The 144,179-nt window shown below is 38.4% G+C and overlaps 1 long non-coding RNA gene and 1 other non-coding gene across 2 annotated transcripts; one reads left to right on the top strand and one right to left on the bottom strand.

Moving 5' to 3' along the window:
* Positions 1-40,900: 40,900 nt before the first annotated feature.
* TRNAE-CUC (transfer RNA glutamic acid (anticodon CUC)) lies at positions 40,901-40,973 on the bottom strand. Its single transcript has one exon. It is a non-coding gene; the product is annotated as a tRNA-Glu (tRNA).
* Positions 40,974-58,578: 17,605 nt separating this feature from the next.
* LOC121819673 (uncharacterized) lies at positions 58,579-116,078 on the top strand. Its single transcript, XR_006060023.2, has 4 exons — positions 58,579-58,937; positions 81,881-81,946; positions 82,567-82,698; positions 112,458-116,078. It is a non-coding gene; the product is annotated as an uncharacterized LOC121819673 (long non-coding RNA).
* The last annotated feature ends 28,101 nt before the right edge of the window (positions 116,079-144,179 follow it).

Here is a 144,179-nt window from a genome sequence, read left to right as displayed (position 1 = left end):
GTACAAACCTGGTATGCTTCAGTCCGTGGTATCACAAAGAGTCACATGATTGAGTGACTGTACTGAACTGAATGGCTCAATACTATCAATTAGAGAAGTGGGCCCTGACAAGTTCTTTGCATTCAGTAGCTGGGCACTCATTGGTGACTTTATCAGAGATGGTTTCATAGAAGTAATATTGTAGATCTAATTGCAATGGGATTTGTTGAGTTAGTTTTAATAAATTGTGTCTTTCAAAAATTTGAAATTTGAAATTTCTTCATTTTTAAAATTTGTCCATTTAATCTAAGGTGCCATATTTATTGGTATAAAATATTTCATAATATTCTCTAATTGTGATTTAATCTCTATAGGAGTCATGATATCTTCTCTTTCTGGATGTGGGTAGTTTGTTTTTTCTCCTTTTATCTTGATTTGTCTAGCTGGAAGTTCATATTTTTTTTGTTGTTCAAATAATATATGGTTTCATTGTTTCACTATATTCTTTTTCTATTTCATTAATTTCCCTTCTTTATTATTTCCATTCTTATGCATATTCTCCCTCTTGTTTTTTTAGTTTTTAAGTTGGGAACTTGGATCATTAAATTTAAAATTTTATCTTTTCAAATAGAAACAATTAACACTATAAAATTTGCTCCAAGTTTTAGCTATACTCATGATTTTGATATGCAGTATTTTAAGTTTCACTCACACATTTTATAATTCTTTTCATGTTTTCTCCATGAGTTATTTAGAAGCATGTTGTTTTATTTTCACATAATTGAGGATTTCCCAGATAACTTTCTGTTATTAGTTTCTTTTATGGCTAGATAACATACACTATGAAATTTCAATTTCATTTTAAAAATTGTTGCAATCTGTTTGATGATTTAAATGAACATTTGCATTTTTTAAGATATGTATTCCAAGGACTTTGGGGCATTCTATATATGCTAATTATAGCATATAATTGTTGCTTAGCATAGTTCAACTCTCTTATATTCTTACTGACTCTCTGTCAATTTGCTCCATCAATATTTGTCCTTTTGGTTTATTCAGATTTTGCTTTGTACATTTTGAAGCCCTGTTATTAAGTGCATAGATATTTAAGATTGCTTTGTTTCCTTGATGGATTGACCCCTTTAACATCATGAAAGTTCAGGTAATACACCTTGTTTTAAGGTTTATCTAATATTAATTATAGTCACTAGAGTTGCTTTGTGCTAAGAGTTTGGCTAATATGGCTTTATTTCCCTCTTTGTTTTTAGCCTAGCTATGTTATTATATTAAAATGAGTTTCTTGTTAACAGCATAGAATTTGGACTTTAAGTATATAGTTTGATCATTTCTTTTAATTAGAAGTTCAGACCATTTGCATTTAATATGAGTATTTATATGATAAGGTTTGTCAGGCAGGCGTATGCTCCTCAGTTCTGTCTCATCACCACAAAGTTTTGTGAGTGATGGACATTAAAGCCCTCGGCGGGTCACAGCTCTCAGGTCTTGGACAGACCATGTTATAGCTCTCAGGTCTTGAACAGACTGTGTTATAGCTGTTAGACAAAGCAATGTTACAGCTCCATGTTACAGCTCTATTTTATTTAAAAAATAGCAGGAGAATTCATCCTTCTGGCTTGAGGGCATGCCGACCCAAAGACACAAAGAAAAGAGTGGGAGAGCGTGCCAGCACGCTGGAGAGAGAGAGAGAGCCCTTTGCCTCCTCTTTTTATATGTTTTTTCCTCCCTCTGGGCCTGCCCTATGTAAATTAGGCTAGCCAGGAGTGCTGTTTGTTTTACCTGTCCTTTGTTCTATTTTCACGGGCTTTTCCCTTCCTTGTCTTTTTAGCCACCACCATTTTGGACTCCTGTTTCCTATTCTAACTACCTAACAGGTTTAAATTATTAGTTTTCTATTTTTTTCTATTTGTGACATCTATGTTTTTATTCCTTTTTTAGTCTTTTCCTGCCTTTTTATGGATTGAATATTTTTAGTATTTTATTTTACTTTTGCATATTGGCTTATTAGCAATACTTTTTTGTTTATTTTTTACTGATTGCCTTAGAGCTTACAAAATGCATTTTACTATCATAATTGCTTTTCCATTTTGGATGACTAACCATCAGTTCAGTTCAGTTCAGTCGCTCAGTCGTGTCCGACTATTTGCGACCCCATGAGCTGCAGCACTCCAGGCCTCCCTGTCCATCACCAACTCCCAGAGTTCACTTAGATTCACATCCATCAAGTCAGTGATGCCATCCAGCCATCTCATCCTCTGTCATCCCCTTCTCCTCTTGCCCCCAATCCCTCCCAGCATCAAAGTCTTTTCCAATGAGTCAACTCTTCTCATGAGATGGCCAAAGTACTGGAGTTTCAGCTTTAGCATCATTCCTTCCAAAGAAATCCCAGGGCTGATCTCCTTCAGAATGGACTGGTTGGATCTCCTTGCAGTCCAAGTGACTCTCAAGAGTCTTCTCCAACACCATAGCAGTGTGCTAAGTCTTAGGGATTCCCAGCTTGAATTTTTCATGCTAAAATCAGGAAAGTCTCAGGGCACATAAGAATGAAATGAATCACTACTCTTCTCATATAGTATAAAAATATTAAAACATTACATTATAAATCCCAAAATGCACTACTATTTTGCTTGTTTTAATTAGCTGTATTTATAGTTTTTTTAAAAATAGGAAATTTTACTATGTTTATCCACATATTTATGTTTCTCACACTTTTTATTCCTTTGTGAGATCCAAGTTTCCATTTGGTATCTTTTTTTTTTTTTGGTTAGCTTTTGTTATTGACTTCATTTAGCATTATTTATAATTTATGTTTGCTGGTAACAAATGCAGATTTTTTTAAATTTAAATTTTATTAAGGTTTTATATTTTAGAATAATTTAAGGATGTTACCTAGAACAAGTCTTGTAAGAAATTTACACTTTATTTAAAGTGCAAAGAAGTCAATGAAGGGTTTTAGTAGGTGGAGGATGAAAAGGTCTTATTTGCATTTGAAAGAAAACTTTGGAAAGTGGAATCAAAGAAAGTGAAAATTAGAGAAGGGAAGATTAGCATTTGAGGTATGAAAATGGACAGTTTGATAAAAACACAGTCTAAGAAATGACTGTATTTCAGGATCACTGGAGTCAGCAAGCAGAAGAAATTGGAGAAACATACCTCTGTTTAGATGTCTAACTCTTTGAAAATGATAATAATCAATGATGAAGAGATATGCAATGTCTTCCAGAAAAGGGAAAGCCGATATATATTTAAAAACATGAAATAGTGACAAAACATTTGCATAGGCCTATGATATATTTATATGTTATTAAAAAAAAAAAAGGAAACTGATGAGTGATGATGATGGTAAGAAGATGGAAAATAGTTGGGCAACTCGGTAAAGTGCTAGTGTGCACTGGGCAGGATGATGGGCTGTAATGGGTATCCAGAGAATAAAGTTGAGTTTCAGTTAAAGTCAGAAATGGATTGAGGAAAATAGTGAATCTAGGAGACCTACTAATGAGAGAGCAGGTGTTCCGCAGCCCATAATAGGAGAGTATCACAGAGAGGGTAGACACCCAGATAATAAAATCTCTGCTGCTCACTCCAGGGCTGTTCAGGCTCTTGTGTACAGCTTCCAGAATCACTTTGATTTGGAATGAGCACATCTGGCAGCTTTGGACAGAGTAAACAGTTCCATTCCATTTATAAAAATACAGTGGAAGTTGGTAAAAGTGGCCCAAACTGGAGGGGAAAAGGGAAAGATGAAGCATCTTAATTAGCTCAGAACAAACAACATTAATGTGGTAATCAGAGTGAGTGGTGGAGAGTGAGATACAGGAAAGAAAAAAAATGCACAAGGAAACAAACAAAAAGAATGAAATGAGAGAAGAGTGATAAAACTGACAAAAAAGGAAAAGACCAGACAAAGAAGCAAGCGTAGGATATTAGTGTTTTGTTTTGTTTTGTTTTGTTTGTATGCTAAGATATCTAAATATAACTGGACTTCAGTGAAAGAACTGAATATATTTCCTTGTCTATTAATTTGGTAATCTGATCAAAAAGCATTTGGATTTATGTAAAGATAATAGATAACAGAGCCAGAAGAATTAGAGCAATTTTCTTTTTTAAAAATATCATTTAACTTCCATATATATGAAAAGTAAATGTTTCCACTAGGGAATAAAACACTGAGCAAAACCCCGCTTAGCATCTATAAGCGAGTTTGTCATATGGTTACTAAAATGAGTTATATTCAATCTTCCGTCTGTATGTTCATTCTGTATATACCTGGGCCTTGACCTTAGGGATGGCCCACATCTGATGGAAGTCACATACACTCTGTGAGAATCAAAATTAAAAATTATAGATGCTTCATCTAATAAGACAACAGGGAATGTCAGCTTATTATAGCCCTGCAGAAAAATTTTTCCCAATAATGTTTCAGTCACATTCTATGGGCAGATATCAGGCGCTATGGTTTACCAAGTGTGTTGGTCCATTGCTTCATAAACAGTGGGCATACTGCAGTACCTTGGGAATGGGGTGTTCCCTTGACCCCCTTGAACCCTGGACTCCCAGTCAAACAACCATCAACCAACAACCCTAGAGCTGTCATTATTCCCTAACAAGCCTCTTTGCTCCAACCACACTATCCTGCTTACTAGTTTCTATCTATGATTTGCTAATTTTAGTACATATTGCTCTTAATCATAGCATGTCAAAGCTGAAAAGGCTCTGAGAGATTTAGATCAGCCCTCAATTTACACCTGAGGAAACACATTTCAGAAGTCCTTCAACCCCTAACTCAAAACTTACTTCCCACAAAATTGCTTTCCCTCTGAAGTTGAAGCCAGCTCTGGGAATCACTCCTTTCCTTAGTACTTCTTTTGTTATTATAATTTCTGTTTGTCCAAGAAGGAAGTCTTGGATAAGTCCATGTTCCTCCCCTGGCTTCCATTTCTTCCTCTACAACAAGAAAGGGCTGGATCTGATGACCTGTAAGTTCTCTTTTTACTATAGCATGTTTGTTTTCCAAATCTATCTCTGAAGTCTTGGATCCTTTATAAATTGTTCTTGGTCATACATGCAGGCAGTTGTCATTTTGCATGATTCCTTGTAACTGAAATTGGTACCTATTGATACCAGTTCCTCACTGCAACATCCATGGTGTCAGAGGTCAAATGTTAGTTACCACAGAACCGTGCCAAGTGAAGAATCAGTGCCAGTGTGCATGGGTTTCAGCTAGTATTGTGCTGAATCAGTGCCAGCGTGCATGGGTTTCAGCTAGTATGGTACAGTGCCAAGTAAGAACTGCCTGTATATTTCTATTCCTTAGTAGTGTTTTACTTCTTGGACTTCATTCTTCAAATTTTCTTATATCTTCAACCATAGCAATTCAAGGCTTGAAAAGGGCTGGAGTGGAGTCACAAGATGGGATTGCTGTGAAGGGACTGTTCACCAGTTCTTCTCTGCTACTTGCTGTTAGAATTGATCTTGTTCTTGTACTTTCTCAGGTTTAATTCTTTAGCAACGAGAAAAACATGCTGAGGAATCCTCTTCATAACCTGCCGGAAAATCTGCTAAATACCTGACCTGTGCTCACAGTTTTCATTGGCCTGATCCTTGTCACAAAGAAGATTAAGGATAGAAGAACCCCTAGCGCTTAAACAACAGCTACTAGGGCACCAGAGATAGCAGAGCCTTCAGGACACCCTGGGGCACGCACTGCTGCTCGCCTGTTCATGGGAGGTTTGAAGAAACAAGAAATGAGAGATTGTAAAGGAATTAAGATTTTGTTAGCCATATGTCCTTCCAGCCATAGGAGCGAGGACCTCCTACCTTAACGGAAGGTCTACCCCTCAGACTGAGCCGTGTGAGCTTTCTGCCTAGTTTGTTTTTGCTGTCCCAGTTTCCAGCATGGTGGGCTTACTGTCACTTCCACCGTGCTGGCTTTTCTTGTGTTCAGCTTCCACCATGGGAGCTTCTGCCGAGTTGGGCTTCTGCTGTGCTTGGCCTGCTATGGAATGAGGTTCGTGACATTGTACAGGAGACAGGGATCAAGACCATCCCTATGGAAAAGATATGCAAAAAAGCAAGATGGCTGTCTAGGGAGACCTTACAAATAGCTGTGAAAAGAAGAGAAGCGAAAAGCAAAGGAGAAAAGGAAAGATGTAAGCATCTGAAAGCAGAGTTCCAAAGAATAGCAAGAAGAGATAAGAAAGCCTTCTTCAATGATCAATACAAAGAAATAGAGGAAAAGAACAGAATGGGAAAGACTAGAGATCTCTTCAAGAAAATTAGAGATACCAAGGGAACATTTCATGCAAAGATGGGCTCGATAAAGGACAGAAATGGTATGGACCTAACAGAAGCAGAAGATATTAAGAAGAGGTGGCAAGAATACACAGAAGAACTATACAAAAAGATCCTCACGACCCAGATAATCACGATGGTGTGATCACTAATCTAGAGCCAGACATCCTGAAATGTGAAGTCAAGTGGTCCTTAGAAAGCATCACTACGAACAAAGCTGGTGGAGGTGATGGAATTCCAGTTGAGCTATTTCAAATCCTGAAAGATGATGCTGTGAAAGTGCTATACTCAATATGCCAGCAAATTTGGAAAACTTAGCAGTGGCCACAGGAGTGGAAAAGGTCAGTTTTCATTCCAATCCCAAAGAAAGGCAATGCCAAAGAATGCTCAAACTACCTCACAGTTGCACTCATCTCACACGCTAGTAAAGGAATGCTCAAAATTCTCCAAGCCAGGCTTCAGCAATACGTGAACCATGAACTTCCTAATGTTCAAGCTCGTTTTCAAAAAGGCAGAGGAACCAGAGATCAAATAGCCAACATCCGCTGGATCATTGAAAAAGCAAGAGAGTTCCAGAAAAACATCTATTTCTGCTCTATTGACTATGCCAAAGCCTTTGACTGTGTGGATCACAATAAACTGTGGAAAATTCTGAAAGAGATGGTAATATCAGACCACCTGACCTGCCTCTTGAGAAATCTATATGCAGGTCAGGAAGCAACAGTTAGAACTGGACATGGAACAACAGACTGGTTCCAAATAGGAAAAGGAGTACGTCAAGGCTGTATATTGTCACCCTGCTTATTTAATTTATATGCAGAGGACGTCATGAGAAATGCTGGAATAGAAGAAACACAAGCTGGAATCAAGATTGCCAGGAGAAACATCAATAACCTCAGATATGCAGATGACACCACCCTTATGGCAGAAAGTGAAGAGGAACTAAAAGCTTCTTGATGAAAGTGAAAGAGGAGAGTGAAAAAGCTGGCTTAAAGCTCAACATTCAGAAAACGAAGATCATGGCATCCGGTCCCATCACTTCATGGGAAACAGATGGGAAACAGTGGAAACAGTGTCAGACTTTATTTTTGGGGGGCTTCAAAATCACTGCAGATGGTGATTGCAGCCATGAAATCGAAAGACGCTTACTCCTTGAAAGAAAAGTTATGACTAACCTAGAGAACATATTCAAAAGCAGAGACATTACTTTGCCGACTAAGGTCCGTCTAGTCAAGGCTATGGTTTTTCCTGTGGTCATGTATGAATGTGAGAGTCAGGCTGTGAAGAAGGCTGAGCACAGAAGAATTGATGCTTTTGAACTGTGGTGTTAGAGAAGACTCTTGAGAGTCCCTGGGACTGCAAGGAGATCCAACCAGTCCATTCTGAAGATCAGCCCTGGGATTTCTTTTGGAAGGAATGATGCTAAAGCTGAAACTCCAGTACTTTGGCCACCTCATGAGAAGAGTTGACTCATTGGAAAAGACTTTGATGCTGGGAGGGATTGGGGGCAAGAGGAGAAGGGGATGACAGAGGATGAGATGGCCGGATGGCATCACTGACTCAATGGCTGTGAGTCTGAGTGAACTCTGGGAGTTGGTGATGGACAGGGAGGCCTGGCGTGCTGCGATTCATGGGGTCACAAAGAGTCGGACACAACTGAGTGACTGAACTGAACTGAACTGAACTGAACTGAACTGTGCTTGGCCTTGGTCTCGCGGGGGCCAAGCCAAGGTTGTTTCAGCCAGATTACATCCAAAAAATGGCACCATATATGTTGGGGGAGTGTGTAATTTCCTTGGTTCTGTCTCACCACAGCAAAAATTTGAAGCGACAGACAAATCAGTGTTACAGCTCAGTTTTTTAGGAAAAACAAAGGATAGTATGCCCTCAAGCAGTGAGGGTGAGCTGACCCAAAAGACAAAGAGAAAAGAGGCCTCAATCCTTCTAGGCTTCCTCCTTTTATACATTTATCTCCTCCCCCATGAGCTTGCCCTATGTAAACTGTGCTAGCCAGGACGGTTTGTTTTACCTGAGGTCCTCACTTCAGTCCTTGGACCATCCTTTGTTCTATTTTCATGAGTTTTCCCCTTCTTTATCTTATAGTCACTGACATTTCAGACTCCCTTTTCCTATTTTAACTACCTATCATTTTGATTCTGAGAATTACCCTATCTCATTGGACTAAATCCTTATTTTGCTTACGTTATGCAATTTGTGTTTTAAGCAACAGCAGCATCTCAGCTGTTTCAGGGTTTCTGGTTTTACTTGACCCAACATATTAATTTCTTCCTACAAACTTCAGAAACCAGTAGCATTCACTGGTTGCCCTTCCAGTTTCTGAGCACTTACTTGTTTCTTTTATTCAATCTGACTCTTACCTCATTTGAACTCCACCTTTGAAAGTTACTTCTTGCTAAATATAAAGATGTTTTAAATTTTATTTTAATTTCTCAAACTTTGGATATTTCCTTTGCATGTGTCTGACAGAATGGAAACTCTCACCCACCTTTTTGTGTGCCAGTTCAGCCCTCACTTCTCTGACAACTTTTCCATTACTCTTTTAAGCCCTCCTTCTTCCTTTTATTTCATAAATGTTGACATATATAGGCTTCTGTCCCTAGCTCTCTGTGTTCTACTGGAGTCTATGTTGCTCAGCCTGGATCCTTCTTTCCCTACCCCACAATATCTGATAGTCTGCTGAGAGTAAAGGCATAGGTTACATAGGACACCTCTCCTTAGATTATAAATTTTACTTGACACCGTGGAGTAGAAAACATAATTTTTATATTAATTCAATATTAGGATGAATTTTTAGGATAAGAAATTTCTTCTTTCAGTGAGAGTACACTTCTTAATAGCCAACCCTTTTCACTCAGGCAGAAATAGGATCAGCTAGCATACTTCTTGGCCACAAGGTACCTTCCAGAAACAGCCTTTGAGAAGCACTGCCTGGGGTGATAGTATTTACTCTCACACCAGTTTAGCAAAGTAATTAAGAGTAGGGGCTTTGAAATCTGAAGGACATGGCTCCACATTCCACCATTTTCTAGGTATGTGACCTTGAGAAGTTTTTTAATGTTTCTGAGCCTGACTTTTCATCTATGAAATGGGAAAAGAATATCTATCTCGTAGGGTTGCTGTAAGAATTAAACAAGTGCTGTAAAATAAAATGTGTCCAGTGAAAGCTAATTGCTGCAGAGAATTGGCCTTCATCTGTATAAATAATAGTCAAATCTTTATCTCTAGCCTTAGGGATCCTCTCAAGTTCTAGTCCATAAATTACAATGATCATTTAGTTGTCTTACTTGTTCCTTAAATTCTATTTATCTAAACTGAGGTTATCTCCCTCTTAAAACAAAGTATTGCCTTCGAACTTCAGTATTTTTACCAATGGCACCACCATTCTGTCTAGCATTAAGGCATAAAGCTCTGACTCTTTCATCTAAATCACGACCACATGTCCAAGCTCTTGACTAGAATAAAACTTAGCATTTTGCTTCTGCAATGTCTCTCATAAATCCTTGCACCCTCATTTTTTTTAATTTTGGTTACAATTGATGAACTTACACTGATAAATTGCTATCACTTAAAGTCTATAGTTTACCTTAGGGTTCCCTCTTGAGTGTTGTACATTCTGTGGACTTTGACAAATGTATAATGACATGTATTCACTATAGTATCATGAAACAGTCTTACTGCTCTACCTATTCCTACCTTCCTCCCTGCAAACTCCTTCAAAGTTGTCTTTTAGTGCTCCTGCTCATCTTTTATTGGGTTGTTTCTTTTCATGTTGTTGAATTTTAAGAGTTATTTGCATGTTTTGGCTGACAGTCTTTTACTGAATATATCATTTGCAAATATTTTCTCCCATTCTGTGGTTTGTCTTCTCATTCTCTTGACCATCTTCCACAGAACATCATGTAATGTCACAATGAAGCAGAGGGTAAATATCAGTTCAGCTCAGTTCAGCTCAGTCACTCTGTCGTGTCCAACTCTTTGTGACCACATGGATTGCATGTGGCCTCCCTGTCCATCACCAACTCCTGGGACTGACTCAAAGTCATGTCCATCAGGTGAGTGATGTCATCCAACCATCTCATCCTCTGTGATCCCCTTCTCCTCCTGCTTTCAGTCTTTCTCAGCATCAGAGTCTTTTCAAATGAGCCAGTTCTTTGCATCAGGTGGCCAAAGTATTAGAGTTTCAGCGTCAGCATCAGTCTTTCCAATGAATATTCAGTACTGATTAACTCTAGGACTGACTGGTTGGATCTCCATGCAGTCCAAAGGAATCGCAAGAGTCTTCTCAACACCACAGCTCAAAAGCCTCAATTTGTCAGCACTCAGCTTTCTTTATAGTCCAACTCTCACACCCGTACATGACTACTGGGAAAACCATAGCTTTGACTAAACAGACATTTGTTAGCAGAATAATATCTCTGCCTTTTAATATGCTGTCTAGGTTGGGCATAGCTTTTCTTCCAAGGAGCAAGAATCGTTTAATTCCATAGCTGCAGTCACCATCTGCAGTGATTTTGGAGCCCAAGAAAATAAAGTATCTCACTATTTCCAGCATCTCCCCATCTATTTGCCATGAAGTGATGGGACTGGATGCCATGATCTTAGTTTTCTAAATGTTGAGTTTTAAGCCAGCTTTTTCCCTCTCATCTTTCACTTTCATCAGGAGGCTGTTTAGTTCTTCTTCACTTTCTGCCATAAGGATGGTGTCATCTGCATATCTGAGGTTATTGATATTTCTCCTGGCAATCTTGATTCCAGCTTATGCTTCATCCAGCCTGGCATTTTGCATAATGTACCCTGCATATAAGTTAAATGTACAGGGTGACAATATACACCCTTGATGTACTCTTATCCCAATTTGGAACTAGTCTGTTGTTCCATGTTCAGCTCTAACTGCTGCATCCTGACCTGCATACAGATTTCTCAGAAGGCATGTAAGGTGGTCTGGTATTTCCATCTCTTTCAGAATTTTCCACAGTTTATTGTTATCCACACAGTCAAAGGCTTTGGCATAAAGCCAAAAACAGAAGTAGATGTTTTTCTGAAATTCTCTTGCTTTTTCTATGATCCAGTGGTTGCTGGCAATTTGACCTCTGGTTCCTCTGCCTTTTCTAAATCCAGCTTGAACATCTGGAAGTTCACAGTCACATACTGTTGAATTCTGGCTTGGATAATTTTGAGCATTACTTTGCTAGCATGTGAGATGACTGCAATTGTGCATAGTTTGAACATTCTTTGGCATTGCCTTACTTTGGGATTGGAATGAAAGCTGACCTTTTCCAGTCCTATGGTCGCTGCTGAGTTTTCCCAATTTGCTGGCATATTGAGTGCTGCACTTTCACAGCGTCATCTTTTAGGATTTAAAATCACTCAACTGGAATTCCATCAGCTCCACTAGCTTTGTTCATAGTGATGCTTCTTAAGGCCAACTTGACTTCACATTCCAGGATGTCTGGCTCTAGGTGAGTGATCACACCATCATGATTATCTGGGTCATAAATATCTTTTTTTTTTTTTGTATTGTTCTTCTGCATATTCTTGCCACCTCTTCTTAATATCTTTTGCTTCTGTTAGTTTCAAGCCATTTCTGTCCTTTATTGTGCCCATCTTTGCATGAAATGTTCTCTTGATAGATCTAATTTTTTTTGAAGAGATCTCTAGTCTTTCTTATTCTATTGTTTTCCTCTATTTCTTTGCATTGATCACTGAAGAAGGCTTTCTTATCTCTCCTTGCTATTCTTTGGAACTCTGCATTCAAATGGGTATATCTTTCCTTTTCTCCTTTGCCTTTCGTTTCTCTTTTTTTCCCAGCTATTTTTAAGGGCTCCTTAGATAACCATTTTGTCTTTTTGCATTTCTTTTTCTTGGGGATGTTCTTGATCCCTGCCTCCTGTACAGTGTCATGAACCTCCATCCATAGTTCTTCAGGCACTGTCTATCAAATCTAATCCCTTGAATCTACTTGTCACTTTCACTGTATAATTATAAGAGGTTTGATTTAGGTCATACCTGAATGGTCTAGTGGTTTTCTCTACTTTCTTCAATATAGGTCTGAATTTTGCAATAAGGGGTTCATGATCTGAGCCACAGTCAGTTCCCAGTCTTGTTTTTTGCTGACAATATAGAGTTTCTCCATCTTTGGGTGCAAAGAATATAATCAATCTGATTTTGGTATTCACCCTCTGGTGATGTCCATGTATAAAGTCATCACTTGTGTTGTTGGAAGAGGGTATTTGCTATGACCAGTGCATTCTCTTGGTAAAACTCTGTTAGCCTTTGCCCTGCTTCATTTTGGAAACATAAGGTCATTTAGGGTAAATAAGCAAGAACACAAGTAAACAACCACAAAGCAAGAACGACAGATATCCAAGAACTTTCATAGCTGGAAGAGACAAGAAATGGATTACTCCTTGGGGCCTCCAGAAGGAAACAGCCCCACTGACTGACTTTACTTTTTTCCCCATAGGCTTATTTTGAACTCTGGGCCTCAAGAGCTGAAAAAACACATTTTTGTTTGTTGAGCTGGAAGATAGAGCTACCAATCACTGGTGAGGTTTTACACCTTGTGGAAAAGAGCAAAAAGCATGACACTGCCAACCATCAGAAGCAGGGACTCACAGATTGAAGCTCTGAGTCACCAAGGAGAACTCCACTCACAAGGTGCTTGTTGGAAGAACATTTCAATCACAAAAAGCAGAAAACGCCTAGCAAGAGTCGGGTCTTGAGCCTGTCTTCCATGGACAGCAGGACAGCCCGCACAGGGTGGTGAACTGCACAGGCCCCTCTTGTCGTGTGAGTGAAAACCGTGTTCCCTTCCCTCAGAGGAGAAATGCCAGTGGACTGGCCAGATGCTATGCCATGCACCACTTAAGCAGTTCAAGAAAGTTCGCTTTGTACTCAGAATAGGGAAATATTTCCCCTAATAAGGAAGGAGAATCTGAGCTATGTCTCAGCACTGGTCATAAAGGAATGTTTCAGGCTCAGGGCCCTGACTGGGCAATGTCAGAGACTGGTGATAGGTTACTATTGTTTTAAAGCATTAAATTCATCATGTTTTTACAGAAACAATAGAGAATGAATACAATTATATTTACCAAATAGGGTTTTTAAGAGGATCAAATGATGAAATTGAACATATATAAATAAAGTACCTACCACAGTGCCTGGCATAGTGTCTTACACAAAGTATCATGTCAGATCCTTTAAAAAATGATTCCAACTATAGAGAGGCAAATGGATTGAAAATATTAAGATGCATAGGCAACAATTACATGTTTATAGCACACTCCATATAAGAAATGAAGGTGACAGCAAATTAGAAAGATAGAAAGATTTCAAATATTTCAATAAGGTAGAGAAATTTGACCACAGATTACATGGAGAGGAGTAGAGGTGAAAGAGTCAAGACTGACTTCCACCTTCCTGACATGAGCAATATAACCTTCTACTCTTTCCTTTTCTCTTTGGGGATCTAAGGTTCACATTTGCTAAAGGTGAAGTTGTTAGGTTGTGGCAGTGAAACAAAATATCTGGCCCACTTTTCCACTGGTGTGATATTTATTTGTCCTAAACACTATCACAATCTGCAAATAACCAGAGCCATGGTTCACATTTGTTTGTTTTAATTCAGCATTTATTTCCTTAACATGCAGACTTATGGCACTTGCAACTCTGTTCCATAACCTCAGAATGGCCCAAAGTCTGGCACAATGACAGCAATCTCAGGTCCTTCCAAAGTACTGTGCTTCATAGAACTATTCCCTGGAAGGAACAGTCAGGTATCAAGGACCTGATTCAGGAAACAAGGTACACTGTCCAGAAACATTTAGCAAAAGTGTGACTGTTCTGCTTTCCTCCTGGATAATTTAATCAAGTGACAGATATGTCCAATGGGTCTCCATTTAGTATGTGGGGTGGCCAGGAAAAAAAAAAAAAAAAGATTAGAAGAAAAAGCCATCCAGCAATTTTGTCTCAGTCCACAGTTTATATGATGATATCCAATATAAAATTCTTTCTCTTCTGATACAATCAATTACACTGACAACTTTTTTTCCTAATCTCAGATCTGTGTATACCTGCACATTTCAATGTTTCCAGAAGACTCATTATAATCATCACTGAATATTTATTGAGAACCCACTGGGCACAGAGAACTGTACTAGGCATGTGATCAAGAGAGAGCCTATTTCCAGCCAAGTTCTTTTGTTTCCATCCTGTTCTGGGAGTAATAACATACCTAAGGAAAGTGGAATTCTACACATAATCAAACTTATTATCTGATTTGATCATTATTTTGATTGCTACTTATGATTTATAATAGAGGTCATTATTTTATTACATACTTTCTGTATATAATTAAGTTACTTTAAATGAAGACTTTCATTCAGCTCTAGTTAGTAAGAATAATGTATTTCTGATTTTCTCATCAGCAACTGAAGAAAAATTGAGCCACATAAAAAAAGGTATTATACTACTGAATAGGTTTTTTTTTTTTTTTTCAAAAGCTTAGAATTCATTGTATATATAAATGGGAAGATTGATGGCATTTAGTATGAGATAAATTTCATTGTTTCAAAAAATTATCAGAAGTGTGTCAAGAAAACGAAGTTCCTAGTGTTCCATGTGGGGTTTGAATTCTCTGATCAAATTACAAGTTTCAAGTTTTAACAGTAAAAAAGATCACAGTGTCATAGTTGCACATATATTTTGTAAAAGACAAAGGGCTAAATTGATAAAGGAAAAAAGAAAAATCAGTGCCTTCCAAAACAGAATTTCATGATTTTCATTGTTAGTGAGTTGTTTTATGTGTCAGGTAAACTTTGATCTTAAAATATCTTTCACAGGCAGGATTTCCTCCAGAGACCATTTTCTGTCTAGATATCCTCATAAGAGAAGCAAGAATAAATATTTTGTTCCATAAAATATTCCTCCCATGACTACTTGTATCTCTCAAACTTGTATTTGTGTGAAGATAGTTGTAGCCAATTTGGGGGAGATAAATTTAGCTTTTAAGAAAGCTTCTCTCTCTCTTAAATGGGAATCATTTTCTAATATCCTAAAAATTGGGACAAGGTTTAGGGGGGATATTCCCATATCACAACACCTTAATTTAATATCCAATGTCCTGAGCAAATTTCATCTGGTTTCTATCCCTTTATTTCTTTGCTCTCTGCTCTAATCTTTCCCTTCCTCTCTCCCTGTGCCCTCCCTCTCCCCGTAACAGGATGTCTGTGTCAGTGTAGAAAGTGAGAGAATGTTAGCAGTTGCACCTCGTTCCTTCCAGCTCTAATCTGGCAAGTGAAGGCGCCTCACCCTTCTGCCCGAGCCATTTAGTACCAAAGCCATTTAGGTACATTCTGTGCACCCCCTCAGACAACAAGTTTTCCTTACTGTGCCAAAATCTTCTTGGAAACCTAAGCCAGATGAATTAGTCAAAAGTACGTTCTCTATGATCACAAAAAGTATCTGGACTGTGTTTGGACTATATTTAAACTGAATTTAAAATGATAAGGTCTGCTTGTGTTTCCCTCTCCAACAGAGGAGAGGCAATTGAATTTCCCACTGGCTCCTATTTTTGTTATCAGAATTTTTGAGTTAGTCGTGTCCTATTTAATTCATTCATCAATGTAAATTTGGATATTTTTGCATTCTGAGCTCTTCCTTAACTCATTTGCAGTGTTTATAAAGACATCATGACTAACAGAGGCAGACAATTAGCTTTGCTAGGAACACCCTAAGTTTATCCAACTGAGGGAGTCCAGTTCATCTTCCCATTATTGAGAATTCTACTGCACAAGTGGAGTCCTGGATTCCATCTAGGACAAAACTCTCATTTCTTCAAAAAATTTGTTTCCTATGGTCTTCCCCAAAGAAAGTCAATAAACTTCTGTTTAGTACTTTCATAAAGGGTTCACTATCAAGAACAGGTCCCCCCAACAGGAAAAGCTTACAATTCCTTTTAAAAGGCTGTGTATACTGACCCTGATAGTGGTTTATACACATTTTATTGTAGTATTTAAAGGTAGTCTGACTTTTCTCATAGAAAGTTCCACACGTGTGGATTTGGGACTTGGTAATAACCTGAGACTGTGAACAGGCAGTGGCAATGATGGCCAAAACTTTGCTCTCTCTGTACCTTCTTCCCATCACCACCCACCATCTACTCCATCACTGCTGAGATAATGAACTGGGCTTTGTTTCAAAAGTCTGAGCACCAGACCCAAACTATTACCTCTCCTGTGCCAAATAGACACATAAGTTATCACTGGTCTGGATTCATCTTACCCAATACCAGAGTTCTCTCTCCATCTCTAATAGGTCCTCTGATTGTGAATTTCTACACTTCTGATTGGAAGAGAGATGTGAATTATTTTCCATTTTTCAAATTAAAAGTTTATTCATTAGAGAAAAGCGTATTTTATTTTTACCATGGTGATTGTCCAAAAGAAACAGTCTACAAGCAGTATCTGACCTGTCACTAGTTCTAAGTCAAAATGTTTAGTCAGCATGATAACTTGTGTCTTGAATTCCACATGTACATACAAGAAAATCTATATTACTCTGGTATATATTTAATCTGGAATACAGTACTGGTAGCATCAGTTCATCTATGTCTGAGTATCATATATCACATAGAGTCCATGAAAAAACACAAACATGTTTACCTGGAACTCATACCCATCTCATTTTGTGTTAAAACATGACAAGAAACAGTAGGAACTTTGAGGGTACCAGTTAGATGTTTACTAGCTCTTCAAATGACTCTTGCCATCAATCAGTTCTTCACCTACTCAAAATGGAGAGTTGAGAACAGAAAGTTTACAAAGACAGAGGTATCAGACTCAATTTGCCTGCAAACCTTTCGGATTGACAGCATCAAGATGAAGAACAGAGAATATGCTTGCAGACAGAAAGAGTAGACTTTAGCTTTAGGCTCCACTACTTATTGGTTGTTACCCTTTTTAAATTGTAATTTTTATAGGTTAAATGATAATAATAAAACAAATCCTGAATGTTCTTTGGAAGGACTGATGCTGAAGCTGAAGCTCTGATACTTTGGACATTCTCCTGATGTGAAGACCCAGCTCATTAGAAAAGACTATGATGCTGGGAAAGACTGAAGGCAGGAGAAGAAATGGACAACAGAAGATGAGATAGTTGGATGGCATCACCGACTCAATGGACATGAGTTTGAGCAAGCTCCAGGAGATAGTGGAGGATGGGAAAGCCTGGTGTGCTGCAGTCCATGGGGTTGCAAAGAGTTGGATATGACTTAGTGGCTGAACAGCCATGTTAGACTTCTTGGGGAGTTTTCAAGCTGGAATGTAAAAGGTATACTTAGCACAATGCTTAACCAAGGGAATGCTAAATGTTACAGAAGACATTTTTTCTATCTCATAAGATTTCCTCTTCTCAAGGAATTACCTCCTCCAACCCCCTGTTTTCAGGAATGAGGAGAAGCAGTGTCTGTAATACTTGACTCTGTTCATTTGACCATAGCTAATTCAGAATGGACAGTGACTCAACTGGGCTAATTCTGGTTTGTGAATCAAGAGCCAGAAGCTATTGCACTTTAATGGCAGCAGTCAAGAGACAATTTTCCAAAACTCTTGCAGTTGAGGTTCCAAAAGTTCAACTTTCTTATTTCTTACAGTTCTCAAGGCTGATTGTTGATATCTTCTTCAGATTCCATGAGATATTCCAGATTCTTTGAATAGATTCTTCTCCCCACACATTTTCTAAGTTAAATTGGATGCAACTGGTTTTTGAAACTTACAAAATAAAAGTTTTAAACTGTAATTAGTAGTAGTCATGTCACCCTGCTTATTTACCTTATATGCAGAGTACATCATGAAAAACGCTGGACTGGAAGGAACACAAACTAGAATCAAGATTGCCGGGAGAAATATCAATAACCTCAGATATGCAGATGATGCCACCCTTATGGCAGAAAGTGAAGAGGAGCTAAAAGCCTCTTGATGAAAGTGAGAGAGGAGAGTGAAAAAGTTGGGTTAAAGCTCAACATTCAGAAAAAGAAGATCATGGCAACTGGTCCCATCACTTCATGGGAAATAGATGGGGAAACAGTGGAAACAGTGTCAGACTTTATTTTGGGGGGCTCCTAAATCACTGCAGATGGTGACTGCAGCCATGAAATTAAAAGATGCTTACTCCTTGGAAGAAAAGTTATGACCAACCTAGATAGTATATTCAAAAGTAGAGACATTACTTTGCCAACTAAGGTCCGTCTAGTCAAGGCTATGGTTTTTCCAGTAGTCACGTATGGATGTGAGAGTTGGACTGTGAAGAAGGCTGATCACCGAAGAACTGATGCTTTTGACCTGTGGTGTCGGCGAAGACTCTTGAGAGTCCCTTGGACTGCAAGGAGATCCAACCAGTCCATTCTGAAGGAGATCAACCCTGGGATTTCTTTGGAAGAAATGATGCTAAAGCTGAAGCTCCAGTACTTCGGACACCTCATGCAAAGAGTTGACTCATTGGAAAAGACTCTGATGCTGGGAGGGATTGGGGGCAGGAGGAGAAGGGGACAACAGAGGATGAGATGGCTGGATGGCATCACTGACTCAATGGACGTGAGTCTGAGTGAACTCCGGGAGATGGTGATGTACAGGGAGGCCTGGCATGCTGCAATTCATGGGGTCTCAAACAGTCGGACACGACTGAGCCACTGAACTGAACTGAACTGAATTGATTGTAATAGTGAAAATGACCATCACTAGGAGTAGCAGGGATAGTGTAATCCAAACTCTTTGGCTCCTCATGCAGTGTGTTACACCATCTAGTTCCGACCCTTATGTTTATTTCACCTTTATGTTTTGTTTACATCCATGATGATAAGGTTCAGAGATTACTCTTGAATCTATGGCTCCATGGAACCAATAGATATTGCAGAGAGAAGTTACTCATTAAATATTTATTGAATAAAAAATGGAAAAACTTGTGAAGGGAATAAAGTTAGATTAGGTATGTAAAAGTCTAGAGTATGTACAGAAAAAAATGAGGTTTTTGAAAGTACTTTAAAACAAGGCACTTTAATGGACAGAGGTAAAAGTATATACATCTCATGGTGTCACTGGGTAACAGAATAAACCTGGACTGATTAATAAATCACTTTCTTTCTCTAAGCTAAATAATAGTAAGTAGAGGTTAAAGGATAAAAGTTTTTATAAAGTTTTTCAAAAACTCTCAAAGTAAATGAGTCATAACAAACATATCTCTTTACTTGCCAAAACACAACTGCTCCCTTCAACCTCCATAACACTTTTACTGTTATAAGGGTCATATATCACAGTGACTTCTGAAGGTAGTTTTTTGTTTGAGAATCTGAAGCAAATAGGTGTTGAGTGCAGCTTTTGCAATCTTTGAGTTAAGTTGTCTTTTGATACTCAGGCATTTACCTAGAAGGGACTGGTTACTTTGATAAGAGATCTGATTTTGAAAAATCAAAATATTATAATGATGAAACATTGGAAAACACCTGTAGAAAAACTTTTTTTTTAAATTCTTTTTCTTGGCAAAGAATTTGGAGGCTCTCTGAGGAGGTATAGATATAAATATCCAGCAGACTACTGTCTTCTTGGACTTCCTACATGGGACTATCTCAGAAACTTAACCTGGTTGAGTTCCTGTTCTGTTGTTTTAAGGGGGCAGAGATTCTTTTATGGGGAAGTGGGAGGAGAATGAAAATATATTTTAATTTATTTTATGATAAATATCATTGTCAAAATTTAAAGCTATATATTTTTATTTTCAGTTTGATGCCCTTAATGAAAGAAGCAGTCATTTAATAAGAGATTGAAATGAGCATTTGCTAACAATGAAGTCATTATTTTAATGAAACCTGATCAACTTTCGTGAATAATTTGGGATTTTTTTAAACAACATATTTCAAGGCAGAAAAAAAGGGAAAAGACCATACGTTTGGCAGAAATGAAAAATGGTTACTATGGCAGCTTGATTTGGACATGGAAAACCTGTTTCAAGCTATTCATAAACCCAACTCTTGCAAACTATTTATTATGTACAATAAATTATATGAAACATGTAATGAAAAAATGAGAGAGACTTGTTTTAGAACTCAGAGAATTAATGTAAACTATTTGAGAAGGAAGGACTGGGTAAGAAGTGGATCCTGGTGTTCGCTGCTGAACTAGCTTAATGAACTTGTACTCATACCAAAAGGACACTCCCACACTTCTCCAGTTGACACAAATGTCCCATTCTTTAAGAAGAAAAAATGTGGAATGTGCCCTAACCACACAAAGCACACCATTTTCACAATTCCAACACAATTCATTTAGCCTCTATTCTTCATGCCTGAGTGGACATCCCTCATTACACACCCAAGGCGAAACTTGGAGACAGTGATGGGAGAGATGCATTGCCAACCCTCATATGCTGAGCTGCTTGTTCAACATGAGGATTTTAAAAAAATATATGATTATATTCTCCAAGTGGAGCATGTATGTTCCCCTGAGTCCTGAGAAGCTGGTAATTCTGTATCAAAAATATGTGTTTCTGCATATGCATGACATAAGATGAAGACTTGGTTTCTGATCTCAAAGTCATTGTCAACACAAAATTTACATTCTCAGAGTAAGAATCATTAGAAGCAATACTCAATCAAAACTATGAGTCGTACCTGGATAATGAATGCTTTACAATGAGACGAATCAGTTTGGGTGGGAATAAAAATAGGTGTCATATTGCTGTGTTTATTTCAAAATCTGAAGATTTGTGCTTTGTAGAATGGAATCAATTCAGAAAAGAAGTAAAGAATATGGGCACAAAGAGGTTTTAAAGCAGGAGTCTGATGGGCAGGACACCGTGTCTTGAAAGCAGTGCTTAGTATGTGTTAAGTATTAGCTTATAAAAAGGCAGTAAGGAACCAACCTGCATGCAAAAATCTACTCAATATGTGGGCGGTAAGAAAATGAAAGTAAAATTCTATGGTACAGTCACTGAATCTGTGAAGCAGTCAAAATAAACTCTCTTTTTAAGCAAGATTAAACAGAGCTGTATCCCTGAAGCCAGACCACCTGGGTTGAAACTTAAGCTTTGCATTTATAAAACTGCTCTCTGTGCCTCAATTTCATCATATGTAAGATGGGTATGTGTTAAGTCATTTCAGTAGTATTCATCTTTTTACAGCCCTATGAACCGTAGCCTGCCGGGCTCCTCTGTCCATGATATTCTCCAGACAAGGGTACTGGAGTCGGTTGCCTCCTCCAGGTAATCTTCCCGACCCAGGAATATAACTTGCATCTCTTATAGCCCCTGCACTACAGGCAGATTCTTTACAAATAGTGCCCTTTGGGAAGCCCAAAGATGGCTATCCATAATGCCATATACAATGAATAGAATTACCACGGAGACTAAATAAGTCAATACTTGTAATGCACATAGAATAGTACCTAGCACAAAGAAGGCAATTTATTCAGTTCAGTTCAGTTCAGTGGCTCAGTCATGTCCGACTCTTTGTGACCCCATGAATCGCAGCATGCCAGGCCTACCTGTCCATCACCAACTCCCGGAGTTCACCCAAACTCATGTCCATCAAGTCTCCGATGCCATCCAACCATTTCATCCTCTGTTATCCCTTCTGCTCCCGCCTTCAATCTTTCCCAGCATCGGGGTATTTTCAAATGAGTCAGTTCTGTACAACAAGTGGCCAAAGTATTGGAGTTTCAGCTTCAGCATCAGGGCTTCAAATGAATATTCAGGATGGATCTCCTTTAGGATGGACTGGTTGGAACTCCTTGCAGTCCAAGACTCTCAAGAGTCTTCGCCAACACCACAATTCAAAAGCATCAATTCTTCGGCCCTCAGCTTTCTTCACAGTCCAACTCTTACATCCATGCATGACTAATGGAAAAACCATAGCCTTGACTAGACAGACCTTTGTTGGCAAAGTAATGTCTCTGCTTTTCAATATGCTATCTAGGTTGGTCATAACTTTCCTTCAAAGGAGTAAGCACCTTTTAATTTCATGGCTGCAGTCACCATCTGCAGTGATTTTGGAGCCCAGAAAAATAAAGTCTGACACTGTTTCCACTGTTTCCCCATCTATTTCCCATGAAGTGATGGACCAGATGCCATGATCTTCGTTTTCTGAATGTTGAGCTTTAAGCCAACTTTTTCACTCTCTTCTTTCACTTTCATCAAAAGACTTTTTAGTTCCTCTTCACTTTCTGCCATAAGGGTGGTGTCATCTGCATATCTGAAGTTACTGATATTTCTCCCAGCAGTATTGATTCCAGACTGTGGTTCCTCCAGCCCAGCGTTTCTCATGATGTACTCTGCATAGAAGTTAAATGTACAGGGTGACAATATACAGCCTTGATGTACTCCTTTTCCTATTTGGAACCAGTCTGTGGTTCTATGTCCGGTTCTAACTGTTGCTTCCTGGCCTGCATACAGATTTCTCAAGAGGCAGGTTAGGTGGTCTGGTATTCCCATCTCTTTCAGAATTTTCCACAGTTTATTGTGATCCATACAGTCAAAGGCTTTGGCATAGTCAATAAAGCAGAAATAGATGTTTTTCTGGAACTCTTGCTTTTTTGATGATCCAGCGGATGTTGGCAATTTGATCTCTGGTTCCTCAGCCTTTTCTAAAACCAGCTTGAACATCAGGAAGTTCACAGTTCACGTATTGCTGAAGCCTGGCTTGGAGAATTTTGAGCATTACTTTACTAGCGTGTGAGATGAGGTAATTGGGGTGTAGTTTGAGCATTCTTTGGCATTGCCTTTCTTTGGGATTGGAATGAAAACTGACCTTTTCCAGTCCTATGGTCACTGCTGAGTTTTCCAAATGTGCTGGCATATTGAGTGCAGCACTTTCACAGCATCATCTTTCAGGATTTGAAATAGCTCAGCTGGAATTCCATCATCTCCACTAGCTTTGTTCATAGTGATGCTTCAACAGGCCCAGTTGACTTCACATCCCAGGATATCTGGCTCTAGGTGAGTGATCACACCATCATTATTATCTTGGTCATGAAGGTCTTTTTTGTACATTTCTTCTGTGTAGTCTTGCCACCTCTTCTTAATATCTTCTGCTTCTGTTAGGTCCATACAATTTCTGTCCTTCATCGAGCCCATCTTTGAGTGAAATGTTCCTTTGGTATCTCTAATTTTCTTGAAGAGATCTCTAGTCTTTCCCATTCTGTTCTTTTTCTCTATTTCTTTGCATTGATCCCTGAGGAAGGCTTTCTTATCTCTCCTTGCTCTTCTTTGGAATTCTGCATTCAGATGCTTATATCTTTCCTTTTCTCCTTTGCTTTTCGCTTCTCTTCTTTTTACAGCTATTTGTAAGGCCTCCGCAGACAGCCATTTTGCTTTTTTGCATTTCTTTTCCATGGGGATGGTCTTGATCCCTGTTCTCTGTACAATGTCATGAACCTCCGTCCATAGTTCATCAGGCACTCTATCTATCAGATCTAGTTCCTTAAATCTACTTCTCTCTTCTACCTTATGACTATAATAAGAGATTTGATTTAGGTCATACCTGAATGGTCTAGTGGTTTTCCCTACTTTCTGCAATTTAAGTCTGAATTTGGCAATAAGGAGTTCATGATCTGAGCCTCAATCAGCTCCTGGTCTTGTTTTTGCTGACTGTATAGAGCTTCTCCATCTTTAGCAGCAAAGAATGTAATCAGTCTGATTTCAGTGTTAACCATCTGGTGATGTCCATGTGTAGAGTCTTCTCTTATGTCGTTGGAAGAGGTTGTTTGCTATGACCAGTGAATTCTCTTGGCAAAACTCTATTAGCCTTTTCCCTGCTTCATTCCGTATTCCAAGGCCAAATTTGCCTGTTACCCCAGATGTTTCTTGACTTCCTACTTCTGCATTTCAGTCCCCTATAATGAGAAGGTAAGGTAAGACGAAGTCGCTCAATCATGTCCGACTCTTTGAGACCCTGTGGACTGTAACCTACTAGGCTTCTCCGTCTATGGGATTCTCCAGGCAAGAATACTGGAGTGGATTGCCATTTACTTCTCCGGGGGATCTTTCCAACCCAGGGATCGAACCCAGATCTCCCGCATTGGGAGCAGACGCTTTAACCTCTGAGCCACCAGGAAAGCCAGTGAAAAGGACATCTTTTTTGGTGTTAGTTCCAAAAGGTCTTGTAGGTCTTCATAGAACCTTTCAACTTCAGCTTCTTCAGTGTTACTGGTTGGGTATAGACTTGGATTACCGTGATATTGAATGGTTTGCCTTGGAAACGAACAGAGATCATTCTGTCGTTTTTGAGATTGCATCCAAGTACTGCATTTTGGACTCTTGTTGACCATGATGGCTACTCCATTTCTTCTGAGGGATTCCTGCCCACAATAGTAGATATAATGATCATCTGAGTTAAATTCACCCATTCCAGTCCATTTTATTTCGCTGATTTCTAGAATGTTTATGTTCACCCTTGCCATCTCCTGTTTGACCACTTCCAATTTACCTTGATTCATGGACCTAACATCCGGTTCTTATGCAATATTGCTCTTTACAGCATTGAACCTTGCTTTTATCACCAGTCACATCCACAACTGGGTATTGTTTTTGCTTTGGCTCCGTCCCTTCATTCTTTCTGGAGTTATTTCTCCACTAATCTCCAGTAGCGTGTTGGGCACCTACTGACCTGGGGAGTTCCTCTTTCAGTATCCTATCATTTTGCCTTTTCATACTGTTCATGGGGTTCTCAAGGCAAGAATACTGAAGTGGTTTGCCATTCCCTTCTCCAGTGGACCACATTCTGTCAGACCTCTCCACCATGACCTGCCCGTCTTGGGTTGCCCCGCTGGCATGGCTTAGTTTCATTGAGTTAGACAAGGCTGTGGTCCTAGTATGATTAGATTGACTAGTTTTCTGTGATTATGGTTTCAGTGTGTCTGCCCTCTGATGCCCTCTTGCAACATCTACCGTCTTACTTGGGTTTCTCTTACCTTGGTTGTAGGGTATCTCTTCACGGTTGCTCAAGCAAATCACAGCCGCTGCTCCTTACCTTGGACAAGGGGTATCTCCTCACCGCTGGCCCTCCTGACCTTGAACGTGGAATAGCTCCTCTAGGCCCTCCTGCACCCGCACAGCCACTGCTCCTCGGTTGTGGGGTTTCTCCTCCCTGCCGCCACCCCTGACCTTGGACATGGGGTAGCTATTCTTGGCTGCCACCCCTCAGGCATGGGGTCCTCCCGACTTCTGCCCCAATCTTGGACGTTCAGTAGCTCCTCTCTGCCGTGCTATGTGCACCATCACAGCCGCCCGTAGGTCACCTAAGCAACCTCCAAGCCAGTCACCAGGAATCCCTTAGAAGAAATGGAGTAGCCATCATGGTCAACAAAAAAATCCAAAATATAGTACTTGGATGCAATCTCAAAAATGACAGAATGATCTCTGATCCTTTCCAAGGCAAACCATTCAATATCACAATAATCCAAGTCTATGCCCTGACCAGTAATGCTGAAGAAGCTGAAGTTGAACGGTTCTATGAAGACCTTCCAGAATTAACCACCCCCCCTCCCAAAAGATGTCCTTTTCATTATAGGAGACTGGAATGCAAAAAAAGGAAGTCAAGAAACACCTGGAGTAACAGGCAAATTTGGCCTTGGAATACAGAATGAAGCAGGGCAAAGGCTGATGGACTTTTGCCAAGAGAATTGAGTGGTCATATCAAACACCCTCTTCCAACAACACAAGGGAAGACTCTACACATGGACATCACCAGATGGTCAATAACAAAATCAGATTGATTATATTCTTTGCAGCCAAAAATGGAGAAGCTATATGCAGTTAGCAAAAACAAGACAAGGAGCTGACAGTGGCTCAGATCATGAACGAGTTATTGCTGAATTCAGATGTAAAGTGAAGAAAGTAGGAAAAACCACTAGATCATTCAGGTATGACCTAAATCAAATCCCTTATGACTATGCAGTAGAAGTGACAAATAGTTTCAAGGGATTAGACCTGATAAGCAGAGTGCCTGAAAAACTATGGACACAGGTTCATGACATTGTACATGGGACAGAGATCAAGACCATCACCAAGAAAAAGAAATGCAAAAAGGAAAAATGGTTGTCTGAGGAGGCCTTACAAATAGCTGAGAAAAGAGCAGCAAAGGGCAAGGAGAAAAGAAAAAAATATACCCATTTGAATGCAGAGTTCCAAAGAAAAGCAAGGAGAGATAAGAATGATTTCTTCAGTAATCAATGCAAAGACATTGAGGAAAACAATAGAATGAGAAAGACTAGTTATCTCTTCAAGAAAATTAGAATTACAAAGGGAACTTTTCATAAAAGATGGGCACAATAAAGGACAGAAAGTGTATGGACCTAACAGAAGCAGAAGATATTAAGAAGTGGCAAGAATACACAGAAGAATTATACAAAAAAAATCTTCATGACCCAGATAATCACAATGCTGTGATCACTCACCTAGAGCCAGACATCTTGGAATGCAGAGTCAAGTGGGCCTTAGGAAGCATCACTAAGAACAAAGCTAGTGGAGGTGATGGAATTCCAGTTGAGCTTTTTCAAATCCTAAAAAATGATGCTCTGAAAGTGCTGCACTCAATATGCCAGCAAATTTGGAAAACTCAGCAGTGGCCACAGGACTGGAAAAGGTCAGTTTTCATTCCAATCCCAAAGAAAGGCAATGCCAAAGAATGTTCAGCTACTGCACAATTGCACTTATCTCACATGCTAGCAAAGTAATGCTCAAAATTATCCAAGCCAGGATTCAACAGTATGTGACTGTGAACTTCCAGATGTTCAAGCTAGATTTAGAAAAGACAGAGGAACCAGAGATCAAATTGCCAACAACCATTGGATTATCGAAAAAGCAAGAGAGTTCCAGAAAAACATCTACTTCTGCTTTATTGACTACACCAAAGCCTTTGACTGTGTGGATCACTATAAACTGTGGAAAATTCTTCAAGAGATGGGAATACCAGACCACCTGACCTGCCTCCTGAGAAATCTGTATGCAGGTCAAGAAGCAACACTTAGAACTACACATGGAACAACAGATTTGTTCAAAATTGGAAAAAAAGTACAAGACTGTATATTGCACCCTTTTATTTAATTTTTATGCAGGGTACATCATGAGAAATGCTGGGTAGAATGAAGCACAAGCTGGAATCAAAATTGCTGGGATAAATATCAATCACCTCAGATATGCAGATGACAAAACCTTTATGGTAGAAATGAAGAACTAAAGAGCCTCTTGATCATGAAAGAGGAGTGCAAAAGCTGGCTTAAAACTCAACATTCAGAAAACTAAGATCATGGCATCCAGTCCCAACACTTCATGGCAAATAACTGGGGAAACAGTAGAAACAGTGACAGACTTTATTTTGGGGTGCTCCGAAATCACTGCAGATAGTGATGACAGCCATGGAATTAAAAGATACTTGCTCCTTGGAGCAAAAGTTATGACCAACCTACAAACATTACAAAGCAGAGACATCACTTTGCCAACAAAGGTCTGTCTAGTCAAATCTATGGTTTTTCCAGTAGTCATGTATGGATGTGAGAGTTAGACTATAAACAAAGCTGAGTGCTGAAGAATTGATGCTTTTGAACTGTGGTGTTGGAGAAGACTCTTGAAAGTCCCTTGGACAGCAATGAGATCCAACCAGTCAATCCTAAAGGAAATCAGTTCTGAATATTCATTGGAAGGACTGATGTTGAAGCTGAAACTCCAATACTTTGGCCACCTGATATGAAGAACTGACTCATTGGAAAAAACCCTGGTGCTGGGAAAGATTGAAGGCAAGAGGAAAAAGGGCTGACAGAGGATGAGATTGTTGGATGGCATCACCAACTTGATGGACATGATATAAGCAAGCTCTGGGAATTGGTGATGGACAGGGAAGCCTGGTGTGCTGCAGTCCATGGGGTCGTAAAGAGTTGGACACAACTGAGTAACTGAACTTAATTGAAAAGGTATTTAGAGGTTTATGGTTTTGATTCTAATATTTTTTATGCTAATGATTAATAATGTTAAGCATACTTCATATGCTTATTTTTTATTCGTATATCCTCTTTGGTGAAATAGCTAGTGTGCGGTCAAGGTACTCAAGATAGCTGTTCTGTTACTCTCTGTACACCCCCTGCCTGTCCAGGGTCTGCTACACCTGCACCCTACTCACATGACTGACCTTCCTGCATACTTGCCCCAGTGAATAATTGTTCTTATCAAAGGAGTGGTGAGGAATGTGTGCCTATCTACTGGTTTCCTTGGTAACTAATGAGCCCATCTGATGTCAGTATCCTTATAAATGGCAATCTCCCCTTCCCTGGGAGAAAAGACTGCCGCCATGCCTGGTCCTACCTGCCACAATCCACACACAGGGGGGTGTCACTCTAAGACTTTGCTTCAGAGTGTTAGCGCCCCCTTCCATTAAACCATTGTCTCTATGAAATACTGAGTTCTTTCTTCAGTCTTGAAACTAGGCAAACAAAGGTCTTGTAGGCCTATGAGGTGCAGTAGAACAGCTATCTAAATCTTTTACTTATATTTCACTGTATTGTTTGTTTCCTTATTTTTGAGTTTCATTCTTCCCCGTCTGTCTTGCTTTTCATTCACTTTCAAATAAAAAGTTTTAAATTTTGATTGTTTTATTTATCGTTTATTAATGTATGGATTTTGCATTTAATGTAGCTAGGAAATCTTTGCATAACACAAGAGCATGAAGATTTTTTCCTTTTTTTTTCCTTTGGCGCTTGTATAGTTTAGAATTTTATATTAAGTTTAAGGCCCATTTTTAGTTAATGTTTCCATAATGCAAAGTAAAAATTGAAGTTTGTTTGTTTTTACATCAGTTCAGTTCAGTCGCTCAGTCGTGTCCGACTGTTTGCAACCCCATGAATTGCAGCACTCCAGGCCTCCCTGTCCATCGCCAACTCCCAGAGTTCACTCAGATTCACGTCCATCGCGTCAGTCATGCCATCCAGCCATCTCATCCTCTGTCATCCCCTTTTCCTCCTGCCCCCAATCCCTCCCAGCATCAAAGTCTTTTCCGATGAGTCAACTCTTCGCATGAGGTGGCCAAAGTACTGGAGTTTCAGCTTCAGCATCATTCCTTCCAAAGAAATCCCAGGGCTGATCTCCTTCAGAATGGACTGGTTGGATCTCCTTGAAGTCCAGGGGACTCTCAAGAGTCTTCGCCAACAACACAGTTCAAAAGCACCAATTCTTCAGCGTTCAGCCTTCTTCACAGTCCAACTCTCACATCCATACATGACCACTGGGAAAACCATAGCCTTGACTAGACGGACCTTAGTCAGCAAAGTAATATTTCTGCTTTTGAATATGCTATCTAGGTTGGTCATAACTTTTCTTCCAAGGAGTAAGTATCTTTTAATTTCATGGCTGCAATCACCATCTGCAGTGATTTTGGAGCCCCCAAAAATAAAGTCTGACAGTGTTTCCACTGTTTCCCCATCTATTTGCCATGAAGTGATGGGACCAGATGCCATGATCTTCGTTTTCTGAATGTTGAGCTTTAAGCCCACTTTTTCACTCTCCTCTTTCACTTTCATCAAGAGGCTTTTTAGCTCCTCTTCACTTTCTGCCATAAGGGTGGTGTCATCTGCATATCTGAGGTTATTGATATTTCTCCTGGCAATCTTGATTCCAGCTTGCATTTCTACATGAATTTCAGAATCAGCTTATTAATGTCAACACTGAAAATTTTTTCTGAAATTCTAATTAGGATTGTATTATATCTCTGGATCAATTTGAGGGATAGTGGATATCTGAACAATATTGAATATACTGATCTGTGATTCATATCTCTTTATTTATATAGTCTTTTTCAATAGTATCTAGTTTTCAATATAAAAGTTCTTCATATATTTTTGTATATGTATGCATTCCTAACTATTTTGTATTTTTATGCTTTGTAAAGGGGCTTCCCAGGTGGCACTAGTGGTAAAGGACTTGTGGGCCAATTCAGGAGACATAAGAGACATGGGTTTGATTCCTGAGCTGGGAAGATCCACTGAAAAGGGGCATGGCAACCCACTCCAGTATTCTTGCCTAGAGAATTCCATCAGCAGAGGAGCCAGGCAGATTACTGTTGGTAGGATCGCAAACAGTCAGACACAACTGAAGCGACTTAGTATATACACTTAGTAAATTATATTGATTTTCAATTTCAATTGTTTAATACTAGCATATCAAAATATATTGATCATTTTGTATGTTGAACTTGCGTCCTGAAACTTTGATAAATTAACTCATTGTTCAGTTCAGTTCAGTCACTCAGTCATTCATGTCCGACTCATTGTGACAACATGGACTGCAGCATGCCAGGCTTCTCTGTCCATCACCAACTCCTGGAGCTTACTCAAACTCATGTCCATCGAGTCAGTGATGCCATCCAACCATCTCATCCTCTGTTGTCCCCTTCACCTCCTGCCTTCAATCTTTTCCAGAATTAGGGTCATTTTCAATGAGTCAGTTCTTCACATGAAGTGGCCAAAGTATTAGAGTTTCAGCTTCAACATCAGTCCTTCCAATGAATAGTCAGGACTGATTTTCTTTAGGATTGTCTGGTTTGATCTCCTTGCTGTCCAAGGGACTCTCAAGAGTCTTCTCCAACACCACAGTTCAAAAAGCATCAGTTCTTCAGTGCTCAACTTTCTTTATAGTCCAACTCTCACGTCCATACATGACTACTGGAAAAGCAGTAGCTTTGACTAGACAGATCTTTGTCGGCAAAGTAATGTCTCTGCTTTTCAATATACTGTCCAGGTTGGGCATAACTTTTCTTCAAAGGAGCAAGCGTATTTTAATTACATGCCTGCAATCACCATCTGCAGTGATTTTGGAGCCCCCCAAAATAAAGTCTCTTGCTGTTTCCATGTTTCCCCATCTATTTGCCATGAAGTGATGGGACCTTATGCCATGATCTTAGTTTTGTGAATGTTGAGTTTTAAGCCAGCTTTTGCACTCTCCTCTTTCACCTTCATCAAGTGACTGCTTAGTTCTTCACTTTCTGCCATAAGCGTGGTATCATCTGCATATCTGAGGTGATTGATATTTATCCCAGCAATTTTGATTCCAGCTTGTGCTTCATCCAGCCTGGCGTTTCGTACGATGTACTCTGCATATAAGTTAAATAAGGAGGGTGACAATATACAGCCTTGATGTCCTCCTTTCCTGAGTTTGAACAAATCTGCTGTTCCATGTGTAGTTCTAAGTGTTGCTTCTTGACCTGCATACAGATTTCTCAGGAGGCAGGTCAGGTGGTCTGGTATTCCCATCTCTTGAAGAATTTTCCACAGTTTGTTGTGACCCACACAGTCAAAGGCTTTGGTATAGTCAATAAAGCAGAAGTAGATGTTTTTCTGGAACTCTCTTGCTTTTTCGATGATCCAATGGTTGTTGGCAATTTGACCTCTGGTTCCTCTGCCTTTTCTAAATCTAGCTTGAACATCTGGAAGTTCACAGTCACATACTGTTGAATCCTGGCTTGGATAATTTTGAGCATTACTTTGCTAGCATGTGAGATGAGTGCAATTGTGCAGTAGTTTGAGCATTCTTTGGCATTGTCTTTCTTTGGAATTGAAATGAAAACTGACCTTTTCCAGTCCTGTGGCCACTGCTGAATTTTCCAAATTTGCTGGCATATTGAGTGCAGCACTTTCAGAGCATCATCTTTTAGGATTTGAAGTCGCTCAAGAATTCCATCACCTCCACTAGCTTTGTTTGTAGTGATGCTTCCTAAGGTCCACTTGACTTCACATTCCAGGATGTCTGGCTCTAGGTGAGTGATCACAGCATTGTGATTATCTGGGGTCATGAAGATCTTCTTTTGTATAGTTCTTCTCTGTATTCTTGCCACCTCTTCTTATTATCATCTGCTTCTGTTAGTTCCATATCATTGTATCTCATTGCTATGTAATATTTTATACATAAGCAATTGTGTCATTGAATAAGGAGAGTTTTACTATTTCCTATCTAAGCTAGATAAGTTAATATTTTGTCTCATTTTGCTATCTATTGTTCAGCACAATTTGAATCAAAATAACAATAGTATGCATTCTTCCCATTTACTAGAGTAGATTGGAGAATGCATTCAATCTTTCAAGATTATAATTGATTTTAATGTTAGAGATATGTTTTTCATTGGTGCAATTTAACAATTTGAATAAATGCTCACATATTCCTAATGTATTGATTTCAAATGTTAAGCCAGTCTTGGATTCATGGTATAAGCATTACTTGGTCATGGTGTATTTGCATTTTATATATTGTTGGATTAAATTTTTGTATCTTTGTTTATGAAGTATTTTGGTCTGTAGCTGTTTTTTGTTTCTTTGTTTATTTTATTTCCCTGGTATCTTATTGGCATAATGCTGGCTTCACAAACTGAGCTAGGACATCATTCCCTTCTCCTCAATTTTCTAAAAGAGTTTGTGCTGAATTGGTATTATTTCTTCTTTAAGTGATCCAGTGATGTCATCTAGGCTAACAGTTTTCTTTGTGGGAAGGTTTTTAACTACATAACAATTTCTTTTTACATACAGGACCATTTACATTATCTGTTTCTTTTTTATTATGCTTTCATAGTTTGTGACTGGAAGAAATTTTTCTCTTTTCCTAAGTTGTCAGATTTATTTTCAATGACACCACACTCCAGTACTCTTGCCTGGAAAATCCCATGGACGGAGGAGCCTGGTAGGCTGCAGTCCATGGGGTCGCGAAGAGTCGGCCATGACTGAGCGACTTCACTTTTCACTTTCATGCATTGGAGAAGGAAATGGCAACCCACTCCGGTATTCTTGCCTGGAGAATCCCAGGGACGAAGGAGCCTGGTGGGCTGCCGTCTATGGGGTTGCACAGAGTCGGACACGACTTAAGTGACTTAGCAGTAGCAGCAGCAAGCTGCCATAATATTCCCCTGTGATCCTTTTCATACCTGTGAAAGCTGTAGTGATGTTACCTCTTTTATTCATGATATTACCAATTTGAATCTTCTCTCTTTTTTCTGATCATCTTGTTAGAGTTCTTCTATCAGTTTGAGTGATCTGTTCAAAACACCAGCTTTTGGATTCATTAATCTTCAGTTCAGTTCAGTCGCTCAGTTGTGTCCGATTCTTTGCGACCCCATAAATTGCAGCACGCCAGGCCTCCCTGTCCATCACCAACTCCTGGATATACATATTTAAACTTTTAATTGATTTTTGCTCTGATCTTCATTATTTCCTTTACTCTGCTTACTTTTGTTTATTTTTTTCTATTAATAATCCCTTAAGCCAAGGCTACTGATTTATCCCTTTATTTATTTCTAATGTAGATACAGTAATTTAGCAGTAGTTTAGTAATATAAACTTCCTTCTTCATTTCCACCAGTAGTGCATCCCACAAATTCTTTTTATGTTTTGTTTTCATATTCATTGATTTCAAACCAGTTTCTAATTTCCACTTTAATTTCTTAGTTTACCCATTAGTTGTTTACACTTATGTTAATTAGTTCCAAATATTTGGGGACTTTTCCAGAGAGCTTCCTACTATTGATTTCTACTTACATTGCCTACAGCTACATTGTAGTCAGAAAGTATGTATTTTTTAAGTTTCTTGAGACTTATTTTATTGCCTAAACCATGGCTTGTTTTGGTAAATTCTGTATTTATTTTTCTGTTTTGAGATAAGGTGTTTTTAAAATATCAACTAGATCTATATGGTTGATAAAGTGTTCAAATATATGTCTTCACTGGTTTCTATTTGTCTCTTTTCCAATTATTGAGAAAAGAGTGTTAAAAATCTCTATTTATAATTAAATATTTGTTTATATCTCTTTATAGCTCTATGGATTTTATGTTATATATTTTGAAGTTCTGTTATTAAATGCATAGACATTTGTTATTGCTGTCCCATTGCTAAATTATGTCTGACTCTTTGCAACCCCATGAATTGCAGTGTGCCAGGGTTCCCTGTCCTTCACTATCTTCTGGAGTTTGCTCAAACTCATGTCCATAGAGTCAGTGATGCCATCCAACCATCATTATATCCTCTTGATGATTTCACCCATATCTCATTAGTAAGATGCACTTCTTGATCCATGGTAATATTTTTTGCTCTAAAATCTACTTTATCTGATATTAATTTGGCTACTCCAAAATCTCTTGATTGGTATTACCAGATTATATATACTTTTTCTCTCCTTTCCTTTTGTCTGTGTCTTTATATTGCAAATGTTTTTCTTGCAAGCAAGATCTTCCTGTATTTTTTCCAATTTGATAATCCCTACCTTTTAGTTATGGGCTTCCCTGATAGCTCAGTTGGTAAAGAATCTGCCTGAAATGCAAGAGACCCTGATTCAGTCCTAGGGTTGGGAAGGTCTGCTGGAGAAAGGATAGGCTACCCACTCCAGTATTCTTGGGCTTCCCTTGTGGCTCAACTAGTAAAGAATCTGCCTGAAATGTGGGAGACCTGGATTAGTTGGGACATTTAAAATATTTACCTTTGAATGTAATTGTTGATGTTGCTGAGTTAAAATCTACCATGTTTCTACCGGTGTATCCCCTGGTGGCTCAGATGGTAAAGAATGTTTCTAATAGTTTCTAGTTATCTGATGTCTTTTATTTTCCATTTTAAAATTTCTCTGTAATAGTAATTGGCTCTTTTGGCTTATTATCTATAACTCTGGTTTGTGCGTTTTATTTGACTAGTTTATGGTATGTATCATTTACTTATTACAGAATATTTTCAAGTGATTTTATGCTATTTAATGTATCAGAAACTTGCAGTGATATAACTTAACTTATCCCACCCTGTCCATGTTCTATTATTTTTATACATTTACTTCTATAGATGTTATCGATCCCACAATACATTGTTCATTTGTTTTTTCCTTTCAATAGGCAACTATCTTTCAAAGAGATTTAGAAAATAAGAAAATATACATAGTTACCTATATAATTACTATCTTAGGAGTCTTTCGGTCTTGGATGCAGTGTTCCTTTTTGGTATAATTTTCTTTTGGCTTGAAGAGCTTCCTTTAACCATTCTTATAGTGCAGGTGAGCCAGTGATGATTTCTTTCTTCTTTTGTATATCTTAAAAGCCTCACTCTTTCTTCATTTTCAAAAGATATTTTACCTGGGTATAAAATTCTAGTTAGCTTTTTTTCTTGCAATGCTTTAAAGATATTATTCCTTTGTCTTCTGGCCTGCATTCTTTTTCTTTCCCTAAAATAAGTCTGAATAAATCTTATTTTTGTTCCTCTACATGTAATTTTCCAAATGTGTTTAAGATTTTTTCCATATTCCTGTGTGCTTTGTTGCTCAGTCATGTCTGACTCTTTGTGTCCCTGTGAACTGTAGCCCACCAAGCTCCTCGCCCATGAGGATTCTCTAAACAAGAATACTGGAGTGGGTTGTCATTCCATCCTTCAGAGGATCTTCCTAGCGCAGGGACTGAACTCAGATCTCCCGCATTGCAGGAGAATTTTTTACCATCTGAGCCACCTCGGAGGCCCAATATTTTGCTGGTTTTAAGCAATTTATTATGAGTGTTGATATAGTTTTCTTCACCTTTCTTATGCTTAGGGTTCATTGAGTTTCTTGGATTTGTAGTTTCAGAGATTTAAGCACTTTGGGAAATATTTTAGCCATTATTTCTACAAATATATGTATTTTTTTCCTTACCCTTTTTGCCTTTTCTTTTCCCCTTCCTTCTGGGACTCCTATTACATGTATCAGAATGTTTAAAGTATTTTTGCAAATCACTAATGCTTGATTGGGCTTCCCTGGTGGTGCAGAGGTTAAATATTTTCCTTGATTATTTTCAGTTTCTTTCCCTCTGAGTTCTGAATAATTTCTGTTTCTGTATTTTCAAGCTCATTATCTTTTCTTCTGAAATGTCTAATATGCAATTAATCCAATCCAGTGTTGTTATTGTTGTTTTTATCTCAGAATTGTAGTTTCTGCCTGAGAAGTTTCATTTGGGCCTTTCTCATATCTTCTTTCTTCTCTACTTAGCATGCTCAGTTTCCTCTTAACCCTCTGGAACATGTAGCATACAGTTACAATGTTTTAATATCCTTTTTCTATTAGTTTCATCATCTGTGTGATTTCATGATTAATTTATTCTTCTCTTCATTAGGAATTGTGTTTCCCTGTTTCTTAGCATGCTTTGGTAATGTTTGATTGTATGCCAGACATTGCAAATTTTGCTTTGTTGAGTGCTGGATAAGATCTCTATAAATATTCTTCAGCTATGACCTAGAGTATAGTTAAGCTATTTGGAAAAATTTGGACACTTTTAAGTTTTGCTTTCTAGCTTTCTTAGACAGGGGCAGAAAATTGTTCAGTCTAGAATGAATTTTCTGCTATTACTGAGGCAAAAATCTTTGTGAGTGTATATCTTATCTACCATTAGGATAGATTTTCTATCCTAAGGATTTTCTATGAGGATTTTCTATTCTTCCTGGGAACAAAAACTTACTTCTTTCTGTGTATGCTTTGGGCATTGTTTTTTTCAACTTTTTCTGGGTTTGGGAAAAATCCAAGTAATGACTAAAATATTTCCCAAAGTACTTTTCCAGCTACAGAGAGTTTCCTCATACATTTGCACCTGCCAGTACTCAGCTGAACGTTGAGGGCAGCCTTCCTTCTAGAGATCTCTGGAACCTCCTCTCTAGACAGTTCTCTCCTCTCTCTTATTCTCTTTTGCATGCTCAGTTGCTTCAGTCACGTCCAACTCTTTGTGACCCAGTGGATAGTAGCCCACTAGGCTCCTCTGTCCGTGGGATTCTCTAGGCATGAATACTGGAGTGGGTTGCCATGTCCTCCGCCAGAGGATCTTCCTGACCCAGGGATCGAACCCAAATCTCTTATGTCTCCTGCGTTGACTGGTGGGCTCTTTACCACCAGTGCCACCTGGGAAGCCCAATACTTTTCCTTTTGTTAAAAAGAATTTAAAACAGCTGAGAGAGTACCCCAGGAAGATGTTTACTCTCTTTCAGAAACTCCTAATTCCTTGGCTTCTCAAAACCCCAGTCTGTTTTTTCTCAACTTATGGGAGGCCACTGGGCTTTATCTAGGTTACCTCTCTCTGGGCTACAACATGGCAGCTCTCTCCAGAGAGCAAGTCAAGGCAAATGTATGATTCATCTTATTTATTTTTTCTCTGTCAAGAACCCTTGTCTTTCATTAGTAATGGTAAATATCTTGAAAGCTTTTATTTCATGTATTCCATCTAGTTTTTCAGTTGTTTCACAAAGAAAGATAATTCTTGGCTAAAGTAACTGCCTCTTTGAAAGTAAATCTTTCTTATTTACTCAACTTACTACTTTCTGGTGCAATTTACTCCTTTATTCCTCTGATATTCCACAGGCAGTGGGCTATAGGTTATGCTTTTAATAAATCCAGAATACAACCTCATCTTTCCATCTCTTTCACAAATAACCTCATGAAAGCCATCATCATGTGTTTCCTGGGTTATTGCAGGATTTTCCCCAGGGCTTTCCTGGATTACTTTTAATTGTTCGCCTTGATCTATCCTTTAATCACCTATTATCTATTCAAAATCCAATAACTGGAATAATCTCTTTAATTTCTATGGAAAAATAAATAACACTGCTCTTCTGCTAAGAAACCTGCAGTGGTTTCCCATTATATCGTAAATAATGTTAGATTTTATTATGTACCCATGCATTTGATTCTGCTTTCACCTTATCATCATCCCCAAGTATACTTCCCAGCTGTTTCAGCTGGTAAAGAATCTACCTGCAATCCAAGAGACACAGGAAACATGGGTTTGATCCCTTGGTTGTGAAGATCCCCTGGAGGAAGAAAAGGAAACCCACTCCAGTACTCATGCCTGAAAAATCCCAGGGACAGAGGAGCCTGGTGGCTACAGTCCACAAGGTCGTAAAGAGTGGGACAAGACTGAGAGACCAAATACATCAAGAATGCTCCAGGCTGGTTATTCCATTTTAGTTATCAGGTCTCATTCCTGTTCCTTGAACCACCCAGACACATGCCTTAGAGCCTTTCTTCTTGATATTCCTCCTGTCTAGAAGGCTGTTACCTCCAGAACCTGTAAGGCTTGCTTCCTTGCCAACTTTTTCAAGTGAGTCATTTTATCTACTTAAAGTTGCAACCACCCATGACATCAGCTGAGACACTCCTAATACCCTTTTGCATTTGATCTTTGAACTTATCTCTCATTACCATCTGACAGGATTGTTCTTTTCCAGTCTCTGGGATTCCTTTCCATTCCATGAACATAGTAAGTTCTTTCTTGCCTCCTTTTGTATTTACTATTCCCTCTTCTTGAAAGAGCCTTCTGGCAAAATGTATCTGAGGTTCTCTTCTTTAAGCTTTTCTTCATAAGCACTTTATCCATGGTCTTAATTAACCATTGTATTTTAAATTGAATCTCTCCCCTGACTACCTGCTTTATATGTCCCCTCTATGGTTTATTATTTTTTAAGACATATAAAATGATACACTATATATTTTATTATCTGTGTTTTATCTTTCATCTCTCCTACTAAACTGTAAGCTGCATGTGGACAGAGACTTTTTTCTTTTCTTTTTTCTCTCTTTGGTTTATCCCCAGAATTTAGAAATATACCTAGCATGTCGTAGGTCCTTGAAAAGTATAGTTGATTACATTTTAAAAATAGTATTTTTCTAAGAATTACCAAATTCATAACCTAGAAGAGAATAATTAAACTGATGTAAAATATTTTCCATATTAAATATGGATTTCAAAATACCTGAGTTGCATTTTTTCCCTCTGGAACCCCATTTTATGTTTTACATCAGTTCAGTTCAGTTCAGTTCAGTTGCTCAGTCGTGTCTGACTCTTTGTAACCACATGAACCGCAGCACGCCAGGCCTCCCTGTCCATCACCTACTCCTGGAGTTCACTCAGACTCACATCCATCAAATCAGTGATGCCATCCAGCCATCTCATCCGTGGTCGTCCCCTTCTCCTCCTGCCCCCAATCCCTCCCAGCATCAGAGTCTTTTCCAATGAGTCAACTCTTCGCATGAGGTGGCCAAAGTACTGGAGTTTCAGCTTTAGCATCATTCCTTCCAAAGAAATCCCAGGGCTGATCTCCTTCAGAATGGACTGGTTGGATCTCCCTGCAGTCCAAGGGACTCTCAAGAGTCTTCACCAACACCACAGTTCAAAAGCATCAATTCTTCGGCACTCAGCCTTCCTCACAGTCCAACTCTAACATCCATACATGACCACAGGAAACTTCCCTAGTGGCTCAGAGGTTAAAGCGTCTGCCTGCAATGCGGGAGACCTGGGTTCGATCCCTGGGTCAGGAAGATCCCCTGGAGAAGGAAATGGCAACCCACTTCAGTATTCTTGCCTGGAGAATCCCATGGGCGGAGGAGCCTCATGGGCTACAGTTCATGGGGTCGCAAAGAGTCAGACACGACTGAGCGACTTCACTTCACTTCACATCACTTGACTAGACAGACCTTAGTCGGCAAAGTAATGTCTCTGCTTTTGAATATGCTATCTAGGTTGCTCATAACTTTTCTTCCAAGGAGTAAGCGTCTTTTAATTTCATGGCTGCAATCACCACCTGCAGTGATTTTGGAGCCCCCCCAAAATAAACTCTGACACTGTTTCCACTGTTTCCCCATCTATTTCCCATGAAGTGATGGGACTGGATGCCATGATCTTCGTTTTCTGAATGTTGAGCTTTAGGCCAACTTTTTCACTCTCCTCTTTCACTTTCATCAAGAGGCTTTTTAGTTCCTCTTCACTTTCTGCCATAAGGGTGGTGTCATCTGCATATCTGAGGTTATTGATATTTCTCTGGCAATCTTGATTCCAGCTTGTGTTTCTTCCAGTCCAGCGTTTCTCATGATGTCCTCTGCATATAAGTTAAATAAGCAGGGTGACAATATACAGCCTTGACGTACTCCTCTTCCTATTTGAGACCAGTCTGTTGTTCCATGTCCAGTTCTAACTGTTGCTTCCTGACCTGCGTACAGATTTCTCAAAAGGCAGGTCAAGTGGTCTGGTATTCCCATCTCTGTCAGAATTTTCCACAGTTTATTGTGATCCACACAGTCAAAGGCTCTGGCATAGTCAATAAAGCCAATATAGATGTTTTTCTGGAACTCTCTTGCTTTTTCCATGATGCCAGCAGATGTTGGCAATTTGATCTCTGGTTCCTCTGCTTTTTCTAAAACCAGCTTGAACATCTGGAAGTTCACGGTTCACGTATTGCTGGCTTGAAGCCTGGCTTGGAGAATTTTGAGCATTACTTTACTAGCATGTGAGATGAGTGCAATTGTGTGGTAGTTAGCATTCTTTGGCATTGTCTTTCTTTGGAATTGAAATGAAAACTGACCTTTTCCAGTCCTGTGGCCACTGCTGAGTTTTCCAAATTTGCTGGCATATTGAGTATAGCACTTTCACAGCATCATCTTTTAGGATTTGAAGTCGCTGAAGAATTCCATCACCTCCACTAGCTTCGTGATGCTTTCTAAGGCCCACTTCACTTCACATTCCAAGATGTCTGGCTCTAGATGAGTGATCACCCCATTATGATTATCTGGGTCGTGAAGATCTTTTTTGTACAGTCCACCTGCCGCCCAATGTGGGGCTTGAACCCATGACCCTGAGATTGAGAGTCTCATGCTCTACCGTCTGAGCTAGCCAGGCACATGTTTTACATAGTTAAGAGTTAAGAAGTATTTCTAAGTACCCAATGTCAATGTCACAAAGTCTATATGTAATAAAACTGAGAGTACTGGTGTCTTATTCCTCAAAAAACTCATTAATCTGAATTTGTATGTAATTCTTTCAACTCAACCACCCAGATTCCATTTCCACAGCAGAATAAAAATTACAAAATTCATTTTTATTCGTAAGCACCCTGATAGGGAACAGGAACTAACATTGGTTTATTTTTCACTATACTTAAGATCCATTATTTAATCTTTACTCTCCTGCAATGTGGGAGACCTGGGTTGGATCCCTGGGTTGGGATGATCTGGGCTCAATCCCTGGATTGGGAAGATCCCATAGAGAAGGGAAAGGCTGCCCACTCCAATATTCTGGCTTGGAGAATTCCATGGACTGTATAGTCCATGAGGTAACAAAGAGTCAGACATGCCTGAGCAACTTTCACTTTTCACTTTCACATCTCAATTAAGTGCATTGCTGTGATCCTTTTACAGATAAAGTAATTGGACTGAGTAATTGATCCCCAAATTAAGAGCTGGATCTGAACACAGTTTCTTTTCCTTCTAATCCCACCTCTTTTTGCTTCATTATGAGCAGCAAGAATGGCAACTGGGGATCTACCAGTAAAAGAAGAATATAACCTAGACACAAATATTCATAAAGACTAATAGGACCACAGGCCATCCTGCATACTTCAAGCAGTGTCTAGGATGGCATCTCGGGATAGAACAGCACAGTCATTAATGTTCATAATGATAAAACCAAGTCATCAAAAAAAGATTAATTACATTCCATCCACTCTGTTTAAGAAGGCAGGGAAGTGTGAAATCCATTTTAGAAAGATTTCCATCAAAAATGATTAAAATTTTCAGCTATCCAGAATGATTCATTCCCCGGGGTTTCTACATAGCCAAATATGTAAATGAAAAAGCACAAATATTGCCCATTTCTCACAAAACAAAACAAACGAGCAAAACACAAAAGGTACAGAGAAGACTCAAGTGAATTGAAGATTGGATATCCCTACGGTGTATACCTAAGCTAGTAGACATTCATTTCTTTATATGTTATATCTGTTCTTATTGGTCAGGTCTACACTTAATGGTTGGTACCTTTGTTTGGAAGGTTTTAATTATTTTGATAGTTCTTCTGCTGTACAATCATTTCAGTTCAGTTCAATTCAGTTGCTCAGTCGTGTCTAACTCTTTGCGACCCCATGAATCACAGCATGCCAGGCCTCTCTGTCCATCACCAACTCCCGGAGTTCACTCAGACTCACGTCCATCGAGTCAGCGATGCCATCCAGCCATCTCATCCTCTGTCGTCCCCTTCTCTTCCTGCCCCCAATCTCTCCCAGCATCAGAGTCTTTTCCAATGAGTCAACTCTTCGCATGAGGTGGCCAAAGTACTGGAGTTTCAGCTTTAGCATCATCCCTTCCAAAGAAATCCCAGGGCTGATCTACAATTGTTTAGGGTGGGTTAAATGTATTTCTATACTCCTGGGTGCATAGCTGGAATGATTGAGTCTGCTTTACTTACAGCTTCCTCAAAAATTTAACATTGCTTCAAATACAAAAGAGGTTAACTTTACACTAGAAGTGAAACTAACCACTACTTAATTCAGATGTCAGTCATGAAAACAAAAACAAATGTACTGCTAACCTCAGTGTCATACCTTTGGTATCTGGTAGCTAAATAATAAAAGTTAGTTAAAAGAATGTCTGCTATTTAGTAGAAGAATGATTAAATGAATTGTGTGAAATTACGGACCCTCTAGGTGATGTAAGTCTGTATATTTATTTCAAATGATGACCTGACAGATGTTGATCTGGATGTTTATTCACTCCTCAATCTCCATAGCCTAGAAAAATTTTTGGCATTTAAAAACATCCATAAATAGTGGTTTCAAGAATGAATGAATAGATAAAACATAATATAAATGTTGGGAAGATCCCCTGGAGGAGGGCATGGCAAGTATACTCTGATATACTTGCCTAGAGAATCCCATGGAAGAGGAGCCTGGCTGGCCACAAATCATAGGGTCACAAAGAGTTGGACACAACTGAAGTGATTTAGCACAGCACAGTGCAATATAAATGAACAAGTGGTTAAAACTCTGATTATTGATATAATGATATGAAGTGAAGTGAAGTGAAGTTGCTCAGTCGTGTCCGACTCTTTGTTACCCCATGGACTGCAGCCCACCAGGCTCCTCCAACCATGGGATTCCCCAGGCAAGAATACTGGAGTAGGTTGCCATTTCCTTCTCCAGGGGATCTTCCCAACCCAGGGATTGAACCCAGGTCTCCCGCATTGCAGGCAGATGCTTTAACCTCTGAACTACCAGAGAAGCCCATAATGATATGACTAATATGATATAATTTGGGGGAGGGGTATATGCATTTAGCTGAATCAAGGAATATTCTGGAATGCCCCACAATAGTTTCTCTGGTAAATGTGGTAAATTTAAGAAACACTCTCACTTTTTACCTTATTTATACATTATTTAAATATCCACAATACATATATACAACATTCATAGATAAAATAGTTTATTTTATATTTATCACAAAAAATGGTTCATTACATCAGACAGTTTGGAATTAAAATGTTCATTCAGTTCAGTTCAGTTCAGTTCAGTCGCTCAGTCGTGTTCAACTCTTTGCGACCCCATGGATCGCAGCACGCCAGGCCTCCCTGTCCATCACCAACTCCCGGAGTTCACTCAGACTCACGTCCATCAAGTCAGTGATGCCATCCAGCCATCTCATCCTCAGTTGTTCCCTTCTTCTCCTGCCCCCAATCCCTCCCAGCATCAGAGTCTTTTCCAATGAGTCAACTGTTCTCATGAGGTGGCCAAAGTACTGGAGTTTCAGCTTTAGCATCATTCCTTCCAAAGAAATCCCAGGGCTGATCTCCTTCAGAATGGACTGGTTGGATCTCCCTGCAGTCCAAGGGACTCTCAAGAGTCTTCTCCAACACCACAGTTCAAAAGCATCAATTCTTCGGCACTCAGTCTTCTTTACAGTCCAACTCTCACATCCATACATGACTACTGGAAAAACCAAAGACTTGACTAGACGGACCTTTGTTGGCAAAGTAATGTCTCTGCTTTTGAATATGCTATCTAGGTTGGTCATAACTTTTCTTCCAAGGAGTAAGCATCTTTTAATTTCATGGCTGCAATCACCATCTGCAGTGATCTTGGAGCCCCAAAAGGAAAGTCTGACACTGTTTCCACTGTTTCCCCATCCATTTCCCATGGAGTGATGGGACCAGGTGCCATGATCTTCATTTTCTGAATGTTGAGCTTTAAGCCCACTTTTTCACTCTCCTCTTTCATTTTCATTAAGAGGCTTTTTAGTTCCTCTTCACTTTCTGCTATAAAAGTGGTGGTGTCATCTGCATATCTGAGGTTATTGATATTTCTCCTGGCTATCTTGATTCCAGCTTGTGTTTCTTCCAGTCCAGTGTTTCTCATGATGTACTCTGCATATAAGTTAAATAAGCAGGGTGACAATATACAGCCTTGACGTACTCCTTTTCCTATTTGGAACCAGTCTGTTGTTCCATGTCCAGTTCTAACTGTTGCTTCCTGGCCTGCATACAGATTTCTCAAGAGGCAGGTTAGGTGGTCTGGTATTCCCATCTCTTTCAGAATTTTCCACAGTTTATTGTGATCCACACAGTCAAAGGCTTTGGCATAGTCAATAAAGCAGAAATAGATGTTTTTCTGGAACTCTCTTGCTTTTTCCATGATCCAGCGGATGTTGGCAATTTGATCTCTGGTTCCTCTGCCTTTTTGAAAACCAGCTTGAACATCAGGAAGTTCATGGTTCACATATTGCTGAAGCCTAGCTTGGAGAATTTTGAGCATTACTTTACTAGCGTGTGAGATGAGTGCAATTGTGCGGTAGTTTGAGCTTTCTTTGGCATTGCCTTTCTTTGGGATTGGAATGAAATACAAAAACAAGATGATATCAGCTGCCTACAATATAGAACACTAAACAGAATAAATGCTGATGAAGTCAGAAACTATCTTTTAGCATGAAAAGCCTTAACTGGACAGAGAGTAAGAGGTAAGAGAAGTTAAACAGAAAAGAAACTAGCAAAAGTATTCACAAAGTAGACAGTGAATGGGGAGAATCTGCCTAATGTCTATGATGTATCCTTTTGGGTTTTTAAAAAATGTTTTAGAACTAGTACAGATGGTGATTACACGTTATGAATGTACTAAATATCGCTGAATTGTTCACTTTAAAATAATTACTTTTATGTTACATAAATTTCACTTCAGTTTAAAAAGAATATAACTGGGACTACTTTCCAAAATAAAGGGACAGAATTGATTCTAATCACTAGAGACCAGTTCTTAGAAAAGTAAATCCTAGTATGTATTCTTGAGATAGGAGCTTTCCAACTGAATTATCTTCCAGAGAAAGGTATAGAGGAAAAATAATCAGATCCTGATACCAAGAAAGATCAACCTGTCAGCTACATAAACCAGAGGATGCTGTGCCTAGCAATGAGCTCCTTACCAGCAAAGACAACATGTACTCAGTTTTTGTGTCCTCAGCACAAGGTATAGTGCCTGACACAGTAAATGATGTTGAACAAGTGGGAGTTCACAAGAGTAGTGACACTGGAGAGGGAAATGGCCCTCAAGTCCTATTTGATGACTAAAGGAAAACTGATTCAGGAGCTTACAAGGCCATCTCCAAGGCAAAGCAAGAAACTAAAAGGGTTCATTCCTTTTCAGAAGGACCTTCTATCCACCCAGACATCCAAGAATCAGTAAGAAGCTAGTGAAAAATATATATTCCTGGCTCCACCTACAGATATTCTGGTTCAGAAGGTGTCAGGTGGGGTCTGGAAATCTACATTTCAAAAGAAATTCTCAGGTGGGTTCATGCAGGTGGTCTATGGACCAGTTTTAGAAAAATGGACACTCAGGATTGGGAATGGCCAATTCCTTTTTACATAAGAAAGTTCAAGATTCGTAGCCACTGCTTTCTTTTGACATGTTTTCATTTAATATTAGGACTTTATAACCACTAAAACTGTCCAGCAAATGAAAAATCTTTGTGGTGTCATGAGCTTTAGTAACACTTACAAGGTTGAATAGAGCCTCTCTCAAGCTTCCTAGTGGCTCAGATGGTAAAGAATTTGCCCTTAATATCTGGGTTCAATCTGGATCAGGAAGATCCCCTGGAGAAGAGAATGGCTACCCATTCCAGTATTCTAGCCTGGAGAATTCCATGGACAGAGAAGCCTGGCAAGCTACAGTCCACGGGGTTGCAAAGAGTCAGACATGGGAAATGACTAACACTTTCACTTTCACAGACAGGTTATGATAAATTCTTTTGCACTAAGCAGGATTTCAATTGGTTGACTCCTAGGGTTCTTGCAGCTCAGATTCTCTGATTCAGTCGTGAAATCAGGTTGAAGGAGAAGAGAGAGATGATTCACATATATGTAACTTCTTTGAAAAAGTGGATTACTATAAAAATGTGAAATACTACCTTTGCTATTCATGATTTAGAGACAGAGGTCTAACTTAATTTTTGAAAGTATCTGAACTTCATTTCTATTTTTATGAAAATATTTAATAGGACATTGTTTACAAACAGGTGAATCTGGGGAAACTTGAATTTTATTTGTAAAATATAATAGATATGAAGTTTTCAGAATTTATTTTATCTTCAGTACTGATCATTTTATTTTCTTTCTGATTTTAAAATGAGTGAACCTTTTGGAAATTTGTGAAAACTCATAAATATTAAAGAAGAAATGTTAAAAAGAGAAAAGTTAAGAAAATTGTACCACTGAAAGTTAAAATCTGTTAGTACTTTGGACTATTTCTCTCTGCCTCCCAAATATACCCACATCAGCAAAACTTTCATGGTGAGCATTTTCTGTTGTCATATATATATATATATCCTTTGAAAATGTTCTTACTCAACAACTTATTATATCATTAACAAAGGAATTGATGCCAGAATGAAATGGCCCTTTGGGTCAAGTCTGATGTTAGCAAGTAGAGAATTGAATTCAAGAGCCCATATTGCCATTTTTAAACTGGGCAAACAAAAACAGTTCTGTTTTGGTTTAATTAGCTTCGTATCTTTGTACATTTAGAGAGTTTCCATTGTCTCCCTAACAATATTCAGTGAAAGTGCTTTCACATGATTCCTTGACATATCTTTAGATTCTTAGGTATGGAGACTGTGGTTCAAACTCCATGAACATTTGTTGATATTCCATACATATTTTCAAAGTACTTTACAGAAAGATTGCACCAAATTGTGCTTCTACCAGGGCTTCCCAGGTAGCTCAGTGGTAAACAGTCTGCCTGCAATGCAGGAGTCGCAGGTTCTCTCCTTGGGCTGGGAAGATCCCCTGGAGGAGGGCATGGCAACCCACTCCCGTATTCTTGCCTGGAGGATCCCATGGACAGAGGAGGCCATAGAGTCACAAAGAACTGGACACGACTGAAGTAGCTTAGCATGTGTGCTTGCACTCATACTTCCACCAACAGGAAATAAGAGTATCTCTCTTAGAGCCCAGTGGCAAGTATGAGTATTAATAATAAAAACAAAACACATAACTTTTTGTTAAATTTAGCGAGCAACAATTTGAAATCTTGTTTTTACTTCTCCTTTGATTACTAGTTAAGTTAAACATGTTTTTATATCCATATTATAGCTTGTATTTCCTTTTAAAGCTCCCAACTTTACTGTAATAACATTTTTACACCTAAAGCATAACTGTGGGAAATTATTTTTGAGGGAGACAGACATGGATTGGGAGGGAGAATATTTTAAAGAAGCAGATATAATTATCAAGTTATTTCCATATTTCATTCTAAAATTTGAAAAATGATGTGGCATTATACGGTATTTGCAGTGCTATGAAGCAGTAACTGTTTTCTTCATGAAAGTAATATAACAATAAACATGAATGACTTTTTCAAGAGCATTGGAAGACACAGGTGATAATAAATATATATCTTGCAAGTAAATATACCAAAGTTTTTTCTAATAAACTGAGAGTTTTCAGCCAGAAAGAAACAGTCTCAGTCTTATTTTTATATCTTAAAAAACCCAAATCTCAAATTGACAAGATTTCTTCAACTTCTATGGCAATATAATTATCCTAAACAGATTACTTATGAAATGATGTTTTTATTAAAGTGATACCTGTTGCCACCTAACAGCTTTGGGACACCTCCCTGAAACTACATGCCTTGTTTCAGTATCTGCCAACAGGCTATTGATGATATTTGACTTGTGAACATGAGCCCGTTCTACAAGGCACTGTGCGTGTGTGCTAAATTGTTTCAGTCGTGTCCAACTCTTTGTGACCCTAGAACTGTAGCCTGCCAGGCTCCTCTGTCCATGGGATTCTCCAGGCAAGAATACTGGAGAGGGTTGCATGCCCTCCTCCAGGGGATCTTTATGACTGAGGGTTCGAACCTGCACCCCTTATGTCTCTTACATTGGTAGGCGGGTTCTTTACCACTGAGTCACCTGAGAAGTCCCACAAAGCACTGTACTGTCATAAATTTCTGAATTTTATACAGCATATGTTTTCCCTCAATTAACCTTTTACCTATAAAACATTTATTAAAATAAAAATAGATAAATTGCTTTTCATGTTTTTGCTTAAGTTGCTTTAGTTGTGTCCGATTCTTTGCAACTTCATGGACTGCACCCCAACAGGCTTATCTGTCCATGGGACTCTCCAGGCAAGAATATAGGAGTGGGTTGCATGCCCTCCTCCAGGGGATTTTCCCAACCCAGGGATTGAACCCAGGTCTCATGTCTTCTGCACTGGCAGTGGGTTCTTTCCCACTAGTGCCACCTGGGAAGCCCAGATAAATTGCTACATTTTATCATTTCCACAGTATATCAAAAGAGGGACACAATTTAGAGCAAGATTTAAATAAACACAACTTTCTAGAAGCTATACCTTTAGTAATAAACTTTATCCTGATCTATTTTATTTAATCCCAGTTTGCCTGCTTTCTCCTTTCATCTATGATGCTTCAGGTATTGAAATGTGGATTGTGTTCAGTTTCCTAGCAGTAGCACCCATCTCGATCCTGTGATGCAAGATTGGCCTTGCTTTACCATTGCTATTCATCGCACTACATACTCTATTTTCTTGTACAAAGGAAAACTTGTCTTATTTCCAATTATTTTTTTACCTACTTTTCACTGTAAATTAAAAAATAATGACAACAAAATATCATGACAACTTAAAAAATGCCTTTCTCAAAACCATGTTTTCCAACATTTTTGTGACTCTCCTATTAGTCTATGTATCAAAATGTGTAGTCTGTGATTCAAAACGTGCAACAAAGAAATGCTGCTACTCATTTGCCATGACTAACGCTCAAGCCCTCCATCCTTTTGGGTATAAGTAAATACAAACCTAAACCTGGTAATTAGAAGAATCACAGACTTCTGCATTTAAGCAGTCTTCTGAAAATATTCTGTTAATTTAAAAGGTAAGCTTCTTCATAGTGGTATTTCTCTTCTTTCAGTCGTTTTTCTCAAGATGATGTCTGAGTTTATGGAAAAGCTTCAGCATTCTCTTTGCAAAGAGAAAGGTGGTCTACATGTCCTTCATATCTTTGCTGGTCTATGATGTGACAAAGGCAGTCTGGTTTCTTTTCTGGACTAGCCATATGGCACTAGTGCCCACTGAATTGTTGTTAATACAGCTTTTCTTCTTCTTTTTTTTTTTTTTTCAGTGTATAATGGGGATTGGGGTGGCATTCAGTAATGACATTACTGAATTTATGGCTTGTAAATGTCAAAGATAAATCTATCTCAGTTTCCACTGGTCTATCAGCGTTACCTCAGCTTTTATTGATTCTAAAGAATCTCTGGTTAATTTCCTTTCATCTGCTCCTAGTCTCACTATGGTGGTCTCATTGAACATCTGTTGCTTCTCAATTCAACTACTTTCTTGTGCCTCCTACTTTCTTAAGGAACCTCTAGATTTATTTCCCACTGTCCCTTCCATTCTTCCTCAGTATGCCATGCAGCCCTTTCTCCCCTTTAGAGGTTACCTTGATGTTGATGTGAGCCAGCCTGTGAAGGTTTTTCCAGGACTTTCCTCTGATTAAACACTTCTAGGACAGCAATTTTTAAAGGACATCCTAGAAACATCTTAGTTGGCTCCATATGGTCACCATCATTCTGATCTGAGGTATTTTCTTCAGAACTCTGTCATTTTCCTGAGCTACATCTGAAACATCTAGTACAGAGAATTTTTTCAAACCTTCCCTCTTACCTTTTGTAACTTATTTAGGGGAAAGCCAGGACACATAATTAGGATTCTTGCCTCCTCCCCTTGAATTCTCTCAGAATCACTATCAGGACCATATCTTTTGCTTTCTTTTGTTGAAGTTGAGCTTTCCCTGCATTTTTTTTTCTTTCTATATATACTAAAGCATATTTTCATATCTCCAAAGTTTAATTTGTATAAGTAAGTAGCTCTTGGAATTTAGAAAGCCACTTTCTTTTGCCACAAGTCCTTTTGTCTCACTACACACTGATAAAAAATAAAAACAACAGCCTTCCTAGAACACTGATTTTTTTTCCTCTTTGTATCCCTGCTTTAATAATCCAAATCCTGCCTCAGATAATGAATGCCTCTGGCTGGATGGGGGAGGGTCAATTAATTTATTTCAAAAGGTCTTATCCTTGTTACAGATGAATTGATGATATTGATAAATTACTCTTATCTTCCACTTGTTTCCAAATTCATTTCTTAGAGGAACCATTCCTTTTCTCCAGAACCTACTTTTAAAAAAGCACAGTGTTTTGAGCAAAGATATACTATAGTTTATCTTCAGCTACGCAAGAGTTACTATGTTGTACTATACATAAAGATATCAATGAATAAACTTTTTTTAAAAAATTTCAATCCAATTCAGTAAGAACCATTTAATATTTTTTTAACCAGCCTATAACTGTTCCCTGTATAGGAAAGAAAGATTTACAAAAGGACAATACAAAATTTGAACTTTTCAAATGTAAACAATATAATTTAATACGTCAAATATATTAAGAGAATGAGAGGATGTATACATGAAATAATCAGAATACTGTACAATGTAAGACTTGGAGTAACTGTCTCAATGTATATGCACTGTTTATAATAGGTATTTAATAGATATTTGTTGCTCTTTTTTATGCATTTTATAGACAGTACAGTGTAGTTTATCTGAGCATCTTGAAACTACTGTGAGTTAGAGAAGATATCCAGGAGGAAGTATGATGGACTAGACTTCACATTTTGGGTAGAATCTGGAAATGTGTTAATAAGGAAATAATCTATTCCAGGCAAGAAGAAAACAACATGGGGAACAACTTGGAAAGTAAGAATTGTGGGCTCAGAAGACAATTTTGCTCTGTTAAGCTTTAAACTGGCTGAACAACACAAGTAATTCTAGAAAAATGTATTTTTTTCAGATATTTATTCTTGGCATTGTCTCCCTCTTTCTCCCTACCCCCATATTTTTCCTAAAGCAAATGCTTTGTCATATTCTTCCTCTTCATGGGATTGATGTTGGCTTATTCTACTGCTTCTATTTGCTTTATCCATGAGAGTCTCTCCTCTCCCAAGTGGTTTGACTAAGTGAGGCTCATAGCATGTATTGGGCAGCCCAAGGGCAACCCCAATGGGGCTCACAAGCCTTTAACTTTGGACTAAAGCCATTTTTGCTACTAGTGAGTCTTATGAGAGTTTGTTTTTCTTCTAATGCTGCAGCTAAATTTCCATTGAAATAGCTCAAGAAAAGAAAAACAAGAGCTACCCTTTCATTTTTTCTCATTCCTTTTGCTATCAAATACATTAAAAGAATGAGAAGATATACACTGCTGAAACTCTCTCAACCCACAACTCTGCTGAAACTGCATCCTTCAGGGTCCTAGTGGCCTAAAGAGAATCATCTAGAAGACTTTTATGAAGACTTTTAGTTCAATTTAACCATCCTTGACCTCACTGCCACACTTGGCACCTTAGCCAAGCCCTGTTAAGATGCATTTTATTGGTTTCTAGAATGGAACACTCTTCTGATTTGCCTCCTACCTCTCCAGACTATTCTTCTCCTGCCTCCTCTTGCTCCCCAAATAAGATATTTTCTCAGATCTGTCATTATTTCTATTTTTTCTCTCCCTGAATTCTCTACTGAGGTAATTTTCTTTACCTTTAATATAATTTCTGTGCACAGAACCCCTATATATATATATATATATATATATATATATATATATATATATATATATCTGATTTAGTCACTGAACTACAATCCAGATTTCCAACTGTTTGCTAAATGTTACCATTTAGACCCACTTGCCAATGCAAGAGATATAAGAGAAATAGGTTCAAGCCCTGGGTTGGGAAGATCCCTTGGAGAAGGGTATGGACAGAGGAGCCTGGAGGGCTACAATCCATAAGGTCACAAAGAATTGGACACAACCGAAGTGATTTAGCATGCATGCATGCAATTTCGATACTCTCACTAATCCCTAGATAGATATTAAAAAGCAGAGTCATTACTGTGCTGGCAAAGGTCTGTATAGACTAAGCTATAGTTTTTCCAGTAGTCATATATGGGTATGACAATTGGACCATAAAGAAGGCTGAGAGCTGAAGAACTGATTCTTTTAAACTGCGGTGTTGGAGAAGACTCTTGAGAGCCCCTTGGACAGCAAGGAAATCAAACCAGTCAACCCCAAAGGAAATCAACCCTGAATATTCATTGAAAGGACTGAAGCTGAAGCTGAAGCTCCAATACTTTGGCCACCTGAAATGAAGACCTGACTCATTAGAGAAGACCCTGATGCTGGGAAAGGTTGGAGGCAGGAGGAGAAGGGGACAACAGAGGGCAAGATAGCTGGACGGCATCACCAACTCAGTGGAATAAGTTTGAGCAAGCTCTGGGAGATGATGAGGGATGGAGAAGCCTGGTGTTCTGCAGTCTATGGGATTGCAAAGAGCTGGACACATTGAGTGACTGAACAACCACTAATCCCTATAAATTCAATATGTGCAGGGTTGAGGTTCCCAGCTCCCTTCTCAGAGCTCCTCAACTTCACTCCTTCATGTCCATCACTGGCAGAGAGGTATGCTAGATCTGACTCTTACCACCATATGAGGGCTTACTGTGTGTGTCTCTTCCCAACACTGAGGCTGGCCATACTGGCAATATTTACACCACAGATAATGGCAAATCCTACAAATCAGGGCTTCATTTTCTTCTTCCTTCTTTCTTTCTCTTTTTATAGCTGATTGTTGAACGTTTCCCAGCACACCATTTATTATCATAACCCCCAGTAACCTGAGCTTAAAATTTGGAGTTAATTTTGGACTATTTTCTTTTCCTCAACTTCTAAGTCCATTCAGCTACTCAGTCCTCTAATATTTACACCACTCCAGACTTTATCATTTCCATTGATCCTGGCCAGCTTCTTACTAGGCCTTGCCTTATCTTTAACCAACTGGGGAATATGCTGCTAAATTAATCTTCCTAAGGAACAGCTGTGACCATAATCAAAACTCTTGGTGATTGTCTTTGCTTACCAAAGTGAAGATCAGCCATAGTCTGGTCTCTAGTTCCCCTTTAGCCTGTCTCTCGATGTTCCTGTCACATAACTCAGGATCCTGACCTCTTAGCTTACACTTGCTTCATAAGTACCTGGGAAAACCTGGGGGACAGATTGTCTAATTGACCAAATGTGAAGGCATATTTGATTCTGTGCATAATTTTTTGTCCTGGATTCTTCCTTTGCCATTTCCACAAACCTACATCTTACCTCTAAGTTAAGGCTCAGACCAGTGACCATTTCTCCAGTCTAAATGATCTATTTTCATCATCTGAGAGCCCAGTCTCAGAACATTTTACTTCTATAGCCACATGATCATAATTATTCTTTGTCTTTTATTAAGATTTCTGGTGAACATACTATATTCCAAGTATATAAAAGTGAGCAGGACCATGATGAGTTTCTTCTTGCGTCTAATGAGCATGCAACCAAACTGTGCTGAATAAATAAATATAAACAAGAACATCTAGGTTTTATATAGCATATTTTCTCCCATAGTATTTCTTTCATTTTTCATAATATTATAATGCAGGGAATAAAACAGAAATTTTATCTTATTTGTACTATTACTCACTGGGAAATTGAGAGCTACTACTGAGATGAAGTTTATGTATGAGACTTCAGATTTCCCACTTTTCCAACATTATTTCCTAGCATGCACACCTTTGGCTCTTTAAATTCTAGGTAGAGTTTATATGATTGGATGATTGGTTAATATCTATCTTTTCTGAATGTAAAAAAAAAGGATAATTGGAATACTAAGGAATAATATCATAAGCTCTATGAGGACAGAGACCAAGTCTGTTTTATTCTCCAGAATCATATCAGCACCCGGTTTGGTTCAACATTATTCTGTTAAATCAACAAACTGCACTGCTTGTGTTTTTTCAATACCATAGGTAGAAAGATAAATATAGTTCCTAGTATTATTTTGCAAAAGTTTATTTTCCAAAGTTGTTGTTTTTTTTTTTTTTTTTTTTTTTTCCCGAGCCACAAAATCACTGTGTTGTAGATTAAGGACTTTCCCCCAAGGGTTTTATTGGTTTATTTATTTACTGAGTTTGACTATAGCTTGGCAGATAGTATCAGTAACTGAGCACAAAGAAAGAGTAATTGGGCACTGTTTTAAAATTTACTGATGGTCTCTTACAGCTGTAATACTTTAACATGGGCAGTGTGAGTAACATCTCTAAATATTTTTTACCCTTTTTATCTTTTAGATGATGTCTGTCGACCTTAAGCGCATAAGGTTAGAGTTAATGATCATTGAGCATATTTATCTTGTTCTAAATATATTTACCTTGTTCTAATTCTAGAGAGTTTTTTTGTTTGTTTTTGCTTTATTTCTCAACATAAAACTGAGAGGTTTCTCCTTTGTTTTACTTTCTGATCTGGAAATGGCTCCGCTAGCAAAAGCTAAATATCTCTTCAAAATGTATGTACACGGACTGGTTGACAATACAAATTGATAAACCATGTGAGTAGCTATTGCAATCTAAAGAATATCACCATGGGCCAAGATCCAAAATGAGAAAAAGACATTTCTGAATCCTATGAAGGCAATAGATAACATGTCAGGCTTAAACAAAATTGGTGACCCAGCTATTAATATTCTACATATACTAGTACATTTTATTTTGCTTCTCCACATCCTTCTCTCAATACAGCACATGTTTTTGTTATATTAATATTTTATCTGCAGTTGATTGCTTTAATTTTTTTTATACCATGATCCTCATAGCAATATTTGTGATGGAATCCTTGGTCTACTAAACATACTTCTCTCATGGAAGGTTTTAATGTTCTTCATGTCTCTTGTGCAACTAACAAGTATTAGATTTGGGTTTATGGACGCTTGCTTCAAGGTGCAGATTCAATAAACTGGTTGGTTTTTTTTTTGGTATTTAGTATCGAAATGGACCATTAACCCATCTGACAACCTATTTTAAGATAAGATTCTAAAATATGAATATAAAAATGAAAAAGCATTATCTTAGCCTAGTCTCTTCCATTTCTGTCTCTGGGTAATATTTTCTCAGATCAGTATAGTTGGTAGACTTGTTTAAACTACTCAATGCAAATTAGCCTTGTAATTTCCTTTGTAATAAAAGTCTGTTCTCGCTCACCTCATCTGTAGTTGAATATTATTCAGGCTGTTGCTTTGAGTTCCCATTAAAGACAGAGGAGTCAAGAGTGGTAGATATAATCCGCAATCATCTACTTCAGGAATGGGTTTTAAATGATTCTTTTTTCTTCACATTAGTTTTTCTTAAGTTTGATGAAATATTTGGTTGTCATTTTGAAAGAGCTGTACTCTACATTTTTAAAATAAAGTTCTTGGAAAATAGTAAATAATTGAAACTTCCACCACTTATCATGTCCAATGACCAACACTACCTAATCTTACACCAATAAAGGAATAACATGTGTAAATTTATAAATGATATGAATTATATTTTCATTGCAGGAATGTGGTTGTAAATTAAACAAGTCCTTTGGCTTTCTTAATAATGATAATAATAATGGCCATAATAACAGACATCATTTATTGAATGCTACCTATCTGCCAAGCTCTTAATGTAAATTAATGCTAATCCTCATAACAACTCTAAATATGCATTATTGCTGTTCTGCAGGTAGGGAAATCAAAGCTAAGAAAGGTTATACAACTGGCTCAAAGCTTCATGTTGGACAGTTAGAGTTAGAATGTAGAACTGTGTCTCTCTGGTTTCAGTGTCCATCCTTTTTGAAGATCTTTCTCTCCATCCTCAAGCCCCATATAGCTAGCTCCGCTCCATCTATTTGGAAAATGTAAACTTCCTGGTAAGATTTATACACTTCCTAATGGACTTAATTAATTCATAATACTGTTTCATAAGCAAGATTTTTCTTATCAATATTTTTAAATAGAACTCTAAATACTTATTTTTATGGATGTTATTTCAATCTTCCACGTTGTGTAAAAGCATATGTTAACTTCTGACTCACACCTCAGCTTCCACAGTCAACACTGATGACCTTCTCAGTCGGCTAGTTCTTACCTCTACCTATGTTCCTATGCTAGGAAGGACCTTTGCCTGGATGCCTCCTACCAAGCAGGAAGCTTCTCTTCTTCATTTCTTATCTTCTGCATCTCTCACGATATCTGGCACTAAATGAATGGGAGTTTTTGAGTTAGTTGCTTCTTTACATAGACCTAGAGCTCCTTGGATGTTAGGACCACCTCTAAGTCTTCTAAGGTGACTGCCTCTGTGCCTGGAAGGGTAGAGGCAGCGCCCACACCCACATGATAAAATGCACTGAAGTTACTGATGAGTTAATCGTTCAATGAATTGATCAACTTCTTGAGCAGAAAGAGAGAGGCAAAGCAGAATAGCACTTTTCTGAAAAAGAATTAGAACAATAACAAAAAGTCTAAGTACTGACTGTTTTTTTTCTAAAACTCTTTGCATAATAATACAATTAATACCAATAATAATAATAGTTATCACTCAAGGACCCACTATATCCCAGAAACTGTGTCAGATTCTTTATATATAAGTATTATCTCATTTAATTCTTAGAAGATATGGGTAATTTTTTTTTCTGTTTAGGAGGTGAAGAGCTTGAAATTCAAAGTTACTGCTATGAAATGCAAAGATACAATTTGGACAGAGGTTTGTTTTCCTTTAGTTCACATGCTTTTTCAAAATGCCAAATATGGAATTTTTCCAGGAAAACAAGAGATTCCTGCATCTTTTAAAATACCACTGATTCTCTCACATACTTTGTGTAAGTACATGTTTACAGCAGTTTAATGAGCTTTTATAAATTATTACACACTTAAAAACATACTCTGCCCTAAACAAAGTTATTTTTGTAAAATTATCAAGTGTACATCCAAGAATTGGAAGCCAAATAAAGAAAGCCACATTGCTACTGTTTGGTTTGTTTTATGGGTGTGTGTGTGTGTGTGTGTGTGTGTGTGTGTGTGTGTGTGTATTACCCACCATATTAAGGGAACTCAATTCTTGAGACTGATTATTTTCCATTTATCTCCAGGGTTAAATAAAGAAGAAGTCCTCAAAATACATCATTTATATTGTAAGCTAGCTTATGCCCTGTCTGGTAAAAGACAAATTGAGAAACATTGCAATGTTTTATGCAGCCCTCAATTTTGGGTGCTATCTATTAGAACTGCATGTAACCTTGTTATGCTGTTATCCAAATAAATGATAGATATAGAGAAGTAGAATAAAATACTAAGCATAGCTTGTTCTTTACTTAAGTTCACCCTGGAAGATGTTTCCTTCTATTTCTTATTACAACTTCTTAATTTAGTTTATGTTTATGTAATTATTCATTTATTTCATAAAGAAATTTACCAGTAAAATCACTAATTTTTAAGTCTCTGTGTCTCAGAAACTCTGCCAATGTGTAACGTCTTCTAACACTGGCCAAAAATAGCAGTAGACTAATTTTGAAATAACTCTTTCCTCTGTAGAATTCTTGATGCTATTCTCATTTGCCCTCTTTTCTTGAATCCCCCACCTTCAAACTCCCACCCCGGAAAAAAAAAACAAAAACAGATTACAGTAAATTTTGGCAAGGAATTCAATTTGCATCATTTTCTTAGAAGTCACGTGCTTTGGATTTCCTCTTGTTTATGATATATTAAAATGCCTTCCAGATGTTTTTAATTACAAAAAAAACTTCAAGAAAGCAGAGTAATCCACAATAAAATTTCCTCTTTTTTTAATGGCCAATAAATTAGTATATCCCAGCTTATCAAACTGCCCCATAATTCTGAGGACGACCTCTTTAAAGAAGGTCAGGCATTGAATTAGACAGCTAGATTTGGGCAGATACAGAATTTTACCAAGAACACTTTCAGTTCCTGTTTCCAATTGAGGCTGCTCCCTGCCTGGGGCCTAGCCCGATGTAAAAGCCCATTGGCTGGAACTGCTTAAATGTCCCACACAAATATAAACACCTCCACAGTGTTGAGAAGATGAAAGGCACAGCTTATTGATATTGTATATGCTAACGTTTGGATGTGGAACAGGAAAGACAGCCTTTAACTGCTGGTATGCAGTGCTGAAGCTGGGCTGCATGAAGAGGTTTTCATTTACTGATGTTGGATGTGTGCCCAGATTGCCATAGTAGAATTTAGGGGAAAGCACAGTAAGGAGAAGAACCACAGAATGGTTTGGGGAACATCCACATGAGGCAAAAGAACAAATACATCTGAAGACTATATGTTTCCAGAAATGAAAGAACTAACCACTGGGGAACAGTTGTGAGCCCCCCAAATCCCAAGCTGGCCCTCTGCTTGAAGGTAACTGTCTGTTCCTCCTAATTTTCATTCAGAGTAACAGTAAGACTGTAATTCAGCTGAAAGAGCGAGAGAGAGCGGGCAGGGCAGGGCAGGAAGAAACCTTAGCTTGGTTTGCCTGTTGTTTTAAGCTTAGCAAGGAAAATAAATGTGTTTTTCTTTTACTAATGTTACCAAAAGAGAAAGAGCTTTGTGGATTAGAGACATGGTGGCTTTTTAAAATGTATCTGCTAATTATCTCTCATGTGGGACAGACCAGGAAACGTTGAGGGCATAGAGATTTTGTGACTCACAATGTAAATTTAAATTTGAATGGGTCATTGATTCACTCACTTCATAGAATATTTTCTGATAATTAACTCTCTCCTCACTCTACTTCACTCCTCTTTGCTTGTAACTTTAGCATATTTGCCAAATATGTGTAAATGATGATGGCTTTGGAGAGGTAGTTCATCAAAATAGGTGTCTGCAAGGACATGGTGCTTGAGGAAATGTTAAATAAAGAAAATCAGACACTGTGACTTGTACAAACTGTCACACAATCCATATTATTGAGCTCCCATGTTACACAGAGGAAAAAAAAAAAAAGAAAGGATCCTATAGAAGGGAAAAATTGAAAGAAGTTTCACTGAATAAGCGTGAATGGATCAACAGAGGAAAGCTATGGGACTACCTTGGAGGTCTTCCAGCTCAAAGATTAGGAGACTGAAATTTGCAGGAAAGAACAGGAGGACTGAATATGTGTTTCAAAAGCAGAGAGGAAAAAAAAAAAAAAAAAAAAAAGATCACCAGTAAGTCAAGGACAGTTACCTGGCTACAGGTATTTAAGATTTGGGTTTTGTAGCCATGCACAAAATAAATTCCAGATGGGGTCAAAATGTTATTATTTGTTTCTGCAGTCAAATATGCCTATTAGTGATGAGCAGAAGATACCAGGACAAAGGAATACAATGTAGGATTATCCGTTAACAGCAGCATTGTCTGTAGTGATAGCACTATAGTAAGAAAGGAAGGGTGAAGGAAAGTATAACTAATGATCATTCTTTGTAATTACTCGATGCAATTTGAGTTAAAAATTTAGAAGAATCTCTGGAACAGTGTCACATTCGAGAGAAGAACAGATCCACAAACGATATCATGCAAAATAGGGCAAATTAGGAACCTTCCATCCTCACTGAAATGATGAGGTTTTTGTAGTTACCAAATAGCATCAACCCAATGAATGGATGTAAAGACTGAGGGGTTCAAGAACTGAGCTTAGTAAACATTTCATGGATTCTTTACCACTCTGCTACCTACCTGGGAAGCCCTTAGCAAACATTTACTTCTAACTTATTACGACTTAGCCAGAAGTATGCCTGATTCCCAGGTGTGCTGGTGGTCAAGAATCCGCCTGCCAATGCAAGAGATGCAAGAGACATGGGTTTGATTCCTGGTTCAGGAAGGAAACAGCAAACCTGGAGTAGGAAACCTCAAACCACTTCAGCATTCTTGCTTGGAAAATTCCATGGACAGAGAAGCCTAGTGGACTACAGTCTACGGGGTCGCAAAGAGTCAGACATGACTGAGCTACCGAACACACAATACACACAGGGAGAAATATGGGTACTACTAAAGAAGCAAGGATTATCAGTTACTGTGGAGCAAGAATTCTCTTAGCTATTCTAGCCAGATAATGCACTGGCTGATGTGGCTTCAACCAGATGTCACCTCTTTTAGATGTAGGAAGCCCACTCTAATCACTCAACTTTCAACTTTAGGAGGAAACCAAGTAGAACAGTGAAAGAAGAAGTCCCAGCCCTTCCTCCTGCTAAATCAGAGGTGTGTTCCACAGAGAAATAGCCCAGCCAGATCACTCTCAGTTACAGACAGTATTCCCCAGTTCATGGTCCTTGCCCTAGGGAAGTTTAGTGCTTTGCATTCCAGGTATGTTCTACTCAGAAATAACCTGAATGCTGCCCCTTTGCTATCTCTTTCTTCCCTTCTCCCTTCTTCTCCACCTTGCTCTCTCCATTCTAGGTGCACTGGTTTTCTTACCACTCATGGAATGCATCAAGCATACTGTTATTTTTAGATTCTCTGTGTCTATATATTCTTATCCTGGATATCAGCATGGTTCAAACTCTTTCTTCCTTGGATATATGTTAAAATGGGACTTTATCGAAGTGGCCCTCCCTGATCACCTCCTTCAGGATAGCTCCACTCCCTACCCCTGACCTTGTTCATGCTGCTTTATTTGTCTTTAGACAATTTATCACCACCAGACAAACTACACAATTTTTAGGCCTTTTGTTTGTTTCTGCCACTTGAATGTAAACTCCATGAAAGCAGGATACTGGTCCATTGTGTTCATTGTTAGTCTCCCAAGCCTCAAACAGTGGCTGGCTCTTAGTAGGTGCTCAATAAATATTTGTTGACAATATGAATAAGTACCCAAGGAAAAGCCCAAAATGCATTTGGACCACAGTGGTGAAAGGCAGTATCAGATGACTCATTATTATCTTTCAAACTGTCTTTTTGTACACTCACACACAAGCAATAGTCTTTTAATTCTTGTAAATCATTCAGCTAGTTTCTAAAACAGAAGATACTCAGTCAAAGTTGAAGCTTAGATAGGCAATGAATATTTTTATTATAAGTAAATTGCTTGCATTTTTTTAGGGAAAAGTTATACCAACTTTTTCTTTATTATTTATCTGAAATTTAAATTTAACTGGGCATCCTATATTTTATCTGGTAAGCTTATGCTGTGGGGAGCAACATAATGAAAGAGAGTTGTGTGAGATTCTTCAGAATTTACATAACTAATGTAAGACATACCAATCAGGGGGATGGCGTGCCACAGTTCATTCATACATCTCTGGCCTTCATAGCTTTGGGGCAGATTGAGGGTACTGATCTCATAGCCACACCACTCAGGGAGGTTCATTTATTTTTTTCACTTAAAAAATCATCCTTGACCAATTATTTTGTAGTGTTTGAGAATCCCAAAATGTGTTTAATGTTGGTGTTTCTTTTTTGTTCACCATATTCTCTCCAAATTTTCAGAGTTCTTTGTCCTGTGATTCATAGTGCATTATGGTGGCTATTTGGCTTTCTTGCTATCTTCTTATCAAATCTAACTTCTAATTCAAAATTATTTATTTGGGGCATATTTCTTTAGCACTAATTATTAGCATTAATGTGGACAAGTGGCTGGATTCACTTTTAATAGGCTGTAATTTAACAATGATAATTGTATTGAAATTAAAATAACTACAAAATAGTAAAATGACTTAAGATAAATAGAAGCGTGGCTCAAATGATCCTGACAAAAGAAGAATATTTCTCTTTAGCAGCTAAAGCCTTTCATAAGGCTTAAATATAAAATTATGAAGTTGTAAGATTCTTAATAACTTTTTAAAATCATAAATTAATTTTTAAAAATTATTCCAAATTTTGTGCATAAAGTATTACTGATATTTTAAGTTGCATAATTTCAAAATGCTTACCTTAAAGATTCACAGAAGTGCAGTGGCCTTGTATAGAACTATCTCTGACCTCAGAGGTACTTTGAAAGGAAGTATGAACAGAAGTCACCAGGGAAGTCAATGGCAACCCACTCCAGTGCTCTTGCCTGGAGAATCCCAGGGACAGGGGAGCCTGGTGGGCTGCTGTCTATGGGGTCGCACAGAGTCGGACACGACCGAAGTGATTTAGCAGCAGCAGCAGCAGCATGAACAGAAGTCAAACAATCCCAAGAAAATTGCTCACTGTGCTGTCAGGTTTGAAAACCAAGAACCTTGCAGAATGAAGGAGTCATGATGGAATGGAACAGTTGGAAATCTTCACCAAGAAATGGGGGCTTAATTTGTGCCTTGTAGGATGGACTGAGGGACTTCCCAGGTGGTGCCAGTGGTAAAGAACCTGCCTGCCAATGGAGGGGATATGAGGCTCAAGTTCAAACCCTGGGTCGGGAAGAACCCCTGGAGGAGAGCATAGCAAGCCACTCCAGTATTCTTTCTTGGAGAAGAATCTCATGGACAGAGGAGTCTGTTGGGCTATCGTCCATAGGGTCGCACAGAGTTGGACGTGACTAAAGCAACTAGCATGCACGCAGAGAATGGGCTGGGAATGTATTCTTAGAGAAGAAGATGAATGTAAGGTCAAGGAATAAGCAGTATGCACAAAACTTTGTAGAGGGAAATAAGAATAAAAGTTGGAAGAGCCAGACAGCAAGGAAAAAAATAGAAATATTTCCATTAGGAGTTGCTGGGACACGATCAGGAATAAGAAACATTAGTCATATTAGTCAGGATCTTAAAGGCCATAACACAGAATTTAAACTTAGTGTCCTGGGGTATACAACCATCGTATATCTGCCCATGGGAAAAGTCAGCTCAGCAAAACTGGCTCAGGATATGTATATACCCTCCCACCCAAACTCGGAAGACAGTAACTGGCATTTTCATTGTTTGAGCGTTTCTAAGGAAAGTTGTCTTCCTTTACAGATTTTCTGGCTCGCAGAGTTATTTCTACTCAGAATGAAGCTCCACGAACTTCTGTCTGTGGATACAAATCAATATTTAGGTTTCTGAGAATTTCAAGTGGGTCGGTGGCTTTGTGACCAGAAGGAAAGTCTAGTTTGATCCCGCGTCCTCACCGCAGGCAAGTTCCCCATTGACAGCCACAGGGATTTGGCCGATGTCACAGACCTCAGATCAGGCACCAAGATTACTTTCCAAGTACTAATCGAAGACCAGGCACACTGTTCAAAGAGATATCACTTCTGTGCCATTCTCCCCAGTGGAAGACAGAGGCGTTTTTGTGAGATATATATTTGCCAGCTCTTCCATCAGAGAATATTTATTTGTTCATTAATTTATTTTATGAACATTGTACAAGTCACACAGTACAGTAACTTCTGATCATTTATTGCCCAGATTTACACTCTGTTACTTGATAGAAAGTGCAGCTCTGGAATGGAGCTCTCTCAGCTCCCTGTGTAAGCAGTTGTGCAGCAAGTCACAGGATAAAGACATTCCTTTTGGACACTGTAATTAGCACTTGTTTTATTTATACATCTCCTTTAACACTGTGGCCCTGTTAAAAATATTTTATTTCAAAATGGCTTGCAAGAAAATAGCTTGGCATGGATAAGGAAAAAAAAGAAGAAACTACAAACCATTGATAAATCCATCTTTAAAAACCACAGTGTACAGATTACAAGAGTAAGTTAACATTTTATGTCTTAATCTCCTAGCACCATTGTTCATGCTTACTATTTCTTGCAGAAGATTCAAAGGATATTTTTTCCAGTAGACCAACTCCTTTTTTGTTCACACCTTGCAAATGGTTTGCTTGTTTTAAATAGCACTATTAATGTTCTCAGGCACCTACATATTTTGTAAGCCCAGCCTTAGTAAAGTGACTGGTCTATATGGTTTTCCTCTTCTATTATTTATTTTATCTCCTCCAACTCCTCTTTCAAACAATTCATAGTTACCAAAAGATTTATTAAATTCCTCACCAAAGTTTCCCTACTAAATGCAAAGTGGGATTCCGCCTCTAGCAGAGCAAGATGCAGTCACTCAACAGTCCAAAGATTTCTTTTCTTAATTCTTAAATGTTTCCCTTCCTCCATCCCTTGTGAGATAGGTGAGAAAAGCAATTGCCCCCACCACTTAATGCATCACAACTCAGAAACTCACTCCATCCTTGTAATTTTGTTTTTTTTTTTTTCTTTTTTTTTTTTATTTTATTTTTTATTTTTTATTTTTAAATTTTAAAATCTTTAATTCTTACATGCATTCCCAAACATGAACCCCTCCCACCTCCCCTCCCCATAACATCTTTCTGGGTCATCCCCATGCACCAGCCCCAAGCATGCTGCATCCTGCGTCAGACATAGACTGGTGATTCAATTCACATGATAGTATACATGTTAGAATGTCATTCTCCCAAATCAAGACAGGGAAAGAGACACAGATGTGTATAACGGACTTTTGGACTCAGAGGGAGAGGGAGAGGGTGGGATGATTTGGGAGAATGACATCCTTGTAATTTTGAATCCCAGCCCAGCTGGCAGTTCCTGGATTCCAGACTCTGAATATGAGTTCAGCACTTTTAAATCAATCACTCTGAACAGTATTTCTGTCAAATGGAAATCTTTTCTTCTTTGGCAGAAAGGCTTTCCTGATTTCGACTGCAGCCCTGGAGAACTGAACAGTCTCATAAATGAAACCAGGATGTAGGAGAAAAATTAAACTAGATATAATTTTCTAACGTTGTCATTGGGAGAGTCTTGTTCCATTTACTGTTCAGTAAGATGAAGGCACCTCTGTAGCCTCTAAGATTTTTCAAAGTTTCCCCATTCCTGGTGAATGGGTTACTGCAGTTTGACTAGCAAGGGGTTACTTGGAATAGATGGAAATAGAAGGAGAAATGAAATACTCCTTGGGTTCTATTTCCCTAACTTAAAATTATCCTTTCAATTATTAAAATGCTTTTAGAATAGTTGTTTCATAAATTTTGCTTGTTATTGCTCTTAGCAGTTTACGTCCTCCTCTGAATGTCCTGTTGGTGGTGGTGGGATTGATGAGACAATACAGAATCCTCTTGGCTTAGCTATTTTTGTAGCTGAAAAAATAATACCTCTTCCTCCATTTTCTTCAGACAAGCTTTAATATCAAGCCTTAAAAATAAAGAAACAATGTCAAAGCTCTGAAAATGATATAAAAGCCCAAATCTCTTTGGGGCCTTAAGTAATAATAACAAAAAAAGTGCATAAATTTTACTTTTCATAGAACACTATTCTTGACTCTTCACATGCACCTTCTGTGACTACATGATCCATTGTGCCCAAGCATCAGGGTAATACAGAAATTAATGCCTCCTATATTCTCAACCTTCTACTATGCTCTTTATTTTATATATGCATGGATCTCCAATTATATAAAATAATGTAAAATATATACATAAAGAGAGACTATAAGATTTATTAAGAAACGTCCATGGAGAGGTGCTAATTTTTTACACCAAATTACATAGAAGGAAATTTATAAATATAATTTCCTGTCAGTTTTTATACAATGACTATGTTTCCTATACATTAATTTCCTCACAGTCCCCTAAAAATTTAATATAATCCCTTAGATACTTTGAAATTATTGTATCTATAGACAACCATTGATTTATGGACATTAAACAAGAGATTTTTGAGCTCTCAGTTACATTGGAGTTGGTAGTTACAGAAAACTGTGAAGAGTGAGTAAAAAAGATTTAAACACAAATGAAGTTGAACATAGTTAACAAATTTATGGAAATAATTTGGAAATAAGTACATTCATTTATTCAATATTTATTCAACACCTATTTATTGTTTACTATTATTGAATATTGAGTGCCAGGTACTATGTTAGCTATTGAAATTCAGCGGTAAGAAACACAGACATGGTTCCTGACTTCATGAGTTCAGGACATTAGCCTCTGAAGCAGGAAGGCAAAGTTCTTGAATCCTTTAAAGAAACGTTGCTGGACACCATTACTATAGAATTCTGAAAGTACGGCAATAAGAAAGGAGCAATAAGGAGAGGCCATATGAGAGGTGTACTTCAAATGAACGGCTAAGAAAATTATACAAAGTTTGAGATAAACAGCAACTTGAGGATCAAATATCCCAGCCTCATTACCCCAAATGAAACCCATGTTTATATTTACACCAGTGGTCAATGGCTGAGTGGAGTCCAGGACCCACCTCTCTCTTTTTTTTTTTCAGAACCCATATCTCTTGACATTCAGGAAAATACCTATCAAACGAGTGCTGTTTGAATATTTTTGTAATAAAATTCCACTCCTGTGTGTGTAAGAAAGAGTTATGCATTGAATTGTGCCCTCTAATTAATATACTAGAGTCTTCATCTTCTGTACCTTCGAATGTGACCTTATTTGGCAATTGAGTCATTTTAGATGTAATTAGTTAAATTAAGATAATGCCATGATGGCATAGGATGGGCCCCTAATCCAATATGGCTGGTATCCTTGGATAAAGAAGAAATTTGAAATCTGACATATGTGTACACACGGGGAGAATCCCATATAAAAATAGGAGTTGCACTGTCAAAAACCAGGGAACTACCAGAAGCTAAGAAACAGGCCTGAGACAGATCCTTCCCTAGTGCTCTCAGAGGAAGCAGGAATCTGTTGACACTTCGATCTCAGATTTATAGCCTCCAAAACTGAGATAACAAACTTCTGTTGGTTAAATAATAGTTTGTGATGCTTTCTTACATAAATTCTAGGAAACTAATACAGAGGGAAATTCCATTTGAGGTTTACTCAGTTAGTTTTTCATTCATTTACTTATTCATAAAATAAATATTTATTGAGTACCTGCCATATGCCAAGTAATGCACAAATCTTTGGGAATACAAAGATGAATAATGCCCAATCACTATCCTCAAGTGTTAAGTTATTATATTGTTGGGTTCCTCCCACCCTAGTCTGGAATCCACTTCCATCTGTGTGGTTCTTTCCCAATAAGTATGATTTATTCCTCCAATCACCCCTGAAAGATTAGATTCCACTTCTATCTTGGGCCTAGCCTCTTCACTGGAAATATGTGAAACTGTTGCTTCCCAGAAGTAGTATCTCTCTCCACTCAGTGAGTCATGGGCCAGGGTGGAATCCAGGCCAGTGACAGTCCCTTAGTGTGCTATTAAACCAAGCATCTCACATCTACCCACCAGAGGAGCACAGGGTGGCAGCCACTGAGTCCCTGTCATGCTTTATCAGGGCTATAAAGTGAGTATTTAAAATTTTAAAGTTTTCAAATGAAATATACAAAAGTGGATTATTTAGCAGTTTATCAATTTTACTCTTCTGTGGCACAGGGAACAGACAATAAAATTGTTCAAAGGAGGCTTCAAAGCTACTTTCTGCCATTTTATTGCAACTTTAAAGAGGACTGAAAACAAGGCCCCCGGTAGGCCCCTGGCTGGCTCTGTGCTGCCGCTCCTGAGAGCGCCTGTATATTCCTACAGCTGATGCTGCTGGAGTCAGGCCTTCTCTGCCCTCACTGGGACCACATGGCCACGGCTTCCAGGGCTGTGTCTGTGACAACCAGAAACCAGAGGAACTGCAGGAACTCTGGCCACAGAACAGAGGGGCAAGTGCCCTGTTGTCCCTGCTTCACAATTACCTGTTCCCTACCTCCATTTCTCAGTGACGGTCTGACCCAAACGTCCCTGTCCCAACTGACACAGCAGCCACTTTCATGCAGAGGATGGGAAGAACAAATTTAAAAGGAACACAAAATTATAAGGTTGTATCCCTTCAGTCATTTCTCTTTCTGAGTATGTTAGGAGTCTCACATATACACTCAGAGGAAAGGAGGGAAACAAAACATGTTTCTCCTAAATTTTGAGGAACATCCATGCTACTTATGGGCTTCCCAGGTGCAGCTAGTAGTAAAGAACCTGCCTTCCCATGCAGGAGATATAAAGAGATGTGAGTTTGATCCCTGGATGGGGAAGATCCCCTGGAGGAGGACATGGCAACCCACTCCAGTATTCTTGCCTGGAGAATCCCATGGGCAGAGGAGCCTGGCGGGTTACAGTCCACAGCACTGCCAAGAGTTGGAGACGACTGAAGAAACTGAGTGAGCGAGCAAGTGGTGCTTCTGGAAATCTCACTGGGAAAAGCCTGAAAGATGAACTTTTAAGTAAATTTATGAGGGTCTTATTGTCCATGGTGTTAGTACTGTTGCTATTTTTTACTTGAGGCCAGCTTCCTTTAAATCTCACCTTTTTTATCTACAAAAATAAAATATAGGCTTATAACATCCAGAGTATCTCTTAGAGGGCAGAAATGGAGCCAAGAGGTCTAGTGCACCCCAGATCTCTTTAGGCCTCTTGGCCCTTTTTTATTTTTGTTTTATTGTCTCTTCTCAGCTGCAAGAGAGCATAATGGGAAGCTGAAATATTTTCCCCCATGGGTTTATATATTTTCCTGGAATTAAGTGTCTGCCACAGTGGGTACCATCCTCTCACCTGCCAGTCTATGTACAGCAATGGGAGCATCAACAACTGCGACTAGAAAATAGGTGATCCCAAGCACCATACAGAGAAAAATCCAGTTTCCAGAAAATGGCTGAGATCACATAGAAGAAAGAAAATTAAGGGAGAGGTTATTGCTAGAGTTATGTATTCATTCATTTATTTACTTATCCAAAAATATTTATTGAGCACCTACTATGTGTTGGGTTTATATTACTCTAGGGATGATGTAATGTTGCACAGAAACAAGCATACTTATCATCCCCACAGAGATCAAGTTTGATGAGAAGGAGACATCCATCAAATAATGATGTAAATAAATTAATTAAAAGCACAAGTGTAACTGCTATGAAGGATAATTATAAGTGATATGTGGGCATAAAAGGAGCCAGTTTTACCTAGTCTGGGTAGAGGCAGTGGTGAGAGGGTCTCAAAGAAGCTTGCCTAAGAAAGTAATTATTGAACTAAGGTTTGAAGAAATGGTAGGAATCAATTACACAGCTAGATTGGAGGTGGGGATGGGAATGGAGTAGGGAGCATTCCAGGCACAGTGTAGGAAGAAGTCAAACATTCTGTGCCAAAGGAAGAAGGGCACATTTTAAAAACTTTCCTGAACACCTGGAGAGAAAGGTGTGAAATGAAGCTGGGGTAGTTGGTAGGAGGCAGCCAGTCCATGCAGGGCTTGGCAGGCCCTACTAAAGCCTTGGAAGTGATTCAAAGAGCAATGCAGTGCCATTGAAAGGCTTAAAACACAGAGAGTAACATGAGGAGAAAACCATTGTTCTTGCTAAGATCAGGTGGAATTAGCTGCAACCTACAAAAATTTCATGCTACTCTCAGCCCAGAGTCACATCTCTAGAAATCCAAAATAATCCCAGTTTACCACGGGAATCCTAATGGCTCAAACAATTTTATTTTCTTGAACATTGATTGGATAACTTCATATTTTCCAACAAAGGAGATGGCAAATAGCTATTTAGAAATGCAGCAATTTGGACTGCACACCTAGCAAAGATTAGCAACTAATAATAGATTTAGAAAACAAAACGCTCCATTTGGAATATCTCAGCAGAGCCACCTGCTAACAAAGTAAAACTTTTTCACTATATTTCTGTATTACCTTTAATTTGCTTTGATATCTGTCCCCAACTTCTAACACACTATATACTCTAGGCTATCAAAAATAATCAAAAGTGATAGTAATATAATTTAAGTTGTTTACTTTCAGAAATAATGAGCTGATTCATAACAACAGAGCAATAACCACACTTCCACATTACTGGCCAAGAAAATCTGGCTATTACCCAAACTTGGGTAAATCACACCACAAAACACATGTTAATTTTGGCTACCCCTCCTTACTTAATGAAATGTTTATTTCAAATTATCTGAGCTCCCTGCATTCATTTTCTCTCCTTTTCAATACACTGTGGATTGAAGGTTCATTTCCAAACTTGAATCTACTCATGCCATTTTGCCTGTTACAAAGCCTTCGTTGGCCTTTCCAACGGGGCTGAAGGTCAAACTCTGAAACATGGTCATGCACAAGGCCCTCTGTGGCCCAGAGTCTGATCATCTGTAACCTCACCTATTACAGTGCTCCTGAATATTTTCTGTGCCGTGCACTCCATGAGAGGAAAAGCAGTGCTCTGAATGAAGATTTAGCCCCTCTCCTCAAGAGGAGCATCATTCCAGTGAGAGAAGTTAAGTTACCATACATGGATTCCATTAATGCTATGTAAATAGGCAATTTTTTACAGAGTAAATACAGGATGCTAGCAGAACACATATGCTGCTGCTGCTAAGTCACTTCAGTCATGTCTGACTCTGTGCGACCCCATAGACGTCAGCCCACCAGGCTCCCCCGTCCCCAGGATTCTCCAGGCAAGAACACTGGAGTGGGTTGCCGTTTCCTTCTCCAATGCATGAAAGTGAAAAGTGAAAGTGAAGTCGCTCAGTCGTATCCGACTCTTAGCAACCCCATGGACTGCAGCCTACCAGGCTCCTCCATCCATGGGATTTGCCAGGCAAGAGTACTGGAGTGACTAACACTTAACCCAGGCTCATAGAACCTGAAAAGTTTGGCATCATCTAACATGCAGCTTCAGAAGTGACCTACACAATTTAAAACTCCATTATATACAGACTCTCTTTTTTTTTTTTCTTCTGTGTTATAATTTTGTTTCCCAAATTATATTGAAAACTGCTTAAGGCAAAGAACATGACTCTGATATATCTTGAACATTGTCCATATAGTGCTGACCACATGGTATGTGCTTCTAAATACATGTTGACCAATTAATAGGACAGTAAATCCTTACTGTGTGGGGCAAGGGAGGAAGTGGGAAAATGCTGGATCCACCAAATCAACTAGGAATGAAAAGCATGGCTATGTGGACTGGGCTGGCACAGAGACAAAGCTCTATTGGTACTTAATTTTTTTTTCCCAATTTAACAGTGATAATGATATAATGACTATATGATTTAATTGGCAGGTAGGAGCCAGAAAAAGACCTCACTAACTCACACTAATGAGAGGGAGGCCCATTGCAGTCCGACTGAGGTTGCTCTTAGTAATTGATTTTCTATTTTTAAAATATGTGCTTAGTTCACTCTCGCCAACATACACACAATTTGACTGCAACACAGAATACACTTTGTTCTTTCATTTTGTCAAGTGCAGTTGCATTTTAATTATTTATGATAATACTTAATAGTATATTAGTAAGTGTCCTGTAGTGTGGCATGTAAAAATAATGAAGTCTTAGTAATAGGAGAAGATGATAGAGTTCTCAGCTATTAAATCTTTGCTGAGAAGTGAAGTGAGACTGCAGGGTTCTTTGTGAGAACTGGGGGTTTGAAGATTAGGGAAGTGAAAATTAGCAAAGTTTTTCTAAATTACACTTATAAAGTATATAGATGGTGATATTTTAAAATGCATTGAATATGACTAATGTGTTTGACTATGACAAACATGTTAAGATACATGTTTCTTTTATGTGGGCTGATTAGTAGATATTAAGACTTAGAATAGACCTCAGCTGGTTTTTTACTTGTGGCATACTTTTATATGCTTTATTTTTATTTCTGACTCCCACAAAACACATTCTATCTCCAGATTATTAAGAATAATTTAAGCATGTGAAGGTTTTTTAAATTTCAAATTAATCTTTCTTATGGTTATGGATGGAATTATAATCATTTCCTGAGGAAAAAATAAGATAAATGTTTTAAAAGTTATATAACTCTTGACTTTGTAATTTTGTTATTGGTATATTTTACATAGTTTCTTTTTTTTTTTTTACTTAAATATTCTGTTACATCCAACTTTCCAATTCTAAATTCCAGAAATAAATTTTACAAGATTCAGTTGAATAAACGTCTGCCAGAAGACTCCACCAAATTCTATGTCCAAGTACTTCCCCATCCCTTGCCCAAAAGCACCCTCATTCTCTGCAGCAGAGCCTTTGTTCTTCTCTACCATTTTAGAAGTGTTTGCCTACTTACTTTGTCCTGGTAATTGCAAATGTTTCCCAATCCTTTTAGGGCTTTCTTTGCAGACCATATCTTCCCTTTCTTTGCACAGAAGCTCTTCCTTTCCTTCCAGTTTTGTCCTCATTCCCCTAATCTCTCACAAGTCATCCCTTTCTCTTTAACATCCTCATTCTAATTGGCCCTATTCCCTCACCCACCAGTTTTATGAGTTCTTTTTTTCAACACCCTGTACCACACTCACAGAAGACTGAAAAAAGGCTTTTATCCTATTACTAGCATATTGAGAATATCTATGTTTTGGGATTATACACTTAAAATGGCCAGTTTTTATTGTAGAGGTGTAGTTGCTTTAAGTTTGTTGATGAAAATAAGAATTAAATGCTCACAATAAGAATCGTCAAGGAAAGGATGATCTATTAGACTATAAAAATAAAAATTCAGAGATAAAGGAGGTCATCTTTATTTTAAGGACTAATACCTAAGGCAAACTTATAAATAAATATAAAAATTATTAGCCAAAATGAATGTTTTGGCAACTTGTTTTTTATGTATTTTGTTTATAAAGTGAAGTGGATATATATGAATATATTTATATGTACAAATAGTTGATAATGGCATCGTAGTTGAAATAACTTATCTGAAAACTTGGTTGTAAGAATTTGTGATATCTTTCATGAACAGGGAAAAGATATTCAAGGCATGGTGTCTAGAGAACATGACTAGCATAGTTAACTTAGAAAATATGACCTATCAGGCTTCCCAAGTCAAGGTCCTGGGCCCCAGGCCAATGGACAACTCAGGGAGGTAGAGAATACAAGATGGTCTATACTTGTGAGAGTTCTTCAAGAGGTTTAGTGATGGTTGCAGCGCCTCTATCATAATACTTGTAATTGGGGCAGATGTCCTGTGAAACAGAACAGCAGAGCAGATTCAGATTCAGGGCTAAGCTATCTCAGAACAGGAATTTTTAAGACAATGGGCAGAAACTCAGAAAGAAGTCAATTAAAGAACTTAGGCACATGAGGAAAAGCATCAATTCGGTAGCTCAGTGGTCATTAAGGAGCACTGGATCCTTAGTCTGATTAGTAGCACACAAAACTTAAGGGTACAGTGGTTAGGGCTGGAATGATTAGATTCCACTGCACTGGAGTTGTGCCAGACAAATATCACCAACTCTCATTCCAAACTGCTTTGGCAACTATGGTGAATCCCACTCCTCAGGAGAAGTAATTAAGAAACACAACTAGATAAGAGAATCAGAAACCAAAGAGCAGCAGTTTCCAAAGTGAAATATCTGCCCATATATCTATCCATTTGTGTACACAAGTGAATATGCATTTTTGGACAACTGTATACAGATACCAATATAGCTATTCTCCATCTTGCATCAGAGAATTTTGTGACATAAAGGGTCTAGGCTAATCCATAGAAATACCACTCTTTTATATATGAGTGCAGATGCACCCGACAGCTTTGAAATTTGATATATTCCACATTCTTGTGCTGTCCAGTTTTCAAAGCACACTAGATAGACACTATAGCAAAAGTGGGAAATACATTTTCATTTCTAAGCAATGTCAGGCTAGATAGCTTGAAAACTCTCCCAACAATGAAATCTCCATAAATTTTAGAAAAACTGTATTTTACACATTTTTAATGCACAGGCCAGATCACGAGAAAGTCAGGGGGAACCCCATGGTTCAAAAATAGATAGTAAATTGACCAGCAGTGCAGTGAGCTGGAGCTGATACTTCAATGCTAGTAGGAAAGTGTACTAGTCTCAGCAACCAACGGAAATACCTAGAAGTCCTAACAAGGGAAAGAGTCAAAACTCAGATCCCATTTATAAATCTGGAACCAGACAGTATAGATTTTAAAATCCTTCCCTCTTACAAAAGAAAGTGATAAATATGCTTTTCTATGTAAATATAAACTCTATTAAGAAAAAAGTGCATACTTCAGATTTTTAACGTAATGCTTTCTTTAAAGTGGGGACACTTTAAAATTTATGCTATCAGTGTGAGCAAGGATCCCCTCACAATAAGAAATTTATATACCATATACAAGGTCTGGGATGCTGTGTACAAGCACACACAAAAACATTTATGGAGGGATAGACCTGCAATGTGCTAAATATGATTCTCATAGATAAATTTCTATTCAAAATGCCCTCACAACTTAGACTTTACAAAAAATTTCATGTTAGAAAAGAATTCATCATAAACAAGAGTGCTCAGATGTAGGAAACAGGATTATACATTCTACTCTCACATAAATTTAGATACTATAAAATTAGTGGGTTTGAAATAACTAGATATTTTAAAAGGCAATTAGAATATGATGAAAGAATACAATACTATAAGAAGACTAGGCAGCTATGTCAAGAAAGGAAAAATAACATTTAAAAAATTAAATATAATCATTGAAAATATAAAACTAAGCTCTATTTAAAGAAAAGATTAGATCTAGCTAAAGAGAGAATTAGGAAATAGGAATACAGATCTTTGGAAATTATAGTGCAGCATAGAAAGATAAAGAGAAAGGTAATATGGTGGAGAGTTTAAGAGACATAGAGGATCAAATACAAAAAGTCAAACGTGTATTCCAAAGGAGTTCATAAGAAAAGAACAGGAGGAATGGAGAAATGTAATGAAATAAAATACAAAATGATAATCGAGAAATTCTTTCAAAATTGATGTGAATATGATTTGTCAGATTCAGGAAGTACTAGTAATCTCAAACATGATAAATATAATTTAATCCATGCTTGGACACACCATAGAGAAATTTCAGAACACCAAATTTTTAAAAAGTTTATAATAAAACTATAATGATAGAATCATCAATAGCAACACTTAGAGTCAAAACATATGGAGCAATGCTTTCAGTATGTTGAAACCAAACAGTCATCACCTAGAACTGTATAGTGTTGTAATCACCACATAGAGATGGATGAGCTCTCCCCACAAAACTTAGCTCAGATATCATGGCATATGCTCTCATACATACACCAAAAGTTGTGAGTACGAAAATCTTTGTTAATCATAGAATGAGGCTATCTGGAAAAAGCAGACTCAGAAGCCATTCTGAAAATGACTTGAAGGAGGAGGGAAAGGTGACTGTCTTAATGATGGTTATGTAGTTAGAGGCTAAGGTGTGGATTTCCTTGAATGATCCCAGTTTGCTTGATTTGAACTTTCTGTCAACACCAAGGGAGGGTGCTTACGTAGCCAGGTAAAGTTGTATTGTGTCCATTTGAAGGTGAAGGCAACCTGTGACTGAGAGTCTGTTGAAACAGGCACAGGATAAATTTAGCCAAATCTAGGACTTATCAGTTGCTGATTGTATGGGGTCAGTAATTTCAATAATACTGAATATGAGAACTACAGTATTAAATGGCTGTAATCCATCACAGGTGCTATTTATTCTTTCCAGGTTAAAAGCAAACTAAATTAGATTTTTAAACAGAAAAATCCAGTGGTGATAAATGCTCTTTCTCTAAATAGGACTTGTATAATAGGTTCCAATCCTTAAAAGCCTTATTTTAATTTGTATTGAGTGTTTAAACTATTTTAAATCAGGGATGGAAAGGTGAGGATATCCTTCAGGTCTTTTTGTCAAGCCAATTGAAAGTACCAAAGACTTAATTTAATTCTAATTTATTATCATTGGGTTACAGTATTTGTGTCCATTATGGGATAGTTTAGGGCAATGAGTAATATGGCTCTGAGAGATTTAAGCAAAGCAATAGTTCCAATGTTTAATCTGTTTTATACCAGTGAATACTCTATTTTATGTTCAATAAATCCCCTAAGATTGAAGGTAGTGTTATGTTTAAATTTAGTGGAATATCCATGTATAACTGTAATTTGAGTCCCAGTAGTGACTAAAGCCATGAAAGTTTGCCAATTAATATATATCACTAGATGTCAAAGTTAATTCAGAACCTTTACTATAGAGGTACCAAAACCAATTACACTCTCTTTTTGTTGTATAATTTCTTTTAGTAAAATTGAAATTCCAATTAGGTCAACATATGGAACTCTGTGTCAGTTTTTTGTTTCCTTACCGTATATCCAGTCTTCTAAAAATGTATTCATTTGTTTTTTGTGGCTAGTATATAACCTCTAGAGTATATATAATACTAGCATCATCAGAGCTCGGGTTTTCCCTCATGGTAATGGTTGAATTAACCACTTGGCTGTGCCACAGGGTTGTCACAGGTGTTACTCTTATAACCCTCAATATCAGGACATCATTTTGGTGACTGAGACACAGCAATGGCAAAGGCATTTTTTCAGGTCCCAGTGAGACCTCTGATTTTTGAACCATGAACCTCAACATGCCACAGGGTGAATATTCTTCCTATGAGTTATCACCCAATAGGTCTATGTACTCCACAAGGCATCAGTCTTCCCCTGAGAGCTCTGTAGAATGTAAACCAATACTTGGTTAAGAAACAAACCCCAAAATCACAAGATGAGAGTCATTCCCTTTATCTTAGCATCACTTAAGACTTATACTGGAGTCAAGACAGACAATTCAATCTGAGACGTTCAGATAGGCCCTAGGCCACTTTCCAGAGGACCCCAATCCAATATGCTTGTCCTTAAATGCTAATTATAAAAACTTTCAAATTAGGTTCAAGAGGACTCAGTACATACAGTACAAAGAAACACAGTTCAATGTGCAAGCTTGCCAGCAAGCAGCTCCACAGCTAAAAGAACATGCTAGTCAGCAGGCAGCAGTGCCATTTATCAAGAAAAGAAATACCTTTAATGGCAAAGTTATTGCCTAGATACCTTGCTTACTGCACTGATTATTGTGTGACTCCTCAAAGACAGACTGGATCCACCCCAACCCCTGAGTCAGAAAGGTAAGAGGGCACCTCAGTTCCTGAAACAATCACCAAACAATTTAAGCTGGGATTCAAAACTCTCTTGAAGTCACTGAAGTATCTATGGATCAACAAGCAATGCTGAAGGTCCTGTGCTGTGTGCTTGGTCATGTCTGACTCTTTGTAACCCAAAGGACTGTAGCCCACCAGGCTCCTCTGTGCATGGGATTTTCCAGGACAGAATACTGGAGTGGGTAGCCTATCCTTTCTCTAGGGGATTTTCCCAACCCAGGTATCAAACCCAGGTCTCCCACAATGCAGGCGGATTCTTCTTCTTTTTTTTTTTTTTAATTGGAGGCTAACTACTTTACAGTATTGTGGTGCTTTTTGCTATACATTGACATGAATCAGCCACAGGTGTTCATGTGTCTCCCGGTCCCAAACTCCCCTCTCACCTCCCTTCCCTTCCCATCCCTCTGGTTTGTCTCAGTGCTGCAGTTGGATTCTTTACTGTCTAAGCTACCAGGGAAGCCCAAAGTTCCTAGTTAAACAATTTAAAATTAATTATTCCTTATTCTGTCCTCCCAGAGAACTTTTCCCTGCCTCTCTTTTAGGCTTTCCCCTGCACCGCCCCCCCCCGCCCCCAACACCCCTGCAGTTTACTGGAATTATTCATCCTACCCTTGGCCAGCCACTAAATCATAATGCTAAAGATCACGATTACTGAATTTAGAAGATCTAAACTTGATTCCTGGATTGCTTCTATATTGGCTATGTGCTCTTAGGAAAAATGACTTAATTTTTCTCAGCCTCAGATTCCTTTTCTCCAAAAAGGGAACACTAATAGTACTTAATCACTTCGTGTGGGGAAGATTAAAAGTGACACAGCCTGTTTGAGTTTCACTCAAAGAGTGGCACAAATGACAAAAGCAATGGCAGCAAATATTATTGATCTGTTTCTCCATTAAAATGTCAGCCTTTCCAGGTGAGAGAATGTCTTATGATCTGCTTGTTAGGTCAACATCCCCCAGCATTGTTCTATGTACCTGGCCATATAGTGATACATGACTCAATCAAATTAACATTTATTTTTAAATTCAAATTCAGATTGAATACTGCCACTGACTGGATTTATTTTCTCTCTGCTTCACATGCCCTTTTTGCTTTATCTCAATGCTGTGTCCATTTTTTTTTCTTTTTTACCTTTTTGTCTTCTAAATCTCAAGAGTCATGAAAGTCCCAAGAAATAGGTGAGAAAAATAAGATTAAAAAATAAAATCTTTCCATAAAGCAAAGTAGTCATGGAATGTAAATGAAATTTAATTTCAGAACCATATTAGAATAAGGATTGTTAGGCATCAACTCATAACTCTTTGAATGACTGTCACAGCAACAAGCCTCCCTACAAGTTGCCCAGCAGAGGGTGGGCTAGCATGGAGGTGTGTTGTGGTGCAATGGTAGTGAACTGTAGCACTTGCCTGGGTGGACATAGACGTCCTTATGTGACTATGTTCCCAGGGTCTGGCAAGCCTATCAGGATGTTCTGTCTCCATGCTGATTTCTGTGTATAAAACTTCAAACTCACAGTAACTACCACTAACTGATGAAATCAATTAAGCCAGCAGCACTATCTGCTGAAAACTGACTTAGCAAAGACAGAGAGGGAAGGAATGGTAAGGTAGCACAGATGAGACAGAAAAACAGGGAACTGGGTTCTGTTCTTGTTCTGTTTCTAGAAGCATTACGTTCCATCTATATGATCTTTTACTTTGCTTTGAATCACTGCTTCCCCAGTAACTCTGAACAGCCCCCTACTGGGCCCCATTCCTTAACCTCACTGAGTGATTACAGTGAATACTGTGGTTAATGGTTTCTCGAAAGACGGTATCTATCAGCATCAGAGTGTACACATTTGGGCCTAAATATTGAGAAACCGTAGGTATGTAATGCAAAGCCTGGGTGTGCCTGCCTGTAGAAAGGAGCTCATTAGGATTAATCTTTTACCAAGTGACTAATGAGAAGGGAACGAGGCCCTTTTCTCCCTGACTCGGCAGAGATTTTGTTCAAACTTTCAAACAGGTCTCTTTGGAATGAGGCTGGTCACTGGTGAAGACTCTCCTTAAGCATATGGAACTTAAAAACATCTTTTTTTTTTTTTTTTTTTAACTTTTGTATACTCTAGCAAGTTCCTGAAAATCAAATGGCAGAACCTAAGCAGAGGACCGACTGCCAAAACGCATGCCCAGTTGGGGAAAAGTGTGTGGGGAATCATCCAGCAGGCTTTGCGAGCTTCCAGCTCAGCCTGGTAGAACTCTGTATTACCTTCTGTGCCTGAGCGCTGCCAGACTTTTGTGTGAAAAAGCATCTTTATGAAGCAGTACATTTCTTACGTTGTATCTACAAATCCTTTCTTTTCACCTTGGTCTCTGTTTTTAACATGGGCAATATGACTTCGTCTCTTGAGCTGCCCTGAGAGGAGAGACCCAAAAGAAATAAAGCAGGTGAGGGTACCAGGCATTTTTTCTGCTAAAATTAGGATAAGACAATATGAATTTTTTGTACAACTTCTGTAGTTGGCTAATAGAAGTCAAATTCTTTTCCAGGGTAATGTATTTGTTAACCCCGTTAAAAAGGCGGGGTGGGGGGGAAATCTGCTGCTTTATCAGTAAAAGCATACTGAGCTGAATACCTACACAAAGAAATTTTCAGTATAATTTATGGCATTTCATCATGTTGAACTGCATTTCAAGTAATTCACCCCGGCAGTTTTATTCTCAAAATGGAAATCTTTGTACTTTTCTTGCCTTCATCACATAAAATGAGTTTGTGATCAGCTGTAGTCCAAATACTTGATAATTTGTGTAACTGGATAGGGTTATTAGCAATTTAAGAAAGAAACCCATTTGGATTTTCAGAGAGTTAAATGAAATAGGAGATTGCTATGATGATCTCTTAAAAATTACAGTGTAACACACAGAAGTGAGACTTAAGAAACAAGATTTTCCATATACCAGGGAAATTCAAGCTCAAATTCCATCGACTAATTTCCAGGGATTAAGTGATCCATATTGAAGTCAATGAAAAATACATCTTACAAAGCTGAGAGGTCAATTCAGTTCAGAAAAACAGACCAAATGGCACACTATCTTTAGAGATTCTGAGGCTAAAATGCATCCAGATCAATTGGATGAAAGATTTCATAAGATTCTTCACACTGGTCAGAGTAAAGTGAATAGTGGTAGTCACAGCCAGAGGATTCTGAAGGTTCAACCGATAGAATGTTAGACCTGTAAGGCACTCGAGGATTACTTAGCACAACCTCCTAGTTTTATAAAGAGGAAATTGAGGCTTGAGGAGATTAAGTGACTTGGCCAGCAGCTCTCAGTTGGCCTGGGTAGGTGCCCACCCCCTATATTTCAGATGGATATCTTTGTAACTCTCCCATCGAATTCTTTCAGGAATTAATGATTTTCTTGAGTTGGTTTCCTTTGATTTTATACTGTGTAATGGGGCTGAAAATATAGAGTAAAATGCTGATACAGAGAATTTTCAAAATTGGTACTATTTTTAACTTTTGTTTAGCCTCTTGAGACATTGCATAGAGGCAGATAGCATTCATTTTATATTTGGGTTCAACTTTTCAATTTACGAAACATTGAATATCGAAGACTTGCTAATAATATAAGCTGTTGCTGCTGCTGCTGCTGCTAAGTCACTTCAGTCGTGTCTGACTCTGTGCGACCCCAGAGACAGCAGCCCACCAGGCTCCCCCGTCCCTGGGATTCTCCAGGCAAGAATACTGGAGTGGGTTGCCAGTTCCTTCTCCAATGCATGAAAGTGAAAAGTGAAAGTGAAGTTGCTCAGTCGTGTCCGACTCTTAGCGACCCCATGGACTGCAGCCTACCAGGCTCCTCCTTCCATGGGATTTTCCAGGCAAGAGTACTGGAGTGGATTGCCATTGCCTTCTCCGAATAATATAAGCTACTTACTGTTTAACCTATTTACAGATACATTATTAGGATGAGCAAAGTTACATGACATTGCCAAGGTCAGGTAACCAGGCAATTAAGAATCAGGAACTTGAACCCAGTACTTTTTATTGTTTACAACTCAAAAGTTAATCATGGATAACTAAGGGAAAGGAATCAACTCATAAAGTTCTTAGAAGAAACTGAAGTATTCATTTGATATTTTCTTGTAAGAACTTCACTTGATGGCTAAGAGCATGAGATTTAGACTCAAACAGAAATCCTAGGACGTTGGTTAGGTGATCTCTTTAAACCCCAATTGTCTCATCTGTTTAATGGTGATAATAACAACCATAGGTTTTATATAGCTATTAAGTGAATAATATATGTAAAAACAGTGTGTCTCATTGTTTGGCTTACAATAAATACTGTATGCTATTATTCTATGCTATTATTCTGAGTTTATACTGTCAGCAAGACAAGCAATGCTTCTCTTTTGTCATTAATATATGAGGATATATATATATATAATGTATTTACATATGATTATATACAGATAAAGTATATATGAGCTTCAATAAACCGTCAGTAATTATCCTTTTTGCCTTTCAGAATTCAATTCCCTTGAGAGCAAAGATGGATGTTTTGTCTTTGATGTAGAATATCAGCAATGACAAGGTATGATGAGCCATATATACCCAGAACCCGGTATATCTTTTGGAAGAAAATAGTTGTTCAATGAAGAGTTTTTATTGTTGAAGTAGAGTTTAATATTGATTTTGAAAATAATCCCTACTCTGGGCTGACTGGCTGATTGGCTTACTTATATTTATTTATTTATGTGTCTGGAATTTGAGATGAGATGTATGAATTTGATCGTCTGTCTTAAGGTCTCAGTTCCCACATGCTGCTCATATGGAGCATCTTCCTCTGCAGCTGTTCCTCTGATGTTTAAAGTTATAGTATATAGATCTTACAACATGGTTTCTAGCTCCTTATCTAGCAATAGTCTACCTAATCCAGTGGTAGGGAAAAAATTGGCTGTGTTGAACATACTGAGGATATATGCCTACTGTGCTTTTTGAAATTTAAGGGTTTTGGTGATACACAGATTTTAATCTATGTACTAACTTTGACTACCTTATAAGATCCAGCTCAACTGTTCAAAAAGTGATATTTTTATTTTACACTACAGTAATTTTTTTTTGGTTACAAGTGAGGTAGACATTTCCTACAATGAGTTGAAGAGGAAAAGAAAGCTCTGGCCCAGTTTACAGATATTTCTTCATGATGTGCAGGCGCCACCCAGAAGTTAGCAGCCGTAGCACCGCAGTCCCTTTCTGGGACATCCTTAAGGACCATGATAAAGAGAATCCCTACCAGTGGGCAGATCTTCGGGTAGGACACATTGGAAGAAGAAATGGCAAGAGGTAAGAGTATATATAGATTTATGCACTGTGGCCAATGATTTAACCAAATTGTTAGAGACTTGGAAGAACATGACTGGAAAATTTGCAACAAGAAATATGGGTAGGCTTCTCTGAATGGCCAAAAAATATGAAGATATATTTGTCCCATATGAATATTCACCAAAAGGTGATTATAGTAGAAGAGAATTTTATTAATCAAGTGGAAGGATGGCCCATCCTATGAATATCAATAAGCCTGTTTCCCCAGTCACCCCTGTTATTGACAAAGGGACTCATGGACCAGATGGCTATGGAGACACTGATGGAGATTTTACATGGGCTCAGTAACATAGACTTACCTTCACCAAAACTGACTTCAGCCACTGTTAAGTGTCCTACATGCCAGCAGCAGATACCAATACAGAGTCTCTGATATGGTACCATTCTCTAGAGTTATCAACCAGCTACCTCATTGACTGCATCGTACTGATTATCATGGAAGAGGCAATGCTTTGTTCTCACTGAAATGGACGCTTATTCTGAGTAGGGGTTTGCCTGCCTACATGTAAAACTTCTGTCAAACTACCATCTGTGTTTGTATAGAACTATATAATGTCATGCTTTTCCGTATAGCATTACTCCTGATCAAGGAACTAACTTCACAGTAAATGAACATGAGAAAGGAATCTTAGACAAAGGAGGAAGCACATGCAAAGATCAGAGTGTATTCAAAAGCACAGAAGCAGGAAAGGCTATGATATATTTGGTGATTGCCAAACCTGAAGGCCTGTTTGTGATGTAGAAGCCTATTGAGGAGTGATGGGAATTGAGACTGACTATCTGAGACTCAGGACTGGCAGGGGGACAGTCTGAGTATTTATGCTGTCATCTTCAGAATCACCTCTTCCTCTGTCATTAGTCTATGTTACTTAAGCCAAAACTTCTCTCTTTGTGTCTGTCTTTGCATTTGTCTTCCCTGAATAGTTTTTGCTTTGTTTTTCTCTAAGGTTCTAAATTTATTATAATAATAGAGTCCTACTGGGTAGCCTTGCCTACCTAGGCCTGTCTCAGCATGCCTATAGTGAACTCAACTTCTATAGTGACCTCAACTGACTTCATACCCATTCAGGGCCTATTGAAATCATCTTTGCAAAATATGACAAGGGCCTGAACCAAGTCAGTGGCAGAGTTAGTTGAGAGGTAGTGACATTAACCTGGGGAATTCAGGACACGGATCACTATGTATCCATTCATGGGTGATATTCAAAATATGTAACAATCAGTTTATCAAGAATATTGATCATCAAAGTTGATGCCACCAACAGTCTGAAGGGACCCCAGACATGAACTATACTATAGACGTGAGCCATTGTGTGCTGGCTGAATCTCAGCTTGACTTCCGTGATTGTTTTGTGTCATATTTTCAAAAGTTCAAGTTAAAAGAGATTTCAGAGCATGGAGGTTAGAGGATAAGAAGGGAAGATGATTACTGAAGCACTCTGGCAGAGGGCAGGTAGCTGATAGAATCACCAGTGGTTGTACTGCTATGCTGTTATTGTTGTTGCTGTTGCTCAGTCACTCAGTAGTTTCCGACTCTTTGAGACCCTATGATATGTAGCCCACCAGGCCTCTATCTATGGAGTTCTTTAGGCAAGAATACTGGAGAGGTCTGCCATGCCCTCCTCCAGCAGATCTTCCCAACCCAGGGATCGAATCTGCATCTTTTACAGCTCCTGCATTGGCAGGAGCTGGGAAGCCCTCATTTTCTTTGGGCTGGTCTAAATGAGTGAGTAGCTGACCACAGTTTAAGAACCTCTGGAAAAGACCCACCCTTGAAGACTCACCAGAAGGTAGCTGCCTATATCATACCCAGAAATTAGACTTCTGTTTTCATAATCATACAAAGCTATAGAGTACACAGACATTTCACCTATTGATCTGACTTTCCTGTGGACTTAAGCAAAGGCAAGAATTTTTACAATTCATGAAATTAAAATATCATTCTTAAGTTGATAATAAGCCTGCTAACTGTTCATTCTGACCTGACCCAGAAATGCCCTATAACATTTCACAGTGCTAGACCTTTCAAACTGAAAGATTAATTTTGATATGGGGAAAAAGTTGCATTGCTATTGTATTTGATCTTCGAAATAGTGAAATTCTTGATTATTTGAGGATCTAAAGCTTTTCCTTCTTAATTCACTAACCTTGAAAGTTTTATCAATAATACAGAGAACAAATAACTAACCTGATCAATGCTAGCATCTCGTTTAGATTTTCCTAAGTATTAAAACATAACTTTTATATTTACATTAGGTTGGAGTTGTGTGGTTTTCATTTGTCTCCAAGTTAAACATTAGCTATTTTTACCCTACTCTATTCTGTTATCATATACAGATACAAAATTATGCTTTTTTGTTGACAAAGAAAGAAAAAAAAAGTTAATGGCAAAGTATTTTGTAGGTGTCTTGAGGGCCCAAAGAAGAAATAGGAATGTTGTTTGCAATTTTTCTGTATCTTATCTCTGTCCCCTCTGACTAATATTCTTTTCTCTAGATTCTCTAACAGATTTTAAAATGTCCAGTTCCTCTTTGTTCCTCATGAAGGGGGTGTGGAATGAGGTTCCAACTTGGTCAGACGTGCTCTGACAAGAACTATTCCAGCAACACATAAAGCAGAGACCTGTTAAGGATTTCACCTTTTAAGAAATGACAGAATAATTACAGGACAACATGTCCTTCATGAGTAAAAACAACCAAACTAAAGTGCTTTCAAGGCTGGAGTGGCCTACTTCTCTCCTGGCAAGCTGCATAAATCATCAGCTGTGAAGGGACTGGTTCACGGCCCTTGGCACACACGTATGTGTGTGTGCGAGTGTGTGCCCATGCACGTGTATGTTGGAATGTACATGGACACATCATGGGTTAATTCACTCAGTTTCAGGTTAGTTGAAACTCTGATAATAAACCCCCCAATACATTTTACCTCCATCTCTCTTCCCCTTAATCTTTAAACCTCAGGCTGCTTTAAAGGGAAAATTTAATCCATATATGTCTGCCTCATTTTCATTTAAATCGTCAAAAAAAGTTGTTTTAAAAGAGTTCTTTGATGTCCTACACTCCCTTGAGCCTTTTCTTAGCCTATTTTCTTAAAAACAGGAATTAGCATTTTCCCAGGTATAGAGGAGTTCTAACTCTCTTGCTCCCCAAACACAACCCCCACCGTCCCCACCCGAGGTCTCAAGTGAAAAAAAAAAAGAAAAAAAAGTTTTGGAGTTACTGAGGGAACACTGGTAGAGAAAACAGCTTATCAGAGGGTCAAAAAGCATTTACAAATATGAACTCAATGTGGGGCCCCACATTGGGGTTAATAATTAACATTTCTGCTCTTTGGGGACCTCGTTCTACCCTGAGAATATGCCCAGGGAAATATTGGATCTCTCCACCCTTGGCTGATGCCTGAAGTCTGGAAAATTCAGAGACATGAATCTTAATGCAAGCGGCTATTTTGCCTTTTTGATAGAACTACGTTTTTGATAGAACTACATGTTTTTGATAGAACTACAGATATGCCCATGCTGGAACCCATATTTTTTTGCCTTCTGGGTGGTACTTTTGCTTTATGCCTAATGTGTATCATTTCGTTCCGGTTTTCACATTCAGAACAGCACTTCTTAATCATTTTTAGATACCCAAATTAGGCATATTCCATCTTATTGTGCACAGTAATATCCAAAGAATAATCTGAGTTTGGCTAAGACTCAAGGGTTCCCATGGTGAAATCCTAACTTTAATCAATGGAGAAATCTCAGAAAATTCTTTAGAAGAAAGGCACAGTTAGAGAAAGAAAGCAAATATCATAGTGCCAGGATTCTTACTTTTTGAAAGACTTTTAAAATAAGGGAGTTACATTTCAAATATGCTTTCTCTTTCCTCAACACTTCTGATTTCTGATTACACTGCATTAATACAAGAGGGGCTGAATTTGTGATCATGGACTCTATGAAATCAACCTGAAGAATTCAGTCATCATGTATCAAGTAGCAAATAATTTGGGAATCTGGATATAAATTCCCAGTTCTGGAAGCTCACAATCAATGGAGTGTTTCCATATTGTTTTGGAATGCAAAGTTGACCATTAAAATACTCCATGACTGCTCATTGATTTCAAGATGAGAATCAAAATTCAGATTAGCCTCAGCTGAGCTCTGCAGGACCACACTGTGCTGAGGTCTCTGTTCCACCTCCATATGTGTGGTATCAGAACCACAGAGGTCCCGTCTCTTCTTCACTAGTAGATACTCTCATATCTCTGTGCTTCTGTGGATGGTGATGCATCTCCCAGGAATGCTCCCTACTTTTCATGCCTGCTGCGTGCCTCCTCATTTTTCAAGGCTTATCTCAAAAGATATCCCATCCCCTCTACATAGCTTTCCTTAATGCCTTCAGGTAAGGTTACCATGATTCGTCTCTTTACCTGTTTGTTGCTCTTTCCCACAACAACTTCAGCTTTTGGAGGGGAGCCACTGTATAGTACTAGTTAAATCACCAATGCCCGGCAGAATTATGCTCTGGGGAGAGTGATCTGCACATAGCGCCCACTCCCCTCCAGAGCTGTAAGCCTTAAATGCTGCCACGAGGAAGCCACTCGTGCTGAGCTCTGGCTCCTCCAGCAAACTTCAACCAGAGTAGCCTTGCTTTCAACTGGTGACATTCTTAGGCTTCCATGTTCCTAATGTTAGGCACATTTTTATAAGTGGCTGGATGGACAGATGGGTGGATGGATGGATCCATGGTTGATTAGGGTTCAAAATCTTAGAATTCAAGCCAATTGAGCAAATTCACAAGTGTTTCTTAAGCACTTACATAGAGTATTTCAGCAAGATCTAAAGAGGTCTCTATAAGGAAGTAAATAATTCAATGTCCACTTGGAGTTTGGGATTAGGTAGCAAGTCGAGTTTTTAAAAAATAAATTACATTATAAATTACATTTAAAAATCACCAGGAATTCCAGAGCCAAACAATAATATTACATATCCTACAGGCTACTTTTGAGGCTGAAGCAGTAGATGCAATTCTAAGCTGAAGTAAGGAGGGCTAGTGATTTTCTAAATAATGTTTTAAATAATGTACTATTTTTAGCTTGCCAAGTACTTTTCTGTAGCTAACCTTCTCTAAAATTCACTATTGCCTTGCCTTGAAAGTATTCTTCTGCTTGCTTTAAGGGAACATGAAATAGAATTATTATTATTATTACAATAGCAATAAATAGAAAAGTTAAGTGACAAGCCCAAATTTTCATAGCTAGAGAACAGAAGAGCCAAGAAAGAGGAATTCACATCTGTCCACCAGAGGACGGCCCATGTTTTGTGGAGCCTAAAGCATACACAACTGGAGTGGGAGAGTTTCTTCAAAGCAAGAAAACATTTAAAAAAAATAAATTAGAAAGTATTTATTTAGAATGAGAAAGAAATCACAACATTATTTTAATTAATTGTTTGACATACACTGATGGTGCTTTTCTTCCTTGTACATTTTTAGCCATGTACTTTGCTCAGATTTCCAGCTCTAAGGTTTAGCCAGTATCTATCTGTCAGTACCAAAGTTATGGTAACCAGTTAGCTTAGAAACAAAGCCATAAGACTGGAATAAGAATCAGACTTCAGTTAAGCTGCGTGGAAGTTCAGAACATCTTGCAATGTTCATTTATGACCTTACCTGTGTGTTTTAGCTGCTCAGTCATGTCCAGCTCTTTGCGACACTGTGGACTGTAGCCCACCAGGCTCCTCTGTCTGTGGAAGTCTCCAGGCAAGAATACTGGAGTCAGTTGCCAGTCCCTTCTCCATATGACCTTACCTACTCCCTTCCTTAAAGAGCAGTCAGGTATGAGCACAATTTAAAACTGAAAAAAAAACTGTGTTTGAAGAGTCATGAAATGGTCCTTCAGATAATCAGAAAGTCTGTGGGCTGGGGTTATGGAGGAAGAGGTCATCTTGTTCAGATCCACCTCATTCCACAATCAGCGTTAACCAAAACAGTTTCTCCTTAATATCAGTGATCATGCTATGTCTAGTTCTAAACTTGGCCATGGCACGCAGACAGTGCATCAACCGTATCTGGTGAGAGAATGAGTGAAAGAATGGCAGGACAGCGCTTCATATTAAAGACTATCATCCAGAGCCATGGTGCTGACGCACTGGTTTCTGTGGTCCAGAGAGAATATTGAGGAGGATTCTCTGATAGACAGCTGCTGGAAAGAGCTCCTCCATCATTATCTAAGAAGTAGGACAGTTTATACAGAGAACAGAAGCAGCAAGGAGGTAACGGGGTCAGTCAGTAAAAGAGCAGGAGTTTCTGGGACTTGAGCTTCCCTGGTGGCTCAGATGGTAAAGAATCCACCAGCAATGCAGGAAACCTGAGTTTGATCCCTGGGTTGGGAAGATCACTTACACTTAGCCATACCCTAAACAATTTCTTCTTTTCATGGAATAGGATACTGAGTCTTTGCTACATGGCCAGATATCACTGTTGATTTCATTGTAAATTTTTTGTTGATTTTATAAGACAATCTGCTCTGGTTTGCTTTCTGTGTTTCCATTTTATTTTTCAGCTTTGATAACTGTTTGTCAACTGATAATATTTATCATAAGCCCTGGAGAGCTGGTAATATTGCTAACAACCCCATATGCATGTGTGCTAAGGTGCTTCAGTCATGTCCAACTTTTTGCAATCCAGTGGTCTATAGTCTACCAGGCTCCTCTGTCCATGGGATTATCCAAGCAAGAATATTGGAGTGGATTGCCATGCCCTCCTCCAGGGTATATTCCTGACCCAGGGATCGAACCCTTGTCTCAGGCATCTCCTGTATTGGCAGGTAGATTCTTTACCGCTAGCACCACCTGGGAAGCCCAACAGCCCTGTATATATATCCACAATAGAAAAAGGCATTTTGTAAAGTTTGGAGACAGAGGAGTTCTCTCTTTCCTCTCTCATCATTGGTACTCACTGCAGTCATGCACTTTGGATGCTAAGCATTAGCCCAGATCTTTTAGTTAGTTATCCTACATGTATAGCATCTCCTGCCAACTTTGGTAATCACCTCCCAAATTACTTCACAGGTAACCAGATTGGTTCTAATACCTATATAGTTGGTTCAGTTTTTGGTCTTATATCTGTATTATTTTCCAGCCATGCAACTACAGCTCTTCTGGGACTCAGGATAAGGAATACTGCTTTATGTCTCACATTTGTCTCTTTCCAGAAAGTTCAGTTACTAACCTGATTCCATACCAAGAGTTTTTCATCTTGGTTACCCTTCTATGCACCTTTCTAATCCTTCTCCAGCATATATTTTCTGTAATATGATATTCATATGGGAGCCTAACCATAGGGTTGCTATGCTCTGACCTTTGGTGTTCAAATCATTTTGTGAAATCTGCTGCCTGGCCTTTTCACTTTCAGTTTTCCGTCATTACTTCCTTCCGTTATTTTGCTTAGTTCACATCTGTGTTAGCTTATTGTGCACCCAAATATGTCAGATATTTCAATGGCAAGAAGAAAACACACAGACACACCATCATTTTCTTTTCTGAGTTATCATAAGGTAAGATCCCGAAACAGACTTCAGAGTACTCTACAGAAGATGATTATAAAAATAGGACAATCAGTCATGGTGGAAACTCAATGAACTTCTTAATGAACTAGGCTGGCCTGAACACAAGGAGAGAAAGGGCATTATTAAGACCATTTTTTGAAATTTTCCATGCAGTGCTCTTGTAATTTATCCACCTAATCTTTGCTGGACAACATGTACCAGCCTTTCAGATTCTAAAGCACTTTGCAGAGCTTTCAAACACTTCAAACGTTACAGTTGTTGTTGTTGTTTAGTCTCAAAATCATTACGACTTTTTGTGACTCCATGGCCTACAGCATGTCAGGCTCCTCTGTCCTCCAATATCACCCAGAGCTCTCTCAAATTCTTGTCCCTTGAGTCAGTGATGCTATTTAATCATCTCATCCTCTGCTGCCCCCTTTTCCTTATGCCTTCAATCTTTCCCCTTATAGTTATTGGTCAATATTTATTTCTCCTCCAATAAAGCTATGGATAAACACAAGGAAGACAAGGAATTCATCTGCTTATTTGCACACCAGTTCTAGAAAGATAGTAGGTCCTCTGTGCATATTTGTTGGAAGCATAATGAGTGAATCTCACCTTATTCTTTTCATTGGTCATTTATCTTCAAAATGGACCTTTTCTGTTTTATATATTCTTTGTTCTAACTCGTCTTCTCTTCTCTTCATTCTTAAACTTGTGGTGCTTCCTGACCTCCACTTCAATCTTATTTTTTATATTATTTTCCTTTTGTGTTGGCTTTCAATTTCAGAGGCATCATAATGTGTTTTCCTCCCGTTACTCTCTACCTTTCCACGGCTTTTGAACAGTTTGCTTTCCATAGTGAAGGTGGATCTGGGCCTTTTGGAATCTGGAATAGAATAGGGGTGCCACTTTGAGATAAATAATTCAAAATTATAATGTACAATTCAAAGCAGATTTGTGAGAATGGGGAATTAGCCTCTGCCCACTGAACACTTCTTGGTTTGTTTCCCATAGATGCGGCAGGTGATATGAAGACACTGAGATAATTCTGAAAGCAAAACAAATTTAATTTAAAAAATTAACAGAATAAGGAGATAAAAGTGCTGTATAGGTAAAGGAGTTGTGATGATAGTTAAGTAGAACTAGGGATGAAAGGATAAATTTGTGAATTGGGAATTTGGGGGTTCACATCAGTGTGTCTCATGAAAATCAATCATAGCATAGTTGGTAACAGCTTTTGATTTATAAAGGCTTGGATATCACATTAGCTCTGTGACCTCAGGTAAACTACTTAACCTCTCTGTTTATTTGTAAAATGCCACAAAGGGTCTCTGTAATGTTTAAACTGGAGGATATGTGATGAAGTAGTTCACACAGTGCTCAACAAACAGCAGTTGTTCCTGTTAATGGTTTCTTCAAACCATAAGAAAAGCCTTTGTCTAGGAATTGCAAAAAGAAAGAGTAAAGCAGGAGGGGAAAAAGCAGTGTTAACTAAACCAGCTTCCAATTTCCTTGGCATTATTCTACCTTCCACATTAGCCATCCACCACTATGCACCGGGAGGCAGAAAACAATAGAATGGCTATCTCTTGAAGGCCCCAGTTCAGTGAATGAAGTGAAACGCTTGCATTCAGCAATGACTACTGTCCCTGGTCAGTTCAGATGAGTCACAGCAGATCAGCTGGAATGGTAACACTGGCAGCACATGGCAAGTCTCTCAAAACAGTATCAACCAAATGATGAAGGTTCACTTTGCTCAGGCCATGATGAATTTGGTCTGGGGGCCTTTCACTATTGGACCCTTGGCTATTGATGCTCTGACCGGAAAGCTCAAGGAAAATCTTCGTCTTGGTCCTGTGGTTTCTCTGAGGGAGAATGAAGAAACTGGAGAGGCCCATTTTTCCAAAGCAGTTTGCCTCCAAGCTGCAGACTATATCATAACGGTAAAATGATAAACACTGATGGTTACCACCCCACATTTGCATCTATATTCATAAAGCAGAATGCATTCTATGTGGCAAAGCCAGCACCATTGTTTATGATTTCTTTGTGCAACGTGAAACAGGGAACTGAACAAATAATCTTCCCCTAATGTTTAATGTTTAGGCAAAGCTCTTGTTTTTTGCTTTTAGACATGTTCAAAATGTTCAAAAGTTCTGCTAAACACTATTTCTTCTTGAAATACAATATTTTGAACTCTATTATTCCACCTTCATCTGCTCCCCATGTAATCTCATAGTGTGGAGTAATTTAAAAGAAATATTGTTCCTCTGTGACTTTCTTGTTCTAACTTAAGACCAAGTTCTGGGCTATTGTCAAGTTTTAAGAAAACTACCTCAGAAATCTGAATACTTAGCTGTATTCACCACCAATATTTTGTGATGTGCTTTTTTTTCAAGTACTAAACCCTAGGTAGCTCATCCCATCCATTTCTCTAAACATTGGCTCCACAATTCAAAGGTTACGTTGAATGACCAAGATGAAGCTTGATTATATGAAGCATTTCTCCCCATTTTGTGCAAACCCTGGAGGCTGGTTTGTTCTGGCTCACTTCTGAAGAATCAGTCTTATGGAGATCAAGGCAAGCATGGAAATCTTCCAGGTGAAGCTCTCATCCTCACATGGACAGCGTGTGCTCAGGCTAGTCCAGAGCTCTCTGACCTCTCCATGAGCAGTTTGGTGTTGAACTTCTGATGTCATCCTGGGATTTACTAGGTGTGTTATGCTTTTGTTTGTAACAAGCCTACATATTTTAGACTTCTACACATATCGGAGTGGAATTTCTGAGCCTATTCCAGGTCTACTCTAGAATCAAACTAATTTTATGACAGGTTATGGCAATAGGAATTCAATATGAACCAATAATAATTCATCTCTGTATTTCTGATTACCATCACTTCAGAAGGAGGGAGTTCTTGCCTGTTCCATTTAAAATTCCATTTCTTTTGTTTCTTCCATCTGTATTACCCTTTCTGAATCTTAAATTACGGCATGTCTTCAAATGTTTGTGTCATCAATGTGTATCTGCTTTTAATATATAACATTGAAAATTATATTGCTATGTAACTATGGATGTCACTTATCTGATCATCAAAGAGTGAAAGGGATAAAAGAATGTCCAGCTTTGGCCAGACATGACACAAGATGAAGCATCACTAGGTTGCTCTTAGTTTTTGAAGGTAGGACTCCTTTTTAAACAGGGTAGAAGGAGCTGTCTTTAACATGCATGGCCAGCCACCAAGGCAAAGCATGACGGATGCCGTTTAAATGGAGATCGTATCTCTGCAACAGCCAGTAAACTTTTTTTGGAAAGAAGTGTTCATCGAGGACTTAGCATCAACTTTGTATGTAAATGTATACTAAAAATAAACTATGCATTATGGATGATAGGTACATGGCTCTGTCTCAAGGATTTTGCAGACTAGTTGGAAAGCAAGTCCCTTACCTACAAAACATTTCATCCAAACGTCCATGTTCATTTCCAACCAATGTGTTGTGCTGTTTTTTTTTTTTTTTTTCCTACAAGAGCCTCCAGACTAGCTGTCGGGGTGACAGACACTCTGCCTTATCACTAGCTCCATGTAGACCAACATATGGAAAAGTAAAAAAAGGATCTGCAGCCCAAACAATGTGCTTCTGTTGCTTGTTTCAGAGTGTTCTGTTGGGCTGGTGCTCTAGCTGTCCCACTGATAATGTTTTCTGGTCCTAAAAATGATGAAACCAAACATAAGTTAGAAAAGTATCCAAGAGGAACAAAGGAAAATGTGGAAAATATCTGTTGTCTCAAATGATATGTTTTCATTTGATTTCATTGAAAATGTTTGCAGATCTACGGTATTTGAAATGTATGGCTCTCCCTTGAAAAATGTAGCTTTCAATGTAGGCACGGTCCCCAGTAAAGAACTATATAGGGGTATCACTGGGTGATAAGTTAACTCAAAGTGACTGTTTTTGAGAATGTTCTCCCAGCATTTTCAATATTTAGCACTATAGAATCGCTTCTGCTTTTCCCCTCTTTCTGCGTATTTGGCCTCTGCCTCTACATTTATTATGTAGATCAGTCCTTCCATATAGCCCTGGATCCAAACTAGGAGTCCCTAGTTCTAGGCTGAAAAGATATTCTCCATTCCACTATTTGGCTCCCCATCCTGAAGTTTGGGCCATGTTCTGTGTACTTGGCAGAAAGCATCCAAGACAATATCCACACTCAGATGGTTCTCCAGGAAGGTATAGAGGTTGACACCCTCATGAACATTTTAATTTGGTTTTTAAGATTCCAACTTGTAAGTGCGGCTCACTGTCTGTGGTCTGCATTGCACTTTTCTGAGCACTGCTTAGGTAAGTGGAAATTCTTTCTCTGGCAAAGAAATTCGGACCCCATCCTTTGCCCCATTGCCTGAGAACGCTGGCACAGACAAGAGAGGCTCTGAGCACAGATGAGCAGCTTTTGAGAAATCTGAGGGGGGTCAAGATGACAGCCTCATACATGGACAGTCATGGCAGAAGGATATTAATTATCTAAAAGTACAAGAATTTCCATGCACATACTCCCCACCTGCTGGGTCTAACTCTGTGACACTCTGACTTTCCCCACGGTGGGAATCTCTTAAAGGCATCATCCTTAGGAATGGTCTTTGAGTACTTGCAATGTAAGAACATTCTGAGAGGTACTGGACATCAAAAGGAGAAAAGACAGATCTCTTAGACTCTAAGACTCACAGAAAGAATTAAATCCAAAAGCTGAGATACAAAGAACACTGTGTTTAGTGCCATTTCAGTGATGAAAATAATACACTCCATGTGATTTTAGAAAAGAAGTTGTACTTTGGTCTGGCAAAGTGAATGTCTTGGATTAGGCCATTAAGTTCCTGGGGACAAGAACTGTGATCCAGTGCAATGGACCCTGGTGTGGAAAAATTTCAAAAGGCTAAAAACAATAAGGTTTTTTAAGTAGTGGATTGCTTTCCAGTTGGAGTTGCATGCACTTTCTCATAGAAGTAAGAAACTAGAATATAGAAGCAATCAGCCCTGTCTCTAAGTGTGTTAAGTCATGTAGATGAAGCTGCTTCGGCCCTTGTTTGCACAGGAAAGCTTGATAGATAAGAAAAAACACTGAGGCTGCAGGCTCCTGCTTTGAACTGAGCAGATGTGAGATGTGCAAAGAATGTTACAAGCCCCCTGCTTTGACACAGATAAGAGAAACAGAGAGAAGATAGAGCCCTGGGTCGGAAGGCAGAGAGCCTCGAGAAAAGGCAATTCCCATGCATTTCAACCCGTGAAGGCTTCTAGCAACCTGGATGTGAGAGAGTCGGGGAGAGGAAGGGTCCCAGTGAGAACTATAGTTTCAGGCAAAGGAGAGAGAGATATAATGATGCAAGAGAAAACAGGAAACTTGAGAATCAACTGCTCTTCTAGGAGAATCCTTTTCACCTGGAGACCTCATACCCCTAAAGAGAATGTAAACTACACACTTTCTGAACCACTACCTGTATCTCCAGCCATTTCCATTCTGGCTGCAGACTAATAAACTCATAAACCCGTGGTGCTTGATTGACCTGTGGGTTCTTAGTAAAAAATTTGATTGCATTGAAATTGAGTTGCTAATCCTCCAGAAAGTGACCCAGGGTTGACTCTACTCCTTTAGATTGTATAAAAGGATTCAGTATCCCCAGAATCATACACATTTGTAAGTGAACCCAGGGGCCAGGGAATGTTGGTGCTTTGTGTCAGTTTGGGGAGGCTGATGCCTTCTGGGAGATATAAATTCTTCAAACATTAAGTTTGTCTTGTTCTTGCCAAAGCACGATAGCAGAGTCTTTAGTAAACTTCTCACTTGTCATTAACAATGACTTTCATATCAGAATATTCAAGGGCATTGATAGCTGAACAAAAAGAAAAGGCAAGCAGAGGAATTATAAAAATAAGCAATCATTCATTTCAAATACAAAAGGAAAATGCACCTCATTCAGGGTGTTTCAAGAAATAGAAAAGTGCATTTTTGCTGATAGATTGCTATTAAGGACACCTCTAAACCTATCAGCCATAAGAAGATTGCTTTGCCATTCTTTTTGTAAAGAAAATGAATGAAGTTGGAAAACGTAAAACCTACAATGTGGTTTCAATTGTAGATCATGGCACTTTCATCCCAAAATTTGAGGAAGATAACTTTTAATTACAGTAATAAGAACCACATGGGCAATGATTGATGTGAACCTGATGTGTCCTATTCCTTTATTAATCTTTTTAATTAGAGGCAAAGAATGTTTTATCTGCCGGGAAGGAGATGAGCTGGGCCATGATGCTCTGCTGCACTTTGGGATGGAGGACCTGATTGCTTACCGAGGGTCCCTGTTAACCCGGGGCAGGAGGTGATGGACCCAAAGCTGGGATCACTTGTTTCCAGCTGGAAACAGCTTTGCTTATGCCTCTTGCTGCAAATCATCTGCATGAAAAACCTTTTTTTTCTTTCTGTTGGATTGGTTTTCTTGGCATTGTTAAAACTGGACTTAGGGAGAGAATTTAAATCGTTGCCACACCAGTGTTGGGAGTTCTCATCTGCCATGAAAATAAGGGTGCGGAATTACAATGGTGGATGTCAGGGCAGCTGGAAAGGGAGCCTCTCTTTGATAGAAGCATGTCAGGAACTGGACTGAAGCCACAGAAACAAAAATAATGAAGTCAGCACTAATTGGGATTGCTAGCTTACGACCAAATTGACAAGATAGAAAAGGAGGGTTGGGAAGAATAAACAACTAAGGAAATAATCAACAATTACAAAGCATGGTATAATGCCCACTTGAACTTGTGTGGTTGACATAAGTTAGTTCTTGAGCCCTATGGTATAGAATTACATATTCACTCAGCAGGTTTCTATTGAAGTCACACTATGCATCAAATTATGCCAGGTCCTGGGATGCTCTTATTGGAAAGATAACCTGAAAGAGTCATAATCTCCTGGTTAACGGAGTTACGTATGTGAATCTGGAGACACAATAAAGAAATTATCTTATTACCTGGAACTGGGGAAGTCAGAGTAGTACTGGACAGGATTCATAGCCCGTGAGTTGATGGTTGAAGAATAGGAATTTTCTGGGTGTGTATGGAGAAAAGTTGTTTTGGTAGAAAGAATAGACTCTCAAAGCTATGAAGCTATGAAACAGTATTTCCTATTCAGAAAAATACACTAAGTTGGGTATGGATCTAGATTTGCCTCAAGTGAGGCTTGAGGCAGGTGGAAGTCAAGCTAAAAAGGAACTTCATCTTGTGTGTGATGGGAATCCACCAAAGGCATTTGAGTGAGTAGGGACTTCCCTGGCAGCTAAGCTGGTAAATAATCCACCTACAATGCAGGAGAATTTCAATTTCATTTCAATTCTTGAGTCATGAGGATCCCCTGGAGAAGGGATAGGCTACCCACTCCAGTATCCTTTGTGCTTCCCTGGTAGCTCAGATGGTAAAGCTGCTGCTGCTGCTGCTAAGTTGCTTCAGTCGTGCCTTACTCTGTGTGACCGCACAGACGGCAGCCCACCAGGCTCCTCTGTCCCTGGGATTCTCTAGCAAGAATACTGGAGTGGGTTGCCATTTCCTTCCCCAATGGTAAAGCATCTGCCTGCAATGTGGGAAACCTGGGTTTGATCGCTGGGTTAGGAAGATCCCCTGGAAGAGGATGTGGCAACCCACTCCAGTATTCTTGCCTGGAGAATCCCCGTGGACAGAGGAGCCTGGCGGGCTACAGTCCATGGGGTCACAAAGAGTTGAGGACAACTGAGTGACCAAGCACCGCACGTGTAAAAGTGTGTAGAAGGTAGTAAATGCTCAGCAAAGGTGATTTTCAGTTGCTTGTGTAATTTCTCAACAGATTTGTTGCAGAGAACTTCAAGATATGAAATGCATGTTACTTTTTCATAAGTCAGGGTGCTAGCTCCATTCAGGGAAAAACTGACAGAGGTTCAATTCTAGATTTTCTAATGAGCTTAAGCAATTCCCAAACAGCTAAGTCTTTCACAGTCCACTTATCACATTTACTACAGTCAAAATAGGTCAGCCCAATAAATACTTTAAAGGAGAAAGAAGGCTTGGGAAGAGGAGGGACTTGTTAGGAGCATTGCTGAAGGAAGAGCATTCATAAAAGACTTTGGGTGAGGACAACATCTATTCAGATAGACTCAATTCTGTTTCTTCTTCTTCAGACCTAGTTTGGAACCATCTAGATGTGCCTTTTCTTATTCAGGAGGTGTAAATATGTAGTGGGCTTCCCCAGTGGCCCAGCGGTAAAGAATCTACCTGCAATGTGGGAGACACAGGATCAATCCTTAGATTGGAAAAGACCCCTGGAAAAGGAAATGGCAAACCACTCTTGCCCACAGAATCCCATGGACAGAGAAGCTTGGTGGGATGTAGTCCATAGGGTCACAAAGAGTCAGACACAATGGAAGTGTCTGAGCACACACGCACAAATACGTAGTATAAGGTGAAGGATGGGAAGAAGAACAGGGCACGATGGGATGGCTGAAACAGAAGGCAAGGTCAGGCCAGAGCAGAGGAAGGCTGAGCTATGCTGAGGAGAGAGTAAAACAGCTCATGTGTGGTCGGGAAGACTTCAAGGTGGAGGAGCAACCTTCCACCAGCCTCCCCCAGGGAAAGGAAAACAGGGCCAGCGCTAGGGACTGGAAGGTAGCTTTTTGGCCATATCAACGCACATGTTTCCTGATAGTGTTTCTCTGGTCCTCTCATCCTCCAACACTGGTATGTTTTTCTTGTTTTATGATCCAGTTCGTGTTCTTGGACTTTGATCAAGATGGAACACAGAGCTCAAAGAGATAAATTTTGGCTTTTCTTTTCTAAAAAATTAAAGAGCTTTTTAGTCAGTGCTCCTGAACATGACCCGCCCTTGGGTCATTTTGCTCTGGCATGCTGCTCTGTGTATGCATGGGAAAGAGGACCCACTGAGAGTGTGTTCCAATCCCTTCAAATACAGTATCACCCACAGCAGATGTCAGAATCTCCTGGCTTTCTTCATGTATGTGATGACCTGGAGGAGTTGAACTGTGGGGCTCTTGAATAGAAAGGAAATGCAAGAAGAGAAAAACCAGCACAGGCTGCCCCTTAGGGAAAGTGTTGTTGCTCAGTAGCTCAGTCATGTCCGACTCTTTGCAACCCCATGAACTGTAGCCCACCAGGCTTCTCTGTTCATTGGATTTCTCAGGCAAAAATATTGGAACGGGTTGCCATTTCTTACTCCATGGGATCTTCCTGACCCAGGGATCAAACCTGTATCTCTTGTTCTCCTGCAGTGGCAGGCAGATTCTTTACCAGTAGTGCCACCTGGGAAGCTCTAGGGAAAGTGACCCGTCATTAAATAATCTTTTTCCAGATATAATGTGATCAGTTTATTCAGAGTCCACCATTGTTTTGGTGAGATTTGTTGTCAATACACCCCCAAGAGCCAGCAAATATCCTTTTTTGACATTTTCTTTGACAGGACAAATCAGTATTGAATTGCTCAAATTAAGAAGCACAGAATAAGGGTTTGTGTCCAGTATTGTGTGCTGCCTCCCAGGAGTATCAGCGATGTCATTCACTGACATTGTCATTGGCAGAAAAACCAGCGAAATTATGCACCAAGTGACATTCATGATAACAGCTGCTGGCTAACTTGTGTTTCAGGGTGCTTGATGCTCCCCCACACTCCCTTATCAACCCTCTTGGCACATCGCTCCTTGAGCTCCTTAATCATGCAAACCAATGTCTGTCTCCATACACACATACACACAACAGGTTACTTGCTGGCTCTTGAAGGTGTGTTAATGTTCCCATTGAAGTAATGAAGATTCTGAGACAGCATGCAGTAGAAATTTGATTTAAACCCAGCATTTCGTGTTTAATTGATTAGGCTCAGTTTTGTGGGACTTACAATAGGAATTGATTAGGTATTCTGATAATCTTGTTTCTTTGTGCTTGAGTAAGAAAAGCTGGTGGAAGAGATGCTTTGGAAGTTTCTGAAGGATTTTTGACACCCAAGTCATACCATGTTGGATGCCATCTACTCTCTCAATGGTCAGGCTAGCCCTTGCCAGTTACTCATGACAGCTGTGTGGACACCTGTGGCATATGCATTTGTTGGTTGGTGCCCTCTTCATCTTGCATTTTTATTTCTGCATTTTCTCCACAGTTTGCTCACTCTTCATAAGATGTTGAATATTTTCTTATTTGTCTGAGACTTAAGCTTTAACTCCAGACCATTTAGGTTCTTTTGAGTTTTAGCCAGCATAGAACTGCTCCAAGATTAACTTCATCTCTTAAAGATTACTGACTTGATGGAAAGTTGGAAGCCTAAAGGGAACTGTAGAAAATGTTTTGACTTGTATTTTTCCTACGGTCTTAGTTCTGCCAACTGAAGATCAGTGAGAAGAAAGATAAAAGCAAATCCCAGGTCAATTTAATTCCATCCAATTTATCTATCCTAGGATCTCATTAATTAATAGGTCATGTTATTTGACAAACTTATTGAGCATTTACTATAGGCTAAGTAACATCTTGGAAGTTAGGAATACAAAACTTAGTTTAAAAAAAAATGTCCCTAGTTGATCAACAGATGTTGGTTGAGAGTTTAGGATCTACATTTCCAACAATCAGGGAATTCTGGTATTGGTGATCTGAGGATTGAATTTTATAAAAGGCTGATGAGCAGTGATTCAATTTTCTAAAACCTAACAATTTCAAAACTGATGCAAATAGAGAATATTCAGTTCAGTTCAGTTCAGTTCAGTCACTCAGTCGTGTCCAACTCTTTGCGACCCCATGAATCACAGCATGCTAGGTCTCCCTGTCCATCACCAACTCCCAGAGTTCACTCAGACTCGCATCCATCAAGTCAGTGATGCTATCCAGCCATCTCATCCTCAGCCATGTCGTCCCCTTCTTCTCCTGCCCCCAGTCCCTCCCAGCATCAAAGTCTTTTCCAATGAGTCAACTCTTCGCATGAGGTGACCAAAGTACTGGAGTTTCAGCTTCAGCATCAGTCCTTCCAGAGAAATCCCAGGGCTGATCTCCTTCAGAATGGACTGGTTGGATCTCCTTGCAGTCCAAGGGACTCGCAAGAGTCTTCTCCAACACCGTAGTTCAAAAGCATCAATTCTTCGGTGCTCAGCTTTCTTCACAGTCCAACTCTCACATCCATACACAACTACTGGAAAAACCATAGCCTTGACTAGATGGACCTTAGTCGGCAAAGTAATGTCTCTGTTTTTGAATATGCTCTCTAGGTTGCTCATAGCTTTTCTTCCAAGGAGTAAGCGTCTTTTAATTTCATGGCTGCAATCACCATCTGCAGTGATTTTGAAGCCCCCCAAAATAAAGTCTGACACTGTTTCCACTGTTTCCCCATCTATTTCCCATGAAGTGATGGGACTGGATGCCAATAGAGAATATTAAATTCCCTTAATTCTGACGTCTAGTCCTGTCTGCAACATAGATCTCGAGTCTATTCAGTAAAGATTATGGTAAACAGAGCATATGTTAATGATAACTCAATTGATATCAATGGCCACAACTGGAATCTATTAGTGATAAGAAGTGTCCAGCTTAACTCAGCTGATGCCACAGATCTTTTCTTGTATATATTGCCCACAGGTTCCCTGCTGGTTTTCCAAACTTAAGTGGCACTAACCCAAATGTTAAGGGGAGCAGAGAGTGGAGTGATGTTCCCATCTGCCTTAAATGCCTCAGCATTAGTGAAGGCAGCAGATTTGAGCAGTTTATATAACTCTTTGCTCATGAGAAGAAGCAGCTCTCTCCACTCAGTTTTGACATTGGTTTCTAATATTCTTTCTTCTTTCCTGTAATTAGAGTGTTCATTTAAGTCCTAACCAAGTGCTTAAAAGTACAGGACACTCTGCACCTATGGAGGGAAAATAGAAGGCTCTGCTCTTCTAAATCAGTGTCTCTTGGACTGGACATAGAGAACCCCAGGTCAGGGTTGTGAGTATGCCCCAAGCAAAATAGCATCTACATTTTCAGATCTTGGAAAAGCTATTTGGCAAGGGCATCAGTTCCTCCCAATAACCTGCTCAGATCACAGTATAATAGTGGTAGTTTATTCACAGGGTATTTTATTTTAAGTGTTACTGTAGAACTCTATAATCACTTAAGTACATATGAGTAAATGAGAGAGCTTTGACATTTGAGGACTTAACACTTAGATTTGGCCACCTCATGTGAAAAGTTGACTCACTGGAAAAGACGTAGATGCTGGGAGGGATTGGGGGCAGGAGGAGAAGGGGACGACAGAGGATGAGATGGCTGGATGGCATCACTGACTCGATGAACTTGAATCTGAGTGAACTCCAGGAGTTGGTGATGGACAGGGAGGCCTGGCGTGCTGCGATTCATGGGGTCTCAAAGAGTCATACATGACTGAGTGACTGAACTGAACTGAACTGAACTGAACACTTAGATTATAGATTTTTATAAGTGAATGTCCCAAAGAGTCCTCTAATTTATGGAGCTGATATTCAACCAGTACCCATGAGTTTATCTCAACTAGTTGTTTACGGCTGACATCTATTCTGATTGGCTGGGTGTTCACTCTGATCAGTTGCTAAGCTTTTACTGGTATTTACAAAGTTTTGTTGCCATCCCTGTGATTTGTGGTTTTGTGCAGATGCTCTCTTGCTGGTGCTGCTGCTAAGTCACTTCAGTCGTGTCCGACTCTGTGCGACCCCAGAGACAGCAGCCCACCAGATTCCCTCATCCCTGGGATTCTCCAGGCAAGAACACTGGAGTGGGTTACCATTTCCTTCTCCAATGCATGAAAGTGAAAAGTGAAAGTGAAAGTGAAGTCGTGTCCAACTCTGTATGACCCCATGGACTGCAGCCTACCAGGCTCCTCTGTCCAGGGGATTTTCCAGGCAAGAGTACTGGAGTGGGGTGCCATTGCCTTCTCCAGATGTGCTCTTGAGTCCCACTATTATGAGTCAATAGGCCCACCTGGATCACTCTCATCAGGTCTGAAGGGGGCCCTCACAGTTTTCAAATAGACTTCACAGAATAATATGTTCTATTAATGTCTACAAAAATAAAGATTTTCAAAGTTTTTAGATGTATTTATCAAGAACATGAAGAATCTGCAAAATTGCAGGTCAAATCAGGCAAGCATAAATTTTTACATATTTTTACACCTGAGCACAGTATGGTTATTTTCCATGTTCTCCCCCATCAGACTTAGGTTTATGAAGAGATTCTGTTGACACTCCTTTTATTTAAAAATAGTGATTTCAATAACCTACTGAGTTAGCACTAGGGATACAATGAGGAAGACAGACACGGTCACTGCTCTCATAGAGTTTACACTCTGAATCACAATATGCACCTACACTTCTGACTTGTGACATTCCTATCACACCCCAAGCGCACCACCACTGTAGTCTTGCTGCTTTACTTCTTTGGCTACTCATGTTTCCCAGACCCTTATTGTTCTCATCTCTCAGAAACACTCTAGTCTATTTGGGGGCTTCTTTGGATTGATCAAGCAATTACTATGCAACAGACATTATTTTAAGTGTTTTCTATCTATCATTTAATATCACCTACCCAGTAGCACTGTGAGAGGGGTACTTCTCTAAACCCATTTTGCAGATTCATAACCTTAGTTTCATAGAGCTTAACTTGTTCAAGGTTACAAAATTAGCAGTGATAAAACCTCAGTTCAAATTCAGTCTTACTCCAAACTTGTGAAGACATAATGATTAGTCAAGTTGAGTCAACAGTGAATAAATCAATTTTATATATTAAGGAACTGAACTTAGTGTATGCTATGCATTTTCCCTTGTCTAACCACTGAGAATCTGGAAGTCACTGACATTCCTGGTGAAAAGGGATCTTAAAGTGCTCAGAGAGGAAGCAGGAAATAGTTTCTTCAGCATATCTCTGACTGAGGATCATTCAGTTTGAGGCCAACAATCGGGTATGTATTGTCTAAGGTTCTCCAGAGAAAAAGAATTGATAGGATGTGTGTATATATATATATATATATATATATACACATACATGCATGGCCATATATATGTGCTATTTAAGGAGATTGATTATAGACATTGGCTAACATAATTATGGAGGCTGATAAGTCACGCAGTTTGCTGTCTGCAAGCTAGAGAACCAGGAAAACTGCTGATGTAATTCAGCACTAAGTTAGAAGAACTGAGAGTCCAGGGCCAACGATGTAATCCAAGTTTGAGTCTGAAAACTCAAGAACCAGGAAGCCAATGTCAAGGGCAGGAGAAGACAGCTCAAGCAGACAGAATGAATTCACCTTCCTCTGCCATTTTGCTCCATTCAGTCCCTCACAGGATTGGATGAAGCTGCCCTGTCTTGGTGAGTGTGCTCTTATCTCAGTCTACTAATTTAATCCTGATCTCTTCCAGACACACATACACAGATATACCAAGAAAAAATGTTTTACTAGCTATCTGGGCATCCCTTAGCCTACTTAAGTTGACTCATAAAATTAACCATCACAGGATGCTTGTCACTTCATGAACCAAAACCATTTGAAATTTCACTTTGAAGGCATTTTTTTTCCTCCTGAGGCACTGAAATATTTCTGTTAGTAACTTTCAATCATTGAGCTAGTTATCTCTTCTAGAATGATCCAGAATACATGTACTCTACTAGGCCCCCTTTCATGTATCTGGCTCTAAATTCCCTCTTTTCTAGTCTATTTTTCAGAGATGTCATGGATGCATATATCATATTTGTCTCATGAATGTGATTTGCATCACTTCCACAATATTGGTCTTCATGGAAGTATTTTTCTTTTTATTTACAATATAGCTATTATTTAAAACTTGGGAGATTTTTATGTCAAATAGTGGATCCCCATCTTCTCTTTGTGATACTCTCTAAAGTACGTTCCAAGTAACCACTTCTCCAAGAGACAGGGAGTCTCCTCTATTCAGATCCCTCTCAATGACTCAGCATCCTGCTTACACTTTTATTTTTCTTAAGAAAAAAGTTTCTATTTCTTGGACCCGTTTTGCTAGCAAAGGATGGGTGGAGAAAGAAGTTCTGAAGTCTGCCTTTTCAAATAAAATAAGAACAAGAATAATACTTTAAGGAGGTGAAAACTGTTCATTATACCTGGCCTGCTGTGCTCACATTTATTGATTGATTGTCCCCTAGAAGGCTTTTGAGTTCCTGATCTGGGCTTTAATTTTATTTTTCCTATAAGATGTGTGCCAGGCTTCTTACCATTTTTTTTCACCCTCTCAAACACACTATAGTCTCTGTGCTTCTCCAGATGTGTTTCAACCAGCATGGAATGCATGGGTCTTTGCCCTAGAATGACAGTTTGTGCCTTCAACTTCTATTTGCATTTCCTCTGTTTCCCCCCACCATCATCTTTTTTGTCTACTTAACTACATTTTAACTGTTAAGACAAAGAAATGACATTCATTTGGGTAAATTTTCTTTGAGCCTTATAGAAAAGTGATAAGGAAACAAATCTTCAAGACATGACATGGCAAGACTAGGCCAGGCTCAGGTCTTAAAACACAAAGTGCAGAATTTCCAAGCTGGCTTTCTCAACCAAGGTGTCAGGATGTCATGAACCAAATTGGAATCTCAATTGAGCATTTTCAGGCATTATATTTTTAGAAGAAAAAAAAAAAGCGGTCTTTAATAACTGTAACTGGGCAAGAACTCATCTTTATGGCCTATTACATTGATAGAAAGAGCAACAAATGAGCCCTCATTAAAGTCTAAAGCTTCCAACTATTTTATTATTGTTATTTGATATCTGTTGAGTTCTAGGGTTAATTTTAGCCAGTTGTGCCTATAGATGTAATATCTCAATTAGTTGGTATGGAATTAATTTAGGTTTCTTTACAGACCAATCTCCAAAACCTCTTTTCAAGATTCTTTTTTTATTCCTCCCAATTTGTTTTATTCCTTCCAATATATATACATACTCACACTATCACTTGATACACAAAAATCTGTTCTTTTCCTTGATATAGTTTATTTTCTCTATTTTTGTAACAGAAAAAATGGCAGAAACTTACTAGAAGATGCAAAAGGAAATGTGACTTTATTCTAATCAATTGTTGAAATAGGATTCTTTTAACTCTTTTTATGTCTACTATATTTACAGAATTTGTACTCTGTGGTATTTTGTTCAAATATAAGTCAATTTTTTTTTTCTCTTATTCCCTGAACTTTAAACCTGAACTTCCCTGATCAATGACCAAATAACATACTTCAGGAAAAAGATGCTGAAGTGGGAGCATTTTACTTTTCAACTGAAGAGATTGACCAGCATACCCACAGTGCACTGTTACTTCCAGGTCCTATAAGAAAGGTCTGTCTCCTCTTGAGACTTAATCTTCAGAAGCAGCAGCTACATTTCTATCCCAGCCCTTGCCCCAAGTAACCATAATATACTTTCTTCCTCTGTATATTTTCCTTTTCTGGATATTTAACATTAATGGAATTATATAATATGTGTCCTCAAGTGCTAACTTCTTTCACTAAGCATCATGCTTTTGAGATTTGTCCCTGTCAGAGCATGTATCAGTAGCTTGTTCCTTTTTAACACAAAGTGATGGGCTTCCCTGGTGGCTCAGTGGTAAAGAATCTACCTGCCAATGCAGGGGACACATGAGACATGGGTTCAATCCCTGGGCTGGGAAGATTCCCTGGAGAAGGAAATGGCAACCCACTCCAGTATTTTTGCTTGGGAAATCCTATGGACAGAGGAGCCTGGAGGGCTACGGTCCACAGGGTCACAAAAGAGTTGGACACGACTTAGTGACTAAACAAGAACCACCACCACTTAGTACTTCACCGTATAAATATACTACATTCTGTCTGTCCATTCACCAGTTGATAGATTTTTTTAAGTTGTTTTCAAATTTTACTGTTGTGGATAATTTTGCTAAGATTATCAATACTGTACAAATCTGTATGGGTGTACATTTTCATTTCTCTGGTTCCAAATAGGAAAAGGAGTATGTCAAGGCTGTATATTGTCACCCTGCTTATTTAACTTCTATGCAGAGTACCTCATGAGAAACGCTGGACTGGAAGAAACACAAGCTGGAATCAAGATTGCCGAGAGAAATAGCAATCACCTCAGATATGCAGATGACACCACCCTCATGGCAGAAAGTGAAGAGGAACTAAAAGCCTCTTGAAGAAAGTAAAAGAGGAGAGTGTAAAAGTTGGCTTAAAGCTCAACATTCAGAAAATGAAGATCATGGCATCCAGTCTCATCACTCCATGGGAAATAGATGGGGAAACAGTGGAAACAGTGTCAGACTTTTATTTTGGGGGCTCCAAAATCACTGCAGATGGTGATTGCAGCCATGAAATTAAAAGACGCTTACTCCTTGGAAGAAAAGTTATGACCAACCTAGATAGCATATTCAAAAGCAGAGACATTACTTAGCCGACTAAGGTCCGTCATGTATGGATGTGAGAGTTGGACTGTGAAGAAGGCTGAGCACCGAAGAATTGATGCTTTTGAACTGTGGTGTTGGAGAAGACTCTTGAGAGTCCCTTGGACTGCAAGGAGATCCAACCAGTCCATTCTGAAGGAGATCAGCCCTGGGATTTCTTTGGAAGGAATGATGCTAAAGCTGAAACTCCAGTACTTTGGCCACCTCATGTGAAGAGTTGACTCATTGGAAAAGACTCTGATGCTGGGAGGGATTGGGTGCAGGAGAAGAAGGGAATGACAGAGGATGAGATGGCTGGATGGCATCACTGACTCGATGGACGTGAGTCTGAGTGAACTCCGGGAGTTGATGATGGACAGGGAGGCCTGGCGTGGTGCGATTCATGGGGTCGCAAAGAGTCGAACACGACTGGGTGACTGAACTGAACTGAAGGTAGATATAAAGAAGTGGGATATCTGCTCATATGGAATACCTGCTCAATACCTAACTCATATGAGACAGTGAATTATAATGAGCAGGAGAGAGCAAAGTCTTTGAATTTATGCAGATTTTAATTTTAGCTACAACTGTTACATTACACTTTCTTAATCTGTTTCTAAAAGTTCTCATCTGTAAAATGGAGATATAGTAACTTTTATCTTGGCTTACTGTAAGATTCAAATGATGAAATATAAGTTAAATTCCCAGTCTAGAGCTAGGCACATAAAAGTTACTCAGTATTTGGTAGCTATTATTAATTAAACAGTATAATTAGGAAAAAACATTCAGATTGTAATTATTTTAATATTATCAGAGTACAAAGTAATAATGTTTCAGGTCAGGCTTAACCATTTACTCACTGTGGATGTGGGTAGATACTCAACTTTTTGAACCTTCACTTTCCTAATCTGTATAATCGATCTTTCAGGGTAGCTTGAAGGATTTGGTGGGATCATATGGATGAAAGAAACGAGCATGTATCTTGTCTGCTTTAGATGTTTAGTAAATGGTTGCTGCTGCTAAGTCGCTTCAGTCGTGTCCAACTCTGCGACCCCATAGATGGCAGCCCACCAGGCTCCCCCGTCCCTGGCATTCTCCAGGCAAGGACAATGGAGTTGGTTGCCATTTCCTTCTCCAGTGCATGAAAGTGAAAAGTGAAAGTAAAGTCGCTCAGTCGTGCCCGACTCTAGCGACCCCATGGACTGCAGCCCACCAGGCTCCTCCGTCCATGGGATTTTCTAGGCAAGAGTACTGGAGTGGGGTGCCATTGTCTTCTCCGTAGTAAGTGGTAGCCTTTGACATTTTTTTCTACCACTTGATTCCTTAGATACATTAATCTTTCTAGAAACCAGAAGGTGGTCACTTACATTGACCTTCTTTCAGAGAGTAGGAAAACTGAGTTTCAGAGTAATTAGCATAGTTAAAATGATAGCTAATATTTCTGAGCATTCATTAATATGTGAGACACTAATGTAGCTATCAGATGGAATCTTCTCAATAACTCTTTATTAGTAGAGACCCAGATTGGTATACATACCTTTTCTTTAGTGAAGAAATTTTAGTTTCGAGAGATTGTGGAGTCCAGAGTCAGGACTAGGACCAGGCTCTCTGCCTCGAAAACCATAATCTTGTTTTTTCCAAATTTTAAAATTTTTATTTGTATTGGAGGTATAGCCGATTAACAATGTTGTAGTTTCAGGTGAACTGTGAAGGGATTCAGCCATACATATGTATGTATCCAAAACTCACATTCCATCCAGGCAGGCACATGACACTGTGTAGAGTTTCATGTGCTATACAATAGGTCCTTGTTGGTTATCCATTTTGAATATACCATTGTATACATGATCATCCCAAACTCCCTAACTCTCCCTGTCCCCTGGCAACCATAAACTGGCGAAACCATAATCTTAATATTCACCTCTAATGTTCTATTGTTCTACAGCAAGGAATTAGCTCAACCTACCTGACTCCTAGCCCTCCTGGGTCCTTTAAGACACATGTGCTCTCTGAAAGGTGATTTCTAAAATCAGAATAAATCTAATTCTTGCCCCCGTCCCTGTTATCTTGCCCATGCAGTAGAGTTGATGGGAAATCAACCTCAGTTAATTTTCTAGGTTCCTTAGCTGTCTTGGAACCACATGAGAATCCTAGAGTTTATGCAATCCAAGAACTTAAGAAATTGTGGAAGAGTCTTCTATCCTCTTGCTTTCAGGGCATCCTGATCACTGCTGAGATGCATAACATCTATGAACGTCCTTGGGAAGCCCCACAAGAGTCCAAGACTATCAAATCCCTTATTCATGATATCTACCTCTTATTTTCTCACACCCTGTCCCTGGAGATGCCCCTGACTTTCTAGGCCTTTGTACTTACTGTTCCTGTCCCATCCTCAATCTTCATACCTTGAGCATGACCGAATCTCTGTGGTTGGGCTACTCTTCTCTGTCTCTTTTCAAATAAACTGTTACAGAGTCCTAGTTTTGTAAAAGACCTCTCAACTCTCCCCTGAGGAAACAGAGCCTAAACTCATCAAACTCTAATGTGGTGGTTGCCCTCTTTAAAAAGTGTTGGAAAAAAGATTCCCTGTATTTCATGGCAGTCCCATAAGGCGCAGTTAATTTTCAGTGTGGTTATTCTGCCACATTAACTTTTTGATAAATCATTGCTACAAATATATTGGGTATTTGAAAAAGCAGATTAGAGAGTGAGCTGACACTCTGCTGATATACACACACTCTGAAAGGGGTCTACTACTACTGCTACTAAGTTGCTTCAGTTGTGTCCGACTCCATGCGACCCCATAGACGGCAGCCCACCAGGCTCCTCCATTCATGGGATTTTCCAGGCAAGAGTACTGGAATGGGACCTTTCCCTAAAGCTTTGATTCCTAATATACAAAACGATGACATTGCAACAGGAGGTATTATATCTGAAACACCACTGGTCTCTAAAGTTACCGATAGGAATAGTTGTTGGCACAAACTAGGCCAAATAGTACAATTTAATAAAATTTTTTTTCTTCTTATTTTTCCATTTTCCGTTTCCTCTGTGTATTTCTTTGGTTTCCCAATTCTATTTGGAAACACAAAAAATGGCAAAGTATGTGCTAACATTTCTAATTATATAATTGTAAGACTACAAAGGAGCTATGAAAATGGCAGTAAGGGAAAAAAAAAAAAAAGAAACCTCACTTGTTCCAATCAGAAAATAATGAAAAGTCCTGGACCCAGGCTCACACTATTCTCTGTCCCACATTCCCCTTTAGAGGGCATCGTCACCCAGTCATTAGTATTTTCAGAACATGGACACAGGTGACTGGGCTGTGTGAAGGGTAGGTGTGTTAGTCTCACCTTAGGTCTTGAGTGTCAGGAGGCAGGGTGTAGGTTGTCCTGGGGAAGGGACTCCATAGTTTCAAACAAAAACTCTAAACCCTTTTTGAGACCATTTCCTCTGATCCTGATAACCTGTAAATCTCTATAAGTTGCACATGGAATTGAGTCAATCCGAGAGAGAAATCTGCTCAGCATCACTTTCATCACAAATGTGTCTTGTCTGAAAGAGTTTTTATTTTTTATTTTTTTTTTAAATTTTATTTTATTTATTTATTTTTTTCTTTTTTTTTTCTTTTTTAAATTTTAAAATCTTTAATTCTTACATGCATTCTCAAACATGAAAGAGTTTTTAAATAGGTGTTTTAACAGTGGTTTAGGATATATAGGTCTGAGCAGGTGACATCTGTTCCCAAAAGGTTATCTCTCCTGAGCACAGAAAAGTTGGTTAACATTGGAGGAGGTGCATTTAATAGATTTACTTAGCCCTTATTAAAGGTCAGGAAATACTGCCTGCCTGCCTTGGTCCTTCCTTCACCCTTCTTGTTTCTCCCTTTCTCCCTATCTTCTTCATTCAAATGCTTTTTTTTTTTTTTTTTTAGTTTAAAAATGTTCTAATTAAATAGTATACACAGAAGAATATCTGTAATATATAGGTATATTACAAGGTCCAAAAGCTACAAATAAAGCCAACATCCATGTAACCACCTCACTACTGGGTGAATAGAACACGTAAGTTTTAAAGCTCCTCTTTACACCTTCTATTTCCCTAGAGTTAATCATGATCCCAAATTTTATGTTTTGTATTTCCCTATTTATTTCTCTATTTTTCTTTACAGGTTCCTACACATGTATTTCTCTCTAAACAATATATTATACAATATAATAATTGTATTGTGTCCAGGTCCAATATTGTGTCCAATCAATATCCAGTAATTGATATTATATATATGATTTGCCTTTCTCAACTAACATATTTCTGAAGTCTCTCCACGTCAGTACTTATACATAAATTTTCACCATATTTATTATTGTATATGTCTCCTAATTTATACTTCTAGAAGAGTTTAGTGTAGCAATTATCAAACTTTCTGGTCTTACAACCCCTTTTCATTCTAAAAAAATTGTTGAAGAATTCGAAGAGCTTTTGTTTATATAGATTATACATTTGTCGATACATTTTCATAGTATTGAGATTAAAATTCAAAAATGTTTAAATTTTATTAATTTATTTAAAACTAATAACCCCACTGCATGTTAACTTTAAGACATTTTTACAAAGACTATTTTTAAAACAAAAAAATAAATTAATGAAAAGAGTGACATTCTAAATTTTTTATAATCTTGTAATGTCTCACTTTAAGGAAAAATTTAATTAAATTCTCATATCTGTTCTTTATTCAATCTGTTGTGTTTTTAGTTTTGGTTGAAGTACTAAGAAATCAAATTGCCAACATCATTTGGATCATCAAAAAAGCAAGAGAGTTCCAGAAAAACATCTACTTCTGCTTTATTGACTATGCCAAAGCCTTTGACTGTGTGGATCACAACAAACTGTGGAAAATTCTGAAAGAGATGGGAATACCAGACCACCTGATCTGCCTCTTGAGAAATCTGTATGCAGGTCAGGAAGCAACAGTTAGAACTGAACATGGAACAACAGACTGGTTCCAAATAGGGAAAGGAGTCCGTCAAGGCTGTATATTGTCACCCTGCTTATATAACTTCTATGTAGAGTACATCATGAGAAACGCTGGGTTGGATGAAGCACAAGCTGGAATCAAGATTGCTGGGAGAAATATCAATAACCTCAGATATGCAGATGACACCACCCTTATGGCAGAAAGCAAAGAAGAACTAAAGAACCTCTTGATGAAAGTAAAAGAGGAGAGTGAAAAAGCTGGCTTAAAGCTCAACATTCAGAAAACTAAGATCATGGCATCTGGTCCTATCATTTCATGGCAAGTAGATGGGAAAGCAATGGAAACTGTCAGACTTTATTTTCTTGGGCTCCAAAATCACTGCAGATGGTCATTGCAGCCAGGAAATTAAAAAAACACTTGCTCTTTGGAAGAAAAGTTATGACCAACATAGACAGCATATTACAAAGCAGAGACATTACTTTGCTAACACAGGTCTGTCTAGTCAAAGCTGTGGTTTTTCCAGTAGTCACATATGGATGTGAGAGTTGGATTATAAAGAAAGCTGAGCGTCGAAGAATTGATGCTTTTGAACTGTGGTGTTGGAGAAGACTCTTGAGAGTCCCTTGGACTGCAAGGAGATACAACCAGTCCATCCTAAAGGAGATCAGTCCTGAGTATTCACTGGAAGCACTGATGCTGAAGCTGAAACTCCAATACTTTGGCCACCTGTTGTGAAGAACTGACTCATCTGAAAAGACCCTGAAGCTGGGAAAGATTGAAGGTGGGAGGAGAAGGGATGACAGAGGATAAGAGGCTTGAATGGCATCACCAACTCAATGGACATGAGTTTGAGTAAACTTCAGGAGCTGGTGATGGACAGGGAGGCCTGGCATGCTGTAGTCCATGGAGTTGCAAAGAGTCGGATAGGACTGAACAACTGAACCGAACTTAACCTAAGAAATATCTGGCCTCACACAAATATATAGATGAAGAGAAACGGACCTTGAAAACTTCCTGAAAAAATTCTTAGATCACATTTTGAGAACCACTGCCTAGGAGTCAAATTGCTTTCCAAAATAATCCTAAATTGTCTTTAATATTAGTTACATCAATTTATATTTTTTAGCAGTATGTTCTTATTGTCCATGCCCTTGAAGACATTTAATATTGTCAAGCTTTTATATTCTTTAAAAATCTATTGTATAGGAAATGATATCATATCATTGATTGATATGGCTTTAATTTTCCTTTATCTAATGACTAATGAGTTGAATATCTTAGGACTATATACATACTTTGTCTTACATATAGTGCTAGTCAAATCTTTTGATCACTTTAATATTGAGCTATTTATTTTTTATTGATTGACTCTTTTTATATTTTGGAAATCATTCCTTTGTCTTTTATTTATATATACATATATTTGCTCAAGTTGTTTTTATTCTCTTTATGCTAACTTTTGATGAACTATAATAAATCTTAATGAAGAGAAATTTATTGGCCTTTACCCTTATAATCTGTCCTTTAGAGGGTCTGGTTTAAGAAAGCCTTCCCTATGCCAAGGTCATAAAAATGTTCTCCTAAACATACTTCCAAAAGCTTTTATGTTTTCTTCCCACATATAAGCCATTAGGCCACGAAGAATTGTGTAAGTTATGAGCTTGGATTTTTGCATATCTATAGTCATTTAGTCCCATATCAGTTTACTGAATTGCCTGTACTTTCCCCACTGGATTGCGTGGCCAGCTTTTTACACATCAGATTTCACATACATTTGTGTCTCTATCTGGGCTCTCTATTCAATCCACTTTTCCTTCTGTCATTTTCTGACCAATGTAATAACATTTTCGTTACTTTGGTTCTAATATGTCTTGACATATGATAATGCTAATCATTCCAGCTTCTTTAGGAACATATTAGATGGTTTATATTCTCTTATTTTCTGCTGTAGATTTCAGAATCACAGTACTTATATCATCTATATATGATGGGGGAAAAAAGAGGAACAGCTTTGAAAATTTGTTTGGCCTTTCACAGAATCTATAGATCAAATTGGGGAGATTAGATGTCTTTATGAAATTTAGTCTTCTTATCCTTGAACACAGTATACCTACAATTTTTTTTTGGTTTTCATTAATATCTCCTTGAATAAATATAACATTTTGTTCTATTAAGTTCTTGCATGTATTTTGTTAGATTTATTCCTCAATCCCTTGTATTTAGTGATGTTATTATTACTAATATTCTTCAAAATTTTTATATTTTTAAATTATTACTGATATAAAGAAATGCAGTTAGCTCATTTATATCTAGCATTTCAGTAAAATATTTTATGAATTTAATAATTTGTGAATAGTTTTCTGGGAATATTCTTTTAGAGCTTTGCATACTGATATGTTCTCAGTTTGCATACTGGTATGGCCCACTCCAGTATTCTTGCCTGGAGAATCCCAGGGACAGGGGAGCCTGGTAGGCTGCTGTCTATGGGGTTGCACAGAGGCAGACATGACCGAAGTAACTTAGCAAAAAATGGTATTATACTGTTTTTTCTTTTCTAATCTTTGTCTTTTTCTGTCTTACTGCAGTGATGGAGCATGTACATGCTAAGTTGCTTCAGTCATGTCCAACTCTTTGCAACCTGTAGCCTGCCAGACTCCTCTGTCCATGGGATTCTCCAGGCAAGAATACTGGAGTGGGTTGCCATGCCCTCCTCCAGGGGATCTTCCCAACCCAGGGATCAAACCCGTGTCTCTTACACCTCCTGTACTGTTAGGCAGGTTCTTTACCACTAGTGCCACCTGGGAAGCAGTGATAAGAACCTCAAATATAATGGTAAGTAAAAGCTTCGATAGTTATCATTTTTTCAGATAACTGATTTTAAAGAAAGCATTTTAAAGTTTTACCATTATGTATCAGAATTGTAATAGGATTTTTCTGCAGATGCCCTGTATCATTTTAAGAAAAATCCTTTCTCTCTGTATACTGTTTAGGACTTTTTTTTTTTTTCATAAATGAAATTTCAAAATTATAAAAAGCTCCTGCATTTGAGAAAATTTTGGTTTTTTTTTCTTTATTCTGCTAAACTTGATAAAGTATGTGTTAATGGAATTTTTTAATGTTGACTCACATTTCTGTGATAAGCATACAATGGATTTGATATATTTTCTTTTTTATATATGGTGGTATTCCATTTGTTAGTTTTGCTGGGGGATTTTTGCATCTATGCATATATGTGAGAATGACTAATTATTTGCCCTGCTCTGTCGTTTGGTATTTTCAGTTTGCAGGAAGAATCTCATAAAATTATTTGGGGCATGTATTTTCTTCCATTATCTGCCAAATTTTTATACAGAAATTATGTGTTCTTTGAAAGTTCAGTAAAAGTATTTTGAAAATTACTTGAAATGTAGTATTTTCTTGGTGGGGAGTTTTCAACCTCTATTCTAATTTCTTTAATAGTTGAAGGACTATATATGTTCTATTTCTTTCTTTTTTTCCCCTTGACTCAGATTTGGTTGTATTTTCCTAGAAATATATGTTTTTCATGGATGTTCTCAAATTTATTGCCAGAGAGTTGTTCATGCTATATTTTAATTCTTTTAAATATCAACAGCTTTTGGTAGTGACCTCCTTTACTTATAAATGTTGAAAAATTTTACAATTATCTGGTCAATCTTTTCTGAGTTTTATAAATTTCATTCATCTTTTTGAAAGCAAATAGTTTACATTGATTTCTCTGTCTTCTATTTCGTTAATTTCTGCTTTATCTTTTTTACTGTTTCATTTTCTTAGGGTGAGTTCTGTACTTGTTTAAAACTCCAAAACTTGATTTATCGCTCATTAATTTTGAACATTCTGTTTTTATAATGTTACCATTTTTAAGGCTATGTTTTTCCTTTAGGAGCACTTTAGCTACATTTCTCAAGTCTTGATACCTACTAAATTTAGTATTTTTATTATTATTGTATGCTAATTTCTAATTTCTATGATGATTTATTCATTAACTCACTATTTAAAAGTATTTTGAATATTGTTGAGATTTGCATAATGGTCTAGTGGGTGGTAAATTTCAAAATCAACTGTTAGATGTTTATGTTTAATACAGATATTTTAGATAAAGTTTGCTATGTGTGATTTTCAAATATATATTCTCATTCATTTTTGTCTGCTTAACCTAGTAACTTCTAAAGAAGTTGTTACAATATCTCCAAATTAAAGTATATTTATCAATTTCTTCATGTAGTTCTTCCCATTTTTTATTTATAAATTTTTGAGGCAGTGTTAACAGCAACAAGGGTCTTCCCCAGTGACTCAGCAGTAAAGAATCCATCTGCAATGCAAGAGCTGCAGAAGTGGGTTTGATCCCTAGATCAGGAAGATTTCCTGGGGGAGGCCACAGCAACTCACTCCAGTATTCTTGCCTGGAGAATACCATGGATGGAGGAGCCTGGTGGGCTACAATCCATAGGGTCGCAAAAAGTAGGACATGATTGAAGCAATTCAACATGCATTCAATAGCAATAAACATATTTACAACTTTGTAATCTTCCAAATATAAATATTTTTGAAATATTCATTACGTAATGAACCTTTTCAATACACAGTAATTCTTTTAATATTGAAACCTATTTTAATATTAGAATTATTTTGTTATTACAATTTATAATCCATTTTGGTTAGTATTTTTTCTTATTTGTCATTCTATTTTAAGCATTTTTTAGTCTTGTATTTTGGATTTTTCTTTGTAGGTATCATATGGATTCTTTTAAACCATATAGATTTTTTTTAAGTGACATCATTCAATATTTATCTTTAATTTAACTGAAATGCTTAGTTCATTTCAGTGTATTGTGGCCCTCAGTGTATTCAGATGAACTACTCTATTCTATTTTGTACTATTTTGTTCAGTTTCATGTTTGATCAATTTCACCTGGGGAAATGCCTTGAGACCTAGTTTCAAGGGGCTTTCCTCTGTAAAGGATATTTGTTATTTCTAATTTGGAACTTCCAAATCAGAATATCTCTTAAAATAATTTCTGGATTTGAATTTTTTGGCCAAAACAGGTAGTGTGAATATGTATGAGCTATAAACTTGAGTGAGGGCTGGCTTATGAATTAAATTTTTTTCTCTACCCAGACATAAATTTTTCTGCTATTCCTCTGTAAGACAAGTTTTCTTCTTCTTCACCCATTCTCTATGAGTGAAGACCTTGGTGATCTTGGCTTTATGTGATATTGTCCTATGAGATTCCCCAACTTAAGCATTCTTTAAGATTTGCCTCCGGTCTTTGTCCCTCAAATTCATCAAGACTGAACAGATCCCCATGGAATACCAGTTGCTTCTCCGTTATTTCAGCTTTCTTGTTTTTATTTTGGGCTTTAAGGCCCTTACTACTCTAGATTCTTGCTCTCATGTTTGGTCCCTGAGAATTTTCTCTACCTTCTTACTTACTCAGCTAAACATTTTTAAAATTTAATATATATTTATATCAAATTTTACAGCAGGATACTTGTTTAAGATATCTTGTCTCTCACATTACCAAATCTGGGAGTTCTTTTGCTTTTCTTAAATATTTATGTTGTATATGCATATTGAAAAGATATAGAGTTCATCAAATCATAAAATTAGTTCTAATTCATGACAGAACTATGTGAGGGGGTAGCAGGTATGGGAGAGTTCATGGATTGTGAGATTAAAAAGAATCTGTTTTATGTTTATTAGACTGAGTACATACAGTGTTAGAAGAGGCAAACACTAGTTAACCTGGGAAATGAAGGCAGAAGCCAGATCAGTGAGCAGACAGGCGTTCGGCACTTGCTCTAGATCAGAAACAGTGCTGCATGCTAAGGGGAAAGCTGAGAATAAGACAGGTAGGAGCCTTGCCCTCACAGAGCTTACTGTCTGAAAGTAAGCTGAAGGCGGATACAACTAAAGGGGTCAGAATGAAGAAAAGCCAAAGTGTGAACAAGAGTTGCTGTAAACCAACAGGAAAGCCATAAGCTACAGGAGCAGAGGCTGGTCAAGTAAAAGACAGTTGAGGAAATAACTTAGGAAAAACCAGTCTCGCACATAGCAGACATTCAATAATAGGCCTAAACTCTTCAGAGGCAAATAAGACCTCTTAAAGAGACTGTGATATCTAGATAATGATGAGCATTTAGGAAAATGCCTTAGCCAATTCTTTAGAGCTTTTAAATATCTGTAAATGATTTTTGCATCTGTTGTGTATTCCAAATTACAGTAGATAAATTATTATGAAATAGTAATGAATGAACTAGAGCTAAGATCCCAGGTGTCACTTTTGCTTTAGGTAGACAAGAAGTCTTGCATTGAACTTGGATTTTTAAATAGATGTTACATGTCTCTGATCATTGGTCACTTTTTGGATGTCAGAAATGTCCTTTTTTCACATTTTATGCTGCCAGAGCTGTAATCCAATAACAATTTTCCCAGTAAGTAAGTGCTTCTCACATGCCACCAGGGAGCAATTGCTTTGCTACACTGCACTTAAAAGGAGTTTAAACTAAAAAGACACAAATTTCACTTTTTTCTCTACTGTGGTTGTGAAAAAAAATAATGCTAAAAAAATAATATTTCAGATTATTGAATTTGCACTCCTATGAGACAGCAACATAATTGTGTAGAGGGCACCTTTAATTTTTTATATGCTTGTTTATTAATAAAGAAGAACTTTCTATTCATACACCAAAAGAATGGTCCAGTGGAACAAAACAATAAATGCAACAAAACCTCTAGTTCATTAAGTTGGAATGCTGGGATTGAATTACTAATTTATGTTGTTTTTAATTTCATGTAATAAATTATACTGTTTTAAAATATAGGAGGAAACTGTTCCCTTGGAGTCTGCTTACCTCCAACTCTGACTAGGAAAGTTTTATTTGTCCCTGGGGGACTGGGAAGTAGGGGGATTCACTGAAAAATTGCAGTTTCACAGGAGCATACTATGAAACATTCATAGACATATTTCTGCATTACAGAAGCCTTAATAAACACAGCCAATCACTTCAAACTATACATGGCCCTTCCAAGGCTTTTGAAAGGCATTTTCCTAAAGGAAAAGGTAGACTTTGGGAATCTGGTTTTGGGGTTGTCACAAATATATATACCAGAAAGCACATCCTGAATTGAGGATAGTGAACAGCTGACATGGGAAGGACTCTGATGGGTTCCCATGGGAAGGAACTCCGGAACTGGGCTGACCATCCGAGTTGAATGAGACAACCACCCTGTTACCTTTGGGTGGACAAGTAATGATATGCAGGTTGACGCTGGAAATGAGCATGGACTGGAGTGGGGTAAATCTCTGCAAAGCAAGGTCGTCTATGACGGTTGTCTGCTGGCAATGCTCAGAGCACTCACAGAAGGAAGGAACGTACATCTTTCACTCCTAAAGATAGATTTGAGAGATCTTCATCTGCAAGTCTGGCATCGGAGAAGGCAATGGCACCCTACTCCAGTGTTCTTGCCTGGAGAATCCCAGGGATGGGGGAGCCTCGTGGGCTGCCGTCTATGGGGTCGCACAGAGTTGGACATGACTGAAGCGACTCAGCAGCAGCAGCATCTGCAAGTCTGGCATAGATCTGCATCATAGGATCGATCCACTATTAAAAAGAATTTAAACAAAATTGGACACATTTGTCCAAATTAATGAAGGATAAATATCTGATCTGAGAAATTTTAGTCAGTTAAACTTCCATCCTAAAGGAGATCAGTCCTGAGTGTTCATTGGAGAGACTGATGTTGAAGCTGAAACTCTAATACTTTGGCCACCTGATGCTAAGAACTAACTCATTTGAAAAGACCCTGATGCTGGGAAAGATTGAAGGTGAGAGGAGAAGGCGACGACAGAGGATGAGATGGTTGGATGGCATCACCAACTCAATGGACATGAGTTTGAATAAACTCTGGGAGTTGGTTGATGGACAGGGAGACCTGGCATGCTGCAAGTCTGTGGGGTTGCAAAGAGTCGGACACAACTGAGTGGCTGAACTGAACTGGACTGAAACATTATCTTGGCTCTCTTAGCCACCATGCCATTAGTAGTACTTACTATGTGCAGACATGTTACCAGATGTTGTGGAAACACTTGGAACTGGATCCATCAGAGGAGGACCATGAGCACTGAGAACCCACCAGAGTCCAAGCATTTTAGATAGATTTTTTTTTATCCAATTCTTTCAAACTCTGTGTGTGGTATAATTCTAAGAAAACTAAGAATTTATGAGTCTTAAAAAATTTGTCCAAGGCTACATAGTAAGTAGATGGTAGAGCAAAAATGTAGTCTGTTCTGCTTGAGCCCAAGTATAGCAGGAAGGGAGGAAGGAGAGGAGGGAAGAAGGAAGGAGAGAAAGAAGAAAGGAGGAAAGGGAGGGAAGGAGGGAAAGAAGAATGTGATTGTTCACTTGAATAAAGAGAGAATTGGGAATCACATCTGGCAATTCAAATTTATACCTCTTGTATTATTAAAAACTTGTAGATGGAAAAAAAGAAAAAAGAACTTAGGCCATTCCAATTTCAGAATATTTCAATATGAATGCTAAAACGTGCTCCTTCAACTAGAGGGTATTTGGTAACAATTTTGAGAGAGAAACCAAAAAAATGTAATATTTTCAATCCTTTGTAATATCTGTACTGCTATGATCTTACATTTGTTATCTTAACTCTTTTGGAGTTTCCCTAACAAAAAGCAGATTTTTTAAAAGATATTTTATTTTTTTTATTTTTTTTTACTTTGTCATGCAAATCAACTCTCTCTCCCACAATTTTGTAACTTCTTAATTATAAAACGACTATACGCTTATTACAGAAATTTTAGAAACTACAAAAATATGTTAAGAATAAAATTCACCTCAAATGCTCTTACAAAAAGATTTATAAGTATTTCTCCATCTTCTTAATTTTTTTCTTTATAACAAAATTAAGCTATATGCTCAATTTTACCTTACACTTTTTTCTCCACAAAGCAAATATAAAATTTTCCCCAAGTCATTAAAAATGCCTCAAAATAGAATTTTTATTTGGAGTGAGGTATTCAATTATATTAGCACATCTTATTCCACCTAATTCCTTTGTCCTTGGACATTTATTTAGACTCCATTTTTTTCAATGAATCGCAACTAAAATATAACTTAACATTGAGTCAATAATAGCCAGGAAGTGCCTCATATTTGGAATGATGACTTTAGTTATACCAGCCCTCTCTATTTGAACTATAATTTCCTTATGAGATGCACTTTGTATCCCTTAGAAGAAGAAAACTTCTCCACATTTATTTTTATTCATTCATCACATATTAATAATTGCTGTTCTGTGGTTTAGGTCTAAAAACTGTATAGGTCTTCAGAAAGAGGCCTTCTGAGAGCATATGGTTTTCTGTGACAAGCAGTCATGAACATAAATAATACTGGTGGAAAGCTGTGAGCTCAAAGCTGTTAGAATTCAGGCAATTAATATTATAGAATTTCTGGAAGGAGAGCTCTTTTCTAATGGGGTACTATAGAAAGCCCTAACGTCATTAGAATATTCTAGAATAACTTGTTTGTCATTTATTTATGTGTGCATATATGTCTGTGGAGGGGCTTCCCTAGTGGCTCAATGGTAAAGAAACCGCCTGCCAATGGAGGAGACACAGTTTTGATTCCAGGGTCGGGAAGATCATATGGAGAAGGAAATGTCAACATACTCCAGTATTCTTGGCTGGGAAATTCCATGGACAGAAGAGCCTGGCAGGCTGTAATCCATGGGATTGCAAAGAGTCGGACACAATTGAGTGACTAAACAAAATGTATGTAGAGATGCTAAAAGGTAAAATATTATTTTTTGTTCAAAGTTCTTAATTAGTCAATTTAAAAGTCATTCAAAAATAATGTTCAGAAAATAAATTTTATTTCTCAAAGATCATCAGAAAAGTAAATTGTAAAAGCAATTGTGACTTGAAGATATCTATAAGAAGAACAGGTACAAGATATATAATGGTTTATAATATTAAAGTCTATTTCTCTATGATTTGAAATTTTTGAGAAAAATGGTTAGGTTTTAAAAATTGTGTGATGATCCAAACTTCCCCATTAAGCTATTAAGGAAATATTTCTCCAAAAAGAAAAATCATATTCTTTTATTACTGCAAATATTTGTAGCTGACTTGCATTCACTGAAGCATATGCAGCTTACTTTGGAGATGCCCTTTATCTATCTTTACCTCTGGTGGGAGCTCCTTTTTATTTTTGTTTGCCTTAGTTCAGTTCAGTCGCTCAGTCTTGTCTGACTCTTTGCAATCCCCTGGACTGCAGCACGCCAGGCCTCCCTGTCCATCACCAACTACTCCCGGAGTTTACTCAAACTAATGTCCATTGAGTCGGTGATGCTATCCAACCATCTCATCCTCTGTCGTCCCCCTCTCCTCCCACCTTCAACCTTTCCCAGCATCAGGGTCTTTTCAAATGAGTCAGTTCTTGTTTGCCTTAAATCCCAATTTATTATAAGTTTGCAGAGTTAGAATGAAGTGTGGATTCCTGTACAATCCTTCTCCAGGCATGCCTGGGTTTTATTTCTGGAGGTCATGCTCCTGGAACATGCTAATTTGCTCTCATGTTATGGCTATTTTTTTTAAAAGCCACCCATTTCCTTCCTAAGAGAAGGAAATGGCAACCTACTCCATTATTCTTGCCTGGGGAATTCCACAGATGGAGAAGCCTGGCAGGCTACAGTCCATGGGGTCACAAAGAGCAGGACACGACTGAGTTACTAACCCACATGCTACATAACATACAATTCCTTTTCAGGATGACAGTCTAACACCATGGACCTTGAATATTTCTGAAATTTCAAAGAGATTTCTGAGTCTGATTGCCACTGTGAACTCACTGTCCAAGCTGTTTTCAAGGATTACTTTTTCATGCCCTATTGGCTAGGAGACTCTTAAAGATTGTTTCCATGAAACAACACATCTAAATGCAAAGAAGATATGAATTATCAAATCTGAATCAGATCTTTAAATGATACAGTGTATTATTTTCATTACCCTTTTTTCTCTGTTTTTTCATCTTCTGCTTACATGTGGAAAAGCAGGATGGATGCTAATGTGTTTTATATTTATCTTTCTGGTACGCATAATTTTGAAAGCAGTCTTAAAACAAATTCTTCTAATAAGATCCTAAGGCTCTGTCCTGGGCTGTGTCCTGGGGTAAATTGGGGGATTGGAATTGACATATACACATTACTATATATAAAGTTATTCACTAAAAAGGACCTCCTGTATAGCACAGAGAATTATACTCAATACTCTGTAATGGCCTATGTGGGAAAAGAGTCTATGATGAAGAGTCCAAGATGAAGAGTAATATCTCTGAGGTAAGAGACACAGCTGTTCTTCTTGCCATGATTCTTCAAAGATGAGTGCCATTAATGTAAAACATATGACTTAATATCCATGAGTTCACATGTGAAAAGCATTGTCCTCTGAGTAAGAAATTGGTGGTAGGCCCAAGAGAGCTCATATGTGGTAACTAATGAGCTTTGTTTCTGTCTTAGTACCCAGGGCCATCCTTAGACAGATAGCCAGTCACAGTCAGCTGCAGCCACTTTTTAATGATTTATTTATCTAAAATTTTATTGAAGACTTTCTAGGTTGAACTAGTAGTAAAGAACCCACCTGTCAATGCACGAGATGTGGGTTTAATCCCTGCGTCAGGAAGATGCCCTGGAGAAGGAAATGGCAACCCGCTCCAGGATTTCTGCCTGGAGAATCCCACAGACAGAGAAGCCTGGGCGGGCTACAGTCCATGGGGTTGCAAAGACATGACTAGAGAGATTTAGCACACACCAGAACACAGCTGATTTACAATGTTACTTTCAGGTGTACAGCAAAGTGAATAAGTTATGCATATACATATGCTAAGTCACTTCAGTTGTGTCCAACTCTGTGCAACCCCATAGATGGCAGTCCACCAGGCTCCCCCGTCCCTGGGATTCTCCAGGCAGGGACACTGGAGTGGGTTGCCATTTCCTCCTCCAATGCATCAAGGTGAAAAGTGAAAGTGAAGTCGCTCAGTAGTGTCCAACTCTTAGCGACCCCATGGACTGCAGCCCACCAGGCTCCTCCGTCCATGGGATTTTCCAGGCAAGAGTACTGGGGTGGGGTGCCATTGCCTTCTCCGCATATACATATATCCATTCTTTATTAGATTCTTTTCCCATATAGACGATTACAGAGTATTGAGTAGAGTTCTCTGTGCTATACAGGATGTCCTTTTTAGTGAGCAACTTTATACATAGTAATGTGTATATGTCAATCTCAGTCTCCCAGGACAGAGCTACAGAAGTGGCTGTGTTCTCTTGTACCAAAGAACATATTTTATGATTGTTCTATCCTTTACCTCCATTTCTTTCCTACAACTGTATTTCCACCAAATACTGTTTCTTAGTTTTACTATTTTTTTTAAATACTTTTCTAGTTGGGTGTTATCCACAGCTGAGAGTTAAGTAGTGTAATTGCTCTTGCCAGGTCCCATCAAAACTCTGAATAGATTCATTCTCATCCACTTGTGGCATCCAAGAGATTTTGGTACATCTGGGAGACATAGCTTACAGCACACGGCAGAGTATCTACACAGCCTGGATAGGTGGCAGGGCAATGAGGAGAAGGCAGCCATCTTTCCACAGCAAAATCCTGGTTTTCTATACAAGGTACTATCTCAGCACTGGACTTTCAGAAGTAAAAATAATTATTTGCAGATGAGTTATTTGTAGTAATTACTCCTAAGCATAACAATTTCCTCATAGGTAGTTAATCATATTTAACATTTATTAAAATTATGGAGAAATACATGAAATTTTCAAAATACATGGTGGTCATTTTAGTCATTTACATATACATGGCACAATACAATCAAAATATTTCTAGGAAAAATGTATTTAAATCTGATTCTGACAGGAGGAAATGATGTTGGTTTAGTGTTTCCTGGGGTAAAATGTGTTTGTTTTTTTTCCAGATTTTGCTTTCAAACTTGTAACTCACCTCTGTACACCCACTGTTCTACTCACAAAAGTGGAAATAGTTTTACCTGAAGAGGTTTTGAGTAGGTTAAATAAAATAACAGGTTATTGCAGGTTTATAGAAAAGCATAGTATGCCCCCACCTCTTACATTTTATTTAAACCTGGATTCTATTTCCTTTTGATTAACTGATTGCATTTGTACCAGGTTAAAACAATGCCATTTATTCTGGTATAAGCCCTGATTTTCCCTCATATGAAAAGTGAATGGGTTAGCCATTGTCCCAAATACCAGAGAAGTTAACACAGATATAATTTTAGAGGAAATTGGAAATGAAATGTTACTGAAAGGGCTAAGTTCTCTTTCAGGATGTAGTGGTGGGTTCCACAAAATTTATGATTTAAAAATCTAAGGAGATGCTCAATTATAATTACATAAAACACATTATTTTTGATACAAGCACTCTGAAATCTGCAGTTTTCTCCACTGGCATGCTTCCCTACGCTGTGCTGTACTGAACATGTGCAGTACTATTCTGAGTTTTCCGGAAGTGAAACAACTTTATGGAAATCATATGCAAAATGTTTCTCAAGTTTTTTTGCAGTTTACTTTTTTATGAGTCTGTTAAAAATTTAAGAGAAGCCTTGTTGACATTTTATATGCTTATTTTTCTTTCAAAGGAAAATTGGAGGATTTTTAAATTTTCATATCTATGATGATAAAAGGTGAAATAACATCATAATTCTTATCTTGTTCAATTTGATATTTGGTTGTTTTATTTTTTTTATGAGTTTTATTCATCTTGTAACCAGTCTTGTATATCTTATAAAAAGAAGAGGTTTTACTTTTTTGGTTTTGAGGAATTTGCCTAGAGCTAAATTATCTAGGCCGAAAACCTGTTCAACAGATCTGAATTTTTACAATGCTACCTCTGAAAAATGTTAATAAATAAATATTTTAAATATTGTCATTTCAATATTTTAAGTACCTCAGCAAATGATTTTGGTGGAACTCTGTCCTCTGAGAAAACTAAAGAAAAGAACATATTCTCGTCTTGAATACATCTGAATGTCACAATCACATTGTTTCCCTCCAGTGCGTTTATGAAATGGAATATTTTTAGTAAAAGGATGTGGCTACAGCCATTTATTACTTTCTATAATGTTTAATTCATCCAACTGAGCACTAAGATTTTTATAGTTTACTGTCCAAGTACTTCTTTGGCCATCAAAATCCCTTTGTGATCTAATAGAGAAACAAAATGACATTTGTAGGGACAACAATTCATTAGGCTTAACACAACTATTAGGTCTTTAATTAAATATTGACTTGAACCTCCAGGTTCTACTGCAGGTGAAAAAGTGATTTTTTTATCTGCAAATGGTTGTGCTGATTCATTGCTTTTACTAACATTTATAGAGTGCCTTCCATGTGCAAGCAATGCTTAGGCACTGTGTGTATGCCTTATGGTGTGCTGGGACATGGATATAAAGATGGAGCCCTCAAGTTTTATTTGTATTGTTATTACAAAGACAAGAATTAGAAAGCTATTGAAAAAGCTGCTGAGCGCTTTCTAAACAGGCAAGCATACAGCAGCTGTGGGAGGAGGAGATGGAATGGTGGCATTTTTCAAAATGGGCATTTGGTATTGCAGATTGGTGCCCCCAAAATGAAAACAAGGATAAACTATCGAGTCAACAAATTATTATTATAGCTATTTTTATGGGACGATCTTGTTCTGCATTTGAATTAAACCACAAATTTCAGTCACTCATTAGCATTCCTTCTTTGAAATGACTTTAATATGGCTGTATATTAATTCAATCGCTATGAGTTTCCTGAAATAGAAGATTGACTTGACCTGTGGCCATTGCTAGAGAGATCACATCCGGTGTCACATTAGCAAATTAGCACTGAGTTTAACCCTTGTATAGTGAAGCCCAGTGAGGGCAAAACAACATCATTGCTATTTTCCTAACTTCCAGCACTTCATTAACTATGGCACCACATAGGGGTTATATAACTGCGATCATAACTTTGTAAAGTTTATAAACATAACAGAATGTTCTCACGGGTGTCCTAGGCCAGGCCGCAAGCATCGTTCCTTGAGGTCACCCAAAGTTCCTTCTCCAGACACTGCTCACCCTTCAGTTGTAAGGGGAAGCAGCCTGCACATTGGCTGTCCCAGTGCTAACCCCTCCAGGAATCGGACTCAGCAGCCCTGTGCTCCTGCCAGCATGTCACCAGAGGAAGATTGATTGCCTCATAATAATGTTTCTCATAAGTCTGACCAATCTGGGTTTTTTTTTCCAGTCCCTGGGTTCTTAGCACTTGACCCCCACAATGTGGCATTCCTTGAGGCTGTGGCTAAACAAGACCATGGAGCTCCTGAGAGAAGCGGATTCTAGTCACTGCATCAGTAAGAATCTAGGACTATGAAGTCGAGAACGCTCATTCAATGCAGGCAAAGCAAGGACTGCCGCCCTCTTCCCAGCCTCAGTGCAGGTTTAGAGAATTCCTACAAAGTCCTCCAGTTCTCACCACTGAGCAGAGTGGGAATTAGCTAAGAATGCTCCTTAATTATGACTCTCCTAGCTCTTTACCTCCCTCACCAGGTAAACATACACACAGAGAATTTTAAGGCCACCAGGGAATTCTTCCTAGGGATCACCCATCCTGGAACCTTGATGTTAAAAGTTCATATCCTAGACTGCCACAGTATGGACCCCAACAATTTTTTGACATTGTTATCACATGGTCCTAAAATATCAAATATTGAAGTATAGTGAATGAGTGTGTGTGTGTGTGTGTGTGTGTGTGTGTGTGTGTGTGTGTGTGTGTGTGTGTATGCCCTGTTGGGAAGAAAGCCCTAGCCCTTTGTAAGTATAAGAGTACTGGATGACCTACCTTATGGGATAATTGTGTCACATTAGGCTTTATTCTTTGGTGTTATATTTCAAAGTAATTATTTGAACTGCAGATGGTAACTGAAATTAAAAGACGCTTACTCCTGGGAAGAAAAGTTATGACCAACATAGATAGCATATTCAAAAGCAGAGACATTACTTTGCCGACTAAGGTCCATCTAGTCAAGGCTATGGTTTTTCCAGTAGTCATGTATGGATGTGAGAGTTGTACTGAGAAGAAGGCTGAGCGCTGAAGAATTGATGCTTTTGAACTGTGGTGTTGGAGAAGACTCGTGAGAGTCCCTTGGACTGCAAGGAGATCCAACCAGTCCATTCTGAAAGAGATCAGCCCTGGGATTTCTTTAGAAGGAATGATGCTAAAGCTGAAACTCCAATACTTTGGCCACCTTATGTGAAGAGTTGACTCACTGGAAAAGACTTTGATGCTGGGAGGGACTAGGGGCAGGAGGAGAAGGGGACGACAGATGACGAGATGGCTGGATGGCATCACTGACTCGATGGATGTGAGTCTGAGTGAACTCCGGGAGTTGGTGATGGACAGGGAGGCCTGGCGTGCTGCGATTCGTGGGGTCGCAAAGAGTTGGACACGACTGAGCGACTGAACTGAACTGAACTGAGGTTCAAATGTCCGCCACAGTAACTAGTGCTTTACAGAACTTGACTGGGCTCCCCCCTTACTATATCCTTTCAGCTCTTGAATTATTAAGAGTGGCTTGTATTCCCTCAATTTATGCGCTGTGTTACAGAACATAGAAAATGATGTTTCCCTTTCACATTTTTTTTCATGTAGTGCAGTTTTACATTCTTAAACACACACACACACACACACACACACACACACACACACACACACAAATAAATACATAGACACAAACCATTCTATCTTTCTTTGCCCAAATTTAATGGCTGCAGATAGCCATGTCTGTTGAAGGGAGATGGCTTATTTTTCTGCCAGCCTTCAAAATGGGGAACTTTCTTAATTAAGAACTCACTCTGCCTGAGATTCTGTGGGAGACTGGGGTTCAAGGAGTCATGGATTTTGGTAGTAGTTAGAATGGAGTTTAAATCCTGGATCTGGCATTTAATTACCAGGTGACCCTGGGCAAGTTAGTTACTTAATCCTTTGTGCTTCAATTTCCTCACCAATAAAATGCAGGTCATAAGAATTACTTGAATCAAGGATTTAGCAAGTTAAGATATATCTAATATACGTGGTAGTGACTGGCATGCAATAAGTACTTAATAAGTAAAAGTGAGGGTTTGAAGGGCTCTTCTTGAGATTAAAAAAAGCTCCTTAGACTTTATTTCCTATACAATGACATCTAGTTCAATGTCTAATTTATTTTATATTTTTGCAATAAAAATACCTTTTCTGACCTACCACCACTTACCCTCTTTCCTGTGTCCATTTCTGCAGACCAGACACTATTAGTTTGCATGTGACTTAAGACATCAAGCCAAAGGCATCTCCTCTGCCACCCTCTCCCTCCATCCACTGCTACTGCCCCAAATTAGTACCACATTAAAGAAACTCTCTATTTTTTTTTAAAATCTTCACACCTACCAAGACCCACATGCAAGCTGAAATTCTTTTCTCTCAATATGGTACAAGCACATGAACTCTAAAGAGAAAACCAGTTTTCATTTGTAAATGAAAGATTATTTCTTTGCCATGGAAATCAAGGGAAAAAAATCAACTCCAGATTCCTCTTTAGCGACTTTATAAGTGATAGTTATTCTTTCTGATGGTCAACTCCACAGCTGTTGCCCAAGTAGCATTGTGTCATTTGTTAAAGTAAAAACTCCAGTTGAAATGCAAACATTTAAAAGTGTAAATAAGCAGAAAAACTGCTTAGGAGCAAAAAAAAAAAATCTGCAAGAGTGCTTTTAAGAGTAGGGTGCAAAGTTGTCTTCTTAGCAACTCTCTTCCCATAAAGCTTTTGATAACAGGAACTTGAACTAAACCATGACGCTAAAGTAAAACTTGCTCAACACTGAAGCAAACAGTTTTGCTTTGCTTTTTTTAAAACCTCTTCACCATAATCTAAAATTCCACCAGCAGTCACAGAGAGCAGTTATGCGTGTGTGTGTGTGCAGGCTCAGGCATGTCCAACTCTTTGCGACCTCATGGACTGTAGTCCACCAGGCTCCTCTGTCCTCGGTATTCTCCAGGCAAGAATACTGGAGTAGATTGCCATTTCCTCCTCCAGGGGATTTTCCCAACATAGGGATTGAACCTGCATCTCTTGTGTCTCCAGGATTGGCAGGTGAATTCTTTACCACTGAGCCACCTAGGAAGCCCAGAGAAGCAGTTATAGTCACACTTATAATACTGAGCTTAGGTATATTCACTTATTCTTCCACTCACCAAGCCCTCTGAGCACCTAATCTTTACAAAGCTTTAAGAGAAGTATTGATGTATGTCTGTAAAGAAAAGGGTCCCAGTTCTTGTCTTCATGAAGCTTAGAACTGCAGAATCAAAAAATAAATCATTAACAAACAGGTAAATATACAATGATATATACACACATACATATACATATACATACAAGCAGTTATAAATACACACATATACATATATGCACACATACACACATTATATACACACATATGGGGCTTCCTTAGTGGCTGAGATGGTAAAAATCTGCCTGCAATGTGGGAGACCTGGGTTTGATCCCTGGGTCAGGAAGATCTCCTGGAGAAGGGAATGGCTACACACTCTGGTATTCTTGTCTGGAGATTTCCATGGACAGAAGAGCCTAGTGGGCTACAGTCCAAAGGGTCACAAAGCATCGGATATGACTGAGTGACTAACACACACACATACATACAGTTATTGTCTCCTTGCCACCAAGAAGGCAAGTTGATGTGAGGACAAATATCTGGGCAATATACTTAGATCAGGTGTTCCAAGGAGGCCTCTCTGAGAAGGAGCTGGATCAGAAATGACTGACAGATGAGGGGTCACCCTTGGGTAAAGTTGGGCTACAGAGCTAGCTCTAGTTAGGGGGAAAACCAAGAGCAAAGGCCTTGAGATGGAACAGACTTGTATGTAAATGGACAGAAAGGAAGAGGATGCAGTAGGAGGCAAGGTTTGCCTCCAAACCTTATCTGTGTGTTACATAAGTGATTTATCTTGGGATAGTGAATATTATGGACAGAGTGTGAACTACAGAGTCAGACTAATAGGGTTCAATTGGCTTCACCACTTACCAGATGTGTATCCTTTAGTTATTTAATCTCTCTGATCCTTCTTTTCTTCCTGGTAAATGGGGATAATCACACCTAACTTTACTGGATTGTTGCGAAGATTACATAGGATTAAGTGCAAACATGCAGAGTAGGATGTGTCACATAGAAAACCTGTAATAAATGTTAACTATTCCTACTCTTCACCAAAGACTTCTTTGGTGGCTTAGAAGTAAAGAATCTACCTGTTAATCCAGGAGACACAGGTTCAATCCCTGGGTCAAGAAGATCCCCTGGAAAAGGAAATAGCAACCCACTCCAGTGTTCTTGCCTGGCATATCTCATGGACAGAGGAACCTGGCAGGATACAGTCCATGGGGTCATAAAAGAGTCAGACATGACTTAGCAACTAAACAACAACATTTCCTATTCATTATATATTTAATATTGTTGTTATTACTTATTAAATCTCTCTGACAGGGGGTTACAGTGAGGTTATAGGTTCCTCCACTGTTTGAAAGCAGAATGTTCCTGTGAAACCTTTCATAAGCTGAAGTAATATAAAGTGAAGAAGCAATTGCCTTAAAATATATCTTGCTAATGATACACAAAATACATGGAGATAAAGGACAGATGCACACAGACACAGTTGAAGGCTATGGGGCTTGATGCTGAGTGCAGATCCCATGGAAGGAGCTCTTGGTGGGGCCACTTCCACTGCTCTGAGTGTTCGCTGACTGTATCATGGCTTGCTGCAAAACCAATATTATTTTTGCTTTTCATCTTTTTTCATAAAAGCAAAAATTCTCTTCAGATTTCTTTTGGATAGTGAAAATAGGTACCAATGTAGGTCTTCCATAGAAGTGAAATGGCCTAAAGTGAACTTTCAAAAGCAGGGGACAACTGTAATTCTAAAATTAAATCCCACTTTGTAGCATTCTGTTGAAGATTGTGTGGGATGACATACGTAAAATTCATAGCACATGTTGCCTGGCACATACCACTGAATATTCCGGTAGCTATTACTATTGTTGTTTTTTAATTAATAGCAGCATTGACTATAAGTTAAAACTAGTATCAGATCTACATGTTTTCTAAATTGACCGAACTCAAAATATTCTTAGAGTATTGAAATGTTTTTAGAACTGAGCTTTAGCCAACATTTCGTTTGGTTTGAGTCCATATTCTAGACATAAAAAAGCACATTTGTTATACTCAAGCTTTCATATCTGCCACAGGGCCATGTTCAGTTGTATCCTGTAAATGCTCCCTTCACCTCTCAGGAAACTTGATGCATAGTTAAATGTGCCTATTGGCGTTAATCATGTTGCCTTACTAATAACCTTTCATTCTGGCCTCAGATGGGAACAGAAACACAGAGTTACATATGGCCCACCTCCAAATTTCTCAAGGTCTTCTCTCACCAACATGTGCCACAGATAAGGGAGTAAAAGAGTCATTGATTGATGCAGGATAAAGAAAGAGAGTTTTTATCACCAGCACCCACCAGTTTGGCCATTTGTGTAGGATATTCAGTGAGGTGTAGAAGGTTCTGAAAATAATTTCAAACAAATGGAGGAAGGGAAGGAAGACAAAAAGGGGTCAAGGGTGAAGGAAGAAGGGAAAATTTAATTGAAATTCACCTTCTGCCTTGTGATAGACATATTTAACATATGACCAAACAGGCTTTTTCCTTTTTCCAGCTTTTCTGGTCTTGCATCAACTCTGCATATATTTGATGAAAGAAGGTATTAAGTCCCCTCTGGAATGACATGGGGAGATGTGAAGTTGAGGGTCAGGGCATGGATTTTTAAGCAGTATATTCCCTATGGCTGAAATGCTTCCATGCATTTCAGGATTTATGGATTTTCAAAATTGATATTATTTGAAAGCATATATCTAGGATGCTTTAATGAAACTACAGAAGTTTTTTATTCTAAGAAACACTTAGCCATTATTTCTTCCTGTTAAAACAAGGGGACATCAACAATTTCTTTCCTGAGAATTTATACATTCACTTTCTCATCAGTGTGATAAAAGGAGCAAAAGTCAGAAAACCTAGACTTTAGCTGACTATATCTACTAACTATGATACCTGAACCAGTTATTTAAACACTCAAAATATTTGTCCCCATCTATATAAAAGTGACTGAACTGAACTGATACAAAGTGAGAAAGTTGAATTATATGATCTCCACATTTACAGGCATTCATGAAGATTTAAGCCTTCAACTGTAATAAATTCTATGAGTTCTCCCAGTAATTATGCCCCAAATTTTGATGAACTGTGTATTTCTATATACCAAATAGAGATCAACTTATGAATTGAAGGGTTCTGTGAATGCAACTTTTTTTGTAATAAACATCATTGTCTCATCCAAGTAAGAGTCAACCCAAATCTCAGCTTTCCAGTAACTGCCTACAGCTCTCAGGGTGGGTGGGTGGGTGTGTGTGTGTGTGTGTGGGTGGGTGTGTGTGTGTGTGTGGCACACCTGTGCTAAGTACCATCCAGTTGAGCATATAGTCATTTCAGTGTACAATTCCCTTAAAATTGATCTAATGCAGGAGTAAGGAAAGCTCTACCACCACCTTTCACTATGCTTGATAAACTATGCTTAGGGAAATGTCTTTAGGTTACAATTCGTCAAAGAAATATAATATGGTTTAGAGTTTTCCTTTTCTTTTTTTTCCTAACTACTCCATTGGACATCTTTGTCACTTGAAATGAAAGCAGGTAGAGAACGAGAGCAAAATGACCTCTTATATTAAAGTATTGAGTTTATACAGGATAATGTTCACATTTTCCCCTTTAAGAATAACGTATAGATACTGAAACTGTTTACCTTCTGTTTTTTAACCCTCTTGTTGCTGGGGGGAAGGGAGGGTCAGGATTTAATAAGAATGCCCTCAAGTTTATTTAGTAAGAAATGTAGAGAAGCGGCAACAGCTGAACAATATTCTTTATCAATGTGATGGGGAAGGAGAGGCTGTCTGACGAGCATTCTTTTCATAGTTTGGAGCTCTAAAAGTAGCCAGTTAATTAGATTCCATGGTTACTGCTATTGTAATATCTGCTTATTTGAAGTGCAAAGATAATCATCAATTGTACACTCTTGACTACACTATTAATGGCTCTAATACCCACATTGTGTTTACATTTTGCTTGGTAACAAACACTTAGCTATTGTTGTTTTTAACATGTAGTAATTTGGTGAATACTGTCTCTATGCAATGCCCTTGCCATTTCATTCTGCAGTATTAAGTGTTGTTTTTCCAGTGAGGTCTTGAAATGTGGGGCATTATGTATGAGTTATGCTAATTTGTTAGGGCAATGAATACATTAATTTCATTAGTAAATGGCCTCAAAGCAATAATTACCAGTGTAGGTGTGTCAGAAGCGATCATGTTCAGTTTTGCCACTTAATTATTAAGATTTTGTTCTGAGGGGCCCAGATTTGACATCCAGCTTCAATTTAGCCATAAATAAAACCCAGAAATATGTAGGGATGAAGAAATGAAGCCAAGAACATGTTTTGTACTTACATTCTTCCACTTTTTGTCCAATTGTGACTGCCAATTAGATGCAAAATAATTAGTGTCGTATACCCCCCAAAAGCACATTTTATTAAAAATAGCAATTTTATTTTCTTGATTCACTTCCCTGCCTTTCATAGCTGGATTTTAAATTATCCGCAAAACAGTATGTAATTTGTTAAGAAGAATTCCATTTAGAATTGTTGTCTGCAGTTCTTCCTTAAAGCTAAAGTCACTTTATTTTTTTTTAATAAATGGAATTTTCCTCTAATGGATTAATTGGCTCCCTGAGCCTGTTATATTATTATACTACTTGAACCATTTGTGGCTAAGCTGTAACGGTAGAACCTATATTCCAGTATTAATTTCCACAAAAATCTGACATTCTTTTTATAATCATGCACCTGTTGGAACCATTTAATGCATCTCCATTTGCTGAAATGATGTGTGAAGGTCATTTAAAACTGAGCAATCACTCAGGCTGTTTATGGAATCTTGGAATATTAAACCATTCTCAGTGTCTTGGTGTTCTGTTCTAATGGGAAAATAATACTCTTCACAATTTTTGGAGGAAGGAAATACAGTGTAGTTGGAGAAGCAGATGGCACATATGTACAAAGAAAGGATGTGTGAGACCTACCAGGGAAAGGCACAAAGCAAACAAAGGATCAGAATATGAGAGAATCATTACAGAAGAAAACACTGGAAAGGAGCTGGAAGAAAGCTTACTGCTATCAGGGTTTAACAAGTCAAAAAAGCTTGAGTCATTTCTGCAAGGGACTGTTGTCAAATCAAAGACAAAACAATAGTCTTAAACAGAATAGTGGTGATGGAAGGGTGGAGCTGACCAGCTGAGAAGTTGATTAATAGATGATGCTTCTGTTCTCCTATTTAATTTTCCATGTGGTGACTCTGCATTGCAGCCTCTAACTTCCACCTGCCTTTAGCTTTGGCAACATTTTTATTTTTTAATTCTTTTAGACTTCAACCAGATTCTTGTAATATGACCCTGGGATGCCACGTGCACCAAAACATCCTACCCTCAGGATTTCGAAAAGACAGAATTTTTTTAATCCAAAATAAAGTTGAATTTACCTCGATGGATAACCAGCATTGAATGCTATTGGTTTTCACAGCTCACAGAAGTTTAGACAAAGATCCTACAGTTTGTCAACTTGCAATGGTGGTCCTCAGTGTTAAGGATTGTTTGAAAAAGATCTTTTCCTCCCCACTTAAATTAATACATGAGTCCAAACTTTAGATTTAATTCTGATTTATACTAGCAGGGTCTAGAAATAATCTAAAGCTGTTTGATTAATATTAATTTATCTTGACTAGGATCATTGGTAATGATTTTGACTTGTTTAGCTATTGCTACATTGAATCATGTTTACAGACATGAAAGGGTGTTTTGTGAAATGTACTCAGATGTATGAATGAATATGTCTGCAAGCCTGTCACAGGGCAAGAACCCAACTAATATTAATTATCACGGTTACTACTATTAATGATGTTATTGAATGGCAACCCACTGCAGTATTTTTACCTGGGAAATCCCATGAACAGAGGATCCTGGCAGGCTATAGTCTTTGGGGTCGAAAAGAGTCGGACAGAACTTAGCGACTAAACAATACCAGAGCAACATAAGAACCGAGGCCCATACATGAAGGCATATGTGCCTGCCCCAGCTCTTGACGATTGTTCAAATATTGGGTTGGCCAAAAGCTCGTTTGACTTTTTCTGTTACATCACATGGATGTGGACCGAATGAATTTACTGGCCCACACAATAGTATGGCCATTGCTTATATTAACACTTGCAAATTCTCTGGTGAATGGGTCTTCTCAACTTAATGGTCTCCGCAGAGATTTGCAGTATTCACCCAACTCCCTAAATGGCCTTCAGTTGTTTGCCAATATTCTTTCTCTTGCACTCTCACTTTTTCTTCCTTTTCCTCCAAAGCTCCCTCAGTTATAGTCATATCTGTCACGTCAATGATAGCTCTGAACTGTTCCTATTTGTCCCCATGTCCTCAAGGGCACATGCAAACACTTAGCTCCGACCTGTACTGAAAACCCTATACAGTGAAGTTGGAACCAACTGATTTTAAGGAGAAATACCCAAAAGGGCTTAAACTCTGAATACTATTTCCTGAAAACTTTTTTCTAGCCTGTCACAAAGTACATAAACTACTACTACATATTTTGAGTGCTACTATACACCATCAATTGTGCTCCTTACATAATTTTATTTTTAACAATCACTAACTTCTAGGTATAAATACTATTGCTCCTTTAGGGATGATAAAACTAAGATTCGGAGAAAGTTTGAGTTACTTGCCTACATATAGCTGGTAAGTATTGAAATACTTATTTAAGGCCAAATGTGACTCTAAAGCCATTCTCTTAACTACTTCTTATTCCCTTTCCACAACATTTATAGATTCTTCCTATTTGAGTCAAATATACCATTCAAAATCATTCAAACGTAACCCCTGCCACACTGCAGAGAAGGAAAAATAAGGTAAGTTCTACCAGCATGTGTAGCTTATTTTTCCTGGTCTTCCATTTTTTTTAGAGTGGAGACATACCATTAATATGAAAAATGCCACAAACCTTCGAGCTAATGATACAAAGATGGTGGGCTTATCCATGCAGTTATGAGGCATGGTTATCCATTTCATGCTTTTTGTCCTCTGGGGTTTATCTTCTAATCCAAGCAAGCTCTGTTTTTTAAGCATCAAAGAAATATGATGATGCTAGCAGGTAGATTCCAGAAGATTCCAAAAGATCAACTCAGTTAATATTGTTGCACTTAAGACCATAGCAAATGTCTTGCAGAAGTCACCTCCTTTCAGGGTGTTAAGTGGTTGCCAATACGTGGGCTCCAGGCTCCTAGGAAACAGCAGAGTGAATGGCAGAGGTGAGTGAAACAAAAGCTAAGGATTATCTCAAATAGCATTATATATCATAGAGATGCATTTCTTTTATTTCAATGTATTTTCAAAGGTCTAAAGAGGTGGATGTGCTTAATAACACACATTTTAAAACACATATATGGAGGATCATGAGATTTCATAACAAATTAAATGGTTTTCCCAAAAGAAAAGATGGAAAACCATTGAATTCCATATTCTAGCCTCAAGAATTAAGCTAAGCAGGAAACAGAAATATAGGTACCAAAATATAGCTCTCTTTGATGAAAGAATGTGTCCATTGATTCTTCAGTTCCTAAAACAAATAGTGGACTTTTACAGTTTTATATAGAAAAAAAGCAGGTTCAACTATAAGAAAATGGAAACAAAAACAACAAAGACAAAGAGAGAGTAGGTAGTTTCTACCATCCATTCATCCTGCAATTTCTGCTAATGTCGCTGCCCTTCTCTTTAAACCACCTTAAATTTAGTAAAAGGAAAGATACCTCCCAGAATTAAACCAAGTCACATGAAAAGGAAACCACCATAGACACCTTCGTCTTCATGTTTTACCTTCGTGAACACTATTAGCAGCAGCATGCTGTCTACTGTGCTTTGTGCAATATTCTTCAAGGAGGAGAGCAGGAGAGAGCTAGATCCAGGGACTGAGTGTCCAGTGAGAGTCTCTTAGCTCTTAGGCCCTGGAAACATAGCTTGGATTCATAAGAGATAGCCCCTAATACCCAGCAACCATATCATATCATCTCAGAATCATCTACTTCCCATATTCCTAGCACCTCCTAGGTTACCTTCTTGTTCCATCATATTTGAAAATGGTCCCAACCCCTGAAGCATTAGATATGGCTCAGCAACCAGAGCCTGCCTTAGCATTTACCATGTCCTGGATTCCAGGAGGAGAGCCGTCTGTCCTGCCAGGATTGCCACACTCTCTTTACAGAGATCTCTAAGTTGTCATGAAAGTCAGCCCACAGATCTCTGCCAGGTGGGCAATCTGCTCATTGGGAAGACAACACAACTGTCTTTCTGGCCTGTGCCATCCAGAAGTCAAGCAATGTTTTGCTGATGGAGCTAGAATGTGAATCTAGAACTTGTTAAACAGTTTGTCTCTCTGCTTATTCGCTTGGATTTAGATGAAATCTGAACTTCTGAATTTTAAATTAATATTTATGGCACAATTTAATACACATTTAGTAATGTAAAGAATCTGATTGAAAGATGTGGTTTGCACATAAGCCCCACCAGAAACTCATTTACTAACAGAATCCAGCTCTAAGTAAAATAAACAGCTTTGCTTTCTACTGACATTTTATAACCACCTTAAGGGAAAGGTGGAGAGGGGAATTGGGTTTCCATGTGGATTTAATTCAAGAACTTCCCAAGAAAGTGCTTGAAGGCAATACAGTAGTGAGCCAACTTTCTTCTGTTAAGTCACAAAAAAATAGATTGTACCAAATAGAGGGGATCAACCACAGCTGCAAAGAGGAAATTTAGAATTATCATCATACCAGTATCAGAAGGTCCTTTATGTTTATAGCTTCATAAAAGTTCACAGTTAGAGTATTTGCTGCCAACTAATAAAAAAGTAATGAAAAATCTTGCAGATTTTTTGTGTAGACAGCAGTTACCTAATCCCCAAATCCTGATGAATTCATATATTCAAAATATTTAAAAGGCAAAATATACCCAAGAATTTATTTGTGATCCCTTTAAAGGCATGGGTCTTAACCTCATTAATAGATGAGGAATGACTATATTGTTTGGCTGTACATCAATATGTGTTTTAAAATAAATTCTGGTTCCTTTATGGCCCGAACATTCGAAAAAACGTAATTAAGCAATGACACTCCAGGGTGGATGTTATTAGGTAAAAATGAAGGCCTTGTCCCTTTAATGCCCCTTGATGTGCATTATTACCCAGGAACCCCCTGATTTCCATGTCTTTTTGTGTTTATAAAGGAGGTCTCTTTTACATTTATTTTTTTTAATGAATTCTAACAAGAGGGCTTTTGTGTTTATTGTACTAAACACATCCATCCATTTGTGGAAAAATAGTTCCTATTGGAAGGGTGAAAGAAGGCAAACTGAAAGCAAGTGCTTGAAAATATTTTTTCTGCTATTTTTGGTGCTGAGTTTTTTTCCCCCTAGTGTATTTTTAATACGAAAGTGCAGACACCTTCCGTGTGTTTCATAAGTTTCTCCATGTCTCCCTTCCTGTTCACATCACTCTCTGAGCCCTGCACCATCAGCTGGCCTGGTCTGTCTAGTAAGCTTTAGCCTCAAACAGATTGCCCTCAACCTTTTCTTTTCATTAGAGAGCACAAAGCAGGAGGCAGTAGGGGAGGAAGGGGATGAAAACTGGAGGTGTTTCAAGAGTCTGTACTGTATTATGCCACTATATGAAAAAGTCATAGAGTTTAAAATGAAAGGTGAAGTATGGTGCTTGAGATCTGGCATGAAAATTCATTGCTGTGTAAAGCTCACAAAAATCTGTATATAAATGTTGCTGTTATTATTTATGAATAATACTTATAAGATAAAGCTTCTTCTTTAGTTAATTATTTGCGTGGAGGCCTAAGTACATTTAGCTATTATTATTATTTAGAAAAGCTGTATGTTTATAGAGTGCCATATGCCAGTCTCAACATACTTTACATATACTATCTCAGTTAATCTCCCCAATAACTAACGTATATAGACATGAGTTATACTTGGTAACTGATTCCAAGTCATAGAGCTTGTGAGTAATGAGGAGAGATTCCTGCCCAGGTCAGTCAGATCAAGAGCCCAATATCTTAACTAGTTCACTCCATAAATCATTGCCATCCCTAGACTCAGGTTAAATAAGTAAATAAAGAGTAGCCCTTTCCAGCTGAAGAAATCGAGGCTGAAAGAAAACAATTAACTTATAAATGTCACATAGCTATCCAGCAGTGGACCAGGGAAAGCAAAGCCGACGTTTCTGAATATGGCTCACTGCCTTGACCGCAAAACCACGTAGTCTGAAGTCGGTTTGACGATCCTTTCTCTGGGAGTGGTTATTAACATTGGAAAGCTTGAACGACCATGATGGAAGTCTAGATTAGCACCAATTGCACTTTTTTATTAACAAAAATATAAGCTTACCCATGAGAGCTACTGCCTGGGAGGTATGAAAGAAATATCCAGACAGAGGATCAAAATAAAACAAACTCAATTTAAAAGCCCTCCTTTGGCCATAAATTCAGTGTGCTAGAGGTCAAATCAGACCCTCGTGTGCAAATGAAGTAGAGTACATCTCTCTCATAACACAGATGTTTTACTCTCCTCTGACAACCACTTATTTTGGTAACAGAATTATATATAAAATAGAAATGCTACCAGCTTGGATTTTTTGCAAATTTTCAGAGCCTTTGTACACTCTTTGCAGGGACCATGTGAATCAAGTAGAAACCTCACCAACCAACCACACACACATACATTTCCCTGAACAAATGTCAAAAGCTCTCCTGAGCACCCTTCCTGGTCCCCACCCTGCTGTTTGCATGTTGTCCTGCTGAGATAGATTTCAGGAAGGCAAACCACCTAAGAACCCTTGGACTGGCCCATTGTTCTGATTTTGCTGGCGTGTCATTTTTCACCAGAGCACAGTTGCCAAGCACCGGCTAGATGCCCTGGTACTAAACCCACACCGCGCAGTCTGCAGCCGCCCTGTGCGTCCCCTTGGTCCCAGCCGTTCCATCATCTCGCGTGGAACTGCCTGGAGCTGTTTGTTGAACTGCTTCATGTTACTCCTTGACTGAGAGAGAGACAAATGTTCCGTATTATCTTTAATTTCCATAAAATTGTTTTAATCTTTGCTCTATAATAAATGTATAACGGTGCCCTCGGGGGATCTCTGTTTTGTATTATAGGTGTCTCCATTGGAGTTATATGCAAGATAGAACTGCTCACGTTTGCCTTTCACCCAAAGGACTCAAAAAGATACTCTGAAACAAAATATTCCTCTTGGGAATCATCCATAAGCATAAAACAGAAAATTTCCTTTCCCCCAGTATGCCTCCATTCAACCTCCCCATCCTGGGGACATGATTATTAGCCAAATCAGATCAGTAACATAAGCAGTGGGAACGGAGAGATATTTGTCCTCTTTCTGACGGTCCCTCTTTCTGACTGTAATGTTTATATGTGTGTGCATGTATTATATAATATATATCATTACAAATATAGCATACATAAACATTGTCATAAAATATAATTAATTATCTAATCCAAAGTCTTTGCCAGCATGTCCATTTTAAACATTTTTAGCTCCAGTGGTTTTTTTTAACCAGCTTGATGAAAAAAAAGAAGGGGAGGGGTGGGAATGGAGAAGGTCCCATGAATACATTTTTGACATTTTGTTTATTATCATTTTATCTAGGCTAGTGGTAAATGGATGGACTTGTCAGCAGAAATCTCTTGGTGAAGTAAATAAAGAATCTTAATAGGCAAGGAGAATAGAACTAACAGCAAATTGCTCACAAAGAGATCTAATTTATAGGTTTCCTTTTCACGGAGATTCTGTTCTGGATTCTGGCTTTACCAGAAGAAACAGCTGAATGATGACATGAATCCATATGCAGAGAAAGCGCTCTATCTGAGAAAAGAGGGAAATGCAGAGAGATTTTCTGCAAGGCCTCACCCTAGCTTCTTGTAAAAGTTAGCTGTCTTATTACTGTTGCAGTGTCTATGTAAAGCTAACTAATGCCTGGAAGGTCGCCTCAAGTTTTATTTTCTGGTCTCTGTTAATAAGCCCATGTTGCATTCATGAAAGAAAAATATTGAATGTGGCCACACCAGTTATAATATTATGGCTATTTGGGTTTAAGCATAATAAAGATACCAACAAAGGCTCCTCAGTTATTAATATTTTTTCAGGTTAAAAGGCAGCAATAAATCATAAAGAGCATTTCCAAGCAGTAGCACTTTTATAGAAAATTGCTTGCTATTTAAACAAAATATTTGCTCTTCATCTCAGGAAAATATGTGGATACTTCTGAACAAGGAGCTATTTTACCTACTCTCTGCCTCCTATAATTAGCTCCATCTTACTTGAAAAAAATTTTTATTTTATTTGCTTGCATGGATCACAGCAAAATATGGGGCTCAAGTTTGCATTGGCCAAATGGGTAGTCCCTTCATTAGTAGTCTATGTTTTCCCACAGAATGTAGAGTCCTGATTTTAAATATCTGTCCTTCTGTATCCATCCTTCTGAGAGGACTAGAGACCTCTTGGTAGCTCTTTTCCGGGCATGGATGAAACAGGATAAACAGAGAGGAAGTTTTGATCCAACAGATGTGGATATGAATTTCTTACCACCACTTGTCAATATAGACCCTCTTTCACTTCTAAACTTGGGGAAATGTCTTTCCCGTGAGCCCAGAGGTCTTCTCAAGAAGTGGCCATTTATCTCCAAAAGTTGGCGTATTTACATCTTTGGACAGGAGTTGGGATGAGAAGGTCACACAGATATTAAGCTATCTTTCTTTCCTCCTGGATTAGACCAGCAGGTTAGCAGGAAGTAAAGGATATTCTAGACTTGCATTGTGCGAGTCACTTGACCTCCACTTCATTACCGTCTCTTAAAGAGACCAACAAATTTGGCCTACAAATACAACTACAAAGACTAACTATATCTCAAAAATCACATCGCTCACGATGGTTTATTGTTTATTCATTTATACTGGAAAGAAAATGTAATTATAAATATCTATTTAAATACTCCCTTTGGCCAAAAATAACTGTGTCAATGGCAGCTGGGATCTGGACCATAGGTGAAAAACAAAGTAAGCCACCTTCTTTCAGGCAGATTGCAGTGCCAATTTCATATTCTGAGTTAAACATGTTTTTTCTCTCTTGAAAATAAGTTCCTAAAAAGAG

The sequence above is a fragment of the Ovis aries genome, chromosome 1, assembly GCF_016772045.2.
Source record: "Ovis aries strain OAR_USU_Benz2616 breed Rambouillet chromosome 1, ARS-UI_Ramb_v3.0, whole genome shotgun sequence".
In the NCBI taxonomy this organism is placed as follows: Eukaryota; Metazoa; Chordata; class Mammalia; order Artiodactyla; family Bovidae; genus Ovis; species Ovis aries.
This window is presented reverse-complemented; position numbering and strand designations above follow the sequence as displayed.